The sequence below is a fragment of the Cnephaeus nilssonii genome, assembly GCF_951640355.1.
Source record: "Cnephaeus nilssonii genome assembly, chromosome: 19".
NCBI lineage: Eukaryota > Metazoa > Chordata > Mammalia > Chiroptera > Vespertilionidae > Cnephaeus > Cnephaeus nilssonii.
The window spans coordinates 37,596,674-37,705,474 of NC_137090.1; the positions used below are offsets into that span (position 1 = coordinate 37,596,674).

The 108,801-nt window shown below is 45.9% G+C and overlaps 5 protein-coding genes across 10 annotated transcripts; 3 read left to right on the plus strand and 2 right to left on the minus strand.

Moving 5' to 3' along the window:
• Positions 1–11,084: 11,084 nt before the first annotated feature.
• On the minus strand, positions 11,085–28,668 carry LOC307114903 (uncharacterized protein C17orf100). 2 transcript variants are annotated; one of them, XM_079797776.1, is made up of 4 exons: positions 27,658–28,668; positions 23,698–23,909; positions 23,154–23,278; positions 11,085–11,956 (listed from the first exon to the last, which is right to left on the minus strand). In XM_079797776.1, the coding sequence occupies exon 1, from the start codon at positions 28,333–28,335 to the stop codon at positions 27,958–27,960; it is 378 nt and encodes a 125-aa protein (XP_079653902.1). In that variant the 5' UTR covers positions 28,336–28,668; the 3' UTR covers positions 11,085–11,956; positions 23,154–23,278; positions 23,698–23,909; positions 27,658–27,957. The 2 variants fall into 2 exon arrangements, with proteins under 2 accessions (XP_079653902.1, XP_079653903.1); XM_079797777.1 differs by lacking the exon at positions 23,698–23,909.
• Positions 28,669–28,734: 66 nt separating this feature from the next.
• MED31 (mediator complex subunit 31) lies at positions 28,735–34,378 on the plus strand. The gene is made up of 4 exons (XM_079796903.1): positions 28,735–28,846; positions 29,682–29,759; positions 30,037–30,133; positions 34,182–34,378. Exons 1-4 carry the CDS (start codon positions 28,819–28,821, stop codon positions 34,372–34,374), a joined length of 396 nt encoding a protein of 131 aa, XP_079653029.1. The 5' UTR covers positions 28,735–28,818; the 3' UTR covers positions 34,375–34,378.
• Positions 34,379–35,726: 1,348 nt separating this feature from the next.
• Positions 35,727–38,035, minus strand: TXNDC17 (thioredoxin domain containing 17). The gene is made up of 4 exons (XM_079796902.1): positions 37,575–38,035; positions 36,960–37,041; positions 36,469–36,544; positions 35,727–35,867 (listed from the first exon to the last, which is right to left on the minus strand). The coding sequence occupies exons 1-4, from the start codon at positions 37,897–37,899 to the stop codon at positions 35,799–35,801; spliced, it is 552 nt and encodes a 183-aa protein (XP_079653028.1). The 5' UTR covers positions 37,900–38,035; the 3' UTR covers positions 35,727–35,798.
• Positions 38,036–38,120: 85 nt separating this feature from the next.
• Positions 38,121–104,065, plus strand: KIAA0753. 5 transcript variants are annotated; one of them, XR_013815011.1, is made up of 19 exons: positions 41,747–42,542; positions 43,223–43,385; positions 46,969–47,590; positions 53,033–53,139; positions 54,217–54,279; positions 54,692–54,907; positions 58,750–58,960; positions 72,534–72,757; positions 74,340–74,506; positions 76,174–76,293; positions 78,247–78,336; positions 80,396–80,474; positions 81,678–81,761; positions 84,223–84,399; positions 85,538–85,619; positions 90,851–90,971; positions 91,725–91,949; positions 92,660–92,828; positions 102,630–102,751. XR_013815011.1 is itself a non-coding variant. In XM_079796899.1 (18 exons), the coding sequence occupies exons 2-18, from the start codon at positions 43,290–43,292 to the stop codon at positions 102,745–102,747; spliced, it is 2,802 nt and encodes a 933-aa protein (XP_079653025.1). In that variant the 5' UTR covers positions 38,121–38,203; positions 43,223–43,289; the 3' UTR covers positions 102,748–104,065. The 5 variants fall into 5 exon arrangements, 4 of the variants coding, with proteins under 4 accessions (XP_079653025.1, XP_079653026.1, XP_079653027.1 ...); XM_079796899.1 differs by lacking the exons at positions 41,747–42,542; positions 92,660–92,828 and adding an exon at positions 38,121–38,203 and having other exon boundaries at positions 102,630–104,065; XM_079796900.1 differs by lacking the exons at positions 41,747–42,542; positions 92,660–92,828 and adding an exon at positions 38,566–38,693 and having other exon boundaries at positions 102,630–104,065.
• Positions 38,228–41,698, plus strand: LOC307114459 (uncharacterized protein). The gene has a single exon (XM_079796897.1). The coding sequence runs from the start codon at positions 38,559–38,561 to the stop codon at positions 41,670–41,672; it is 3,114 nt and encodes a 1,037-aa protein (XP_079653023.1). The 5' UTR covers positions 38,228–38,558; the 3' UTR covers positions 41,673–41,698.
• Positions 104,066–108,801: the final 4,736 nt, after the last annotated feature.

The following is a 108,801-nucleotide window of genomic DNA, read 5'->3' on the forward strand; positions in this document are numbered from 1 at the left end:
CAGGACACTGTTGGGGCAGTTGGGGCTGATCTTTGCCCGAAGAAGCAAAGCATTTGATCCATCCTATCATTTCTGCTCTCTACACGGCTGCTCTGGACGTGTCTGCCACACCAGTCTGAGGGCTCCTAAGGACTTACCCTGCGTGCTGTGTCCAGTGCCAGCACTGTGACTGACCCAGAGCAAGCCACCATGTGTCATTGGTAAATAAACAAGTGATCAGTGTGGTCTGTTTGATGTACATTTTGTGGTAATGGTCAAGGTTAGTGAAGGTCATCCAAGGTACACATTGAAGGAGGAGGACTGGCCAGGCTGATGAGGGCATGTGGTGCGATGGGTGGAGGACTCTACCCAACTCCATGTGCTCCAGGACTGACAAGCAAGCTGGGTGGGCGCTTCAGGAGAGCAGATCCCACGGCTGGGGAGGCTGACCAAAGGCTATTTCTATACAACTTCTCTGGAAGTTGGTTGGAGTTACACTAACAGTTATGGCCAGTGCCAATCAGGATTGCTTTTGGCTACCAGTAAGAGAGACACCTAGCTAACAGTAGCTTAAACCATAAGGGCATTTAATGTCTACTTAACAAGAAGTCTGGAGGTAGACAGCTGCTGATATTGATCCAGCCGCTCACTCAGGCCACCAAGGGCTTGGGCTTTACCATCCACTCTGCCATCCACCTTACCATCCACTTTGCCTTTCTCTACTGTCATGCTTGACCCTCATGCTACATACACATCTGTATTGAAGGCAGGAAGAAAGAGGCGTGGGGTGGGGGCATGACAGTGTCTGCTTCATCTTTCCCTTTTATTAGGAAAGCAAAATCTTTCTCAGAAGCCCCTACAGACTTCCCTTCATGTCCTATTGGCCAGGAGCCAATCACTGACAAAGGGTAATTGAAATGCTATTGGAATACCATGAGGCCAATTAGGACCCATCTCGTGGGCTTGGGAAACTGGCCTATGTTTCCTGAAATGAAGAGGTTTCCACTCACTACAAAACCTGGGTTCTGATAGGAAAAAAGAGGGGGAGCTATTGGGTAGCTGATTTCCACGGTCGGGTGCTATGACCCTTTCAGAGGAGCCCTTACTCCAGGCTGCCTGAGTGGCTCCCTTTCCGTGGAACTCAGTAGAAACATGTTCCTAGGAGGGAAGAGAGTACATGGTTGTCTGGTCAAGGGCTTCGCTTCAGCTCTGCTTCCAGTTCCCCAGGCCAGGACTCCCCAGGAGACCCACTGGATTGGGAGGCTAGAGCCTGAGGCATGAACTGAGCTTGTTCCCGACATCTGACACAAGTCAGTCCACTCTCTGGGCCTCAGTTTCTATCAGGAAGGGGCTGGACCAGAGGATGTGAAAGTCTTGTCTCTCTTACCCCATCTGATCCTCCATCTGCTTGGGCCAGATGCAATCTCATGCTGTCTCAGGGGGACTCTGTTGCACAGCCCACCCTGTGCCCATCCAGGTCTTAGTTTATTGGTAAATGAACAAGTGATCAGTGTGAAAACCCTTTCAGACCTTTTCCTAAAGACTTATCTTGCCTCTTATTAGTACACTTTGTAAAGAGGTTCAACCCAAGTTCTCTTTAAGATAAGCATGTCAAACTCAAAGGCTAACACGGGCCAAATAAACGAGGCATGTGGCCTGGGGGCCGCGAGTTTGACATGCTTGCTCTAAGCAGTGGCCGGCAAACTCATTAGTCAACAGAGACAAATATCAACAGTACAATGATTGAAATTTCTTTTGAGAGCCAAATTTTTTAATCTTAAACTTCTTCTAATGCCACTTCTTCAAAATAGACTCCCCCAGGCCGTGGTATTTTGTGGAAGAGCCACACTCAAGGGGCCATGTGGCTCGTGAGCCGCAGTTTGCCGACCATGGCTCTAAGGCATCCGGATCAGACATTTGGGCCCAAGCTTGGCTGAACACAGAATCCTAACCAGGACTGCTCTCAGCTGTGTTGTCAGGAGCCCACACAGATCCTATGCATCCCAAAGATCAGGACCCGGGGTTCCTTCCCCTCTGATCCCCCAATTGGGATCCTTCCCTGCCCCTCTGAGCTGAGAACTTCCTTAGGGAAAGGCCTGCACCTCCTCCTGTGGCAGGACCAGGGAGCAGGGCACCTCCTGGGACACGTGAAGTTCTCTCTCCTCCCTACCATCTCACACACCAACGAAAATAATGGATAGCGAGGTGTTTGCTCTGGACTCCAAGCAGGGAATCATGTCAGTAGCGCAGTCCAGTTCTCAAAATCAATACGGGCATTCCTGGGTAAGGCCCTTAATGGCACATTCCTGTTTGTAGAAATAAAGACCAAATGCTGATCAATTAAGAACCAGACCTTGCATCCTAATCTTACCTAAGAACCCCCTCCCCCTACTCCCACAGCCTCTTAAATGCTTTGTCCCCCAACCCACCAGGGAGGCGTCTTTTCATATTAAAAAAAAAAATCCATCAAGAGGAATCTTCCTCACCATGGGATGGGTTTTCACATTCCTTCACAGAAAACTTCTCATTTCAGGCTGAAATCCTTGCAATCAGATATTCCGTTTCTTTCCCCTGGTGTCGTGATTCAGGGCTCTCGTTCTCACTTCCCAGCCCAAGGAATGTTCTCCTGGATCTGCTTGTCCAAACACCCCCTCCACCCTCAGAGACACAGGCCGTGACCCCTGGCCGGTCCAGAGCAGCATGTAGGCCCTGCTTCAGCTCCGGAGGGCAGGGGAATACTCAAATTCAATCTCGGAACACCATGTTAATCTATCAAGAAACTTAAACTAATTTAAAAATATATTTATATATGTACACATACATATATATGTTTTTATTGATTTTTCAGAGACAGAGGAACAGAGAGAGATAGATAGTGACATCGATGTGAGAGAAACATCATTGATAGGCTGCCTCCTGCACACCCTCTGCTGGGGATGGAGCCTGCAACTCAGGCATGTGCCCTGACCGGGATCAAATGGGTGACCTCTTGGTTCTTGGGTCAATGCTTAACCACTAAGCCACACCCTCTGTGCTTAAACTAAGTTTTATATTTAAAAAACCATGAGCAGGGTAAAAGCAATGTTAACAGTACAAAAAGTACTGAGACAGGTCCCTCCCACTTCAGACCTGAGGCCTCCCTCCCCCAGGAAGACAGGCACCGTTAGCAGTGCCTTCCGCGTCCTCCCAGCGACGGTACACGTGTGTGAGCTTCTGCAGTAGGTACACATCCTCTGTTACAGATGGGAGCACACCGGACACACCTCCTGCCCTTGTTTCCACCGCCCACCCCATGCCCCCACCCCAACCCTGCTAAATTTATTTGGAGGTCCTTCCATTTCAGGACATAGGAAGTTTGACTAGGGTGGGTTCTGTTTTAAGTCAATAAACTTTGTTGTTAAACGGAGCCAGGATTAAATGCAGTTCCTGTGTGCAATTCCGTGATGGAGACAACTGTGTCCATTGTGTCAGCAGCACCCCATTTCCATCTCCTTCCCCCCTGAACTTCTCCTGCCCCTTCCAGGAACCTGCGCCTTCCCCAGGCAGCCGCTGTTCTGATTGCTGTTTCCATGGCTTAGTTCTGCCTGTTAAACTTCATGTGAAGGGAACCCTACCGTACCTACTCTTTTGTGTATGATTAACAAAATGCTTTTGAAATCCATTCCTGTTGTGGTGTGTATCCATTCATTCCTTTCAGTATTGTTGCTAAGGAGCGTTCCATTGTATGGATATGCCGCAATTTGTTTGTTCTCCTGTGATGGGCATTCGGGTTGTTCCAGTTGGGGGCTATTATGAAGAAAGATGTTATTAAATTCTCTGAACAAGTTTCTTTGAGGACATGTTTTCATTTCTCTTGTACATATGTCCATGAGTAAGCCTCACTCATTTTAAGAGCTGCATAGCATTCCATTGTGAGTCTATACCATGTAAGAAACAAGTGCCTACTGATGGGCATTTGGGCCGTTTCAAGCCTTTTGCTAATACTGTAATAAACACGTCTGTGTTTGCTTCTGTGTGTGCCTATGTGAGGACAATACTTTCCTAGAATGAAGTGCTGGCTCAGGGAGTGTGTGTATTTACATATGGGACAGATATTGCCAAACTGCTCTCCAAAGATGTAGTGCCAGGATATATTCTCAAGAACTGTGCCTGACACCTTACTCTCCCACACCCTTAGCAACTCTGTGTGTAATCAAACTTCTCAGTCTCTGCCGATAGTTGAAAAATGCCATCTCATGATTTTAATTTTCATTACTTTAAATTGCAAATAACATTGAACATTTTTCACATATTCATAATCCATTTGTGTATCTATTTTGGGTAAACTCCCTCTTTTTCTCATTTTTGAGTGTTTTTTAAAGGCCTTTTCTTATTAATTTGTAAGAACTCTTTATATATTAAGGAAATTAGTCATTTGTCACAGGAATTTATAGTCTATGTTAAGCTCTGGTGAAGCTAGTTACTGTTTATTCTTTTTAATTTATTCCCCCTAGCTATTCTCACATACTTTTCCATAAGAATTTCTGATTCAGCTTTCTCTAGTTCCAAAAACAACCTGCTTGGCCTTTACCCCTCTGGCTCTCTCTCCTACTACTGTCTCCTTCTCTCTCCAGGGTTTCTTGACCTCAGCACTATTGGCATTGGGACCTAATAATTCCTTTTTGACGGGAGCAGTTCTGTGCACTGTGGGGTATTCAGCAGCATCTTGGCTTCTATTTACCAGATGCCAATGGCAACCCTGAACCCTCTCACCCCTGGTGTGACAATGAAGAATGTGGGCAGGCAGTGCCAACTGTCTGAGGGACTTGCTCTGATTAGCTGCACTCTCTCCTCAGTGTTCCTAGAGCGGGCAGAGAACACTCCTGCCTCCTCTAAATCTCTGCTCAATGTTCCTTCTCAGCCTATTTTACACTACAGTTCCCCTGCCTGCCCCACACTCTCTATACCAGGCGTCCTCAAACTACGGCCCGCGGGCCACATGTGGGTGCTTTTGCTGTTTTGTTTTTTTACTTCAAAATAAGATATGTGCAGTGTGCATAGGAATTTGTTCATAGTTTTTTTAAACTATAGTCCGGCCCTCCAACGGTCTGAGGGACAGTGAACTGGCCTCCTGATTAAAAAGTTTGAGGACCCCTGCTCTATACTGTTCCTGATTTTCCTTTATTGCACCTTTCATCTTCTAAAATACTATATAATTTACTCCTTTGGTCCTTTATTTTGTCTGTCTCTCCTCCTCCTTTAAGAGTGTAAGTCCCACGAGGGCCAAGATTTTAATCTATTTTGTTCTCTCCTGTATCCCCTAAGCCTAGAACACACCTAGTACATAGTAGTTGCTCAATAAATATTGAATGAATGAATGAGTTGGAAGAATAGATTTGTAGGTTGGCTTAGGTGAGAGATGACATCTTGACTCATCCTACACAATAAAATGGTGTTTTCCATATATTAAAGCTTACTTTTACGTATGTCTTCCAGTACAATTTTAAAGTTTCTTATAAAGAAAAAATTGCAAATGGTTTTTCTAGTAAACATCTGCCCAGACTGATTTTTATTGTTCTTACTAGAGGCCCGGTGCACAAAATTCATGCACGGGTGGCGGGGGGAGAGTGGGAAAGGCGGGGAGAGGGTCCCCTCAGCCCAGCCTGTACCTGCTCCAATCTGGGACCCCTCGGGGGATGTCTGACTGCCGGTTTAGGCCCGATACTGGGGATCGGGCCTAAACCGGCAGTCAGACATCCCTCTCACAATCTGGGAATGCTGGCTCCTAACTGATCACCTGCCTGCCTGATCGCCCCTAACTGCCCCCCCCCCTGCCAGCCTGGTCACCCCTAACTGACTCCTCCCCCCGCTGGCCTGGTTTCCTCTAACTGCCTCCCCCTACCAGCCTGGTTGCCCCTTACTGCCCCCCTGCTGTTCAGTCATTTGGTCGTCCCTCACTAAACCCCCTGCCGGCCTTGTCACCCCATGCAACCTGCTGCTTGGTCGTCCCTCCGGTTGTTTCGGTGGTGACAGCCCCTGGCTTTTTATATATTAGGATTAGTGGAGTTGGGAAGTTGAACTGCCTGATTTACGTGGGTGCGGAATGGCTGTCAGCAGGAAGCCAGGCCGCAGTGGCTTCCCTGGAAGGGTGACCCTGGGTCCTGCAGTGATGTCTGGAGGCCCCTTGTTCCCCACCACCCAGTTCAGAGCTCTTCCTCAGTCTCCTGGGAGGGCCTCTGCCTTGGCTGATGGAGCCTCCCAGGCATCCATCCCCATCCTGCTCCCCAAGGGGGCTCACTCTGAGCTCTCCTGCAGGGCAGGGTGGTTACCTGTCCTGGCTGGTTCCCTAATCTGCTGGGAGGGGCCTGGGATAGGCACGGTCTGCTCAGTGCAGTAGGGTGTTGGAGGAGAGACCGTTCCTTGGCAGCCTCTGAGACGACCGAGAATGAGGGCCTTCCTTCCCTGCCTCTGTTTCCCCAGCTCCTGGCAGATGGGCCCCTGCTCCCCACCTCGCACTACACTCTCGCCCAGGCCTGCGCTGGGAGTGGTGGGGAGACGCAAGGCAGAGGCCAGCTCTGGACCCTCCTCCTGAGAAATGGGCACAACCCCCCTTCCGAGGCTCTGAGAACTCTGGGCTGGGCATACACTGGGCACTTCTTGAAGAGGGCTGTCCTTACTTCGTCAGCCGCGGATGCCAATCTCCGGGGTGTCCTTTCCGGCAGTCCCTCTGAGGATGCCTGTCAGGACCACGCTCGCTGCAGTCCACCCCCAGCCCCCAGACTGTGCCTGAGGTAGCCTCAGAAGGGCCTCAAACTGTGACCTAGAGCTGCCCACGGCAGGAGGAAGACCTGTGGGAGCACCCAGCTCCCTCCTCCTGTGTAAGTCAACATAAAACAAGATATGCTTGGGAAGCAAGACCAGAGGTGCTGACTGTTGGTGTACAAAGCGCTGTGTCATGTCCGCCTTCCACTCTGCCTGGGACCATTGGGGTCCCAGTGGCCCTGCTCAGAGCCCAGAGTCAGGACACGCAGCAGGCAGGTCTGGCTGCTGGGAGGCTTGGCCGGGGCCCTGCGGCTCCCGGGGCGGCTGGCGGCAGGCCCCATGGGGCCATGGCAGCGTCCTGCGGTTGCCACTTCACATTTATAGCTGCAGCTTCTCAGTTTACTGCCCCTGCAGCGGAGGCCTGGCTCTCTGCACCGCAGCTGTGGTGAGCTGGGTGCCTGCCTGAGCGCTGAGCTGAGGGAGGCTCCGAAGTTTCCCACGAACCCCCGCCCAGGGCTTGCCCTGCTCTCTGCCCACAACCTGGTTTCAGGCTGGAGGAGCTGCTGGATGTGGAGGGTCCCCCGGCACCCCTGCCCCACGGGCCTCCATGAGCAGCGGGAACCTTGCCAGAGAGCGGGTGCCGCAGGGGTCTCTGGGGCAGGGAGCTGATGGAGTGGGTGAGGGTGAGGGTGAGATTGGAGAGGGGCTTACGGCCAAGGCTGGGTGCCTGGGGGTTGCTAAGCACACGGGAAACATCCGGCTGCTGTTCTGCAATGTGAACCCCTTACCCTGTGGGGTTTCCCAGGCAGCCTCATGCCAGAGCGGCCTCCCCAGCCTCACAGTGCTACTCTCAACAGACAGCTCAGCGGGTGGATGCGTCTGTTCAGCCCGGAGGGTCCGGCCTGGGAGAGGTTAGGGCGGGAGGCGAGTTGTCTGAACGCTGGCAGCCTTGGTGGAGCCTGGAGCAGGACTGGGAGCCTGACTCCAAAGCCCGTGCCAAGTGGACCCCAACTTTTGTCGAACTGGGGAGTGGGGTCCTGCTGGTTTGCCAGAGCCCTGGGAGGACCAGGGCCTGGCTCCTGGTCACCCAGCGGCAATCTGCCTGCTCTGACTTAGTTTTGGGGCGTGGGGGGCCCAGAGCAGATGGACTCCTGTCCTGCCCTCCCCACCTGGGCCCAGGGCCCTGGCTCTGCCTGCTCTTTGGGAACTCAGGGACTAGGAGGGCAGGTCCGAGAGGGAGGGAGTCTGGGGTCAGGCATGAGACAGGCCTCTGGGGCGTCTGGAAGCTCACACCCTGCAATCGAGGGAAACCCCAGAGAGCAAACAGGGGAGGGGTGGGGGCAGGTAGGGCCATGATTACTGGGTGGGGTGTGGAGGGACTCATGGGAGGGAGGCTGGGCCCACCTTGGGGAGGTGAGGCAGGAGGGCAGACACCTAAAAACGGAGCTGATTTTCATATAAATAGAATACCTGTTGGGTGTGCTTCCTTTTAAAGCTGGATTATTTCAGGGTTCCCTTCCTCAGCAAACACCCAGCGTGCCAGTCCGTGGTGGTTTCAGCCTGGTGACACGGGCGGCTGACCAGTCAGGTCACGGTGCCCTCCTTCTGGTCTCAGACGCAAAGGGCAACCCAGTTCTGCCTTTACTGACCGCCGCTGGAGGCCTGGTCTGTGCTGAATGGGGTTGGTGGGAAGAAGCAGGTCCTGTGCCTGCCCCCGAGGGTGAGGCAGCCCTCCTCCAGACTGTACAGGAGGGACAGGTTACTAGGAACTCAGTCTGTGCCAATCAGGAAAGGCTCCAGGGCCTAGTTTGAGCAGAGCTTTGAAGGATGGATATGAGTTTTTGAGATTCTCCTTGTTTTCTTGTAACAAACAGTAAGCCCCTACTATGTGCTGGGTGTCAAACTCGTAACAGAGAGACAGGACACGGGCTCTGCCCTGAGGCGTCCAGCAGGACAGTCATGTGAGTGGTGACAACAATGTCTTAAATGTTAAAATAGAAGTGTGTGTAAGATGCATCAGAGGCCGGGGAGGGACCCATCTATTCTTTGTGGGGACATAAGAATAAGGGTCTGCACAGGACACTGGCTGGCTTGTCCTGTGCTAGGCTGAGGCCAGGGGAGCTGTGTGCAGCAGGAGAGTTGTGCTAAGAAATAGGTACTTGGGCCCGGCTGGCCTGGCTCAGTGGTTGAGCATCGACCCATGAACCAAGAGATCACAGTTCGATTATCAAGAAGTCATGGTTTGATTCCTGGTCAGGGCACATGCCTGGGTTGCAGGCTTGATCCCCAGTGTCAGGCATGCAGGAGGCAGCCAATCAATAATTCTCTCTCATCATTGATGTTTCTATCTCTCTCCTTCTCCCTTCCTCTCTGAAATCAATAAAAATATATTATATATATAAAAAAAGAAATAGGTACTTGGATTGGGCTTTCTTAGGTCCAACTGCTTAGCGAGTTGCCCAGAGGCAGGGAACCACCCAGCAGCCAAGAGTGGGACTGGGTTTTCAGGCCAGCAGTCTGTGGATGAGCTGTGTGCGTTGAACAATGGGATTCAAGTTCCTACTCCTTCACGTTCAAGCTGGGTGGCCTTGAGGCCCCTGCTTCACCTCTCTGAGCTCCATTTGCTCATAACAACAGTGGTCACACCGACTGGGCAGGAGTGATGTGAGTCAATGAGATGTGAGCCCAAGGTCTCCTGCAGTTTGCTGATAAAGAGACGCTGTTCTCTCTCCTCCACAGGAGGCAGGACTGGTCATGGGAGGGCCCGTGGAGGGAGGGATGGTGGTCTATGCACTGAAGCCCACCCTTGCTCTGTCAGGGGTGTCTTTATGGGGAGGAGAGGTGGCATTCTCTGGTGGGTCCCCGGACAGGGAGGGGTGCAGCCCAGTGGGAGGGTTGCCTGCACTGACCCAGGCCCGGTTGTCACAGGGGCCGTCTGCGTAAGCCTGGCTCCTTTGTCTTTTTCTCTTCTGAATTTGGCCAATGCCAGCCTGTCTGTGACAAGGGTACCCAACAGCCAGGGCTTGGCTCACCTGACCCCGGGACCCCAGTTAGTTAGGGAGGGGGCAGAGGCTCTGAGATGGGACTGACCCGGGAGGCTGGCCTGCTCCAGGGATGGCGCTTCCTCCATCTCCAGACTCGCACTCCGCAGGGCGAAGCTGCAGCATCCCACTTGTTCACGGCACCGGTGGTCTCCTCGAGAGCTGCTGCCGACTTGGCCTTGATGCGGGCTGCTCAGGAGGACCTCCAACAGGATGGGCCTGCGAAAGGCCCGTTACCTGCCAGTGCTCAGCATCCAAAATAGAATCTTGCGCGGCAAAGCCTTTAATTCCATGTGTCCCAACAGCAGGTCGGTGTAGGGATAACTATGATCTAACTGGTCTCGAGCTATAATTATGGAGTCAGGATAAAAAATTACAGGCATTGTGTGGGCTTGTTTTAAATATAACGTAATCCATACCGTCCTCTCTCTTATTTGCTAGAGTTGAGGTGGAGTCTTTGGTGGCTGGCACAGGTTTTGCCTGACGTGTAGCAGATAAACATGGCCCTTGCCAAGTGAAAAGGACACAGCGGGAGGCCTCCCCGGACCCCTGACGCTCCTGACTGCCCATGGCCCACAGCCCACAGCCCACACGCGTCTGGGCAGTCTCTTTGTTGTTCACATCATCTGCATGTCGTATCTCCCCGGCTGGCCGCCCTGGCTCCAGCCTCCCCCGGCCAGTCCACCAGAAACATCTTTGTAAAACACAGCCTTGATGCTTCATGGCGCCCCTCTGCCTACAGGGTACATCCAAACCCAAGTCCCTTCATCTCGGCCCCATAACACCTTTCAGCACCTAGTTGGGAACAGCAGCTATGAGTACATGGGACCTGGGGTGGCCCACATGGTCACGCTCAGGCTCCGTGGCTTATGAGCTGAGTGGGGGTCTGGGCAGGTGACCCTGTCGATGTGCTTCGGCTCCTCCACTGTGACTACAGGTTGTCGTGAGGGTGGAATGAGGTCACACACTCCTGTGGCGACCCTAGGCATGTCCCTTCCCCCCACCAAGTCGCAGTTCACCTAGCAAAGGGAATCAATAGTCTCACTGCCTTTCAAATCGGTAAATGTTTTGAAAGTGGTATTTTTTTGGTGTAGTTGGTTGTGTTGTAAGGTGGGCAAGCCTCTGGGAAACGAAGTAGAAATACACATGCGAAACATGTTTATATCCTGGGAGTAGGAATCTGACCTAACGGGAAAAATCAAACTGTGGACAAAGGCGTATATTTAAAAGATGTTTACTTCAGTGTGTTTTTATGCTCTCGAAGAACTGAAAATATAAAATGCCCAATATTTAGGTAACAGTAAGTATTCATGATGTGTCCACTCAAAACGCTCTTATGCACTCATTAGAAGTGTTTATAAAGAACATTTTTCATGTTGAAAATGCTTCTATTTAAAGTGAATAAAACAGATACAAATTATATATGTTTTTATGACAATAAAAACATACACGACCACAGGAAAAAAGTTGAGGCAGAAATATAGCAGCAAGTTACCTTTGGTGACCTTACAGGGTTATATATTTTTGTCTTGTTTTCTGTATTTCCAAATATTTTAGAATAGGCATGCACTACTTTATAATCATTTTTAAAAGAGATGAGTGTCTAAAATGGTCTAAATAAAATGAGAAGCTAGAACTCGATGTCTGAGTTTCTAGATTTTAACAGCCTCCCATTGCAAGGTCCACGGTGTCTGAGAGGTGACAGCGGAGACCGCCTGCCTCAGTGACGAGCAGCAGGTCCGGTGCCCGGAGTCAGCAACTCGCCAGCCGCAGGCTCCCACGTGCATCTGCACCGACTTCCCGCGAGGCCAGCTGCCTTTCTGAAGTCTTCCCAGGTGCTAGGAACCTTCAGCGCCACTGGCAGTGGGCAGTGCGCCAGCCCGCTCTGTCCCTGCCGCACCATGGAGTGCTGGTGGCCCCGCATCCACTGCATCCAGCGGGACAAGTGGGTTTCCGCCTGAGAAGGGAGCTCTTTCTGCCACCGTGGGCCAGGGGCTCGGAGCAGGAGGAGAGGCCGAGCTGCGGTCACCGCTGTGGGCCCCTCTGCTATCCACATCTGGACTCTGGGGACCCACATCCCCCACTGTCAGGACAAGCAGGTCCATGGAGCTGGGAACACTTCATTGGAGGGGGTCACTGAGGGACAGCCTGGTCACTCCCGCCATTTCTCGGGAGATCAGCCCAGATGAGGCCACCTGGAGAGATAAAAGGGGTTCTGGAAGAGCCCCGGAGGAAGAAAGGGGCCCATGTGAGCTCGGTGGGGGAGAGGGGCCCTCTAGGCCAGGGGCCTAGCCAGCAGCTTGTCAGGCTTGTCCAGGACCGCCATGCACCAGCCATGTGCCTGCCCAGTTAGAAACCACAGGAAGTCCCGAATCAGAAGCTGAAAGACCATGGCAGACAGACAGGCTTACAGCGAGAGCAAGATGACACACAGCAAGGGCAGAGGTGGGGAGAGGGACAGGCTGAGGCCCAGTGCGGGCAGGGAGGCCATCCCAGGAGTGAACTCCCAGGAGACCAGCGCCCAGAACACCTCATCCTGGCTGCAATCAGGGGATCGCAATTAGAGGAGCCGGTGGGCCACTTTACGCCTCCTAAATTAGCACCCATTAACCAAATGATACCACTCAGGGCCAGGCTGTGGTACAAGCAGCTTAAACACACCGCCCGTGGCCCTGTAAATTAGCGTGGCCGTTTAGGGAAGAAATTGGGCAATACGGCTCCAGGGCTATTAAAATGCTCATCTCTCATTCTGTGGTAATTCCACTTCTCGGAATGTGTTGCGAGGAAATAATTCAACAGAAAAATGACAAGTTTGTACATTCGAGATGATGAGTGCAGTGTTTTCCGTTATATCCAATAGGCACCGGGAACGTTGTTTAAAATAGGGAATATGAAGACTAAATAAACAGCATTTAAGGATCCTTATGATATGTGCAAAAAGCAGAAAATAAAACTATCTGTATGAAATTACTAATGACACAAAACAGCCGCCTGGATGCCCGGCAGCCCCACCCTGGCTGGTGACCAGTGGTCCTTGACGCCCGCTGGCCACACAGACACTCCTGTCTTCCCTAGGGGCCTCCCTGCTGCTCCCCGTCTGAAGCTCTCTAACCAAGAGGCCTAACCCGCAGACCTCAGGCTGGTGGGGAGACCGTCTCGGCCGAGCCTGCCCACCTAGGCAGCTGACGCTGGGGCCCAGGGGAGTCTGGGTGATGTCCGCTGGGTCACGCCAATGTCACACCTCAAGGAGCCAAACCAGAACAGACGTGGTGGAGTTGGGTCCTCATTTAAGAAAAGGGATAAAGTGATTTTCAGGCTTTGAAATGTCTTGCTATTTGGGAGCACAGCACTCTGTTTAAGCCAGCTGAAGTCTGGGCTCCCCGCTGGGGCATCCTGGGGTGAAGGCACTTTAGAACAGACTGAAGGCAAAGGAAGGAGTCGTGGGGCTCCCCTCCTGGCCTGCCCCACCCCCCGCCCCCAGGAGGCACAGCTGGGATTCTGAACTTGAACCACCCGTACTCTGTCTTCCCCTCGTTTCTAGTGGCCGTCCCAGCCGTGGCAGTGACCGAGAACTCACTAACTCGAGGGTGAATGACAAGAAAGGGAAGAGACCACATTAGGGCGGTGGTCGGCAAACTCATTAGTCAACAGAGCCAAATATCAACAGTACAACGATTGAAATTTCTTTTGAGAGCCACATTTTTAAAACTTAAACTTCTTCTAACGCCACTTCTTCAAAACAGACTCGCCCAGGCCGTGGTATTTTGTGGAAGAGCCACACTCAAGGGGCCCAAGACCCGCATGTGGCGCGCGAGCCGCAGTTTTCCGACCACGGACATAGGGCATGAATGAGCATGTGTCACCCAACAATTCTTATTCAAAGCCTGTCTGGCTCTCCAAACATGCCCTTAATGGTGCTCCAGAGAAACCACGTCCCTGCCTCACAGGGGCTGAGGGCACTCAGGGGCCAGGCCTGTGTCCAGACAAGCCTAACCTTGTTCATTCAGTCCATGCACAGGACTGAACACGGAGAGGCTTCCTCGTGGTCCCTGCCCTTGGCGCGCTTTCCATCTCAGGGAGAGGCAGGAGTAAACAAGGAAGAATAATTCAAGGAGCGATCACGTGGGTGCTGTGGAGAGGTTGCAGCGGTGGGGAGTGAGAACACCCAGGAAGTGGGCTCAGGATGGGGTGGAGGTTCCCAGCAAGGCTCCCCGGGGAGGTAGAAATGGAGCTGGGCCTTGAGAACAGCAGGATTTTACCTGGAAGAAGGAACATTAGGGGCCAGGGGCAAGTGCAGGAGTCCGCCTCAGCCTCCCCAGCTTCTCACCGGGCGGCCTGCCAACGCCCCATCCTGCCCAGACCTCTGAGGAGAGTGCAGCGGTGGTCTCAGCCTGATTCCAACTGCTGAGGGTCCTGAAACTGACCGTGACTGTTCATTCATTCCTTAGTTTGCTCGTATCACAAACACTTACTGCACACCTGCTCTGTGCTAGGTACTCTTACACGTTCTGGGGATATAGTGACAAACAAGTCAAGGTCGGTGCCCTTCCAATGGGGAAAATAGACAACAGACAAGGGACAAATAAAATAAATTCACACTGGAGAAATATATAATAAGGGTTAGTGGATAAGAGTGATGAAGGTGGGGGAAGAGGAGGAGGTATTTAATCAGTAAAATCAATATCTGATTTAACACCTACATGGTGTGAAGAGGCAGACACCATTAAGAAAATCTGGGGAAGAGCATTCTAGGCAGCACACATGGAAAGTGCAAACACAGGGATAAACGTGGCCTATTTAATCATTAGCATGAAGGCCAGCACGGTGCAGAAGGCATCAGGGGCTGGTGACACAGGAGACTGGGCCACAGTGCAGACTCATGGAAACCACCGGAGGAGAACATTTCAAGGAGAGGATGGCTCCCAGTTTCAAATGCTACCGAAGGGTCGGCGAGGACGGGACTGAGAGGAGCCACTGGAGTTAAGACTGGGCACAGTAGGAATAGACCTTGGGAAGGACAGCTTTGGTGCAGCGAGGCTGCAGGGGTAGAAAAAGACATCAGGTGGGGAAGCTTAAGCAGCAAGTGCAGACAGCTCCTGAAGGAAGTCTGGGAGAGAATGAAAGAAGATGAACCATGGCTCAGGGGTAGGGTGGGGTCAGATGGGGAAGAGGGAGTCCAGGCTGGGAATAGGGGAGATGTAACTTTAGCGTTGACTTAGGCAAGAGAGCAGGAGAGGGAGAGGTGCCCCATGGACTTCCCACTTCTTTCTTCTCCTTCCCCGCTCAGACCTCAGGCTTCCTACGCCCTCCTGCCCAACAGGCATCTCTCCCCAAGTGGTTGCCTGGCCTCCACCTGTCCGTGTTCAGGGAGACAGAGCTCACTACTGCACGGCAGGCAGGCAGCCTAGTCCATCATGGGACTGGCTCCACTGTTACAAAAGCTTTCCTAGGAGATCGGACACAGACGTGGCAGTGTTGGGACTTTAATGGGGCTGGGCTTTCTATGTTTGGCTATTGATCTCATAATACGTTTAAAAAAAATCTTCCTTCTATTGAGCCCAAATGCACCTCCTTGTAGCTTTTTACCCTTTGATTCTCATCCTGCTCTCGAGGCTTCCTTCAGACAGCAGAGGGCAGCGGGCCCACCTTGTTTTCCTGTCTCAGGCTTTAACATCCCTGCTCTTCCGGGGTCTCCAGGATTTCTCCTGAACACACTGCAGCCTCACTATCCTTTAGCACAGATACATTACGAGGGGAACAGCTATCCCTTCCTCTCCTACCAGCAGACTAGTGGTTAAGAGCCAGCCTGGGTTTGAATCCTGGCTCTGCTCCTCCCTAACTGGTAACCCCGGGTAAGCCACTTAACTTCTCTCTGCCCCAAGGTCCTGCGGATGCGTGGATTAGAATGAAGTGCTTCCAACAGTGTCCAGGGGAAAGTCAGTGCTCGATGCATGTTTACTGCTTGCAGGTGTCAAAGCTCCGTTTGGAAGGGAATATAAAGCACAAGAAATTGTCGGAGGAATCTGTTCATCTGTCATTCAGGGGCTGCTGGCCGGCCCCGGCACTCACCTTCATATCTGTTGGTTTCAGAGGGCTGATCAGAGCTTTGTCCTTTGTAGAGCAGGCCCCCTAAATCAACGTGGGCATGTCACGTGAAGATGCTCTGATTTCCCCAGATGAACATGGCTAGGGCCTGCTCCTGAATCAGAGGATGCTGGTCTGAGAAAAACAAGGCCTGTGAAGCATCCCCAGGGTGTTTGAAAGTCAGAGACCAGAACCTAGTCTGGGGGCGGAGAATGCAAAGTGGCCGCAGCAAAGCCATCTGGAGAGTGCCCCTCAGAAGCTGTCATTCCTGCGGGCAAGTGAGCTGGATCTTCTGTCAACAACTGTCCCCTCGGGCCTCTGTCCTACTTGGCACTTGGCCGAGGTTTCTGGTCATCCAAGAATCAGCCTTCACTGCTGTGCAAGGATGGTCTGACCTCTGCTGTCCACTGGGTGTCATGGCACCAACGTGAAGACGGCCATGACTCGGGGCACTGTAGGGGGAGGAGACCTCAGACATGCACTTTCTCTAACTGTTTTGACAGTGTCTCCCAATATGAATATATTTCACACGGTAACTATACACAAAGTTTTCACAATGCAGTTCTTATCTTTAATATGTGTGAGCACTCTGATAGATTCCACATTTTTCTATTTTATTTCAATAATAAGAAAAATGCTGATTGCAATCCACAGAATTGGTGTCATAGCCCCAGATTTTCTGCTGAAGTTCACGAGATATTACTAAGTTAGTACCCTAGTTCCCCAACTCCAGTCAGTGTGCACCATGTCCCTGTCAAACCTTCGGCCACATTAAAGGCTAACTGCTTATGTTTTCTTTAAACCAGTGCACCAAAACATTGTTAAACACCCACTAGAGCTTAAGTAAAATATTGGTGAAATTACAAGTTTGAGGGCTAGCTGCATTTCCCCCCAATACACACTGAATAAATATTCAGTGACTGACAAGGTGCTCTCACTCTGGGCCTCAGCTTTCTCATTAAGTAAAACAAAGATATTAGAATAGATTGATGATTTTCAAAGGTTTTATTTTAGCATCTGGGCCCTTTTGCAAATGAATTCTCATTATCAGGCAGAAAGCAGGCCTGCTCTACAAAGGACAAAGCTCTGATCAGCCCTCTGAAACCAACAGATATGAAGGTGAGTGCCGGGGCTGGCAGCCCCTGAAGGACGGATGACCAGATTCCTCCGACACAGTTTCACTGTGGGGGAGAGGGCTAAGGGACAGCCTGACTGAAGGAGCCAGGCAACCCCGACTGCCTGACTCGTTAGGCTTTTACTGGAATTTTTCTCTTTAGATACAATCAGTAGGGTGAGTAATCTTGGGAGGACACATGTGTTTGCATTGTCCTCTAGGCAAGGGCATCCAGGGATTAAGCATAAGGATTCCAGTAAACATCTGGAGGTCTGAACATGCGCAGACTTGTTTGGAAAGGTCAAGGAATAATTAGGGGCGCCCCCTTTGACACTCCCCTAAGTCTCCCCTAAGGCGGAATTCTGACAAACAGGGCAGGTGGCCTTCCACACACTTCCCTTTTATCAGAATGTCCTCCTTACAACTTTCCAACCAAGTCTCGTGTGTTCCCCAACAGGTGAGTAAAGACATCCAGGAGAAGGTCCCTTAGGGATCTGCAAAGACAGAGGTTTTCTGCAGATAAGGGCAGGTTCTCATATCCTCCAGACCTGGATTAGAGCTCAGCTCTAAGGAAGAGCATTGCCATTTTCAAACCTCTTTGACAATGGTGCATAGGAAAGACTAAAAAATAAAGCAAGTCAGAGTACATACATACTGAAACGTGTTCACGAAACACCCTTATACATAAAAGAAAATATTGTCCTACAGTTGGGCTGGGTCAGGGATGTTTTGAGAATGTAATCCACAAACCTCTTCTTAGGAATCCTATCTAATAAAAGAGTAATATGCAAATTGACCATCACTCCAACACACAAGATGGCTACCCCATGTGGTCAAAGATGGCTGCCTCCAAGTGGACACAAGATGGCCACCACAAGATGGCCGGCAGGGGAGGGCAGTTGTGGGTGACCAGGCCTGCAGGGGAGGGCAGTTAGGGGTGACCAGGCCTGCAGGGGAGTGCAGTTGGGAGGGACAAGGCCTGCAGGGGAGGGCAGTTGAGAGGGACCAGGCCTGCAGGGGAGGGCAGTTAGGGGTGACTAGGCCTGCAGGGGAGGGCAGTTAGGGGCAAACAGGCTGGCAGGGGAGGGCAGTTAGGCATCAATCAGGCTGGCAGGGGAGTGGTTAGGGAGTGATCAGGCTGGCAGGCAGAAGCGGTTAGGGGCAATCAGGCAGGCAGGCAGGCAGTTGGGAGCCAGCAGTCCTGGATTGTGAGAGGGATGTCCGACTGCCCATTTAGGCCCGATCCCGGTGGGACTGGGCCTAAACAGGCAGTTGGACATCCCTCGAGGGGTCCCAGATTGGAGAGGGTGCAGGCTGGGCTGAGGGAAACACATACCCCTCCCCCCCGTGCACGAATTTCGTGCACCGGGCCTCTAGTCTATATATATAAAAGGCTAAGTGGCCGACCGTCCATCCATCCCACCATCTGACCAGCCGGTATATATGATGCGCACTGGCAATTTAAAAATAAACGTTGACTTGCACATGCGCGACATTTGTCCCAATCTGACACTGGCCTCCCAGTGACAGATGGGGACAAATAAATTAATTATAAGACAGTTTCCTCTGATGCCAGCATTTGCGATGACTATTAATAAATCACAAGGACAAACTCTAGACAGAGTAGGAATATTCCTACCTGAACCTGTTTTCAGACACGGCTAGTTATATGTTGCTTTCTCTTGAGTTTGAAGAGCCTGTGATGTTAAAGTTAAAGTTGTAAATACTTCATCACAAGGGAAATTAATCAAGCACTCTGAAAGTGTTTTTACTCTTAATGTGGTGTACAGGGAGATAGTAGAATAAGTTTAATCAATTTATCAGTCATTGTTTTTATCAATGTTGTTTTTATATCATGATTTTGTTGTTTTTATATCATGTCTTTGTTGTTGTTATATCATGTTGTTATTATATATTTAGCAATCAATTTATATATTATTTTCATACACATTTTACTAATGTTCTTTCATCTCTGACACTTCTATTATAGAGAAAGGGCGAATAGCAATATTAAAATATTTCTAATTCATTTCCTTTCCATGTGCACGAATCCATGCACTGGGCCACTAGTCAAATATATTTCTGATAAAATGCTTAAGCAATTTTCTGGTGAATTTTAATGGTAATAAGACCTCTGAGAAATCAGTTACCTATGCGCTCAGATTTGGGAGGGGCCCAACGGCCTTTATCTGTCTTTCAGTAAACCTAGTCATTCTTAACCAGAACTTTTTTCTTATCTAACCATTCTCTTTTCCTATACAATGTCTTTGCCAATAGACACTTGTTGAATTGACCAGGTAGAAGCCTCTTCCTTTGCCATGAGATTGTAATACGAAGGTCAGGAGGGTGGAAAGCCCCAGATGCCTAGTAACAGACAACCAACTGTAGGGTGGGACCTCGCCCCCAGGGTGACTTTTCCTCCCCTAGCCTATAGCTGGCCATGAGGTTTGGACCCCGACCTTTCCTCCCTAGTGATAACATCTAGGCCTCAGTTGTACTTCAGCTCCAGGCCCAGAAAAGCAACAAAACCAGCCACTGCTGACCTCAGGACCAGCTGCGTGGAATAATGACCCCTTGCCCTGGTGCCGGCCAATCAATCAATAGAGACCACAATCCTGAGTGGACACACCTGGAAAGCTACTGGATATTCTATTGAGATCTTCCCCTGGGACCTCCGCTAAAATCAAATCTCCACCCGTAAAACCCTTAGGACAGAGGACCTAGTGGGCTCTGCCTCCCGGGAGCACGCCCACACCTTTTCCTTCGCCTTCCCCTCCACACCCAGGCACGTTACCATTAGCTCCCTCACTCCAAGCTCCAAGGGCCCTTCCTTTACCTCTATAACTTGTTTCCTAAGTCCATTTCTTGTAGGAATTACTTCTTCTGCCTCTGTGATTTACCCAATAAATGATCTCTTACCGAGAAAAAAAAAAGAAAAAAGAACTTTGACACTGAGTTATAAATTGTCTTAAGCTTTCCCCCTCCCTCCATTCATTCCTTAATGGTGTGATGCACTCTGATATTTTCTGCTCTATTCTATTTTATTTTTAAAAATGCTAATTGTGACCCACTAAATTGATTTCACCAATATTTAATGGTTTTGACTGGAAGCTTAAAAGCCATGGGGATAGCAGTCTATTAAGACAGAAACACATTGCTGCCATTAAGAAATGAAGCGAGAGCCGAAACCGGTTTGGCTCAGTGGATAGAGCATCGGTCTGCGGACTGGAGGGTCCCAGGTTCGATTCCTGTCAGGGGCATGTACATTGGTTGCGGGCACATCTCCTGGTGGGGGGTGTGCGGGAGGCAGCTGGTCGATGTCTCTCTCTCATCAATGTTTCTGGCTCTCTGTCCCTCTCCCTTCCTCTCTGTGAAAAATCAATAAAATATATTTTTTAAAAAAAAGAAATGAAGCGAGAGAAGGAAACCAGGTAAGATAAAGGCCAAAGAGTGCTTACTTTTCCTGAATACCTGGCACAGGGCAGGAATTAAGTCTTTTGAAACTTAAAAAAAATAATTAAAAATTTAATTATTCTCCAAGCCACAAACTTTGAGCATATGTTTGCAATGCAAATGAGAATTTGTATTCAGAATACTTGAATGATTCTAACCTCAAGAAGAAAAAGAGCCCTACCAGTGTGGCTCAGTGGTTGAGTGTACCATAGGAGAGAGCCAGTGTACCATATGAACCAGTGTACCATAAGAGAGAGCGCTGCACAGAGAGAACTGGAGATGAGCAGAGGTTCCCCTGGAGTATTCAGCTGAGTGCTGGTTATCACATCCATGTGAGGACAGGGAAAAAAAAATACGAAGGGAGAGGGAACAATCCTCAAGCTCACATAATGCTGAGGATTGTGCCTATTCCCCCCAGCCAAGGTGGAAAACCTCATAACATCAGAGTATTCAGGAGAGTTTTGCCTCAGTAATGTGAAACAATTAGCCTTTGATCTAACACTACTCTGGACCTACTGCACCAAATTTAAAATCCTTTTATTTATTTGTTTATTTTATTTATTTGTTTATTTAGGAGGGAGGGAGGGAGGAAGGGAGATAGATAGAGAGACAGAGACAGAGAGACGGAGAGAGAGAGAGAGAGAGAGAGAGAGAGAGAGAGAGAGAGGGAGAGAGAGAGAGGGAGAGAGAGAGAAACATTGATGTGAGAGATACACATGGATTGGTTACCTCCCACACCCTCCCTGACTGGGGCCAGGGATCGAACCTGCAACCCAGGTATGTGTGCTTGACTGAGAATCAATCCACAGCCTTTGGTGCACAGGCTGATGCTCTATCACTAAGCCACACCAGCCAGGGCCCCACTGAACAAAATTTAAATGAAAGACCTGAAGAGAATAAAATTGTTTCCAAGTAACTTAAGGGTGTCCTAGAACAAATTTTAAGAATGTTTGTAAGAATATGAAAATATCCAACACTCAACCAGGTAAAATTCACTTGTCTGGTATGCAAACAAAAATTACCAGGCATACAAAGAAACAGAAAAATACAACTTGTAACGAAGAAAATCATCAATCAATGAAAACAGACTCAGAAATAACACAGATAATAGAATTAGTAGACAAAGACATTAAATTAGCTATTATAACTATGTTGTATATGTTCAAGAAAATAGAGGAAAGGAATATATCTGGAAGATATAAAAAGGATATATGGAAAATATGAAAAAGACCCAAATTGAATTACGAGAGATTATTCAGGTTTTAAAAATACCACTGGATGGTACTTATGACAGATTAAACTTGCAGATAAAAGAGTAGTGAACTTGAAGACAAAGCAATAGAAACTATACAGTAAAATACAGAGGAAAAAACTAAGGAAAAAAAGAAAGAGAACAACATCAGTGAGCTGTGGGACAGCGTTAAAGGGCCTCATATACATTTAATTGGAATACATTAGGATAGTGTGGCAGAAAAAATATTTTAAGGAATAAAAGCCAAAAATTTTCTGAACTTAATGAAAACTATAAAACCACAGATCCTAAAAACACTATGAAGCCCAAGTACAAGAAACATGAAGAAAACTACACGAAGGCTTATCATAGTCTAATTGCTTAAAACTAGTGACATACAGACACAAAGAAGTCATACAGAAGCCTTTGTACAGAGGAACGAGATCAGGACGGAGCAAGATTTCTTGTTGGAAATAATGCAAGTCAGAAGGCAGTGAAATTAACACTTTTTAAGTACTAAAAGGAAAATAATATAAGAATTCCCGGTTAAGGGATTAAGGGCATGTACCTTGGTTGCTAGGAGACAACCAATCGATGTGTCTCTTTCATGTTGATGTTTTGTGGGGGCTTTTATTCTCTCTTTCCTCCTCCTTCACCCCTTCCACTCTCTGAAAATTAATGGAGCTCTAGCTGGTTTAGCTCAGTGGATATAGCGTCGGCCTGTGGATTGAAGGGTCCCGAGTTCGATTCCAGTCAAGGGCACATGCCTAGGGTTGCAGGCTCGATCCTCAGTAGGGGGCTTGCAGGAGGCAGCCGATCAATGATTCTCTTTCATCATTGACGTTTCTATTTCTCTCTCCCTTCCTCTCTGAAATCAATAAAAAATATCCTATATAATAAAGAGCTAATATGCTAATTAGACCGAACAGCAGAACAACCATCCGGACGACCTTCCATATAAAGCTGGGGCTGGGAGGGCCGAGGCAGCCAGGGCTGCAAGGGCTTACCCTTGCACGAATTTCGTGTATTGGGCCTCTAGTATTTAAAAAAATAAAATAATAAAAATCAATAGAAAAATATCCTCAGATCAACCAAAGGACTTACATGCATGCATATAAGCCTAACCAGTGGTCACGGACAACAGGGGGGTGGGGGCATACGTGGGGAGGGGTTTGGGGTGGGAATGGGGGGATGAGGACAATTATGTGATACCATAATCAATAAAAAAATTAATTAATTAATTTAAAAATATATATCCTCAGGTGAGGATACAAAAAAAGTCATTTCATAATGATAAAGGGGCCAATTTATCAAGCAGAAATGATGATGCTAAATGTTTACGCACCTGATAACAGAGCTTCCAAATACTAATGAGATGTTTTTGGAGCCTCATAGGAATGACACTGCTTTGCAGGATTCCGTATAAATGGAGTCTCTATTTCTTCTTTTTCTATTTTTAGTATTATCTATTATGCTCACTGTAAGTTAAATGTAAGGACACTACACCTACCTTTATTTGGTTATCAAAAGAAGCCATCTGGGGAGGCAGTAAATAGTGGTTGCAAGTAGATAGTGGTGGCAAGTTATTTTAGCTTCTCTGGACTTCAGTTTTTCCATCTGTACCATGAAGGTCAACTGTTTTGGAAAAAAAAAAAGTTTCAACAGTGAATTTTTTCCCAGCCTAATAGCATGTTGAACCCATGTAAGCACGTGGAACCATAGAGGCTAGGTCAACTATCCAGGGCATGGGCACTGGTACTAGCCATACTGGGATGGGAGCAATAGGAAGGATGGAGGACCCGGAATCCTACGAGATCTAAATGAGAACTTGAGCCAAATACCTTGCTGGTCAGGCTCTTAATTCTTCCCCTGACTTGTGTGATCTGGGGAAAGAGTATTCTATTAACAACAGTCTTTCACTGTAAGCATTTTCAACCACTGACAGCAAATATATAGGTGAATTTTATAAGCTGCCCTCCATTTATATGTAAATGGACGGATTAGGGGGAGAATGACAGGTGCTGACTTGTACTTACTTAATTTTTCAAACTGACCTGATTGGCAACAACCGAAGGCAAGTGACAGCTATTTCCTAGCTCAACAAATCCAAGGGATTAGTAGATGGAGCCATTAGCGGCTTTCTTGGCTGGCAATGGAGGGGACAGCATTGCGCTTTGCTCTTCGTTGCACCTAAGTGCTCAGCATTATATACCAAGTCACAGCTACAACAGCACCTGGGCTCCTTTGAGGCTTCCAAGAGAGGACACTGTGGGGACACACTTATTATATGCAGCAGGTACATTAAAACTGTGACAGACTTAAGCTTCTTTAATATACAGGATCATTTTGAAGCTGTGGAATCTGATGTGTAAACCAGTATGCATGGCAACTATCTTGTCAACATCCTTTTCTTCATGTCTCTTGTCTTTTTGACACTTTCTTGCTTTGAAACATGGATAAATGAAATTTGGAGGAAGAGACCTAGGTAACAAGGATGACAAGAAGAAAGAAGGTACCATAATTCTGTATCCTTCCAGGAGAATCAATCATCTAGAAACCTAGTGTCTGGCTTTTTCACAGTAACCTTCCAACCCGTCTTACAGGTACTACTAAGAAGGAGGATCAAAGCAATTAATGACAGTAAAGTCTAGAAGGATATACTCCAGGTTGCTGACATTATTTCCAAAGGATGAAAATGGAAAGGGATGATGACAAGTTATTAAATTTTCTTTACACATCTTTGAATTATTTCATCTGTTACATTAAGCACATAGCACTTTTATAACATACATTAATAAAGAACATTGATAAGAAAAGCAACTACCTTATTCATTTAAAACACACACAAAAAAAAACACTGATTAAGAGAGTGTTTGTATATAATGTACATGGTCTGTCATATTTACAAGAACCAGTAAGCTCACCAAAGACTAAAATTCCGAAGTCTAATGATTCGTTCACAGCACAAGTTTTATGGGTTTGTAACACTCCTCTTGCCTGAGCCCCTATTCTACTGGGCAGCCCAGTGCACTCCCCTGTAATTAAACGAAGTAATGTGGGTAATGACTTAGCACAGTGTCTGGAACCAGCTAGTCCTCTACCTCACAAAAAGGTCCCATAGAATCAAGGTCACTTACATCCTGTTAGATGGGATCAGCTTTCCTCCCGGGGTAAATATCACATAAATTATTGAAAGCAGAGATGTATGGTGTCCTCAAAGAGCAACATATCCCTCTCCTCTGAGAGTTTCTGCCTGAGATGTGACATAGGTCACTACCTCTAAACCTCTCCCATAGCATAATCCTATGATTAGAGGGGTGCTTCCTCAATGGATCATGCTTTAGAATCTTCAGGAGTTTTCAACCTTGGTACTATAGAGATTTTGGACCCAGTGATTCTTTGTTGTCAGGGGCTGGGTAGGGGATAACCTGTGCATTGTAGGGTGTTTGGTGGCATGCAACATATACCAAACCGCTCAAGCCAAAACTTAACCCACTAGATGCCAGCAGCATCCAACACCCACAGTTGTGACAAAAACATCTCCAGACATTGCTAAGTGTCCACGGTGGGGCAAAATTGTCCCCAGTTTAGAACCACCGTCATCAATCAATTTCATTGTTCTTCAGCTATCCCATAAGAACCTGGGGCTAGGACTACACATTAATGTCCATGTACCCCACCTCCACCACCAAACCCCCCCCCCCCAAAAAAAAAAACTTGAACTTTTAAACTTTAAGACCAGTGTAAGTCAAGTTTCCTGAAGCATTTATCTAACATTTTAGTGCAAATTTTCCCACTTATTGGTGGCTGCCAAAGGACAATAGGCAAGGAAAAATTAGGTAGGTCAAGCCAGGCACTGTGGGGATGAGAGGGGGGAAGAGGTGTTCAGTTTTCCCTGAAGAACAAGATCTCAAATTCACTCATGCAGCATAAAATGAGTGAGACAGGCTGGCAGATGATAGCTGCTTAGTCGTATGGCTTTAAATACCATCTATGTACCGATGACCCCACATTTTATATTTCTTTGTTGTTGTTAATCCTCACCTGCCCTTGACCAGAATTGAACCCCGTGATTCCCCAGTGCTCCGGCCAACACTCCAACCACTGAGCCACACCAGCCATGGCCCACATTTTATATTTCCAATCCTCACCTCCCTCATGGTAGCCAGCTTCTTGCATTCAACTGCCACTCAATGTCTCCATTTGGGTCTTATACAGGAATCTCAAACTCAGCATGGCCAAAACTGAACTGATTTTCCCTCCTAAACCTTATCCTTCTCCGGTATTTCTCATAAATGGCCATACCACCATACAACAAATTGCTCAAGCCCAAACTGAAGTCATCCTTGATTCTTCCATTCCTCTTTCCCTCACCTCCATATTCATCAGTCATGTCAGCTCTGCCTCCAAACCCATCCCTAATCTGCCTCTTTTCTCTAGCTCCACTCCTGCCACCCTAGTATGAGCCACTATCATTTCTTGCTAGACCACGGCATTAGCTTTCTAACTAGTTCTTGTTTTCTCTCTTGTCCCCTACATCATGTTTTCTCAATATCACACTATTTATATATTGGGCTAAATAATTCTTTGTTTGGTGTATATGGTGGGGAGGGGCTGTCTCATGAACTGTAGGATGTTTAGCAGCATCCCTAGCCTCCAACCACCAGATGCCAGTAGCAAAACTCTCCCCCCGCCCGCCCAAACTGTGACAAACAAAAATGTCTTTAGACATTGTGAGGGGACAGAACCACCCCCAGCTGAGAACCATGGCCCTGCATCCTACACACAGAAGGCCGGATATTTTAAAAATATAAATTGCATCAGGTCACTCCCGGGCTGAAAACCCTCCAATGTCTCTCCATTGACCTTACAGTAAAACCCCTCCTTGCCTGGCTTACAAGACCTCTATGGACTGGCTCCTGCCTACTTCTCTAACATCCTCTCTTCCATACCATGACTCTCCCGCATTAAACTCCAGCCACACGGGTCTTTCTGTTCCTTAAACATTCCAAGCTTGCACCCATCCACTCTTTGCGCTTGCTGTTCCCTGTGCCTAGAATACACTCTTCCCAGATCTTTGCATGGCTCACTGTTCGTGCACACAAATCCCAGCTCCAATGGTGCTTAGTCAGCAAGGCCATCCCTGACCATCCTATCTGAAGAACCCACTGACCTCCATTCTCTACCACATTGCCGGTTTATTTCCTCCATAGTGCTAATCACAATAGGAAACTGTCTTGTTCTCCTGGAGAGCCAGACCTTGTTCTCTGCTATCGTTCACGTGCTAGAACACCATCCAGGACAGAGTAGGTAATCAAAATTTCCTCCCCTCCATCTCCTCATATCTCAGATCAGGTTTCCCGTCTAAGATTATTCTCTGCACACATCCCAACGAAGGATCAAACTGGCAACCTGGGCATGTGCCCTGACTGGGAATCGAACCAGTGAACCTTTGATGCTCAACCCACTGAGCAACACCAGCCAAGGCTCTAAGATTCTTCTTTTCTTTTTAAAAAAGAAAATATCTTACTTTGCTAATTTCATTTTAATTGATTTCAGAAAGGAAGGGAGAGGGAGAGATAGAAACATCAATGAGAGAGAATCATTGATCGGCTACCTCCTGCACGCCACTATTGGCGATTGCGCCTGCAACCGGGCATGTGCCCTTGACTGGAATCAAACCAGGGACCCTTCAGTCCACAGGCCGATGCTTTATCCACTGAGCCAAACCAGCTATGGCTCTAAGGTTATTTTTGATTGGTGACCTTAATTTCTAACTATACTAAACCTATGTTAAAAAGTATAGCTGGGGTTACCATGTACAGGGTTTAGTACAAAAAAACACACAAAACAAACTGCTTATTTTGAAACATAAACAAATGCCAATTACTGAATGAGTGAAAGTCTGTTCCATGCCCCTCAGGTTTTTAGCAGGCATATAATCATCCTACTGTCATCATTTCTGGTTGCTCCCTGTCCCTAGGCAGTGAAGGGACTATGAATCTCAAACTCACCTGGTTCAGAGGTTCAAGCAGCCTCGTTGTCCATCAACTCAATTTGCACAGTAGAATGGACCTGGAGACTTGTGCTGGCTTCAAGTTAAAACAGTTGCCTGGGGCAAAGGCAGGATGGTCCAAGGTGCAGCATGGTCAATAAATGTTGGCTGAGTCCGGGAACTGTAGATTGCCTGTTTCTTATGTTGATTTATAGGCGGTTTCTATGATTGGTCCACCTGGCAGCTTGGTGGCTGCAAACTGGAGGCAATGTTGTCCTGGCTGAGGGCCATGGCCCTTTCGTGGCTTTTGGGAAGTATTTCATCGGGACATTTTTACATTCTGGCTGGTTGCCGTCTTGTCCCTCCGGGGAGGGCTCTCCACGCGGTGCAGAGACGTCTCCACGCGCAGGGATGAGGCCCTCACGTGGCGGGAGGACGTTTCTGTGCGCTGCGAGGAGGTTTCCACGTGCTGGGAGGACACCTGGAGGATGCGAGGGAGCCGCTTCCCAGAGGGGAATTGGGAGGGCCCCTCACTGCGGCACTGGGAGGTCTCCACCTGCCGGGAAGACGTGTGCACCCGCCGGGAGGAGGTCTCCACGCGGTGGGATGAGGTCTCCACGCGGACCGTCGAGGTCTCCTTGTAGTGGGTGGTTTCCACCAGGGGCGAAGCGGTCTTTCCCCGAAGGGGTGAGGCCATTCTACGGGTGTAAAGGGGGTGGGAGGCAAAGAGACCTCGGGAGGCCCCACAGACTAACACTCCCCGAGAGTCTCGCCTCTGGGTTACATCACAAGGGAAGGGATGATGTCACAATGGCGTGTTACATCACCGCAGACACAAGGGGGGACGGGAGTGCCCCAACACCATGACACGCAGGCACCGGGTTCTGTCGGGCTTTTCTCTCCCTTGCAAATACCGGGCCCTGCCCCGTGGCGCTCCGTGGGCCCTGCCCCGCGCCCTCGATTTTAGGGGGCCAGCGCAGGCGTGCAAGCGGCTGAGCCCAGGCGAGCCCGGGCGGGCCCGGGATGGGCGGAGCCTCCCGCTCCCACGCCTGGCTGCGCCCGCCCCCGCATCCCACACTGCCCCGCGACAGGAAGGCGGAGCCGCGGCTTCCGGAACCTCCTCCTCCACTCCTGGCAGTTGCTGTGTGGGGCTGGAGGCAGCTGAGCCTTTTTGCGGGTGATGGCCGCGGCTGTCGCTATGGAGACAGGTCAGTAGCGCTTGGAGCCGCGAGTCTTCGCGAACCGACGGGTCCCGGGCCCGGACACCTCCTCCAGCTCCCCGGGACTCCTTGCGGGCCTGATCTCAGCGGGGTTACAGTTCGGACCCGGGGGCGCCAGGGCTCTCGGAGCCGCAGGAAAAGCTAAGATAGTTTGGCCTTTTCAGAGGTGATTTGTTCGCAGACCTTTTCCCTCACTTGCTGGTCAAACACCGACCCCATGGGCTTCCTGGCGTGGGCGAGACTAACCGAGAGGAGTTCGATTTGTTTTCTGCGCCTCAAATGAACTTGTATAAGTTTGAAATATCATCGACACACTTGTGTATTTTTCTGCCTCTGACGCTTCTCACATATCCACGCACTCCCTGATCTTGCACACATTCCGTCTCTTTTTTCAGCTTGAATTCTAAACTTTCTCTTCTGATTGACTTAGCATTCGCTTAGCTTTGCTAAACTTAATCACATTAACATTTTAACGCAGTATTCATATAGGGGAAGGCACAGTTATTACCACGTACCCCCGTGATCACTGTTAAAATCTCTACATAGTGGCTTGTAAGTGATAAATGTCCTGCCTCCTGTGTGTTCCTGTTTTCTTTGATGACTTTTAACTTTAGAGAAATAATCATTTTAATCAGGGCTTTGGTTTTCTTACCCTTGTGAAGGTTTATCTCCTCTCACACCCAGTTTAGAAAAACCATCATCACCTGCCCTTCATGTAGAAATGTCTATCAGCATTGGTCGGGTTTCTTCACCGCTGTCTTTCTACAAGTTAATATAGAAAGTGACCTTTCCTTTGGGTGATTTTCGTTATCTTCTCTCCTAGATGATGCTGGAAATCGACTTCGGTTTCAGTTGGAGTTGGAATTTGTGCAGTGTTTAGCTAACCCAAATTATCTTAATTGTAAGTTGTTGAGCACCTCATTGAATTAATGATTTCTGACAGATGAGTTGCAATTCATATTAGTGTCTGCTTTTATACATTCTCAATTGAACGGAATTATTGCTACACTTATACTGGTGTATATACATATATAATTGAGCAAACTGGGACTTGTTTATGAATTCAATGTGTGTTGGTGGTGGGGATGTTATGTATGTAAATTCTTTGTTAGAAGTCACAAATCGGTTCAAGGATTGGTTTGCTCTACAGATGCATTTTTTTTTTTTATGCCTTTCAGTTCTTGCCCAAAGAGGTTACTTCAAAGACAAAGCTTTTGTTAATTATCTTAAGTACTTGCTTTACTGGAAAGAACCAGAATATGCCAAGTATCTAAAGTAAGTTTAATTTTAATAGTCCTAAATATGTATATACTTTATTATACTCCAAAACACTGATGTTTAACAGACTTCTTAGTTTTGCCCATCTCTCCACTTTTAGTTTCGACCACCTTTCAATACACACTTATCTTTAACTTGGATTATTACAGTAATCTGCTCACTGGTTATCTTTACTTCCACTCTTACCTTTTTCCTCCACCCCACGCTCTCACCCCTAGCCAAACAAAGCAAAACAATTCTTTATGCAGAAGCCAAATTGACCTCTTAAAAATGTAAATCACAACATGTTACTTTCTTGCTTAGAATCTTTCAATGGCTTCCCAATGCATCCAGAATAAAATTCAGTCACTTGAGCTGAAGTTTTATATGATCTGGCTCTGTCTTATCTGACCTTATCTTGTACTACTCACCCCATCTCACTGGTTTTCTGACCCCAAGGAACCCACATTCTATTAATGCAGGGACATAGCTATAAGCTAAAAATTTAAGAATGTCAAAAGGGGTACTTGTAAGGAAGGTTTTCTGGAGGAGGTAACCTTCCAGAGTCTTAATAGCTACTGTTTTTTTAGGGCCTCCTATGTGCTGTACTGTGCCCATTTTAAAAAATAAATAAACACACACACACAATTTAGGTTGTGCAACAGATGTCATTTTAATGGTTACTAAATTGCAAGAAGCATATTATAATCACAAGCATTCCTTTATGCTGGTAAAAAGTAAACTTTGAATTCACACCTCTTCTTTGTCTTAACTAGGCAGTCAAAAAGCAATAATGAAACTTTTTGGTTTTTTTCTAAACAAAGTTTGAGAGGAAAATGTTTCAAACTTGCACTTTTTATCCAAGTCACTTTTCTGATCTATGTCTAATACAGTGGTTCCTAACCTTTTTTTGGCCATGCCCCACCTAAGCATCTCTAAAATCCTAATGCCTCCTCTCCCCCCTGTGACATATAATTCTTACTATTCAAAAAGTGAACTTCTATGGAGGAAGCCTAAAGGCCATTAAGTTGGTCTAAATAAGCTTCCAAAGAACATGGCATCCATGAAAGAGAAAAATAAAAGAACAAAAGGACAGTTGAAATACTGAGGAAATCACTAAGAAATTGTTAAAAAATAATAATAATGTAAGTGATATGAAAAAATAGCAAATAGTTTCAAAACATATAATAGAGAATTAAAATGCATAAATATATCACAATATATATTTATATACTGTATACTAGAGGCCCAGTGCACGAAAATCATGCACTGGCGGGTGGGTGGGAGGGGGGGTGGTCCCTCAGCCTGGCCTGTGCTTTCTCACAGTCCGGGACCCCTTAGGGAATGTCCACCTGCCGGCTTAGGCCCACTCCCCAGGGGATCGAACCTAAGCCGAAGTCGGACATCTTCGTGCTGCCACAGAGGCAGGAGAGGCTCCCACCACTGCCTCTGTGCTCACAGTTCTCAGCCCGGCTTGTGGCTGAGCGGAGATCCCCCTGTGGAAGAGCACTGACCACCAGCGGGCAGCTCCTGTGTTGAGCATCTGCCCCTGGTGGTCAGTGTGTGTCATAGCGACTGGCTGTTCCACCCTTAGGGTCAATTTGCATATTACCCTTTTATTATATAGGATTATTATATAGGATGAGACCCCTAGAACCATTAAGAAATGTAAAAAATTCAGTTAATAACTCATTCTTGAATTGTTCCCCTTAATCAAAGGGGCATGTGCCCCATGTTGGGAATCACTAGTCTAACTGCTGATTCATGAAGCTGCCTGCAGGATCCTTTGTACCCTTCCTGGCTCTTTATAAACAACCACTTATTCATTTAATAATTCACAGAAAATACTTTATTACATCCCAACATGTACTAGTATGTATGTAGATTAGAGACTCAGTGATGGACACTGAATTAGACACCACAAGTTTAATTTCACCCACCACATTGCTGAGATGATCATCTAAACTATGGCTAGAGGTTTCCAGTGAGCACCGCAGGAGTATACTGTTTCCCAAGCATGTCATTTCTACCACTTGTCCAGTTTTGGCTCTGTGTACCCCTGTATGAATTACTTTAAAAAAAAAAAAATATATATATATATATATATATACACACACACACACACATATGTGTGTGTGTATATACACACACACACACATTTTATATTTATATATATATATATATATATATATATATATATATATATTATTATTATTATTTCAGAGAGGAAGGGAGAGGGAGAGATAGAAACATCAATGATGAGAGAGAACCCTGCACACCCCCTACAGGGGATCGAGCCCGCAACCCGGGTATGTGCCCTTGACCAGAATTGAACCCGAGACCCTTTCTTTAGACCACAGACTAATGCTCTATCCACTGAGCCAAGACTGGCTAGGGTTGATTTAATGTTTTTTAATTTACTCATTTAGACTTTATGTCTTTTCTATTTGAAATAATTTTACTTACAAAACAGCTTGGAAAAAATAGTAAAGAGCATCCCTATATCTTCTTCACCCATATATTCTAAATGTTAAAAATCTTATGTAACCACAGTACAATGATCAAAATTAGAACATTAACAATATATACTACCTAACCTTATCTAATCTATAGACTTCAAATTTCACAGGCTGTCTTACTAATGTCCTGTCTGGTACAGTATCCAGTGTAGGTTTATATGTTGCATTTTGTTATGTGTTAGTCTCCTTCGATCTGAGTTCGTCGGTCTTTTTTTCCCTCCATCACTGTGACACAGAAGTCAATTTACCCACCACTGATGTTGTTAATTTTTTGATCACTCGGTTGAGGTGGTAGCTGTCAGTTTTCTCTAGATCAAGTTACTATTTTTTCTATTTAATAAATATGTGGTGAGGAAATACTTTGAAACTATGTTTCATACTTTTACCCACTAATTTTAGTATCTATTGGAGATACTTGCCTTAAAGAATTTTTACTGTGGTGATTTCCTAATTCTAATTCCATCATTATTTCTACATTAATTAGTTGGAATTCAGTTGTTAAGGAACATTCCCTTGTTGCCAATTTATTCATTCATTTTTAAAAGTTACATCAGTATGGACTCTTGGAATCTTAACTTTTATTTTGTGGATTATTATTATGTATGTCCTTGCTCTAGTGATTGATTCCAGCTATGCCCATTGGAGCCCCTTCCAATCGTCTCTGGAGTGCTTCTGACATAATTTTTGAGCCCTTTTCTTAGGCACTACATACTATCCCGGGCTCATCTTGTATTTTCCTTGTCTGAGCCCCAGAATCAGCCATTTCTCCAAGGAACTCTGGAAAATGCTATTTAAAACCCACGAGTTGGGCACGAAAGTGTGCTTGTTAGTACCACAGTATCATTGTTCCTAGGTCTTCTTAGCACACAAACTAAGAACACATATCTGTGTCTGGCTCTATGTTTCTGTGTAAAAAGTCATGAGTTCATATTGCTGTTTTCAATTCCTGCTCAAAAATGTGGTTCATTCTTGCCTTCTCCGTTTCCTCACCTGGTTTTTATGATAGCCAGAAATTACTTTATCCACAGTATATTTACTTATGTCTTCGCTCAGTCTTAGAGTATATATAATTTCAGAATTCCATATCCACATGGAAAACTAGAGTATAATATTTGTGCATAGTTCTTTCTGAAATTGACTCTGACTCTATCATTGTTGATGGAAAACCAGTAGTTATCAATTAAACACATAATTACTAAAAATTAAAAGCATTCCTACTCCTCACTTTGGAAACCACCAGAGTAGATTAACTTGATTTGCCCCCAAATGTTGACTCTGCTTACCAGTTATTGTGTGGTCTTGGGCAAGTTACTTAATCTTTCTGATCTTAAGTTTTCTCACTTCTGAAATTTTTGCTTAATTCTGACTTTTGATCACTAGTTTCTTTGCCTGAGCAGGAAAAAAAATAGAACTAAGCTACCAAAGTGTTCTAAGTTAACGTTACAGAAATTGTAGCTGCAAGATCATTTGTACATGAGTAACTGAATTAGAGCTTGGAGTTATTGACTTAAATGATGCCAATCATTAATTGATAAACTTAAACCCAGGTACCCTCAGTGTTTACACATGTTAGAACTACTCCAGTACGAACACTTCCGCAAGGAGCTGGTGAATGCTCAGTGTGCGAAATTTATTGATGAGCAGCAAATTCTGCACTGGCAGCACTATTCCCGGAAGCGGATGCGCCTTCAGCAAGCCCTGGCAGAGCAGCAACAGCAAAATAACACCTCAGGAAAATGAAAAGCTGGATCCAGACCAGGCTCCTAAGACTGTATATGTTGCTTCTGTACAGTGAAGACCAAAAAAAAAAAAAAAAAGACTCATTTTACCTACTTTCTTGTGCTAGCACTTAGTACCTTTAGTGTGCTATTTAATCCAAGTTAACTTTTTATTGTCAGTAGATTATTTCTGTTAAGCCAAAACTGTTCTTTTTCCTCTGGATTTGTAAATTTTTATTAGTATTTAACACACTCAACTGAGTAAGGACAGAAACATTTGGTGCTTTAGACCAATTTAAGGAGGCAGTGAGGATGGGGCAGAGGGCGGGCCACCAAACATCCTGAACTCAGTCAGGCTCTGTTCCTGATGTACAGTGGGGACTGGGGCAAGTCCATCTCCTGGAACCTTACTGTCCCTCAGATCAGCTACCCTACCCTTCTTATCTAGATAGTAGGGCCATTGACTATTCCTTATCCACATACATAAGGAATAGAGTCAATGACCTCTTTAAATCCCAGAGCAGGAACGGCACAAGGTTTTTTACATTCTGCAGAAGAGGACATACCTGTATCACTACTTGCTTTGCAAAGAGCTTTAATGGAAGAATCATTGCTATGTCGCTGACCTAGTGATGGCAGGGAGATTGATAGTTAACTAATTGGACTCTTGACCTCAGACTCACTAGGACAAAGATGAGGAATTTCAAATACTTGTGCTCATTTGGTAGAGCTAACATTTATTTGGCAGACACCACAAACCAGGCATTGTTAGTGCTTAGTTGCATTTTCATGTCATTCTTAGAACAATCTTTGTTCAAAAGGAGGAGACTGAAACTTAGACAGATTAAGTAACTTGCCTATGGTTACACTGCTAGTAAGTGGTAATCAGAGTGTGACTGACACACAGGTGAAATCCTTCCTACCGCCAGGCTATATAGGCTCTAACCTCTGCTACCTGCCTCATCCCAAGTAGTGAAGTACATTCAGACAGTTTGAAACAAAGCTGCCTGTATGAATTGGGGGCTGGATTAGATGTGCTGTGCTCTGGTTAGCTTAAGTTCTGCATTCTAAAGCCAAAAAAGGTGTTTTAGGAATAACAGTTCTTTATAAATTCATGGAATTTAAGTTAAAAGATCTAAAATTCAGAGATTTGGAAGCAAATTCACTATTAGGGGCTTTCAGATATTCCTATTACCTCCAATAACACATTCCTTTGTGCTATTACTACCACTCCTGAAGACTTATGTTACCTATATCTTAAAGATATCCATATATTACAAACAAACAGGGTTTCATGAGCATTTTTTATGGCACTCTATTGTTTAGACATACCATTTTTAAAAATCATCGCTTATTTATTTAGGCCTAACATGAATTCAAAGCAAGCATGCAATTTTATATACTAGAATAAATCAGGAAATGAAGACACAATTGTCATATCAAATCTTAATCTTCAGAGAACAACATCTCCACGAGGTTGGCCTGAAGACATTCAGATTCTACCAGTTTTTGAGGCTGTAAGAGAAGAACAGTCAAATCATAATCCACAGCTATAACAATGTTATTAGGAGGGGATCGAGTTGGTCAGCCTTGAATGACACAAATATTTAAACAAATTATGCCATTCAGAAACTATTAACTAGTTGTAACAAGTTTTATGAAACACTTAAGATATTTGCTCTTAAGTTCAGTCATTAAAATACTTGGCTCAAAACTTAGACTAAAACAGGAGACAGCAAGTCCAGTGCCATCCCCTTGCCCTCAATTCTTTAATTTAGAATCCCAGGGCTATGACTTAAGTTTCCCGTCCTTTTCAACCAGAATTATGGGCTAACGGGCAAGCAGCCATTGATGCCAGTGCTTAAGAAACCATGTGTAAATCAACTTTCTTGAGCAGTGTTTATAGAATTTTAAATTAATAACTTTTAAAAAGTATTAAAAAGATGTAATAATAGTTTATTGGGATTGTCCATAGGGGATGGACAAATGCACTCTGAACAACACTGTGATGTTTGGATGAAATGTGAAGACCTTTCCATATCTGAATCCAGAATGAGTTAAAAGAGTTTTGACAGGGTGAATTGTAGCCCCAACATAGTTGTAGAAAGATACTCACTGTTCCATATTTAAGGAGTGTAGGCACTGCAGTTATTTTCAAGTTTGTTCTGAAATCATTATTTGGATCTTTCCAACTATTTTGAAAAGAAAGTGACATGAAAAACATTTTACTATGTTTCTTATATTTGTTTAATATTTGATATAGTCCTACATTTAGTTTTTTTAGTAATCATTGTTTTTGTTGTAAACATTTTAAAAACCTAAGGACTGTGACTTACCTATTCCCCTGTGTAAGTTTCATTTAAAGTGTGATTAAGATATGTATGTAAAGACAATTAAGTTCTGAACTAACACCAGACCAAATTTATTGAGTTATCCTTCTAATACAAGTGGCTGAACATTCAAAATTTTGATTTGTATTTAATATCTTCTAATTGCTTGACCCATCTGACTGTACCTTAGACATAGAACCCGAGTCCCGGGGCCCTTCCCACCTGCTTGTAATAGTGCAGTGCATATCTGGGAAATAGAGTATATATTGCCACTTACTAAGGTTTTTCTCCTACTTGGCAGTAGATGAACACACATTCTTCACAAATATGCTTTAGCCCCTCTCGTACGACTGGTTCAGCTTTAAAAAAAGTTGATATAAAATAACAACACATTATCTCTACAATCAGGCCCTGATAAACAGTATCCCTCTTCCCTCCCCTCATGTTGCTAAGAACTCAGACCTAAACTGCAGTTAACTGAGGAGGTTAACAGAAGGCAGGTGTTCTCTGATTTGAAAGCCACTTTAAGGGTAACTACGTCCCAGTCCCGACGCCCAAAAGAATGAAAGGCATATTTGCTGACCTATGCAAAGGACATCAACTCACGTCCTCACTAAGACGCTAAGTATACGGAGGAAGTGAAAAATTGTAAAGGACTAGATTTCAAGATTATATGGGTCGAATGGTAGAAGGCACTCTTGGGGCGGGGGTGCACTTAACAGGAGAGAAGGGAACAAGGTGGGACAAGGAGGCAAAATGCCAGCTTAGAAAGCCCTGCGGATCTCCAGGAGTAAGACTCCTTCCTCTGCCATGAACTCCGCTCTCCGGCCAGAACCTCGGCCTTGCCTTCCTGCCACTTCCTTTGGGCAGCAGCCCCGAACCCCGGCCTCACCCTGCACGCAGTCGGGGCACCAGCTTTTCCCTTCGGCGTCCTTAGAACCGGTAAAGTAGGCGAAAATGGTCTTGCCTTTGTGCTGCTCCACAGCCCGGCTGAAGTCCTCGAAGCCGGACACACTCACCTCCTCGTAAGGAGCCATGGGGAACGCGCTCCCGGAACCGAGGATAGCCCGGGAAGGCTTCGGGTGGGACTGCCCAGAGGCGGGGCCCACGTGGGGCGGGGCGAACCTGCTTCCGGGTGGGCTGAGCACCTGGTGCCGCTGGAGCTCAGAAGGCTGGGGGGGGGGGGGGGGGGGGCTACGGGGGCCTCTGAGGGCCATAACTCATCCGTACCGCCTTTCTGCTCTCCCTTCTCCGATCTTCCCGTTCTGGCCCCATTCCGAAACCCAGGCTTCTTCCCTAATCTGGTCTCGGCCCCAGCCCCATATACAATGGCTGCAAAACCTGCTGCCATGCAGCCCTGGGTCCCTTAGGTGGCTCTCGAGTCCCAACGGCTCCCAAACCGCCATGCGCCTGTTGCCATGGCGACCCGGCGAGCGGCCGGAAACCAGGCCTCATTGAAGTCCCCTCCTTCCCCGCCCCCCGCCTGCTTCCCAGTAGCCGCGCCTCGCCGCCTCAGGCCGGGTGGGCACCCGCGGTGTTGGGGGGTCCTGGGGAGCTGCGTTAGGCGTCATGGACCTGGGGGAGAGGAGAGCTTGACCCAGGGCAGATACTGCTGCTTGTCGCCCCTTTTAGCTATTTTCCTGCCTAGGCTTTAGGGTGGGGCCAGGACTGAAGGGAGGGCGAGCGGGGGCGCGGGGGGTGGGGGGCTGGGAGGAAGTCAGGCTGCGAGGTTGGAGCTGGTGTGAGTGCGAGTGTGCAGCCCGGGGGCGAGGTGCCCCGGGCCTGCGTCGGGGGAGATGGGAATTGCCCTGGAGCCCTGAGCCGGGCGGCCGGCCGGGGCCTTGGCCAGGCTGCGCAGGGGCGGGCGAGCACGGAGATGCCGGGCCGCTGTGTGGGGCCCAGCAAGTCCGGGCGCGTAGCCCGGCGGCCTAGGGGCAAGAAATGGACTGGGACGTCCCGAGGCCGAGGAGGAAGGCGCCGGGCGAGGGCCTCGGTGTGGGGGACACGCTGTGTGAGTGCAGAGAAGCCGCAGGGCTGTCGGCAGCCGTGCGGGGGGAGACGCGCGGCGGAGACAGCCGAGGGCCCTGGGGCGAACGAGGCTTCGAGGACACCGGGCACTGCAGGCTCCACGGAGGCTGCAAAGGACCCTGGGGCTGTGCTGGTGAACGGGGCTGCGGGGGAACCCCAGGTGGTGGGGCCTGCGGGATCTGTGTGGGTGACTGGCACTGGTGACGAGGAGCAGCCAGCTTACCGGAGTCCGCGGGGCTGTGAGAGGAAAGGCCGCCCGGGATCGATGGGGCATGAGAGCATTCTGGAGCTGTGGCTGAAGGTGCAGGCTATGAGGGCCGCTTCCGGGTGTGGGGAAGGAAGCAGAGTGGAGCTCCACCCTGTACCTGCAGGAGAAGGGCCAGTGGAAAGGGGTGTGCCTGGCCGAGCTTCGTGGGTAGAGACCAGCCGTCGGGGTCTCACAGGACCGTGGGTGGAAGGACAGGTTAGGGCAGTACCCCAGGCCTCAGGAGGACCTACCGCTACTGGCCTACGAGCAGGATGTGAGAGGCTCTCGGGCTTGCGTGGGCTGGGACCGGCTGTGAGGTTGCCTCCTGGGGGTGTGCCTGGGGCTGTGGAGACAAGTGCTGGGATTGCCCCACACCTGCTGGGGAGAGGACAAGCTGTGGGGGTGCCTGGAACTGTGGAGGAGATAGGCTATGAGGTTGCCCCAGGCCCTTGGGGAAAAGGACCGATTATGGGGGTGCCTGGGGCCGTGGGGTGGCCTGAGGCTGTAGAGGGAGAGGTAGGCTGTGGGGGTACTCCAGGTCTGTGGGGGAGAGGGCAGTCAGGACAGGTGCCCAGGGCTCTGGTACAGGAGGCAGTCTCTGGGGATACCTTATGGGGGAGGGCACAGGCTGTGGAGGTACCCAGAGCTGTAGAGGAAACTCCCTCTGTGGGTGCTCCAGGCATATGGCCCAGGAGACAAGCTCTGGAGGAGATGGGCCCTGGGGGTATTCCTGACCTGTGGGTCTCCAGACAGCCTGTAGGGGTACCTTGTGCTGTTGAAGAGGAAACTAGATGTGGCGGTGACCCAGGATTCAGGGAACGGGGACAGGCTGTGTGGGTAGAGACAGGCTCCGCAGGTGACCCAGGGTCATGGGAAGTAGCCCAGACTGCGGAGGTATCTGGTCCAGAGGAGCAGGAGGCAGGTCCCGGGGGAGCACCAGGCCTTTGGCGGGTGGGACAGGCCCTAGGAGTACCTCGGGCCTTGGGGAAGGAGGCAGGCTGGGGGAGTGTGCCAGGTCTGTGGGGAACAGACCAGCCTGGCGGTGTGTCCCAGGCTGGGGTGGTGCCAGGAGCCATAGGGGAACAGCCACGTTTCGGTGGCATCCCAGGCCTGTGGGACAGGCAGCAGGCTCTGGGGGTGCCTCTGGCTGATGCCGTGCCAGGGGTGGTCGGGGAGGAGACATGCTGTGAGAATGTCCTGAGCCTGTGGGAAAGGAGGCAGGCTGTGGGGGAACAGGAGGCTCTGGTGCCTACAGCTTTAGGGGTACCGGGGTCTGTGGGCCAGGAGGCCGGCTATAGGGATGTTTCGTGTCTGTGCAGGAGGAGACAGGCTGCGGGCTTGTCTGAGACAGTGGGGATGTCCGAGGCCTCAGGCGTGCCCAAGCACAGGTGTGCCCCCACAGGGGTACCCGCAGCTCTGGGTGTGCCTGGATCTGGGGGGGTGCCTGCCGCCGTGTGGGTGTCGGGCCCTGTATGTCCGGAAGTCAGCTCTAGAGATGTCTTGAACCTGTGGGAAAGCGTTCACACTGCCGCAACACCCCTGGCTTCTGGGGTCCCTGTGGCTTCTGAGGAACTGTTGGCTGTGAGAGAGAATGCTGGGTCTGCGGCTTTCCCAAGGTTATGGGGAAGGAGACCGGTGCCCGGGCTTCCGGTGACTGACAAGGTTGCTGTAGCTCCTGAGGTACCTGGGCTTGCCGGGGAAGAGACTGGCTCTGGGGGTGTCCCAAGATCTTGGGGAAGGAGACAGAGTGCCAGGGTTCCTGTGGCTGTTGAGGTGCCCACTGCTCCCAGGGTGCCTTGTCCTCTGGGGGTGGAGACTGGCTCTGGGGGCTTCTCACCCTTGCCAGGAAGGAGACAGACTGCGGGGGTACCTGTGACTGTGGGGTTACCTGGGCCTATAGAGGAGGAGACCCTCTCTGGGGGTCTCTTGGGCTTATCGGGAAGAAGACAGACAGCTGAGATGCCTGTGGCTGCTAGAGCCTCCATGGCTGTGGGAGTGCCCACAGCGGCTGGCGCTTCTGGGCTGGTGGTGGGTGACACTAGCGCTGGGGATGTCACTGGTGCCTGGGGAAGGAGACTGGCGATGGAGAGGCCCACTGCGGCCCGGGCTTCGGGACCTGTGGGCAGGGAGGCTGCCTCCGAAGGTGTGCCAGGCCTGTGGAGGAGGCCCACTACAGTAGTCCCCGAGGCTGTGAGGGTACCTCTGTCTTTGGGGGTGCTTGCAGGTGTAGGAGTTCCCATGGCGGGGCACGTGCCTGCTGCGGTGTGGGTGTCTGGGTCTACAGGAGAAGAAACCACTGCTGCTGGCTCGGGCCTCACCGTGGTGACGAGACAGTCTGCAAGGGGACCTGGGGCTTCAGGGGAGCAGACAGGAGGTGGAAGTATCCTGGGGCTGGCAGGGAGGAGCCAGGCAGCGGGGGTGTCTTACACCCATGGGCGTGGGACCCGGTCATGGAGCTGCCCAGGGTCTGTGGGGGAAGAAACAGACTGTGAGAATGTGCCAGGAGTGTCGGGGACAAGAACGACTAGGGAGGTGAATGAAGCTGTGGAAGTGACCTCGGTTTCAAGGGAGGAAATGGGCATTGGCCGTTTCCAAGATCACCCACAGCAGAGAGGGAGGAGACAGACTGGAGGAGTGTCTGGAATGAGAGTGAGGGGGGACAATTTGGGAGAAAATTGTGTGGGGGAGGACAGATTGAGGGGGGCATTCCTGTAGTAAGAGTAGTGAACAAGTTGAGGGGTCCTGGGACTCTTTGGGAGGGAACGGTGTGGGGGAGATTTGTCCTGGGTTGTGGATGAAGATACAGGATGTAGAGGCGTCTCAGGATGGGGGAGGGAGGAGATAGTGTGTAGAGAAGTCCCATGGTATGTGGGGTAACAAATTGGGAGGTTTCCTGGAGCAATTGGAAAGGGACAGATTGCAAGGAGAAAGGTGTCCCAGGATTTTGTACAGGGGAACAGTTTGTGTGTGTGTGTGTGTGTGTGTGTGTGGCATCACTCGAGGTATGGGGGAACTGTGGGCATCACCTAGTTTTTCCTGGTTGAGAAAGGATTATTAGGCCTTATGCATCCCGGGGGAAGGTGTCGACCACATAAAAGTTGCAGTCACCCTGGCCCCAATTCTGCAGACTCCATTGTGTGGCTCCAGCCCCTGAACTGTGGTGATACCAAGCCAGTTGGGATTGCCTCGCCCATGTACCTCCTCCCATCTTCGTTTTGTATCTTGTCTCTACAGCCTTAGAAATAAGGAATCTTGGACAGCTCCCTTTATGTTCCTTCAGATGTATCTGTCTTTAAGCAAATCCAGTCTACAGATGTTGGGTTTATTCAGAAGCTTAAATTAGGGATTTTTTTAAAACCTGCATTTCCCAGTTGATTTACTATGGGATTATTTGAGAGAACAAATTCTCCATTTAACACTAGTCAGTTTATGGAAAATCAGCTTAATTCAACAAATGTTGAGTTAAATTGTCTACTATGCTCAAAGCACTGTATTGTGGGAAATATCAGAGAAGAGCAAGACAAGGCCCTTACCCTCAAGGAACCTTGTCTAGCTGGGAAGATGAGACATAAACCTGTGAAATAGGTAAATAACAACGTGAGACAAGTGTGTAATAAGCACGTGATGAGTGCAGGGATAATGACAGGTCTATAAGGAGGCCTTCAATGATAATGAGTAGAGCCCATAACAGCTTAACACTTTCATATCTTTTATCTCCACTGTGTGTGTATAGAGTGGGGGGAGATGGGAAAATTGAAGATGTGGAGAGGTCATTCAGGTGATTAATGGCAGATCCTGGCATAAATCTAGATATTCTGACCCTGAGGTTTACTTAGAGTTGTTCAGTTATGTCCTTTTGAGCCACCTAGTAGAGTAAGCGGGACTACTTTTTGACTAGTGGTTGGGATTTATTAATGTAGAACGTGTCCATAAAATGCCCTGCTGGGAAGTGCTTGTTGACCATAGCGGAGGTCTGTTTTTGTATAATATCTTACTAGAGACCCTTGAGATTGGAAATTTGGAATGAAAAGGGCTCAAGAGATTGTCACTAAAATAGTGTGTCTCCCTATTCTCTTGGAAAGTCTAATTTCAATGCTTTTGTAACTGGAAGAAGCTATCATATACCTATCTTCATATATCATTTGCTCTCTAGTATGAGGTTGCTATGGACTGCTAGAACATTGTTAAAAGAGCATGATATTGTGTTTCACTTATTCTTCCCCTTTGAAGACTCTTGGTCTGAAAGTAGCTTTCTTTTATTTTAGGCAACGGTTTTGGGGAAGAACTGTTGGCTGATAACTAGGCTTTCGCTATTGTTCTGCACTCTCTGACATGATGGGACCAGGCAGACCAGCTTCAACTTGTGATAATCATGCGTCTAGTGTCCTACTAGATGGGAGGAGTGACCCCTGGAGACTTCAGACCCAGGTAGTTGTGATTTTCTTTCCTCTTCATATTTTTATTATGAAACATTTCAAGCATAAAAGTTGAAAGAAAAGGGCAAGAACACCTTTTTAATCCTTCTGGTTTCAACAGTTGTAACAATTTGTCCTACCTGGTTTTCTGTCTAACCATCTCTAAAATTGTTGCAGAGCCACTTCAGAATAAGTTGCAGATATGACATTTTGCTTCTAAATATTTTAGAACTAGAGGCCCAGTGCATGATTAAATCATGCACGTGTAGGGTCCCCTAACCTGCCATCCCCATATCCACTGCCCCGCAAAGCCTAGCACGCTCCGCGGACACTGCTAGCAGCCTGTTCCCCACTTTTGATGGCAGGGGGTCTGCTGGTGCTGGAGCAGGGACACAGCTCCCGCTTTCGATCGTGGGGGAGCTGGCTGTCTGTCCGCTGGTCAGGACCCGGTGTGGCTGGCAGCTCCGAAGTCCCTGGGCCCCTAGGGCGCAGCGGGGCAGGGGCGTGGTCCTCTGGCGGCCGGAGCCCACGCCAGGATCTTGCCTTCGCCTCCCGCCCAGGAAGGCTGGGGCCGCCGCCTCCTCCTCTGCCTTCCGGCTCCCTCATGAACCCTCCCTCGGCCAGCCCAGGCTGCGTGGAAACCCGCGTCCTCTATGGACGCCTCTGTGCACTCCTGCGGCCCAACTGCCGCCAGACTCCTCCCCCGGGAGCCGCGCCGCCCGCCTGCCCGCCCGCCCGCGCTGCCCCAGAGGCCCCTTCTGTGCCGCAGCACAGCCATGGCGCAGACACTGGCCCAATCGGCCACCCTGAGTCCTGCCCCCTGCGCCTCCCACTGGCCCAATTGTGGGCGTAGTGGAGTGATGGTAATTTACATATTACCCTTTTATTATGTAGGATACTGATCCTAAAAATAAACTCTTCTACTTAACCATGATACCATTATCAAACCTAAGAAATTGACAAAAAATTTTTCCTAAAATTACCAAATAACCAGTCTTTATTGAACTTCACCCAGTTGTACCCAGAATGTTTTTACTTCCAACGTAGTATTACAAAAGCCTTCAAATATACAGCAAAGTTGAATTTCACAGTGAACATCAAGATTCCGTTACTATTTCACTGTACTTTTTAATTGCATATCTTTCCTTCAGTCCATCCCTCTAGGATCCATTCATCAACCCAACTTATTTTTTGACATGTCAAAGTAAATTTCATACACCAGTACCCTAACTAATTCAGCATGCATATCATATACTAGAATTAATTCTTTACCATTTTTTCTTTTCATGTAAATTTTACATCTGAAATGAATATATTCATTCACATTTGCTGAGTTTTGACAGATGTGTACACCAGTGTGACCCGTGACTCTTTCAAGGTACAGATCATGTCCACTACCCAAAAGGTTCTCTTATGCCCCTTCCTAGTCAATCCCGCCCTTCCCTCCAGAGGCAACCACTATGCAGACTTTTTTCCACCACAGTTAGTTTTGTCAGTTTTAGAACTTCATATAAAGGGAATCCTACGCTATGCACTCTTTTGTGGAAGAATTTTTTTCCACTGGGTACAATGTATTGAAGATTCATCTATGTGTTGCATGTGTCAGTTTGTTCCTTTTTAATACTGAGTATTCCAGAGCAGGAGTGTGCCAGTTTGTTTATCCATTCTGGGCTGCTTCTCGTTTGGGTTATTATAAATGAAGGTGCTATGAACATTCTTGTACAAATTTCTTTGTAAACATGTTTTTATTCCTCTTGGGTAAATACCTGGGTGTGAAATAGCTTGGTCGTAGGGTAGGTGTATATTTATTTTTATAACCAACAGACCTTTTTCAAAGTGGTTTTACATTCCTGCCATTTTACCATTTTACCATTTTACATTCCTACTAACAATAAGAGCCCTTCAGTTGCTCCACATATTTGCCAACAGTTGGTATTATTTTTTAAATTATAGCCAATCTGGTGGGTATGTAGAAATACCTCATTGTGGTTTACAAAGAAAAAAAATACATATTTATATGTTTTATGTTAATCCTCACCTGAGGATATTTTTCCATTGATTTTTAGAGAGAGTGGAAGGGAGGAGGAGAGACAGAGAGAAACATCCATGTGAGAGAGACACATCGATTGGTCGCCTTCCGTATGTGCCCCTTCTAGGGCCAGGGATCGAGCCTGCAACCAATGCACGTTCCCTTGATCGGAATGAACCCAAGACCCTTCAGTCTGTGGGCCAATGCTCTATCAACTGAGCCAAACTGGCTAGGGCAAGAAAAATAATTTTTAATTTTGACATAATTTCAGACTTAACATAAGAGTTGTAAGAACAGTACACAGAATTCCTGGATACTCTTCTCCCAGATTCCTGAAATATTAACATTTTGTTACATTTTCCCTCTCTCTCTTCTTCCTTGTCTTTTTCTCCTTTCCCCACATTATTTCTAAACTGAGTAAGAGTAAGTTGCAGACATGATGCCATTTTACTAAGTAATTGTATGTGTATTTTCTAAAAACAAGACCTTTTCTTATATAATCATAGTACAGTGATCAAATTCAGGAAATTAACATTAAAATGATACTGAAAACTATGACAATATGGAAACATGACTATGTTAGGTGAAAAACAACTTGTATCTATTATGATTAAAACTGATAAAGCTTAAGCCTGGATGAGTAGGTATAAGTGGACTGTTTAGAGCAAGATGAACTTAGGTGCAGGATAAAAGATGTGGTCCAACCACCAGATGAAAAATCTCAGGAAGACCTGAAGAGATACTGTCAAATGGCTTAGGTCCTGTGTGGTGGGTGGTGTGGCTGGGAGCAGTTTTGGGGAATGCTCATAATGGATTTTATTGGTCACTTGCCAGAACCTGATATTTTGATACAGGATAAAAGTCCAGAATTGGAGAGTTGAGGAATTTACTGATGGTTTCTTGAAAATTTCTGGGTTGGCGTTTAGAGGAGCATACATACCAGTATGCTATTAGTAACAGGATGTGGGGGAAGCACGGGACTTGATTGGAAAGTCTGTAAGGAGGATTCTCTGAAAGGTCAGAGGCCTTTAGGGGGACCTTGCCGAAGGCGGCAGCCCCTGCCTTGACTTTTCCAAACAAGTCCGAGCCCCTGGGTGTTGTATTGGAATCTCTATGTTTAGTCTTTAGACATGACATTGTAGAAGCATGTGCTTTCTTTAAGATACCTTGCTGATTGTATCTAGAGGTTAATTTTAGTTCAAGCTGTTGTTACAATAAAAGCCTAAGGAGGCAGGCGAATGGGGCTGTCTGGTGCCTCTTTCCAGGCAGCCCCTTAACCCTCTTTTTCACAGAAACGTTTGTCAGAGTAATCATTCATCCGTCGATCAGGGTCTGCTGGTCAGTCCCGGCAACAGAAGGATAATACTGTGAGTCTGAGTGAATGGAGGGTAGAACCAGGGGTACGTGATGAATTCAGGGTGTAAGAGAGTGGATGATTCTATCATTACAAAATAAAAATACCTCTTAGCACTAATGTGTAAAATTTTAAAAACTTGGTTGTGGACATATACTAACTATGCAACATATTATTTTTCTAATGACTGCTTACTCTTATTTTGTTTTAAAGAACCAGCTGCAGTTTAATAAGAATGTTCCTACACATTCAAGCAACTTGGCAATCCGGTATTCTTACCCACATGCAATTAAAATAGAAAAACTGAAGCACTCGCACACTGAGTCAGACCACTATAAAGATTTGGATTTTGGAGATGGTCCTGATCTTAGCAGTTCTGTTTCATTTTCTGTCGTATCAGAAGAGAGACTTAGCTACGCTGTCCACCTCGCCAAAAGAGATATGAAACGAAGACACTTTGAAGAACATGTAAGAAAACATCATCTCATAAGTCATTCCCAAATCTCTCAGAAATGTGGATGCACCAAGCATAAAAAATCTGACCTTGGGGTGGAAAGGAAGGAAATGAAGAATCAAGAAGCTTTTCATTGCAACCACCACCCATCCAAAGTAGAAATTTCCAGCTCAGGTGCCAAGGTATACGTATACACATCTCATGCAGGACAGTCTGATTTGACCATGCCAAATTCGCCACCCACCCATGACCCAGGACTGCAGCCTCATGGCAGGACAGGTGACCACAAAAGCCTATGTGAACACAGAAGCCTGCTAGAAGTTCAGCGGCTCCAGAAAATATTGAGCAATTGTATCCATAAAATTGAAGAAGTAACAAAAGGTGAGAAAAATTGGTGAGAGTGGAATAGTTCATATACATTAATTCTTTTGGGATCCCCACCTGCATCATATTCCACTCCCTCCTCTTGTCACTGGAGCAAGCACTCATGACCAGACAGGTGGACTTTGATTTTAACCAGTGTCTTTTTTCTGAAGAGTTTTTCCTGCCCTAGCCCCTCCCTCCAGCAGAGGCAGGTGACACAGCTCCTTTCCTGAAGCTGCACTTGGTCATCAACTGACCAAAGGCCCAGCCTAGGGGTTAGGGTACCTGCGGTCAGAACCTTAGGTGTTCTGGCACCAGAGTGCACATCATCCTGTAGTGGTTTGCTTCTTTACCCAGAAGTCCTTCTGACAAAATTATTTTTAATTTGTTCAAAAAGGAACATAGTATATATACATTTTCAATGAAAATGTTTCAGTTTAGAGAACAGTTATATGAGTACATAGCAGTGACAAGGGGAATGGTGGATATATAAGTAAATATCTGACCACAGGGTAGAAAGGAAGGTGTCTGTTTGCTGTAGTTCTTTAGTGTTTTCTATGTCCTTGTGTTTCCATAGGGAGTAGAGCATTGATTTCATTTGGAGAATTGAGAGTTACAAAGCTAACAAGTAGGGAATCATGCTCAGGCTGCAAAGAGGAGGGAGTTGAGCATCACATGGACTACTGTGCGGGGATAGTACCTAGCCTGTGATAATCTTCAGCATTTAAATTAATGTATATACGGTATATACGCTGATGTACGTATACGTGTAATTTATATATGCTGATGTATGAATACGTGTAATGTATATACGCTGATGTATGTATATGTGTAATTTATATACGCTTATGTACATATATGTGTGTGACATGAGGAATTTAAGGTGCCTTACAGAAATGCCTGTGGTTGAACAAGCTAGAACGAACATGTAAATGATAATTGTGATACAGGAAAAAATAGGGTTTGTTAGGGATGGGTTACAGATTTGTTTCTGAGTTCCTAGCAGCCAGCTAGAGGAAAGTGTGATCAGTTGCAGAATTTACAAAGTCTAAAACAGAAAAAACAATTGTGTAAGGAAAATAACTATTGCACATATTGAGGGCAGAAAAGAATTTGTCCTGTGGGCCTTCAAAAAGGGTATGTTGTGGTATACTGAACAATTAAAAACATTCCTACGTCAAGGTAATGGGAGTGTTAAGATTCGTTTCTTATAACATTTCCTTAGTGTCAGTCTGTGGCACAACCCTATGGCGTACTTTGGTAGAAGCCATGTGCCCAGGCGAGAAAAGTTGTAGGGCCCAATGCTCTGATGATGCGGCTTAATACAGGGGGACCTTTAGAGCAGAGGTTCTCAAACTCATAGTGGGGAAGGACTGGAGTGGAGTTTTTTTTGTGTGTGTTTTTTTAAAGTTAAAAATGTCAATCTGTCTCAAGTAGTACTTTATAAACTTGAATAGGAATCACGACAATAGCATCCTAATATATAAAAACCCAGGGTCCGTAACGACCGACTGAAGGCTTGACTAAGCACTGGAAGTCAGTCCTGCAGTCAGTGCTGGGTTGCCATGGCGACCCAGCACTGGCAGGCATTGGTGCAGGCGCAGCGACCCAGCACTGACTGCTGAGGAGGCTGCAGATCAGGCCTGGAGAGAGAGGCAGGGTCTGATCCACAGCCTCCGTGGCAGCTGTTGATCAGCGTTGCCTCTCTCTTTCTTTCCGGGCTTCACCAGCAGCCGTGCCTTTCTTTCTCTCCGGGCCTCCGTGTGGGCCTGCCGATCAGCCCTGCCTCTCTGATCAGGCCCAGAGATAGGCCCGGAGACGCTGACTGGCATAGACACCAACCAATCAGAACCAAATCTAGGTGAACTGTGAGGAGCCAATGGGTGCCTAGGAGGTGGAGCTTTTGATGCTGACTGGCATAGAAACTGACCAATCAGAACCAAATCTGGGTGAACTGTGAGGAGCCAGTAGCTGCCTAGGAGGTGGAGCTTTTGACGCTGACTGGCATAGAAATCGACCAATCAGAACCAAATCTGGGTGAACTGTGAGGAGCCAATGGCTGCCCAGGAGGTGGAGCTTTTGATGCTGACTGGCATAGAAACTGACCAATCAGAACCAAATCTGGGTGAACTGTGAGAAACCAATGGCTGCCTAGGAGGCGGAGCTTTTGACGCTGACTGGCATAGAAAGCGACCAATCAGAACCAAATTGGTCTGTAGGGGAGGGCAATTGGGGGCAAGATCAGGTCGGCAGGGTTGGGCAGTTGGGGGTGAGATCAGGCCAGCAGGGGAGAGCAGTTGGGGGCAACCAGGCCAGCAGGGGAGGGTAGTTGTGGGCGAGATCAGGCCAGCAGGGGAGGGCCGTTGGGGGCGAGATCAGGCCGGCAGGGGAGGGCCATTGGGGCAACCAGGTTGGCAGGGGAGGGCTGTTGGGGGCAACCAGGCCAGCAGAGAAGGGCAGTTGGGAGCGAGATCAGGCCGGCAGGGGAGGGCAGTTAGGGGCGATCAGGCAGGCAGACAGAGAGGTTAGGGGCAATGAGGCAGGCAGGCAGAGGCAGTTAGGGGCGATCAGGCAGGTGGGCAGGTGAGCGGTTAGGAGCCAGTGGTCCCAGATTGCGAGAGAGATGTCCAGTTGGAGAGGGTGCAGGCTGGGCTGAGGGAATCCCCCCACTCCATGCATGAATTTCGTGCACTGGGCCACTAATATTGCTATAAAAACCAGTAAATGCATACTTTTGATTTCTTTAGTTAGCTTATCATGGACTGGTAATAGTTTGTAACGGCCCCTGTCTGTAGCCCACCCTTCCAGTAGCCCTGAAATGCCCAGTTGGTGTTTCCCAAGTGCTACTCTGCAGACTAGTTGCATCAACATGGTCTTCAAGGGTGGAGGTAGAAGAGGGTTAGAGGGGGATCCATGGTGATGGAAGGAGCCCTGGCCGGTGTGGCTTAATTGGTTGAGTGTCCTCCCATGCACTGAAAGGTCATTGGTTTGACTCCCAGGCAGGTTGTGGGTTCGGTCCTGGTGGTGTGCTTGCGGGAGGCAACTGATTGATGTTTCTCTCTCACATTGATGTTTCTCTTTCCCTCCCTCTTCCCTCCTCTCTCTCTCTCTAAAATAAATTAAAACATTTTTTAAAAAAATGGTGATGGAAGGAGACTTGACTTGAGATGGTGAGCGCACACTACAATATACAGATGATGTATTATAGAATTGTACAATTTTACTAACCAACTAGGGGCCCAGTACACAAATTTGTGCGCCTTGAAAGGAACTGTGGGCCACGAAGCTGTGGTGGGCACGGGGCGGGTCTTGGCCCATCCTCTGTGCCCCCGCCTGGCCCCTCCCACCTTGTTCCCTGGTCCCCTGTCTGCTGGCAGTCCCACTCCCACCGCCGCTGCTCCCACACACTGATGGCGTCGGCTCTGCTCACACCTGCTGACGGTGCGGAGTGATTGGGGCCAGTGCCAGCAGTGAGCGGGGCTGGTGCTGGCAGTGGGTCCAAGCAGTGGCTCTGGTAGCGGGTTTGAGTGGGGCTGTCACCGGCAGCAGGTGCAAGTGCCCGGTGGGACCACAGTGCGTGGGAGCAAAGAATTTTTAGTAACCACCAGAGGCTTGCCCCGATGACAGTGACTGGCACCCTTGCCTTTGTCTGGCGCCCCCGCTCACCAGCTCCACCCTCCCACTGCGGCCGATGCCTGCCATGTTCCGTGCGCGCTCCCTGGTGGTCAGCACACATCATAGCGACTGATTGATTGGTTGTTCGGTTGTTCTGCTGTTCGGTCTATTTGCATATTAGGATTTTTATATATATATATATATAGACTAGAGGCCCGGTGCACGAAATTCATGCACTCGGAGGGAGGGTCCCTCAGCCCGGACTGCACCTTTTCACAGTCCGGGAGCCCTCAGGGGATGTCTGACTAATGGCTTAGGCATGCTCCCCACAGGCAGCGGGCCTAAGCCATTAGTCAGATATCCTTAGTGCTGCCGTGGAGATGGGAGAGGCTCCCACCACCACTGCTGCACTAGCCCCATGAGCCTGGCTTCTGGCTGAGCAGCGCTCCTCCTGTGGGAGCACACTGACCACCAGGGGACAGCTCCTGCATTGAGCATCTGCCCCCTGGTGGTCATTCCGTGTCATAGCGACCAGTCGTTCTGCTGTTCAGTCGATTTGCATATTAGCCTGTTATATAGGATGTCACCCAAATAAATTCAATAAAAAAAGAAAAAAAGAGAATCATCTGTAAGAGGAACAGTTAAAAACTGCCCGAGCCAGTTACCATTGACATCTATATATACAAAAGCCTAAGTGATGGGCCGACCGGCCAATTATGATGTGCACTGACCACCAGGGGGCAGACGCTCAATGCAGGAGCTGCTGAGTGACAGCAACTTTGCAGAGTGCCCTATAGCACTCCAGGATCCCTTGGGGGATGTCGGACTGCTGGTTTCAGCCGAGGGACCCCACCTGCCAAAGGGACTCTGCTCACTCCACTTATGCCGCCCCAGGTGCTGCTGGCCGGGGAGGGACTGCGGGAGGTTGGCTCCAGGGCGTGTCCGGCCCGTCTCACCCAGTCCTGCCCCGCTGGCAACCTTCTAATTAATTTCCTTTCAGTGTGCACGAATCCATGCACCGGGCCTCTAGTATAAGTATATGAACCCAGAGTTCCTCCACACTGTGCAGCCCAACAAGAGAGAAACAGTTTGGCTTGTAAGCGCAGAGACTGTATTTGTATCTACAACTCCTTGATTTCAAATGCTTGATTTCTTCTAAAGTACTTTCTCTAGTTTTTAATGAGTAAATATGAAAAATTTGAATTGATAAAATATACTTACAGAGCACTGCTTCTGTCTGATGGTTTAATGGAATTTTGCATAAGAATTTGTGTTGTAGACATATTTGAAAACCACCTACTGGAAAGGAGTGGATGAGTTGCACATCCCTTAGTTAGTCTTCCAGAAACACTTCCTTTGAACTAACCTTTTGAAAGTGTGGAACACAGTGTATGCGAGGCGGGGTTCCTAACAACTTCGGACAGTCATGTAATCTTCATATGTTGGGAAAAGGAAGAAATTTTGCAAAACATAAAAATGGGTCAGTCAAGGGTTTTTGAAAAAGTAGAAAGCATTATAGATTTTGGCTCAATATAAAGAATTTTAAAATAGTAAAAGGTACCTCACAGTGGAGTAAGCTGTCTAGTGGAGTTTGGTTCAGGGAATCCCTGCTTGGAGGGGAGCTTGACCTTGGTAATGTCATCATGGCCCTTCCATCTCTGTCGGTACATAGGCCCCCTTATTCCTGATTTCTTGGCTGATGAAAAATGACATTTGTTGTTACTACAGCTTCATTTTTCTTCTTAAAATAGAGATCTTTAACTTCATTATCTCTGAGTAATTGAAAATTTTAAAAAGTTTTTATGTTTGGTTTATAATCCATTTTGGGGGGTGGGATAATTTCAGATAAAATGGAAGAAGCCTTGGATCCAGATGAAGAACGGCGAATCCGGGTCCGGAGGCAGGAGCAAGCGGTTCGCTCTGCCCGGACGCTCTACGTCCTCCAGCAGCAGGTAAAGGCAGGGAGGTGGTGGACCTTCAGCCTGTGTTACCTTCTCAGAGAGTTTGTTTTCCTTTTTTCTCAGGAATATTAGCACCTCAGTATCCTCCATGAATTCTAATGTATTTGTGAGGCTAAATTTCCTGAATACATGGACAAATAACTCACTTTCTTTTTGCCATCTGCCTTTATGTGCATTTGTGTATTATGTGTTATATAGCCAAACTCCTTAAATAATGGTTTTTGACTTTTTGGTGTCATAGACTCTTGAGAATCTACTAAAAGCCATGGGTCTTTTCCCCAGAAAAAATGCTTGTACAGCACATACATGATGAAGTCAAGGGGATTAGTTACCCTAAAACCCTTTGTTTTTAGTTATGAATCCTAATCCCATCTGTCTCATGTTTATTATATACTAGAAGCTTAGTAAATAGTAAATAATTTGATCATCTTTATTGAGTAGTAAAGAATGAAGACCATGTTAAATATCTTTCAGGACACATTTGATGGCTGATAAATGGGCATTTATATTGTTTATGGGTAGGTTTTTTTAAATGTGTGTTTTAACTTTAAGGCCTTACTCATTAATAAGTCTTTAACTCATTTCTGGTTACTTAAGTCACATGTTGGCCTTATTGCTTGAACCAAAACCTGGACCTTTTTATTTAAAAGAAAATGTGTGAGTTAGATTTTGTTCTGTATTCTTTTTGGGTTCTATTTGGGTCCTTACTGTATATTGCTACCATAGAGATTGTTTTAAAACATGAATGCTACCCTGTCATACCTCTGCTGTAAAGACTCCCAGGGCTCTGCAGCAGAGGACCCACTGAAGACTGTGACCTGGCCTCCTACCTTTTTCAGAGTCACCTGCACCTTCCCTCCTCATGTTTAGTTCCTTTTACAGTGGGGACCAAGGGATGGAAAACCAATTATCTATTTTGGGGGTACATGAATGAAGAGCCTTGTCTCATTTTCAGGTGACTTGAAATAATAATGGTTATATTTGGACAAGACAAGCTGTTTCCTTTTCTATAAAAAAAGATCAGTGGAAAGGTACAAAGTTTTCATTTTCCCCCCCTTTACAACACAGGTTAGAGAAATCCAGGAAGAATTGGATAAATTGAGTCCACATAATATTAAACACACTAAGAAGGTATGATGCAATTTAATTATGATTGATACGTATTATTTCTAAGTTGGATTTCTAATGTTTTGTTAGTATCATCTGTGTTCTCTGTGCTAATACCATTTTCAGTGCTTGTAGAAACCTGTTAGTGAGGGCATTAGCACCTTAAATATTCTGAATTTGTGGTTGTCTTCCGAGGAACAGTTTTTGAAAATAGATTGTTGTTGTTGCTGGTGGTGTAAGAAACGAAAAATAGGAAGAAAATTATTTTGTCGTTAGAAATCTTTAAACTTTACAATTCCCTTTACTATGAAAAAGTCTTCACCTTAGAAATAGTTCAATATAGAAAGAAGATAGACTGTAAATATTCTTAAGGGTGGGGTTAATGTCAGGAAGTTCTGAATATGGAAATAACTTCTCATATTTCACTTATTGCCAGTCATGGGCAATGTCCAGGCTGGCATCTGCCTATCGAGGAGCCATTCGGGCCTTACAGATGTTTGTCACTCAGTTTACTGACCGAGGGGAGCACCCAGTTCCTGCTCAGTATAGGGAACTGGGCAGTCTTATCCGCCAGCTTTCACTCTGTTCTGCCAAGATGGATGCTGATTCTTCCGTTTCTGATGTGGTGATAGATATCCTGCAACAAATTGAGGTATGAAATTGACTTACTGTTGTTAAAAATGCATTGTTTCTTGGTTTGTTTGTTTTTTAATCTTCACCCCGGGATATGTTTTTATAGAGAGTAAGGGGGAAAGGAGAAGAGAGAGCGAGAGAGAGAAAGAGAGAGAGAAACATCTATGTGAGAAAGAAACAGCCATAGGTTACCTCCCATATGTGCTCTGACTGGGAATCGAACCTAACCCACAACCTTTTGGTGTATGAGATGACGCAAAAGTACGTTTTTTTCTAAGCAGGGAAATAATGTTTACCATCTCCAAGTTTCATTGAGGTTTATGGAGAATACCAGACAAAGCTGCTACAACTAGTAAATTAAAGTTTTACTGAGGGCAGTAAAAGGACTTCATTTTTTTTTTAAACTAGAAATAGTTAGGAACTTTTTCTTTTCTTTTTTAAATATATTTTATTGATTTCAGGGAGGAAGGAAGAGGGAGAGAGAGAGATAGAAACATCAATGATAAGAACGAGTCATTGATTGGCTGCCTCCTGCACATCCCTACTGGGGATTGAGCCTGCAACCTAGGCATGTGCCCTTGACCAGAATCGAACCCAGGACCCGTCAGTCCACAGGCTGACACTCTACCCACTGAGCCAAACCAGCCAGGCTGGACTTCATTTTTATTTTATTGTTTTTATAGTCTAGTCCAGCAGCCACCGACCTTTCAGACCTCACGGACCACCGGTTGGTGACCGCTGGTCTAGTCCTATCTAATAATAGACAAATATGCAAATTGACCATACCTCCGACACGCCCACAAGACACGCCCACCATCCAATCAGAGCGAGTATGCAAATTAACCCAAACCAAGATGGCTACAGCCACAGAGAGCAAGGTTTCCTAGGTAACAGAGGAAGCCAAGCTTTCCGCCTGCCCTTGCCAGGCCTAAGCCTCCACTCAAGCTACAAAGTTTCAATTATAGAAGGTAAACAAATTCAAACAAATGGCGGCAGAATGGAGCTTGAGAGAGCAGGCCAGGGTTGCCGCTGGCAACAGGGGAAGCAAAGCTTTCCGCACACCCTGGCCGGGCTCACCTGCTTAAGGCAACAAAGTTTCAATTATAACCCTAACACAAATGGCTGCCGGCCTCGGAGGGAGCCCCAGGCTTGGCTCCGCTCCAGGCTACAAAGTTTCAATTGTAGAAGGAAAATAAATTCCAGATACCAGGGCCTCCCCTTGGGTTGCCAGGGGGCGTGGCCGGCCTGCAAACCACCACAGGCCCCTCGCTCAGGCTGCCCCACGCCCCAAGGGAACCCCCACCTAATCCGGGACGCCCTTCAGGGAAAACCAGCTGGCCCCCACCCCTATCCTATCTAATAAAAGAGTAATATGCAGATTGATCATCACTGCAACACACAATATAGCTGGCCCCATGTGGTCAAAGATCCTGCCCCCATGTGGACACAAGATGGCCACCACAAGATATGGCCAGCAGGAGAGGGCAGTTGGGAGGCACCCGGCCTGCAAGTGAGGGCAGTTGAGAGGGACCCGGCCTGCAAGGGAGGGCAGTTGAGAGGGACCCGGCCTGCAAGGGAGGGCAGTTGGAAGTGATCAACCCTGAAGGAGAGGACAGTTAGGAGTGACCAGGCCAGCAGAGGAGGGAAGTTGGGGGCAAATAGGCTGGCAGCAGAGTGGTTAGGGGGTGATCAGGCTGGCAGGCAGAAGCGGTTAGGGGCAATCAGGAAGGCAGGCAGGCAAGCAGTTGGGAGCCAGCAGTCCTGGATTGTGAGAGGGCAGTCGGACATCCCTCGAGGAGTCCCACATTGGAGAGGGTACAGGCTGGGCTGAGGGACAACCCCCCTCCGTGCACGAATTTCGTGCACCGGGCCTCTAGTCTATAATAATTGTATTTCACGTCTTTGAGAATTGGTGAATTGAATCTAGAACATACAACAACTCTTAACCAGGTCCATTAATTAAAAAGAATTTTCCATTTCCTGGCTGTGCCATTTAATAAAGAATTTTTAGCAGAGAAAAAGAAAACAGTAAGACAATCTTAAATTGGTGCTTTAGTTAAAATATTAGCATGTAATCTAGAGAGATTTGTGAAAAAAGACATTTTAAGATATATGGAAGCAGAGCCTCAAGTCTTGTGATATGGCTAGAAACTTCGGGAAATCACAGTTGGCAAGTACTAGTAAGGAATGAATAGTGTTATTTCTTCTTACTGGTGACAGACGACAAGGACAACATGGCCTTAAATCTTGATAGTTCTCCGAAGTTCACAGAGTGCTACCACATAATTTTGCCATTTTATCTTGACTGCAGTGCTGCGATTTGCAGAATGTCTTATTTTACAGATAAAATTTAAAAAAAAGCTAAGGTTAGATAGATGACACAATTACTTCCCTTGAGTGCTGGGAATCAAATTCCTATCTTCTGATTTCATGCCACTGTTATTTCCACTACACCACATGTTTTCACCTACAAATAAAAAGATGACCTGTCTCTCAGTGTGACACAGCAAGCTGTGGGCTGCAGAGGAAAGGTGATGTAGTGGGGAGAATCGTGGACTAAGTGGCACACCAATTTTACCATTAACTAGCCCGTGGCAGTCTTTAAAGCTCCTTCTACCTTTACAGGTCCATTATCCAGCATATGGTTGTGAATGCATTGGTTATGTTTGGGTAGTTAGAACTCTATCAAGAAGGTTATTGTCCAGTGCAGACCTCCAGACAGTATATCAAATCATGTGATGTTTTTTAAACTTACCCATAAGAAACATTTATTGGTCAAAATTATTTCATTTAGAGGATATATATTTATAACCCTAGAAAAGATGTCACGAGATTATCTAGTCGCTTTCCCAAATTTTGAGCAAGAGTGCCTTAACATAATGTTTCTTAAACACAATGTTTATCTCTCCTATGTTTGAAAGTATTCCATAGTGCAAGCAGTTTATTCTTGTTGATGTATTGTACCATCCACAGCTTAACTTTCCATTGCCTTACTGTCATCTGAATTAAACCTCCCTGGCTACTTCAGTTGTCTTTAATTTGTATTGGCCAGGTGGACACGAGGCCCTTACTGCCTGGTCATGCATGAGTGGGTACTTTGTTAGAGGAGGTGCCTCCTTTAGAAAGGGGGCACAGCTCTACCATTGTGGTAATGAGTGACCAGAGCCACTGGACACACAGAGTTTCCTTTAGTTTATGAAAATGTATATTAAGTGTTTGCCCACTTAAAATTATTTGAGTTTATGAGTTTTTTATTGAGAATTAAAATGCTTTAAAAGCATGTAGGTTTATATTCTGAAAACTATGGTTAGTATTTAAAATGGTGATCCTTAATTTTAGGACTTGGATGCCTTTAAAAGTATTCGTATTTTGCCCTGGCCAGTTGCTCAGTGGTTAGAATGTCGACCTGCACACTAAAGTGTCACAGGTTCGATTCCTGGTTAAGGGCAGATACCTGGGTTGCAGGTTCGAACCCCTCCTTGGTTGGGTTGCGTGTGGGAGGCAACCAATCGATGTCTCTCTCACTCTCTCTCTCCTCTTCCTTCCCTTCTTCCCTCCCTTTCACTCTCTCTAAAAATCAATGGAAAAAATATCATCAGGTGAGGATTAACAACAAAAAATGTATTCATATTTTCTATTTTTTTGCTATGGTTTTAGTGAGCTTCATATGTAAAAGCAGAATTCCTTTTATTAACTTGATGTCCTAAATATTAAAGTTTTAAAATTAAGTTGAACAGTATTTTCTTAATCATTAGAAATAGCCATTTCTCTGGAGTCTTCATTTTCAGTCTTGTGGTTAAAAGTCAGACTTTTTAATGACTAAGAGATAAACTAAGAGAATAATTGACTGTTTCATGGCAGGATTTGGAATCCCTCCTGGAAAAGAAACTGTCACCAAAAAAGGTGAAGAAAAATTTTACTGAAATTAGCAGCAGATTTCCTGTTGATAGTCCACGGTCCTTAGAGAGATGGCAAAGTACATTGCAAAAGAGCGAGAGGAGACCCTTTGTAACAAAGAAGATATTTCCAAAGGAAACAAGACAACCTTCAGTGGCAAAGAAGGTTCTTGCTGGTATGTGTCTTAAAGTGTTCATTGCAAGGCATTTTATTCTTTGGAATTGTCTGGACTGTAACATTTGCTACACTGAGGGAAAAGTTAAGATTTAAAACCTAGTCCTAAATAGGTATACTTGAACTAGGCTGGAGACTGGAATATTCTTCCATAGGGGACCATGGAAAAGTAGAAGTCCCTTTTCGTACATATAGCATTTGGGCTACCCAAAGTAAATTTCCACAGAGCTGGAAGTTAGAGCCCTACTTTAAATTTTAATTTTAACGATAGATAGATAGATAGATAGATAGATAGATAGATAGATAGATAAAAAGATACATATATATCCAATGTGCGTGTGTATATCTTACATTGGATATGCATGTATCTTTTTATATACATATAAGTATATCTCTTTATCTATATATATAAAAGCCTAAGTGAAGCGACCAAATGACTGAACAACCAAATGACCGGTCAACCAGTCACTATGATGCACACTGACCACCAGGGGGCAGATGTTCAATGCAGGAGCTGCCTCCTGGTTGTTAGTGTGCTCCCACAGCGGGAGCACTGCTCAGTTGACTGACGGGCACCAGATGCAGGGCTCACAGCTGGCTGCTGCAGCCCAGAGACCGCAGCAGAGTGGCAGCGAGCCTACCAAGTGGCGGTGGCAGCAGGTGCAGTGGGGCTGGGATGAGCAGGAGCGGCAGGCAGCAAGCCTACTGAGTGGTGGTGGCAGCAGGGCTGAGATGAATAGGAGCGGCAGGCAGGAGCGATCTGGTTTCGGCCTGATCCTCGAGGGACCCCACCGGTGCACGAACCCGTGCACCAGGCCTCTAGTATAGTAGTAAACTCCTAGGAAGTGGAATTGCTAGCTTATGTGGTGTGCACTATTAGACATATACTGGCAACTTGTCCTTGAAAGTGGGCATACAGTTATGTTTTGACTAGCAGTGTTCATCAGTATATATTTCCCTATGTCCTTGCTAAGTACTTTATATAATGAAATTAAATTTTTTCCCAGTCTCTCAGTGGAAAATGGTATCTTATTGTATCTCCCTGATTCCTAGTGAGGAAGATTATTGTTTCTTTCATGTGTTCCTTAGCCATGTCTATTTCCTCTTCTCTGATTTGTCTGTTCATATCCTTTGCCATCTTCCTGCTGGGGTCTATGTCTTTTGCTTATGGAGGTATAGAAATTCTTTATATAATCAGGATCTTAGTCCTTTTATGGTATACATATATTACAGATATTTTCTCTTAGTTACTTGCTTTTGCAATTTGCTTATGATATCTTTTCTGGTACAGAAAATTTTAATATTTCATGAGGCAACTTTTTCTTCTTTGTTCTTCTTTTTCAAAATTTTGCTGATGGTGATTGCTTATCTTCAGAGGAATTTAAAATGAGCTTGTCAAGTTCCATGAAAAATGCTGTCAGGATCTGCATTGGTATTACATTGAGTTCATGGATTATTTAGGGGAGAAATGGCATCTTTAGTATATGAAGTTGGCCCATCATTTTATCTGTGTTCTTTTTCCATCTCTTTAGTTGAATTTTATAATTTTCTGCATACAAGAATTCCTGACATAGGAATACATACGCATGTCTAAATTCCTTGTTAGGTTTATTTCTAGTTATTATTACTCTTGTGAATGGGACCTCCTTTTTTATTAATTTTGAAATTAATTATTGTTCCTTATAGGAGAGCTGTTGGATGTGTACATTGCTCTTATGTCTGGCACTTGGCTGAAATCTTTAATTTGCTATGAAAAGGTATACATTTGAACATTTCTGAAATTGGGATACATTCTTAAATTGGTGATATCATACTTAATTGGCAGTATTTTAGAATTTGCTATTGTGCATAAAATAATGATGTTTATACTCAGTGTTTTAGGTTTGATGAAATAAGAGATTTTTAGTTAATTCTTTTGTATTTTTCCAGATAAATGAGAGCACCTGCAAATAAGTAAAGTTTTGCCTTTTTCTTTACAATTTTTATACCTTTCCTTCTTTCTCTTTCTGCTTTGAGTGGGTTTTAATTTAGTAATAGTTCTAATGGCAGACATTATTTTGCCTCCCAGATTTAACGGGAATGCTTCTCCTTTTTTTTTTTTTTTTTTTTTTTACTTTTTTTCCTTAAGATTCTATTTTGGTGCTTTTTAAATTTTTATTTTTAAATTACAGTTTACATTCTATATTATTTTGTATTTGCTTCGGGTATACAGCATAGTGGTTAGATAATCATATACTTTACAGAATGTCCCTCTGATATTTCCAGTACCCACCTGGCATCATACATAGTTATTAAAATATTATTGACTATATTCTCTATGCTGTACTTTACATCCCCTTGACTCTTTTGTCTCTACTCCTTTTCGCTCAGTCCCCCAAACTCCCTCTCTTCTGGCAACCATCAGTCTATTGTCTGTATCTATGAGTCTGTTTCAATTTAGTTTGTCCATTTATTTTGTTCTTTAGATTTCACTTATGAGTGAAATCATATGGTATTTGTCTTTCTCTGACTGACCTGAAGATTTTATTCTTTTTTATGGCCAAGTAATATTCCATTGTAGATATGTACCTCCCCTTTTTACCCACCCATTTACCATGAGCACTTGGGTTGCTTTCATATTAAGGCTATTGTTAATGACACTACAGTGAACACAGGGTGCATATATTCTTTTGAATTAGTGTTTTGGATTTCTTTGGAAATAAACCTAGAAGAGGAATTGCTGGGTCATAAGGCAGTTTCATTTTTAATTTTTTGATGAACCTCCACACTGGGAGTCTTCCTTTCTCTTGAATTTTTTGGAATAGTTTGAGAAAGGGTAGGTGTTAGTTCTTTGAATAATTGGTAAAATCCCCCATGTGAAGCTATGGTCTAAGACTTGTTTATTGGCAGATTTTTGATTCCTGCTTTGATTTTGTTGGTTGTAATTGGTCTGTTCAAATTTTCTGATCTTGATTCAGTTTTGAAAGATTGTATGTGTCTACGAATTTATCCATTTCTTCCATATTGTACAGTTCATTGGCATGTAAGTTATTAATTGTATTTTCTTACAATACTTTGTATTTTTGTGGTGTCAGTTGTTACTTCTCTTTTATTTCTAATTTTACTTATTCGGGTCCTCTCTATTTTTCTTGAGTCTGGTTAAAGGTTTATCAATCTTATTTATCTTTTCAGAGAAATAGCTCTTGGTTTTATTGATCTTTCAGATTGATATTTTTGGGCTCTATTTTATTTTTTGCTATGATCTTTAGTGTTTCCTTCCTTCTACTCACTTTGAGCTATTTTTCTAGTTCCTTTAGGGATAAGGTTAGATTATTTATTTTAGGTTTTCCTTGTTTCTTGAGGTACACCTGTATTGCTGTGAATTTTCCTCTCAGGACTGCTTTCTCTGTGTCTGATAGATTTGGGGTTGTTGTGTTTTCATTTTCATTTGTCTTAGGTATCTTTTGAATCTTCCTTGATCTCATTATTAACCTATTCATTATTTAGTAACATGTTATTTAGCCTCAGTATGTTTGTGTTTTTAAAGTTGTTTTTTCTTGTAATTGGTTTCTACTCTGATACCCTTGTGTTTGAAGAAGATGCTTGATATGATTTCAGTCTTCTTAAATTTATTGAGACTTGTTTTATGTCCTAACATATCTATCCTGGAAAATGTTCGATATGCTCTTGAAAATAATGTATATTCTCCTGCTTTGGGGTGAAAATATCCATTAAATTCATATGGTCTACTGAGTCATTTAAGTTCGCTCTTTCCTTGTTGACTTTGTCTGGAAAGATCTATTTACTTATGTCAATGTGGTGTTAAAATCCTCTACTATGACTATATTACTGTCAGTCTCTCCCTTTATGTTCATCAGTATTTGCTTTATATATGTAGGTGTTCCTATGTTAGGTGCATAAGTGTTTACAAGGGTTATATCCTCTTGTTAGATGGATCCCTTTATCATTATATAATATCCTTCTTTGTCTCATTTATACCCTTTGTTTTAAAGTCTGTTTTGTCTGATATAAGTTTTGCTGTTCAGATTTTTTTGTTTCCATTTGCATGAAATGTCTTTTTCCATCCCTTTACTTTCAGTCTGTGTGTGTCTTGTATTCTGACATGGGTTTCTCATAGAGAGCAGCTACCCTGTGTCTTTTGAATGGGATATTTAATCCATTTACATCTAAAGTAATTATTGATAGGTACATATTTATTGCCATTTTATTATTTATAATTATGTTCCTCTTTTTTCTTTCTTCTTCTTAAAGAAATTCCTTTAACATTTATTGTAATACTGGTTTGGTGGTAATGAACGCCTTCAGTTTTTTCCTGTCTGAGAAGCTCTTAATTTCTTCAATTATAAATGACTAGGGACCCATTGCAGGAATATTCCTGCAAGACTTCTGGCGGGCTTCCCTCCTGCCATGGCCACCTCTCCTGGCCCCCACCTCTCCCGCTGCGGCGGGCAGGGCGGGGCAGGGTGGGGCGGGCAGAATGGGCGGGGCGCCCCCCGCCCGTCCTGCCCACCCAACCCAGCCCGCGGCCACCTCCGCCTCCGCGCGGGGGACACAGCCGCTGCCGCTGCATGCCTCGCCCCGCACTCCTGACCCTCCGTGCCCGCTGACGCAGCTGCCTCTGTGGCTGCGCGCTGCTGCCTCCTCTGAGCACCCCGACCCGTCGCGAGTGCTGCTGTTGCGCGCCCCACCCCGCCCACCCGCCCCTCGCACGCTGCGGCTTCGCACGCCGCTGCCGCCACCACTGCTGCCGCCACCACTGCTGCGGCCGCGCGCAGTCGCTGCCGCGCACACTGCCCGCCACCGCCTCCAAGGCCGCCGCGGCCACGCACACCACCCGCCACACCCCGCCCACTGCCACCACCGCCTCAGAGGCCACCATGGCCGCGTGCTCCACAGCCGCGCCGCTGCCCGCCTGTGCAGCCGCCTTGCTTTCTGCTTTCTTCACTCCTCCCTCCCTCAGTGTATGCAAATTAACCGCCATCTTGTTTGCTCTGATTGGCTGTGGGCGTGGCGAAGGTATGGTCAATTTGCATATTACTCTTTTATTAGTGAAGATACCCTAGCTGGATAGAGTAGTCTTTGTTTTAGGTCTTTGCTTTTTATCACTCTGAATATTTTGTGCCAGTCCTTTCTGACATGAAATGTTTCTTTTGAGAAATCAGCTGACAGTCTTCTGGGAGCTCCCTTGTAAGTAACTGTCTTTCTCTTGGTGCTTTTAAGATTTGTTCTTTGTCTATAACCTTTGGCATTTTAATTATGATGTGTCTTGGTGTGGGCCTCTTTGGATTCATCTTTTTGGAGATTCTCTGTACTTTGTGGACTTGTGTGTCTTTTTCTTTCACCAGGTTAAGGAAATGTTCCCTCATTATTTCTTCACATAGGTTCTTAATCCCTTGATCGATCTCTCTCTCTCTCTCTCTCTCTCTCTCTCTCTCTCTCTCTCTCTCCCCTCCTTCTGGTAACCCTAGGATGTGGATGTTTTACGTTTGGTGTTGTACCAGAGGCCCCTTAGACTGTCCTCATTCTAAAAATTTATTTATTTTTTTGTTTGTTTTTGCTCCTCTGATTGGGTGTTTTCTGCTACCTTGTCTTCCAATTTGCTGATATGATCCTCTGCTTCATCTAGCCTACTATTTATTCCTTCCAGTATATTCTTCCATTTCTGACTGGTTCTTTTTTATGGTTTCTATGTCCCTTTTTATGCTTACTATTTCTTTGTTGAGATTCTCACTGAGTTGATCCATTCTTTCCCCAAGTTCCTTGAGCATCCTTATAGCCATTGTTTTGTACTCTGTATCTGGTAGATTGCTTGCCTTTGTTTCATTTAGTATTTCTTTTCTGGGGATTTTTTCCTATTCTTTCATTTGGGGCATGTTTCTTTGTGTCCCCATTTTGGCTGCCTCTCTGTATTTGTTTCTGTATATAAGGTAGATCTGCTATGTATCCCAGTCTTGGTATGGTGGCCCTATGTACTAGATATCCTGTGGGTCTCAGTGTAAACCTAATCACCTGAGCTAGGTGGTACAGGAATGTCCCTTGTTTGAGTTATGTGAGCCTTCCTGTTGTAATTCAGTCTTGACTGCTGTTGAGTTATCTGTGAATGGGTCTGACCTTCAGGCTTGCTGTAAGGGTTGACCCCAACGACAGTGTACAAGCTGTTGTATGGGAAGGCTGACCCCATGAAATGGAATTTGTCTCATCAGGGTCTGGAGCCTGCTGAAATCTCCTTTTGGGTGTCCCCTTGTGGCAGTAATTGGATCATGATCTCACGTGGTCTGATGTGGGCCTCTTGGGAGGGACTCTGCTGCAAGTCAATGTTGAACACTGCCTGTGACCAGCCCTGGGCTACCTATTTAGAGCTACAAAGTGATCCACAGTGTGGCTGCTTCTGCTGGGTCTGGGTGCATGAGGGAGAGGCCACACTGCACACCAAGGCTGTTGTTTTAATTATTGAGTTTTTTCCAGATTTGGACGATTATAAAGAAAACTACTGTGACCGTTCTTGTCTCTTAGTACATGTGTACATGTATTTCTCTTGGGTATATTCCTGTAAATATGATTGTTACATTATAAGTTATATGTTTATTCAACTGTAGCAGATAAAGATTTTTTTCAAAGTAGCTTCATCATTTTATATTCTAGTCTGCTGTCTTGTCAGCACTTATTATTAGTTTTTAAAAATTTAGGAACCTGATTGGTATGTAAAGCTGTCACTGTGGTTTTAATTTACATTTTCTGGATGAGTAATTGTGTGAGTACTTTCTTGTATATTTATAGGCCATTTATATGTCTTATTTTGTGAAATTCCAGTTCAAGTCTCTTGCCTAATCCTCCCTCCCTTTCCTTCTCTTTCACTTCCTCTTTTTCTCTTCATTCCCTCCTTTCTCTCCTTTCTTTTTTAATTTTTAATTCTTTGTAGGGGTGTTCTACATATGGAATCTTTCTCAGTTATCTGTATTGTACATATCTTCTTAGAAATAAGATGTGGCTTGCTTTTAAATTTTGCAGTGGTGTGTTTTGATGAACAGAATTATTAATTTTACTGTAGTCCAATGTTGCAATCTTTTCTTGAATTTTTGTTTTTTATATCCTGTTTAAGAAGGTTTTCTCTATGCCAAATCAGGAAGACATTTTCTATATTACTTCCTAGAAAGAAGTTTCACTTTCTTCCCAATGGATATCCAATTGTGCTAGCACTATTTGTTTAAAGGATTACTTTTACCCCCGAAGGGGCATATACTGCCACTTTTGTCAGAAAATAACTGTGCATATGTGTGGGTCAGTTTCTTGGCCCCTTGTTCTCTTTCATTGATCTGATATTGGTTCTTATGCTCCTGTACAGTCTTAATTATTCTAAGTCTTGATATCCAGTAGAATAGCTTTGCCGTCTGTTTTTCCAGAATGTCTTGGCTAATCTTGACCTTTAGTATTTCCATAGAAATTTTAGAATCAGAACTTGTCAATTTCCACCAATCCTCCTGTTCCTCTGAAAACAATAATAAAAATCAACCTAATGGAATTTTGATGAGGAATTGGTATCTTTATAATATTGAATTTCCTAATCCACAAACAATGTATATCCCTCCATCTATATATATAAAAGCCTAAGCGACCAGTCTACCGTTCAATCAGTCGACCAATAGCTATGACGTGCACTAACCACCAGGGGGCAGATGCTCAATGCAGCAGTTGCCCCCCCATGGTCAGTGCGCTCCCACAGTGGGAGCACTGCTCAGTTGACCAACGGGTGCCAGATGCCAGGCTCGTGGCTGGCGAGTGCAGCTGTGGCGGTGCAAGCCTCTCCCGCGGACACTCCCCCTGCGCACCCCTTCCCCATCCGGACCGGGATCGGGACCAGCATTGGGATTGACTGGGCGCGAGCCTACAGGCGCAGTGGGGCTGGGATGAGTGGGAATGGTGCAGCACCCAGCCTGGGCTCAGGCTCCTCCCCAGCTGCCTGCAGCTTTGGCACTACTACATCCCTCAGGGGATGTAGGACTGCCGGTTTCGGCTGATCCCTGCAGGCCAGGCCGTGCAAATCCATGCACCGGGCCTCTAGTTTATTTATATTGTCTTTAAATGCTCTCAGTAATTTATAGTGTGTGTCTGTGTGTGTGTGTGTATGTGTGTATGGTTTTGTTTAGCTTTCATTAGATTTCCTGGTATTGCTATTTTCAATTCGCTTGTAGATGATGTCTTTTTTAAATTTTAATTTCTAATGTATATTGCTGATATATAGACATAGAATTGATTTTATGTATTGCTTTTGTATCTAGCAATATTGCTAGGCTAGCTAATTTATTTTTAATAACTTATCTGTAGATTATTTGTGTTTTCCAATGTAAGAATTCATATAATCTATGAACAAAACTATTGGGTTATTTCCTCTTTTCCATCTATATTTCTTTTTCTTGTATAATTTTCTGGTTTTATTTACTGATTTGTAAATAACTGATATAAAAGTTATGTTTAAGTCTCTTTTTTAAAATTTAATAAATCTTTATTGTTCAGATTATTACAATTGTTCCTCTTTTTTCCCCCATAGCTCCCCTTCACCTGGTTCCCACCCCCCCCCCTCTGCCCTTACCCCCCCCCACACACACACACACACTGTCCTCATCCATAGGTGTACGATTTTTGTCCAGTCTCTTCCCGCACCCCCCACACCCCTTTCCCCCCGAGAATTGTCATTCCACTCCCTTTCTATGCCCCTGATTCTATTATATTCACCAGTTTATTCTGTTCATCAAATTTTTTTATTCACTTGATTTTTAGATTCACTTGTTAATAGATACGTATTTGTTGTTCATAATTTTTATCTTTACCTTTCTCTTCTTCTTCCTCTTCTAAAAGAATACCTTTCAGCATTTCATATAATACTGGTTTGGTGGTGATGAACTCCTTTAGCTTTTTCTTATCTGTGAAGTTCTTTATCTGCCCTTCAATTCTGAATGATAACTTTGCTGGGTAGAGTAATCTTGGTTGTAGGTTCTTGCTATTCATCACTTTGAATATTTCTTGCCACTCCCGTCTGGCCTGCATAGTTTCTGTTGAGAAATCAGCTGACAGTCATATGGGTGCTCCCTTGTAGGTAACTTAACTGTTTTTCTCTTGCTGCTTTTAATATTCTCTCTTTGTCTTTTGCTCTTGGCATTTTAATTATGATGTGTCTTGGTGTGGTCCTCTTTTGATTCCTTTTGTTTGGGGTTCTGTGCACTTCCAGGACTTGTAAGTCTATTTCTTTCACCAGTTGGGGGAAGTTTTCGGTCATTATTTCTTCAAATAGATTTTCAGTATCTTGCTCTCTCTCTTCTTCTGGCACCCCCATAATTCTGATGTTGGTACGCTTGAAGTTGTCCCAGAGGCTCCTTACACTATCTTCATAATTTTGGATTCTTTTTGCTTTTTGCTTTTCCAGTTAAGTGTTTTTTGCTTCTTTGTATTTCAAATCTTTGACTTGATTCTTGCGATCCTCTAGTTTGCTGTTAGATCTCTGTATAATATTTTTTATTTCAGTCAGTGTATGCTTAATTTCTAGTTGGTCCTTTTTCATATCCTCGAGGGTCTCACTAAATTTATCGGCCTTTTCTAGAAAATTCTTGGAAAACGTTATAACTGTGGTTTTGAACTCTATATCCAGTCGTTTGCTTTCCTCCATTTCTTTCATTTGTGATCTGTTTCTTTGTCTCCGCATTTTGACTGCTTCCCTGAGTTGATAGAGTGGCTTTGTGTGCTAGGTGTCCTATAGGGCCCAGTGGCTCAGCCTCCCCAGTTACCTGAGGTGGACACTCTTGGTGCAACCCTTTGTGGGCTGTGTGCACGGGCTGTGTGCACAGTCTTGTTGTAGTTAAGCCTTGGTTGTTGGTGGTACCACTGGGAGGAATTGACCTCCAGGCCAATTGGCTGTGAGGATCAGCTGTGTCTATGCTGGGAGAACTTCTGTGCTGGAGACAACCTTATGAGACAAGACTTGCAAAAACCTCTGTGCTCAGCTTGAATGGGGCGGAGTCTCAGGGCGGAGCAGACAGCTTTGGTTTCCCGTCAGCCCTGCCCTAATAGGCCCCTGTGTCTCAGTGTCCCATGGTAATCACTGCAAGCACTTCTGAGAGAAAGCCGCCCTCGAGTTCCACTCGCCGCCAGACAGTCCAGCCTCTCCCCGCATGAGTCTGGGTCCCCAGAGTCTTGCCCGGAACTGGAGTTCAGTGCAGTCGGGAGCTTTTTGTCTCCCTCCCGCTTGAGAAAGCCAGCCGTGCACTCAGCCACCAGTCCTCTCCACGCATGCGTCTCAGTACCTCTGCCTCCTGCAGCTCCTCTGAGTCTCAGTGTGCTTTTCTCTTTCCTTCTAGTTGTAGAGTTTCCACTCAGCCAGCCTTCCTGTGGTTCTGGATGATGTCGTTTTGTCTTTTAGTTGTCGTTTTGAAATTGTGGTACGAGGCAGCAGTTTAGGTGTTTACCTATGCCGCCATCTTGGTTTCTCTCCTAAAGTCTCTTTTGATACATGAAACTTTCCTGATTTCTTATATTTTTGTTTTGTATATTTTGAAATTGTGCTGTTAGATGCGTAAGAGTTCCTGGCTGTTAAATCTTTTTGGTGGATTTTATATATTATTATTAGTAAATATTTCTCTTTGTCTTCTTTAATGTTATTCACTTTGGATTCTGTTCTGTTTTGTTTCATCTACCTGACTTGTTTGGCATTTACCTAAAATAACATTTTTCATTCCTTTATGTTCCATCTTCCTTTGATGTTTTATTTCAAGAAAGTTACTTGTAAATAGTTTGGTGTTTTAAACCCTGTAATACAGTTCTATATTTAACCTACTTACATTTACTGACTAATGATGCATTTGAACTTCTTTTTTATTTTATTTTATGTTTTTTATTTGTCAAGGCTTTCCCCCCCCTTTGTTGTAATTGATTACATTAATAAAGATTTTCTTGTTTCATTGTGTTTCCTCTACTGATTTGAAAGTTAGATGTCAATTCAATTTTCATTTGATTATTTAGTAGTTTATTGTACCACCTCTAACATGAATGTAACAAAAACGAATTTGCTACATTATTATTAGACATTTATTCCCTATAATGTGATATTCTCTTCATTGTCAGGCAGTTGGAACTAATGTAGCTTGTGCCTGTGCCAGCCTTTTCCCTTCAGGACAAGTATCATGTCTGCTTGCCATTGTGTGCTTTATGACCAGCCCAGTGTCTGACACATAGTTAGGCACTTGGAGAATGAAATGGTACCTCATTGTTTTAATTTGGATTTCTCTGATTCTCAGTCATCATATTTTCATGTTTTTATTGACAGTTCAGCTATTCTCTCTATATTGCTAGTTTCCATCCTTAGTCTAGTTCTCTATAGGATTGCTTATTTTTCTTACAGATTTGTGGATGTTCTTTATATATTCTGCATATTTATCCTGTGTTAATTATTTGCATTACAGATCTCTACTTCCAGACTCTAACTTTTCTGTTACTTAGATGATGTGTTTTTGTCAAAAGGAAATTGTAGCTTAGTATAATTAAATTAAATATCTTAATATTATATTTGAGTTTAAGAAAGCCTTTTCTGTACTGATATCATAGTCATATTCTTCCTATATTTTCTTCTCAAAGCTGTAAAGTTTTCCTTTTACATTACGTCTTTGTTCCATTTAGGACTTAAGTGTTGTTCACTGTGAGGCAAGGATCCTGTTTAATTGTGTTACCTGTGGACATGGATAGTCTTAGCACTATTGAACACAGTTCATACTCACTGATGTTCATGTTGCCTTTGTCATAGCTGTTTTGCTCATTGGTTTCTGCCTGTTCCTGCTTCACTCCCACACTGCCTTGGTTATTACAGCTTTATCATGAACACTGCATTGCTGGTGGAATAAGCCGCCACTCCTTCCCCACTCCATACTTTGGTATTGTGCTTCACAATTATTTGGGCTATCTTGGGTTTTCTTCTTCATAAGAATATTGGGGTCAGCCTGGTTAGATCCCCACCAAAAAAAAAAAAAAAAGTAGGGATTTTAATTGGATTTGCATTGAAAATTATAGATTACTTTGGGGAGAATTGACATCTTTACAGTATTCTTTCCATTTATGAAAATAATTTATTCATACCTTCTTTTTTTCACATCCTTTAAAAATACCTTTAATTTTTTAAAAAAGTATTTTTATTGATTTCAGAGAGGAAGGGAGAGGGAGAAAGAAATATCAATGATGAGAGAGAATCACTGATCAGCTGCCTCCTGCACGCCCTCTACTGGGGATCGAGCCCGCAACCCAGGCATGTGCCCTTGACCAGAATTGAACTCAGGACCCTTGAGTCTGCAGGCCGATGCTCTATCCACTGAGCCAAACCAACTAGGGCAAAAAATACCTTTAATTTTTTTTTTCTGTTAAAGTCTTGTATATGTTTTCTTAATTTTCTTCCTAAGTGCTTTATAGTTTTTGTTGCTAATGTTAATAGGATTTATTTCTATTATGTTTTCTCATATTATTTTGAAATGTGGGGATGATGCTGGGTTTTGTATGTTTTTCTTCTTTTATATAGAAAACTTGCTGAACTCTCTTTTTAGTTGTAATTGTTTGCCTGTAAATACTCTTGAATTTTCTATATAGTAAGCATTATCTTATCCTCAAAAATGGCAGTTTTATTTCCTTTCCCATTGCAGGGTATATGTCATGAATGGAGTTCAGACTCTATTCTGTATCAAATTAGGAGCCATCAAATGTTTCGACAAGTGACATTTAAATATTTACTTTTTCTATTTTTTTAAATATATTTTATTGATTTTTTACAGAGAGGAAGAGAGAGGGATAGAGAGTTAGAAACATCGATGAGAGAGAAACATCGATCAGCTGCCTCTTGCACACTCCCTACTGGGGATGTGCCCGCAACCAAGGTACATGCCCTTGACCGGAATCGAACCTGGGACCCTTGAGTCCGCAGGCCGACGCTCTATCCACTGAGCCAAACCGGTTTCGGCTACTTTTTCTATTTTTAATCCTCACCCCAGGATATGCTTATGATTTTAGAGAGAGGGGAAGATTGAGAAAGAGAGAGAGAAACATCCATGTGAGGGAGAACATTGATTGGTTGCCTCTCTATGTGCCTCAACTAGGGATCAAACCCACAGCCTTTCCGTGTATGGGATGATGCTCCAACCAACTGAGCCACACTGGCCAGGGCAATATATTTACATGTTAGAAAAGACAATTTTGGTAGCCAGGTGTATGTGTGATTGAAGGTAAAGGTAAGGTTAGTTAGGAGATGCTGTCACTACAGTCACAAGGTATCAAAAGCCTGACCTTGGGAAGTCGCAGAAGGGGAGGAAGGGCAGAGATAAGTACGAGATATTTTAGAATTAGTGTCAAAGGGACCAGGTGAGTGAGTCAATGTGGGAGGTGAAATTCAGGGCGTCAACCGTGACGGGGTCCTGCTTGTAGAAGTACAGTAGGAGTCAGAGGAGGAGGAGTAACTTTGGCAACAAGGAGCATACCTGTCTGTAGATAATCTTTCTCTCCTACTTGGTTTGAATACAATTTCCCTCAGTTTGTCCTTTTGCAATCCCATATAGATAAGTATCCACCTGATGTAGAGCTCCCGAGGACCCCGGGGTCGGAGAAGGAGCTTGATGCATTAGATGCGGATATCCTTCCAGAGGAAGCTCTGACTGTTCTAGACCAAAACGCAAGCTTCAAAGAAGAGGCATTAGCCCCGGCCAGAACAAAAGGAGTGGGGAAGAGGCCCGTGACTGACAATGTGAAGAAAGATGCTCTGGCACTGGCCGGATTCCAGCAAGTATGAAATCACTTCTTTCTTTTGGCCCATTGTATTCACCTAACACTGTCCAACGTCACATGGGCTGGTAAGGTGGAGCCAGGATTTGAGTTCTTAGACATTAAATGCCAGAGCCCTTGAGTCCAACTACCTAAATTAAGCTGACTTCGCTGAGCTCTGGGTTGTTTTTATTTTTTACCAAAAACAGCAATTTTTAATATTGTTGCTAGGACAGGATATTCTCTCTTATTCTGGTTTGCTAATATCCTAACTTACTTGATACCAAGGTCCAAATCAGACAGGCTATTTCAAAATTTAGGTTTTTTTGCTTCTGATTTAGAAGTGTGAACTTTGAGGAGATTAAGATTTGGTTCCTGCTAAAGATAAATATTGGTAAATAATAACTACTCCATATTAAAAGCATCCTAGGGTGAGTACTTTCTAATATGGCTTTGGAAGCCAGCTGGCTTGAAACTAGATTATATTTTAAGCTTCTAGTTGAAATTTAACTTAAGGCCCTACCAGTGGGGAATGGTCAGGAGACCACCTCGTAGTCTAAATATCCTTGATGTGGTTCCTGCCATTTAATGGTGTTGTCCGGAGGCTTCTGTAGCAAACCTATATTATTTGGTGACCGCAGGAAAAGGAATTAGCAGTTACTACCAGTTACTGACGGATCTTGGATTTGGATCGTCTTTATTCCTTTCCAGTCAGACTCTCTGGGAGTCGTTGGGAAGTTAGAACTGAGCCTGTGAGAATGAGCTTGGTGCTCTTCTTCAGAGACACCTCCTTTTCTGTAACATTGTAATACAGCCCGAATCATTTTGTGTAGATGGCACAAGCCTTTCTACCTTTGTCGTCATATTCTTCATTTAATCTTCTAGAAACTTGTGAAGAAATTATCTCCCGCTTCTGTGCCCTTCCTTGTTTCACTGCCCTAAGTATATTTTTGCTATAGTCAATAAATTCCTTAAGCCAGTTGGAGAAAGACAACTATCATATGATCTCACTCATATGTGAATCGAAAGAACAAAATAAACTGATGAACAAAATAGATCCAGAGACATAGAAACATGGAACAGTCTGATGAATTGCAGCGGGAAGGTAGGGGTGGGTGGGAAGAGATCAACCAAATAATTTATATGCATATATGTATACCCCATGGATACAGACAATTGTGTGAGGTAGGGGATGGGCTAGAAGGGGTCAGAGGGGGGAAAAGGGGGACATCTGTAATACTTTCAACAATAAAGATAGAACAAACAAACAAAGAAATTATCTCCCATTTTACAGATGAGAAGCCTGAGGCTCAGAGAAGTTAACCAAGAACGTTTTACAGTTTAACTCCCTTCTTTTGGTTTAATTATGAAAACATATATCAAAAGATGGCAAAGCTATGGATTCCAGTTTTGCACCTCACCTCCCCCCTTACCAACATTGTTTTTGTGTCATTTACATCCTCCCCCAAATTTCCACCTCAGTGCTTCCCAGTTAGATTTTTGCTGAATAGATGCATGAATAGCACAGGGGCACTTGAAGCTTCAGTAAGTCAGAGTTTCTTTGATATCCATTTGGTTTGATAATTCATATATCTCTCTTACAGGGACTTCACAAAGCTGAAAAAAGTAGACCAACCCAATCTCAGGGCAAAAGCAGGTTGCATCAGACAACAGTTTCATCCAGATTAAAAATAAACCAACAGCCTGTGAAAGACACTAGGGCTCCTTGGATACCTCCAAACCCCACGTCCCCACAAGCGTCTCCTAAATGGTATGTAAAAATTCAAGGGACCATTTGGGTATGTGACTTTATTTTTCCTTCACAGGTCAAAGATGACCTATTGTTTAGCGCAAATAAAGCAGCAGCCTTCGTTTCCATTAAGAATTTTTTCCTACCTGACGATGGGTAGTGTAGCCTCCATGGGCCACCCAACACCTGTGGACATGTGTCATTGTATGGAGGCTCATAGGCTTTCCTCACTTGTCTCTTCACCTAATACATTCTAGTTACTTGAGGCCAGGAACTGTGCCTCCCCTGTATCTGACTGTTCAATGCCTAGCACAGTGCCTGATACTTAGTAAATTTTAGCAGGAATTTGGTACATCTTTGCTGGATGGATGAGTGAATATTTTAAAGTGATTCTAATTCCAGATAATTATGACTTACAAAACCATAATGATCTCACAGACACTGTCTGACTGCAGGGGACAGTGGGATAATGCTGACATTATTGCTGTGTCACCTCATTCCACGCAGCTAGGGAGAAGGTATTGTCCTCCAGGGGCATCGGGGTCCAGTTAGGTGGAAGTAGTCTTTGTGGAGTTGGTTCGAGGGCAACTTGTTTACCATGGACAGGAGTTCTTGAAGGCACAGTAGGAAGTACAGGAGGTAGGACAGTAAAAGGAAGGCAGCAAAAAGCAGTAATGTGGAGAGCAGTAATGTGGAGAGGTTAAGTGACTGAAGGGGTCTGCCTTTTGGGGGCTGGCAAAAGACAGGGTAAGAAGCTTGGTAGAATGGATTTCCCTTAAGATTAAATGATTCTAAATGAATGGTTCTGCTTACCCATCAGCTCTCACTTTAAAGGCGAAGAAGCAATGTCTAGAGAATTTACCGTCTTCCTTACATAGCAGAGCTGGGACTCATAACAGGTCTTCTGAGTGCATAATGTGCTTTCTTCATTTTTATTTCTCTCCTCTAAATTCTGTCTTTTATATATATGTTAGTATAGAGATGTGAATTCAGTTGGTAAGCATCAATTAGCTGAAGTTTATATTGCAGCTGAGTGTATGGGTGGTGGGTCGGGAGGGGAGTGGATAATAAGGCCTCCAGGCTCAAAGTGCTGTATTAGGCCTATAAAGGTAAAGGGTTGCTTCATAATATGGAATGTAATTAGTGACCCAAGTCTATATATTATTACAGGTTTTTGTTGAAGTTTACCCATTATTCTATAATTGACTTTTTTTTAAAATAGTGATTGGCCATGGGTGGTGGGGCTCAGTGGTTAGAGCGTTGGCCCCCCCCCACAGTGAAGGGTCACGGGTTCGATTCGCAGTCAAGGGCACGTAACTGGGTTGCAGGTCTATCCCCGGCCCAGGGCATGTGCAGAAGACAATCAATCAAATTGATGGTTTTTTCTCTCTCCCCTCTTGCCCCCTTCCCACTCTCTCTGGAAATCAGTGGAGAAAATATCCTCAGGTGAGGATTAACAAAATAAAATAGTGATTGCTTCCATGAAGCAAAAGGCGAACTTCTCTCTTTTAATACTGAGCGTGCGTCCTAGGGGATCTCACCCTTGTTCACTTTCAGCTCCCACCTTAGGGCCCTGTGCTGGAGATCACCGTTACTGAATGCTTTTATCTTCTCTGAGCTGTCACCTTTCCGTGAGCCATTGGCTGAGGAGTGAATGATTACAGAGATACACTTCTCATTTCTTGCAGTGCTGCATGGCTGAAGGTGAAACCTAGCCCCAAAGATGCCACGAAAGAGCAATCTGTTGAACAAGAAGGTGCTCAAGAGGAAAGTCAGTTGGGAGGTGCTGTTGAGCATGAAGCAGTTAGGTTTGTGCTAATATTTTCAAATCTTTGAAAATGTAAGGGCCCCTTTCACATAGACTCTAAATGAACTTTCTTCTCTTCCCTGTGTATAAAGTGGTTATTTAAAATGTAAATTATTAACATTTTCTGTCAAACTCTTCAGCTTAGACAGTGAATCCCTTTTTTATTCCTTATTTAATTCATTCAAAAATTATATGAGTGTCAAGTGCTTTACATGTATTAGCTCTCTTAATTATTATCCTATATAATAAAAGGCTAATATGCAAATCGACTGAACAGCAGAACGACCAGTTGCTATGACACGCACTGACCACCAGGGGGCAGATGCTCAATGCCAGAGCTGTCCCCTGGTGGTCAATGTGCTCCCACAGGGGGAACGCTGCTCAGCCAGAAGCCGGGCTCATGGCTGGCTAGCGCAGCAGCAGTGGTGGGAGCCTCTCCTGCCTCAGCGGCAGCGCTAAGCCATCAGTCAGACATCTCCTGAGGGCTCCCGGACTGTGAGAGGGTACAGTCTGGGCTGAGGGACTCCCTCCTCCAAGTGCACAAATTTCATGCACCGGGCCTCTAGTAACCCTATAAAGTAGATACTGTGGTTATCACTCCCATTTTTCAAATGAAGCAAGACATGTTCAGTCATTTACCCATGGTCACACTTTTAGTCAGTGACCAAAGCTGGGATTTGAACCCAGGCAGTCTGCCCTGGATGGTGTGTTATTCTGGTTCTTAAGCACAGCAGGTTATTTAAAATCTAGGATAGAAGTTGGAGGAAGAAAGGTTAGGAGAGGTAGAGTTGGGTGTCATCTTGAGGCAGTGTTTGAATTAGTCATGCAGGTAGGTGATATTTACAGGGAAGAAGTAGGAAATAGAATTTAGTTGTGGGTCAGGGATTGAGCTTTGGGTTAGCTCCCCGGGAGCAGGAATAGGAAGGGGAACCAGTGGAAGAACATCAAACAGGAAGGAAGAACAGAGCAAGGTAAGATGAGTAAGCCAGGACGAGAGGGCTCCAGCGAGGGGCATGTTTCTCCAATGAGTCTTGAAGCTTGCTTGTGCCTGGACTTCTTTGGCAGTTTGGTGGCACCTTTGGACTTTGTCCAACAATAATGTTGGTAAATGCATAAATAAAATACACAATTAATGAAATACTTTTTAAAGTTATATTTGTGTTAGTTGGCTGCCAGTTGCTTGTTTTGTATATGGTACAGTTGTGAGCGCTATGGAGACTTAAAAAAGGGCAAAAAAGACCAAACCCCAGCCCCTGCTTGTTTACCGTCAGTAGGAAGGACTTGTCATTAGCTGTAATTTAAGATGGAACATGGTGTGTACCCTAAGAAGTAAAGGGTTAAGAACAGAGGTTTTAGAAGGGAAAATAAATTGGGATTAAAAACTAGACCCTAAATAGGGGATGATACGGCAAGAACATTCCCTGTGAGGACAGCGGTGAAACAGGTCTCTGCATTCGTTTGGCTGAAATTGTTCTTGAAATTATGGGAAAGCAAAAATGAATACGGGCCATTAAATAATTTAATAATATTTACATATCCTAAACTGAAAGAATCAGAGCCCATCCGCATAGAGTTAGCTTTTCCCTTCGCTTTTATTTGACTTCACTGTGCCTTTAGGGTTCTCCGGGAGTCCATTTCTTTGTCTAGACTTATAGCTACAGCAACAGCTTATTTTATGGTTGAACAGGAAATCCTAAGTCCAGTGATGGATAGTTTTCTGGAGAATATTCGGGCACAGTTTTTGTTGCTCTGCACACGAGGAGTGCTTGTGCACGGAAGTGTCTTTTTACCCGGAACGTTACCTGGAGAGCTTATGGGGTCCAGAGAGGTTGTGTTACCTTCTGCGTCCCTCCTGGAGGCAGGATGGCACTCTGGTATCCCAATCTGTGTCTGTGGTATTGGCACCTGCAGACCGAAGCAGAAGTGGTCTGACTATGTTTGCTCTGTCTGCTAGACTCGCTTGGCTTGATGCAGAAACTTCCAAAAGATTGAAGGAACTCGGAGAATTAAAAGCTGAGGAAATGGACAAAATGCAAAATCAGAGGTAAATATCTGTTTCTGGGGTAAAGAAAAAAATAGGCTTGATCTATATCATCTCACTATTTTAACAGCTAGCTAATTAAAATTGTTTAAAGGTGTAGTCACACTTAAGATTATTGGCTGCCTGCCTGCTTAAAAGATTTTGAAATCACCTCAGAAGGCTGCAGTGGAGCCAGGATTGGAGTGCAGGGGAGTCCTGGCGCTTAGGAGAGCTGGGTGACTGTTCTATACTGTCCTCTAGGCTCCATTGGCTTGATGCTGAAAGGATTCTTGAACTTGAGCTTTCCTCTAGGGCAGTGGTTCTCAACCTTCCTAATGCCGCGACCCTTTAATATAGTTCCTCATGTTGTGGTGACCCCCAACCATAAAATTATTTTCGTTGCTCCTTCATAACTGTAATTTTGCTACTGTTATGAATCGTAATGTAAATATCTGTGTTTTTCGCGACCCACAGGTTGAGAGCCGCTGCTGTAGAGCCTAAGACCTTCGGAAAACACAGATATTTACATTACGATTCATAACAGTAGCAAAATTACAGTTATGAAGGAGCAACGAAAATTTTATGGTTGGGGGTCACCACAACATGAGGAACTGTATTAAAGGGTCGCGGCATTAGGAAGGTTGAGAACCACTGCTCTAGGGTCATCTGGGTGGACTGTTTGCTATAATTAGCTGTAATTCATGCTGGTCTTTAGGTCTCTCCTTGGCAGGGAAATGGGGTGTCAGGCTGTCCAGAGTAGAGTCTTCTGATTTTTCGCCTGGAGGGTAAGGATCTGGAGGCCAGTGTCCTAGGGGCTGAGTTGAGGAGGAGGGTTATAATTCTTACCATTGGGCATTCAGCGTGCATACATGGTCCACTCCTTTTGGCAGTGTACCTACAGCCGCAGCTGGGATTGGCATCCCTTAGTCAAGAGGCCCTTCCAGAGACTGAGCACAGACTGCTCACAGTGTTGGAGAGAGGTCTTAACTTCACAAACATCACTTGATCCTAGTCTTCCATATTTAAGCTACACCTCCCAGCTCACCCCCAGGCTAGATATGCCTGGTCCTGCCAGTCCTGTGCCTGTGTCAGTCAGTGGTGCACGTTGTGTGGGTGTTCAGTGTTCCCACACTGGCTAAGTATTCTGCTTTCTCAGGTCAGCTACGTTATTACCTTTGGCCTTCTGCTTCCAGCACCTTTCCCCTCTCTTTGTGGGTCTGTGTCTAACTATTGTGGCACTTTGAGAGGGAGCAAAATTAGTTTCATTTGTCCAGTCTTCTACCATCTTCAGTTGTTTAAAGGCAGCCATTATTCTTTTAAAATGTACTGAGAGCCTCATGTACATCATCAGATGTTTGATACAGGACCAGCAATGTTGCATCCACCTGGAAGTTGTTAGAAATGCAGAATCTCAAGCCTCAGTCAGACCAACCGAATCAGAGTATGCATTCTATTTTTTATTTTTTGTTAATTCTCACCCGAAGACATTTTTCCCATTGATTTTTTAGAGAGACTGTAAAGAAGGGAGGGATGGAGAGAGAGAGAGAGAGAGATAGGAGAGAGAGAGACAGACAGACATGATGTGAGAGGAAGCATTGATCGGTTGCCTCCTGCGTGTGCCTGGACCAGGACTGGGGAGCAAACCCACAACCCAGGTACAGTCTTGACTGGGAATCAAACCCATGACCCTTTGGTCTGCAGGTCAATGCTCTAACCACTGAGAAATACTGGCCAGGGCTCAGAGTCTTATTTTAATAAGACTCTAGGGGACTCGTATGGCCCTTACTATTATGGAAGCATTGCCCTGGCCAGTGTGGCTCAGTTGGGGCATCATCCCATATACCAAAAGGTGGCTGGTTTGATTCCCGGTCAGGGCACGTACTTGGGTTATGGGTTTGATCCCTTCACATCGATGTTTTTCTCTCTCCCCTTGCCTCTGTCTAAAATCAATGTGAAAAAAAATTAGGGAAGCATTGTGGGTTTATAAACATTTGATTTTCCTTCACCTGGAATGGTAAATAAATATGTAAAATAGAATATTTTCTTGCTTTTGATTTTAATTCTCTATTTTATTTCTAAATAGTGTTTCTGCTACCCAGTTAGCAGACAAGGTAGAGAAGGCAGTCCTGGAGCGTTTGAAGCCTCTGCTGGCGCAGGCTCAGGTAATCTGCTTCACCTCATTTGCTTGCCGTTTGGAAGTTCCAGAATAGAAGGAGTTGCTACAGAGGTCACGCTGACCCTTCATAGGGCTGAGTGTCTGGCAGATGGAGGCCGCAGTGCTGAGCCGTGCTGCACAGTGTGGTGCAGTGCTGGCTGCGAGGGCCTTCCATTGTGGGCCAGTGACGAAGACAAGGGGGAGAGAGAAAGTCCCACTTTGTAGGAAGGTGAGATTTTAGTTTGGGAATGAGTTTAGTTTGCATTTTTCATTCTTTTTTTAAAAATATATATTTTTATTAATTTCAGAGAGAGGAAGGGAGAGGGATAGAAAGATCAATAATGGGAGAGAATCATTGATTGGCTGCCCCCTGCACGGCTCCCACTCCGCCCCCACCACGGATCAGGCCTGCAACCTGTGCCCCGTCCAGAATTTGAACCTCGACCTCCTGGTTCATGGATCAACACTTAATCACTGACCATACCAATCAGACACAATTTCCATTCTTAGTCAAATGACTCTACCGGTGGTCATGTGTTTAGCTAACTGCTTCTGCTCTTTCACTTCAGTGGTTTGAGATGACTGACTCTATTTTTCCAAAGGAGAGATATTTCTGGGTACATACCAGGGCTTTTTTGAAGATGACATTGTATACAGCATCATCAGCAGGTTGTGCCATCCTCTTAAGCTGAATGTTGTGGCCAGACCCTTTGGATCCACTTGTAAATAGGAGCAGTCTGTGTGTGTGAATGGATGAGGCCACAAAAATATTATCATCTTAAATGGAGTGAATGGGCCCCTGCAAAGGTCACTGAATTTCTATAGCTCTAGTTTAAGAAATGTTGAATTATTATTAGAGTCCATAGGAATCTCAGGACTGTAGAACTGGGAGGGGTCCTAGAGACCATGTCATCCAACCTCTTCATTTTATCAATGAGTTAACTGAATAGAGAAGTGGAGTAATTGCATAAAAACACACAGCTACTCTGACAATGTTTACAAAGTGGGGGAGGAAAAGGGGCAGGAAGCCAAGATCAACACATGACATTTATTTTCGTAAAAACAGAATGCTTCAAATTGCTGCAAAAAGCCTCCTGTAGCTAAAGCTGATGAACAGTCCACACAGAAGTTATTCTGTTACAGAATGCATTTGTACTAATATGGGTTGTAAATTTTTATAATTCATGAGCTTGCTTGTCTGTTTTAATAGAGAGTCAATTCTTCTGTGGGAGCACATACTCATTTGAAGGATCGACCATCGGTAAACTCAGGGACAGCCCAGCCTGCAGAGGAGGTGCGTGTGGTATTACTACATGACGATGTCTCCGGTTGTAAGGAAAAATGAGGCACACATTACTTTGCAAACACTAGATTATCTTATTCAAGAAGTGGAAGTTACTTTTCATATGTGGCATGTTAATGTTTACAGTGTGTATTTAGCATTATGAGTTAGATCCGCTTTGCAAACAGCTCACAGCAATCTCAGGAGCCACAGGTTCTTGTTAGCGGCTCTTGCTCTCCTTGTGATGAGAACGTGAGTGCACTGCATGACCCTGAATGCTGATGGCCTCTGGCAGGAGAATGGCTGTCCTCATTTCCTTTCATTCAGCCTGGTTTTGCTCATTACTGGCCTAATTTCCTTTATACTCGTGGCCTGATATTTATTGTTAGGCCGGCATGTTTTGAGTGTCCAGTAATGACCCATATCTGGCCACACAGAGAGAAAAGATAGCCCAAGGAAAAATGATAACATTTGAGGGAAGAACATGTTTTGTAGTTGTCCAGCCTCTGGAGGACTGGCGGGCATGTTCCCACCTGCCCAGGCTGTGAGTGGAAGGTGCCGACTGCACCACTGACCCCGTGTGCAGGTTGGAAACAAGGTAATGGTGTCTGTGCGCAGAGCAGGGGTGAAGGCTGCAGGGTTAGAAGGGAGCTGGAAGGAAGCACCACCAGTCCAGCCGCCTTAGGAACAGGAAGGGAGGCAGCAGATCTCCAGAATGTATCCCTATTGTAATTATTAATAGTACTTTAGCTGCAGCATATTTTCCTAATCTTTGTGATTTTAAGTTTATTGTACAGTATTTTATGACAGAATCTCATGTGAGGTGAGGCTTCTGAGACTGGAAACTGAAAGCCTGCATTTAGCTCTTACAAATCGGGGATGCTATGTTCTGGTGCTCTGTTCAGATAGCCACCAAATGACACTTTTATCCTAGAAAAATAACAAGGCTAACATCTCATCTAGGGAGGCAACTCCACAAATGAAGTGATTATAAATGCTGTCTGTGAAGTGGACATGTTTGAATATTATTAAGAACTAGTGGCTCGGTGCATGAAATTCGTGCACGGGGGGAGGAGGGTTACCCTCAGCCCAGCCTGCACCCTCTCCAATCTGGGACCCCTCGGGGGATGTCCGACTGCCGGTTTAGGCCCGCAGTTGGACGTCTTTCTCGCAATCCTGGACCGCTGGCTCCTAACCACTCGCCTGCCTGCATGATCGCCCCTAACCACTCTGCCTGCCAGCCTGCTCACCCTCAACTGCCCCCCCTGCCAGCCTGCTCGCCCCCAACTGCCCCACCTGCCAGCCTGCTCACCCCCAAATGCTCTCCCTGCCGGCCTGCTCGCCAACCGCCCCCCCACCCCACCAGCATGATCACCCCCAACTGCCCTTTCCTCCTGGCCTGATAGCCCCTAACCACCTCTGCCTCAGCCCTGCCATCATGGCTTTGTCCAGAAGGACGTCAGGAAGGTCTCCCGGAAGGTCTCCTGGTCTAATTAGCACATTACCCTTTCATTAGTATAGATATTCTTCGCCCTGGCCAGTGGTTAGAGTGTCAGCCCGCACACCAAAGGGTTATGGGTTGCAGGTACAATCCCTGGCCCAGTCGGGGCATGTGCAAGAGGCAACCAATCAATGTGTCTCTCTTGCGTTGATGTTTCTCTCTCTTTCTCTTTCTCTCTCTTCCCCCGCCCCTCTCTCTTTTTCTCTCTTTCTCCCACTTTCCTCCCTCCCTCCCTTCCACACTCTCTAAGAATCAGTGGGAAAAATATCCTCGGGTGAGGATTAGCAGCAACAAAAAAGAATAATTAGCTTTCTACATAAGAATTACACAGATAAGTTTGCATTAAATGGTCTTTACTATATAACTTATGGAAGAAGATAAGTGTTTAGTGTTGTGGGCTGCTGTTAAACATCAGGATTGTTGCAAAGAGTTTCACACACAGCACCATCAAGAGTCAATGTTTTTAGCCCTGGCAGTTGGTTGGGTGTCATCCTTACACTGAAACATTGATGTGAGCATGAAACATCAATTGGCTGCCTCCTGCACGCCTCCCACCAGGGATTGAGCTGGCAACCTGGGTATGTGCCCTGATCGGGAATCGAGCCAGCAACCTTCCCGTGCATGGGACAATGCTCACCAGCCAGGGCATAATTTTTATTTCTTTAACTTTAAGATTGGATACTTGTTCATATCTTTATTGGCCATTAATAATATATTTTCTTCTGTGAACTATTATTATGATGCTTTACACAGACAATACTAGTATTACTTGGTTATTGCTACTGTTTAAACGACTGGTAAAAATTGTACTGATGTTACTGATTTTGATATTTACTAACTCAGAGGAGGTTTGTATAGCATAGAAACTGACGGTTGGATCACCATGTAGTTGGTTTGTTATGATCAGCATTAATCTTTAGGTTCCTCTGCTGGCTTTGGGTTGCCTTCCCATCCTCCTCTCTTGTTTCGTAGGCTACTGCTCTTGATTGTAAATCCAACAACAGTCCTCAGCTGGACGATGTTTTGGAAGATACCACTCGTGAGCTCCGAGCCATGACTCATTCTAAGATATTGGAGCCTGATGCCTTAGCCACCTCGGGGGACAGCCTGTATCTGGAGACCATGCTGCTCCGAATGGAGGAAATGGAAGTAAGGTCTGGGCTGCAGGCTCTGGTCGGCCACGGGGCCGGGGGAAGCTGGCCCTTGCTGAGCGCAGGTCCTCCGCATGCGTTTCTGTAGGTTAGCAGGACTTCAGAATCACATCACTGGTTTTAAATCCTAGTTCAACTGCCAACCAGGTGTCTGACCTTGATAAAGCCACTTACCCCCTCTAATAAGTAGGGTGCTTTTAAAGATAAAATACAGCATGAAGTCTCATCATGCCGATAGTCGCTTACTACCTGACACATACCTCAGGAAGCGACCGTTATCGTTATCCCCTGGTATCACTGATGTGGTTCAGAAAGCACCAGGAACATATGCCTCAGCTCGTAAAGGCTGCTCATCTGCCTTTGCTACCCGGCTGGCCTGGGATCCTGAAATAGCACAGATAAGTTTGCCGCCTGTAATTTCTACCATATGACTTTAGAATGCTTTTCTCAGAATCTTCAGTCTCAGACATCACCCAACCCAATCCCAGGATTGTTCAGAGCAGGAAATTGAGACCAATAAGGGAGTAAGTGATGTGGCTAAGGTCACACAAAAATTCCCGCCAGAGCTGGGATGAGACTCCGTCCAAGTCTCCTAACAACCAATTCAGTGTTTTCTTTATAATGATAATTAAATATCATTTTGGCTTTGCTGCTAAATAGAGACATTATGGGAAGACAATTTTTTTTTGTTGCTTTTTGAAAATTTAAAGATGTGTAGTTTATCCTAGTCTTTTAACTGATTTCCCTGTCTTGGGATTAACTGTTTAGATCCCGTGTCCAATGGTAGTCTCTAGCCAAATGTGGCTATTTAAATATAAATTAATTAAGATTAAATACACTACTCATATTTCAAGTGGTCAGTAGTTTGTGGTTACTGTATTGGGCACGACAACTATAGAACATTTCCATGCTCACAGCAAGCTCCAGTGGGCAGCACTGGTCTAGATTAGATTAATTAGATTAATTGCTTCATTTTTAGACGTCACCTCATAAGCTAATCACTTCCTGGTCTGGCAGATGCTCATTTCTGGCAATGTGTCTGTATCAAATGTATCTGCTGAGCTGTGACATTCTTGCTAGCTCTGGTTTCTAATGAAACTAATTTATTCTCATCAATTAAACTTTTTTTTTTAAAGAAGTACCAGGAGACAGTTCGCCAAAGATATAATAAAATTGTATATACTGATCCTCAACTTTGGATGCAGGAAGAAAAAAATGGTGAGTGCTCCCCTCACTTTTCCCCCAACATTTATCCTGAAAATTTTGAACATACAGAAAAAATTCTACAGTGAACACCCATAAAACCACCTTATAGATTCTACAATTAACATGTTGCTATATTTGCTTTATTTATACTCTGTCCATCAATTCATCTTATTTTTCATACATTTCAACTTGTGTATCAGCAACTAGAGTTTAATATCTATGGCTCTTTTTCCATTTGAGGTAAAATTTACATATAATAAAATGGATATATAAACTATATCACCTCCAGAAGTTCTCTTATGCTCCTTCCCAGTCAGTTCCAATGACCCAGGCAATAATTGTGCTTTTTTGCTCACTATAAATTACTTACCTGTTCTAGACTCTCATATAAATGGAATCATGCCTGCATATGTTCTTTGTCTAAGACTTCTTTCATTCAGCATGATGTTTTAGATTTATCTGTTACTTGTTTCCTTTTGCCACTGTAACAAATTTAATTTTGTAACAGGTTAAAGCACAGTTTCAGTGATTTAAAACACACATTTATTCTCTTACACTTCCGGAGGTCAGAAGTCTGATTAAGCCCTAAAAGCCTAAAGTCAAGGTGTAGGCAGCTTCTAAGGCTGCCTGCGCTCCTTGACTTATGACCACACTTACTCCAGACTTTGTTTCTGTGGTTAAATCTTCCTATGACTGCCTATTGCAAGGCACTTGCGTTACATTTGGGGGGGCCCTGATAATCTAGGATACTCTCCTATCTCAAGAACCTTAAAGTCCCTCTTGCCATAGAGGGGAACATTGACAGGTTCCAGGGATTAGAATGTGGACACCTTGAGAAGCCATTAGTCAGCCCACCATACTGAGATCAGTTCATTCCTTTTCATCGCTGAGTAGTATTCCATTTTATGCATGTGCCACATCTAGTTTATCCATTTGTTTGTGGATCTACATTTGCTTGTTTCTAGTTTTGAGCTATTAGAAATAAATCTGCTATTAATGTAGCATGTCCCAAAAAAATGTAAACACACTTTAATAGCTCATAACTCACTTAATTTTCACTCCTTTTCAGGTTTAACTGATTTGAAATAATGAATGAAGCCAGACTAAGCTTTGAATAAAGAAAATTTATCCTAAAGTGCCACTAGACTTTTTTTTATGGGGACACATAAAAGATAAAGTTTGTCCTGACTGCCGTGGTTCAGTGGTTAGAACGTCAGCCCTTGAACCCAAGGGTCGCGGGTTCAATTCCAGTCAAGGGCAGGTACCTGGGTTGCAGGTTCCCTGCTCTGATGGGGGCGCACATAGGAGGCAACCAATTGTTGTGGCTCTTTCACATCAATGTTTCTTTCTCTCTCCTCCTCCTTCTCCCCTCCCCGCTTCCTTCTCCTTTCTCTAAAATCAATGAGAAAAATATCCTCCAGTGAGGATTAACCAAAAAAAAAAAAAAAAGATAAAGTTTACTGTACAAAACCAGCAACAGTCTACAAATTGAGGGTGCACAAATACTGAACTGAAATGATTTTTTTTTCTATTTTTATTGATTTCAGAGGGGAAGGGAGAGGAAGAGAGAGAAACATCAATGATGAGAGAGAATCATTGATCGGCTGCCTCCTGCACGTCCCACACTGGGGATTGAGCCCACAGCCTGGGCATGTGTCCTGACCTGGAATTGAACTGTGACCTCCTGGTTCATAGTTGGACGTTTAACCACTGAGCCACGCCGGGTGGGCCGAAATCATTCTTGATGTTTGTGATTCCATTGCTTTGCGTTATCAGCAGTGCCTGGACCAGAACAGTAATAAATTTGAAAACAGGCATAAAAAAAATTAATCATTTTTGTAGATTCTTTTAAATTTTGCAAATGAACTATATGTTAATAAACAATGACTTTCTAATCATTCAAAGTGCATATACATTTTTTTGGAACACCCTGTATATTCATGTATAGTCTGTGTGGACATACGTTTTTATTTTTCCTGGATAAACACCCAAGAGTAGGTTTGCCAGGTCATGGGATAGGTGTATGCTTAACTATAAAAAACTATCAAACCTTTCCCCAAAGTGTCTGTACCAATTTGCACTCCCATCTAATTGAGTCCCTCTTGCTCCATATCCTTGCGAACATTTGATGTTGTCAGTCTTTAATTGTAACCATGCTGGCAGGCATGTGGTGATACCTCATTGTGGTTTAAATTTCATTTCCATGTTGAATAATTAGGTTTAGAACATTTTCAAGTGACTATTAGCCATTTTTATATTTTCCCTAGTGAAGTATTCAAATCTTTTGTACATTTTCTAATAGGTTGTCTTATTTTTGAGTTGTAGGAGAATTCTTTATGCATCCTGGGTATACACTTTTTGTCATATATAGTTATTTTTAATAACAGCTTTATTAAGATACTAGAGGCCCACACTTGGGGGGTCCCTCAGCCTGGCTTGCACCCTCTCACAGTCTGGGATCCCTTGCTCCTTACTGCCCACCTGCAGCAGAGGCAGGAGAGGCTCCTGCCACTGCCGCTGCTCTCGCCAGCTGTGAACCTGGCTTCTGACTGAGCAGCGCTCCCCCTGTGGGAGCACACTGACCACCAGGGGGCAGCTCCTGCGTTGAGTGTCTGCCCCCTAGTGGTCAGTGCGCAACATAGCAAATGGTCGTTCCGCCCGTTTGGTCGATTTGCATATTAGGGTTTTATTACATAGGATAATTTACATATCATAAAATGCATGCTTTTAGTAGTTTTTAGTATATTTACTAAGTTGTGCAAACATCACTGCTCTCTAATTCTAGAACCTTTTTACACAAAAGAATCACCCTAAAAAGAAACATGGCACTCATTGCAGGCCCTCCCCACTGTCCCTCTCTTCGCCCAGCAGCCGCTGATCTCCTTACTCTTTGCAAATATTTTGCTCCATCTGTGGCTCACATATTTTCTCAAATGTGTTTTATTACAGGAAGATACTTTTACTTTTGACAAAGTCGAACTTTCCATTTTTCTTTTGTCATTTTTGCTTTATTTGATTTAAGAAACCTTTGCCTACTCCCAATTTGAGGAGAGAGTCTTGTTTTCTTCTAGAAACTCTATGGTTTGGCTTTTGTGGGTAGTCTGTGATTCATCTTGAATAAAATTTGGCCTGTGGTTTGAAGTAGAGGTTGGCTCATTTTTCCTCCTTAATGGATATCCATTTGTTCTCATACTATTTGTTGAAAAGACCTTCCCTGTTCTCCTCCACTTGTAAAAATTCATTCAGACGAATTTTGGCTGCAGTTGCTAGGCTACTATCACAGTTTTAGCCGGAAAGTGTTACTTTAATTCTGTTTGATGCAGGCTTATCAGTTACTACCTTCTTCAATGAAAGGAGGTGAATAAAAGGTGGTTAAACATTACCTCTGAAGGAATTTAAGTAGGATGATTACTAAGGGCTGTAAAGGAAATTGTGGGTGTCGATGGTTTACAACAGTAGCCTATGTCACATATAATTTTTTAAAATCCTCACCTGAGGATATGTTTTTATTGATTTGAGAGTGAGAGGAAGGGAGAGAGAGAGAGAAACATTGATGTGAGAAACATCAATCTGTTGCCTCTGTAGGTGGGTGCCCTGACTGGGGACCGAACCTGCAACCTAGGTATGTGCCTTGATTGGGAATCAAACCTGCAGACTTTTGGTGTACGGGACAATGCTCCAACCAACTGAGCCACCAGACCAGGGCTTCACATATAATATTTTTAAAATATGGGTTTGGGGTGGGTGTCATTTTAGAAAAAGTGTTGTTCTCCATGTCAGATTTTGACAGGATGAGTCATTCAAAGCACAACACCTATTTGTTCCTTTTATGCTTTCTGCCATCTTCAAGTGCTCTATTCTTTGCTCCTGTTGGTTCTCTCTTCACCCCAACCCTAATCCCGCTCCCATCTTCATTCTCGCCACCCTTGAGGCCCGACTCACATGACCCGCTGTGGACCAAGCTGGCAGTGCTCCTGGGATGCCTGGACCGGAACCTGGCTCCCTCCCTCAGGCCTGTGAGCTCCCATGGGCTCCGACCTGCCTGCCATTGTAGAGCTGTTTGTTGAGAGGTCTCCTCTCTCCCAGCTCGGCCACAGGTCCTCTGAGGCCGGCCAGCTGGTCAAATTCAGTTGTGCTTCCACTGCACCCGGCACAGGCCTGGCCCAGGAGGACCCCGCTCAGTGAATGGGCGGGCACTTCAGCACCTTTTTGTGTGGAAGCAGAGGGAAGCATGGTTTGTTCACAGGTGGGTTGGCCATTGGCCCCAAAGTTGGGTTGCATAGTGCAAAAGGCAATCTTACCTAGGACTCGATGTTCTCCTTTTCCCAGGGCAATTTGAATTATTAGTCACTGTCTATGACTCTGCATAAAGTCTAGGAATACAGTGAAGAGGAGCTCCTTAGGACACTAAGCGCTAAAATGAGTTTCAGACACTTTAATTCCAGAATCACGGACTCATAGAAAGAACCCTGTTTCCAGTTGTTCAGATGGTATGTTCAGCCGCATCACACATTGAAAGTGACTCTTGAATTGTGCAGTGTCTAAGTGTATGTCCTCTCCTCTGTGAACAATTGAAAATTGATTGTACTCAGCATTATTTTTACAAAAACTGACTTTTGCAGCATTTCTGACAGTGAGAAATCACAAGCATATAAATGAGTTAGAGAAAGTTCTTTTGACTTAGAGATTCTCCTTACCTAAGAGAAGGACATATCTTCTTACACTTGAAATACATTTAAAATTATAAATAATCCAGAACTCAAAAGAGCTGTCAAGCCTGCAGGGTCTAGTTAATAAGTTAATGTTTCTATATCATTATGCTGATTTTCCAGCAATGCCACAAATTAAGTCAGCTAATTAAGTGCTCAGGTGTAAGTGGGTTTTTTCCTTCACCCTAATCAAACCATTTAAAGGTTAAAAAATAAACCCAACTGCCGAAGACCCTGGAATGAGCAGCTCGATCCCGGAACCCGCGAGCCTGGGGCTTGGCACAGACTTCCTTCCGCCGTCTCAGAGCTAGCAGAGGCTTCAAACGGCTCACTGTTCTACAGTGACTCCTCCTTGGCTTGTGTCTCAGTAGCTTCTGAATTCACCTTTTCTCCTTTTGCATTGCACTGCCTGCAAAACCATTGTGCTTAAGCGGGTGCATGTGACTTCCTCACAGGTGGTTGGCCACGGAGACAGCCTGTCATGTACACTGACTCTCCTTTATATGAGGTCATTTGATGCCTCTCCTTTTCTAGACCAAAAAATCGCAGCAGTAAGTGAAGGACCCCTTTCTCCTCATCCAATCAGGATCACAAAGACAGTAGCCAGCAAGGACCCAGACGTGCACATCGTGTTGGAAAGGCCCTGGAATGGCAAGTAAGTGCTAACGAGACTGACCTCATTGTAGTCGGTTGCCTTCGATGTTGATGAGTTTCATATTCCTTCAATTCCCACAAGACACAGAAATTCTTTTGAGCAAGATCTTGCCAAACTCCAAGATGGCTCAGTAAAGTAGCATGTTTATAAAATGGGCATAGAAACTGTTGCATCTTGCTCTAGCCGGTGGGCTCAGTAGATAGAGTGTTGGCCTGGGGACTGAAGGGTCCCGGATTCTATTCTGGTCAAGGGCATGTACCTCAGTTGCAGGCTCCTCCCTGGCCTGGGCCCTGGTCAGGGTGCATGCAGGAGGCAACCAATCAATGTATTTCTCTTACATCGATGTTTCTATCTTTCTCTCTCTCTTCCACTCTCTCTAAAAATCAATTGAAAAATATCCTTGAGTGAGGATTAAAAAATAAATAAAAATATATATTTAAAGTAGGAAAATGTTGCATGTTAAGGAGCCTGGATTTTTCTGTTGAAAGCATCACATTGGCGCGGTGGTTATACTGAAAATTACGGCAAGATTTGATGTAGGAGTTCTGATGTCTACAGGACAGGAACTCCTACCCGGTGGAGGGTAAGTCCAGTGGCGAGGGTAGACAGTGAGTGGTGATAACGCTGAGTTTTGTTCATTGTGAGAAAGAGAAATGAAAGGAAGCCTTTCTGGCAAACCATCAGGGTGGGTGAGCAGTTTGCCCTTGCTTACAGGTGATTTTGAATGTTGTCATCATTTTTATTTGTTCTTAGTTCCCTGGATGAAAGTGTGGGAACAGAGGAGAAATCAGAGAAAAGAGAGGCTCCCCTTCTCTTTCCTTCAGAAGATTCTGAGCAGAGAAAGGATCAGACTGCCCTCCTGGTCCCCCCCGGAATGCGACGCAGCATCGGAGACTACTGCAGCCGCTACGACCAGTACCTCCGGATGGTCTCTCATGAGGCCGTGGGCTCCTTCAATCCGTGGCTGATTGCTGAAAGGTCAGTAAATGTTCCGTGCCACGTGCCAAATGTTATCTGACAGAGCGGCGGGGAAAGGACTGGCCACGGTCTCATGCTGTGCTTTCGGCCTTGGAGTTCCAGTGGTTGCTTTTGGGCTAGTGGCCAGGTTTCTCTGCGAACGTCCTTTTCCCAGATAGGAGAGACTGTGGAGCAGCCTGGGTGATGTCGACAAGGGAGCGCGCTGCAACCTCCCTTCCTTAGGCAGAGCGGGGGCTCTCCTGTGGCTGGAGGGAGGGCTGCGTCCACCAGAGAACAGAGTCTGGGTCAGAAGCAGTGTGGTCGTGAAGCCTTCAGGGTCGGACAGACGTGCCCGTAGCAGCAGGCCTTTGGTCTTTACAACATGCTTTTACCCTTCTCCTTCCGAGGTCATTTCGTGGAGTCCTGAAACATAGTCCTACTGCTGCTAAATTTTTGAAGAATGGATAAGATTTTTTTTAATGTAAATAGTTCATTGAAATCCATTCTTTTTAAATTGGGCCAAGTTTGAATTCCTCTTGAATATCACTTTATTATAAACATGCAAATATTTTTTCATCATCGAGTCAAACAGTATACTATGATTTCTTTCTTGAACAAGTTTGAAACATATTTTAGGAGTTAACAGTTGCCTCTTTTTTATTTGCCTATTCTTTTAGATGTTTATGAACTTTCCCACCCACTAGCCAACATCTCAGTATCCTTTTTCTCAGTGGTCAGATGTAGCAGTTGATCTCCGTTTCTCGCCTCTACGCCACTCTCTCTCCTGAGACCCTCCCCCTCCTACCCAGCCTGGTTGACTGCCCTCTAAGTTGGCCCTGTGGCTCCTGCTCCGGGACTTCCTCCTTCATGGCCCAGCGTGTTCGTTCACCTCCCTCCCAGGTCAGAGGCTTTATTTCCAGTGCCCTCATCGCCCTCTTTCTAGGTTTACTCTCTTACTTTGATGGAGCATATCCTGCTTTGTCTACTGGAGGAATATTCTTGAGATTTGCCAGCTTGAAAGTGTCTTTATTCTATGGAGACATACTTGATTGATGATTTGGCTGAGTTTAAAATTACGGGTTTATTTTTCCCACAGAATCTACACCTTCATTTGTGGGGGTGAAGGAGGGATTGTCACTTAGCTGCCAGGAGCAGGGGTGGACACCTGTCAGTCTTGCTGCTCATTCTGCAGAATGTCAACCCAGGCCCTCATTTGCCACCCAGACCTCCCTCCACCTGCAGGGTCTCAGCACTCTTACTCCTGATTCCTGAGTCTTTGTTTTGTGAGACAACCAGCTTGCTTCCCTTGGCATGTCCCTGGACAGACTCCTGGTTTTCAGCTTCCTCTACTCCCTCTGTCCTGCCGAGTCAGTTAGGATTCCTCCATGTGCATTTTTCTTTCTGAAAATCTTGGACATTTCTCATCTACTGTTGTTTCTTTTTCTCCTTGTAGATTGATGTATTTGTTTATGTCCTTTTATTTTAGTGGAGTTCTGGGCGGGATCAGAGATAATCACTTATGTTCAGTCCCTCAGGTTTAACTGAAGTCCTAAAGCTTCTCTTTAATAGACAATGCCCTTCAAGGTACCTGAGCCTTTGGGTCTGGTAGAGATGTCGTATTCTGTGGGGGAGGAGAGTGGGCAGACCTCACTTGCTTCTGTGTGAACACAGTCCTGCAGTTGCTCTTTTATTTTCCCAGAGCCTGTTTGAATGGTGAGGCTAATGGGATATTGGGAAATCCAAAAACAAGCCACAGAAGATAGACTTCCATGTATGTTCTTACCACCTGATAAATGATACGCTTCGTTCATAGTTGTTGCTATAGGGAAAGCTTTCAGCCTATCTATACTAAAAAGAGTAATATGCTAATTAGGGCGGACATCCATCGGGACAAAGCCACAGTGGCTGTGAGGCCCAAGGCTCAGGCAGCCGTGAGCCCCGGTGGCTGTGAGGCCCGGGGCTCAGGCCTCGCAGCCGCAGTAGCCAGCAGTGGCAGCAGCAGCGGGGTGATGGGGGCGGTGCCTTTCCCTGATCGGCCTGGTCGCCTCCCACAGAGGGAGGCCAGAGGCAGCAGCAGCAATGGAGTGATGGGGGCAGTGCCTTCCCCTGATCAGCCCGGTCGCCTCCCACAGAGGGACATCCCCTGAGGGCTTCCGGACTAGAGGCCGGGCTGAGGGACCCCCTCCAGTGCACGAATTTTCATGCACTGGGCCTCTAGTAAGGAATAACAGGTTAACATGTAGAGGCCAGAGCTATTAAAATATGCCTGGATCTTTACAAATGTTCTCCGCTGCAATCTTTGGCCCTTACATGACAGTGCATCTGAATTTTCTAGCTCCGTTTCAATCTCTTTTTTGTTTCTGATTTGAGTGTTCCCAAGTGAGAGATCTTGAAAAATTATCCTAAGACAGTTGACTTCACTTAATAGCTGCTTATGTGAGGGAGATCTTAGATTTTTTTTCTGTAATATCTCCATTTCTCCTTACACTGAAGAAAAAGCACTGCTTGAGTGATCAAAGGGAGATGATGTAAACTGGATGTAAATAAGAGTGGCTGTGAAAGGAAAGGCTTAGGTGATGTGATGCTTTTGAAGAAAGCAAACTCTTAAGGATTCCTGGTTTAAAAAACAAATCAGGAGACTTCTGGGTGAAAAAGACAGACTGAACATATGTATTCATCTTTATCCCCTGTATCTCCACCCAACTGTATGTCACTAAAAGAATAAACAAAAGGCATGAACCTTTAAATGAGAACAAACAAGAAATAGCAATAAAAATTTGGAAGCCATAAAGCAGTTAGACAAATAGCAAATGACTTAGCAGATCAGGGAGAGCCAAGTGCCTGATGACGGGGAAGCCAAGAACCAAGCTGACTCATGCAGACACACCTGGTAAAACGCAGGAGTGGGAAGCACGGGATGCTTGTAAGGCATAGGTGCAATTAAGTCAGGAAACAGGAGGCTTGGTTCAAACGCTCATTCTTGAAGTTACAGGCATTTGATGAAAGCCAGGAAAGATGCACAGCCTCTTACACATAAAAAGCTCTGAGGAAGCCAGACAGTGCAGGAAGGAGAATAAAGCATTGAAAACAAATGAAAATTAATATTCCCAGAGAAGTGAGTAGAGCTATTACATCATGAAATAAGAACAGTATTTTTTTAATATGTTTCTATTGATTTTAGAGAGGGAGGGAGGGAGGGAGGGAGAGAGAGAGAGAGAGAGAGAGAGAGAGAGAGAGAGAGAGAGAGAGAGAGAGAGAGAAACATCGATTGGCTGCCTCCTGCACACACTTTGACCTGGGACCAGACCTGCAACCTGGGCATGTGCCCTGACCGGTAATAGAATCAGTGACTTTTTGATGCATGGGACGATGCTCAGCCAACTGAGCCACACCTGCCAGATCAGAACAGAATATTATTAAAAAACTAGTGACCCGGTGCATGAAATTCATGCACATTAAAAGGGAATTAATTAGAGGAAATACTTTAATATTGCTATTTTCCCTTTCTCTATAATAGAAGTGTCAGAGATGAAAGAAAAGTAGTAAAGTGTATATGAAAATCTTCCTCCTCTCAGAGTCTGGGGTGCGCCACGGGAACCAAAGTCAAGTCCTCGCCCACCCACATGCGCCTCAAAATTGCACGAGACCCAGACCCGGCCAGCCCCACCCTCATTGGGCTAGATTCAGACCCAGCCAGCCCCATTCCCATCAAGCCCCGCCGGGTGGGGGGCGCGGCCTCAGGTCACCTGGCCCGGGCCAGGGGAGGCCTCTTGAGGTCCCCTGGCCCGGGCCAGGGGGCACAGCCTGAGGTCACGTCAAGCCCAGCCAGCCAGGCAGCGCAGCCTCAGGTCCCCTGGCTCGGTGCCAGGGCTGGGTGTTCGGCCTGAGGTCCCCTGGGCCAGGGTAGGGGGCACGCCTTGAGGTCCCCTGTCAAGCCCCACAGGTAGGCGGCATGGCCTCAGGTCCCCCGGCCTGGCGCTGGGGCGGGGGGTGCGGCCTGAGGTCCCCCGGTCAAGCCCTGCTGGGGGGGGGGGGGGTGTGCAGCCTGAGGTCCCCCAGCCTGGTGCTGGGGTAGGGGGAGGCGTGACTTAAGGTCCCCCGTCAAGCCCTGCCAGGCGGGGAGGGCAGCTTGAGGTCCCCCGTCAAGCCCTGCCAGGCGGGGAGGGTAGCTTGAGGTCCCCCATCAAGCCCTGCCGGGCGGGGGGCGCAGCCTGAGGTCCCCCAGCCTGGCGCCAGGGCATGGGGCACAGCCTGAGGTCCCCTGTCAAGCCCCACCAGGCAGGGCGTGCAGCCTCAGGTCCTCTGCCCCAGCCCACCGCCACACAGCCTCAGGTCCCTGCTGATTGCTCGTTATGGCTCATTACGGGAACTCGGCCTCCGCTGTGGGCACAGCCATCTTGTGTTACAGGATCCCTGCCTCTGCTGTGGGTGTAGCCATCTTGTTAAGGCGTGGTGGTCAATTTGCATATTCCCTCTTTATTAGATAGGATAAACTTTCAAAGAATAAAACAAAAGTTTAGAAATAAAAAAATATGTCTGAAATAAATTCACTAGAAGGATTCAAAGAAAAAGTCAGATCTCTCAGGAAGTAGAGTTGAAAAAACACACCAAAGATGGATAATAGGGAAGAAAAGATTTTAAAAGTTAGAGGATTATTCTGTCAATGTCTTAGCTCTGGTTGCCATAACAAATGCCATAGGCTGAGTGGCTTAAACAAAAATTAATACCTTAGAGTTCTGGAGGCTGGGAAGTCCAAGATCAAGGGCCTGCTTCCTGCTTTGCAGACAGCCCTTCTCTTGCTGTATTCTTACTTGGCCAAGAGAGAGGTCCTCTTTCTCGTGTCTCTTTTATAAGGGCACTAATCCCATTCACCAGGGCTCCACCCTCATGACCTACTTACCTTCCAAAGGTTCCACCTCCAGATTCCATCACCTTGAGGATTGGGCTGTTAGATATGAATGGGGTGGAGGGCACACAGATTTTCAATTATTGTATAGTGTCCAACATCTGTGTAATTAGATTTTCAGAATGTGAGAATGGGAAACGGAGGACTGGGGAATGGGAAAATTCAGATAAATACTATAAGAAAATTTCCCAGAAGACTGTTAATCTCTAGATTGGAAGAGTTAATCATTAGTCCACTGCAAGTTAGTGAGTGAGTGAATACATAAATGAATAAATGAATAGGACAGAACACACCATGGCACATCATTTTGCAAAGGAAATTTGAACATCCCAGTGTGCGGAAATTATGATAAAAGGTTCCTGAGAGTTAAAACGGCCCGTTCAAACAACCAGAACTGAGACTGGCACCTTGTTTTCAGGATCAACCCTGCTGGCAGGTGTTAGAGCATGCTCCCAAAATTCAGCCTCAATTCTGTGCTCAGCTAAATTGTCAACTAAATATAAGGGTAAAATAAAGACACGTTAGGTGTGCACAGTATCAAAAAATCTAGTTCCCGTGCACTTTTTCATAAAGCTACTGGAGGGTGCATGCCACCAGTACAGGGTGCACATTGAAAAAGAGAAAGGCAGGATTTAGGAAACTTAGACTACAGCAGGGAACTTCCAGAAAAATGGCCAAAGCTATTTCCAAGAGAACTTCTCAGTGAGCATAGAAAGCAACCAATCCAGATTGGAGTAGGAGGACAGAGCGCCAGGAGGAGTGGTTCCCAGAGTGGGCAGCAGGGTGAGAGAGGTTAAAAGGAAGAAGAAAACAACCCGGCTGGTGTGGCTCAGTGGTTGAGCATCGACCTATGAACCAGGTTAGGTTCAATTCCAGGTCAGGGCACATGCCCAGGTTGCAGGCTCAATCCCCAAAGTGGAGCATGCAGAAGGCAGACGATCTTTCTCATCGTTGATGTTTCTATCTCTCCTTCTCCCTTCCTCTCTGAAATCACTAAAGATATTTAAAAAAGAAAAGAAGAAGAAGAACAAAACAGATACTTTACTTAATGGATTTAAGTGCTTGAATGGATTCGGATTAGCTTGATATTTCTTAATATGATGATTTCATAATATAGAAGAATTCACGATAGGAATATGGAAAGCAAAACAAATACAAAAACAAGGTGACCACTTGATGACGCACATGGTAATTGGGACCACTTCTCCCCCTGAGGATAACTCTTAATAGAAACGCTAGAGTAAAAATAAAGCGGACGTGCAGGAAGGCACCAGAAGGTAACCAGGTGACGCAGCATAACTGGGGCAGCCTCGTGGAGAAGCAGACCCGGAGGTTAGCCCTGTCTGGCGCTGCAGAGTCAGTCCTAGGGGATAGGGCACGTGGGTGGCGTTTCTAGGTCAGAGGACAGAGGTGGGACTTGGGCCTTGCCATGGTGGGGGAGTACTTGCCTCACTTGAGGGGACCCTGAAATGAGGGTGACCTGGGTGCCTGGAGGCCCTCTCAGGACCCTGTGGCTCCAGATGATCTTCGTTCCTCAGATTGTACCAAAGTGGTTCCAGGTTGTTGCCCCCCAGGCACCAGGCAGAAGCTAACATAAATTTTCTCTGAATGGATAGGACAGCATCTTAGGACTTAAATTACTGTTAGAATTTTCAAACACAGTGCCTGGTATATGGTGGTGAATAACCAGGCAGCAGAGAGAGATGACACTAATAAGAACAGTCCTACAGCAGCTCCGAACGGTAGTCCCATCAGACACACACAGAATCACAAAGACATCAGGCCATACATACAGGAAGCTCTAAAAGAACCAAGCTAGAGAAAGAGGTAAATCTATACATAAGCATATCGTAATAAGGTTGAAAAGTCAAAGATAAAGAGACAGAATGCCAGATCTCGGAGGGAAGGTTGGAGGAAGAAAGAAAAACAGACCATGGAAGCTGGGAGATCTAGTATATCTTAAATTTCTGAAACAGGAGAACTCCCGACCCGGAGTTCTAAGCCCAGTGAAGTATATTTTAAGAAGTAAGGTAAGAGAGGCTCCAACACAGCTGAGAAAGTGTATTGCCGGTAGACCTTCACAGTAGGAAACATTACAAGGCTATTTTTTAGTCAGAGCAAAATAGTCACAGATGAAAGGTCAAAAATACAGGAAGGTGTGAATTGCTAAAAAGGTCAGTGTGTAGGTAAATGAATATTGATTGTATAAAACAATAAGCTGCTGTCTCATAGGTGTGTGCATACATTTAGAACACACAGTCACAATAGCACCTAAGCCAGAGAGATGGTGTTGTGAGGTATCTTCCACTTTCTGGGAAAATGGCAAGCATAGCAATTAATGTTAGACTTTTAAGTCAGGGATTCTCATTGTAATCTAGGGTGACCAGTAAGAGAATAATATAAGTTCATAACGAGAAAAGACTGTAATGAGAAATTACAATATCTGAAAGAGGGCAAGGAAGAATAGAGAACAAATAGACAACTAGAAAATATTTAGTGTTTTAGTAGTAGAACCGCAAATACAGGGTGCCCCCCAAAATGTATACACACTGTAACAGCTGGTAACTCACTTAATTTTCACTCCTCTTCAGATTTAACTGATTTGAAATAATGGGTGAAGCCAGACTTAAGCTTTGAACAAAGAAAATTTATCCTAAAGTGCCGCTAGACTTTTTTTAATGGGGATTAATAAAAGATAATTTTATGGTGCAAAACCCGCAACAGTGGATGAATTGAGGGCACACATATACCAAACGAAATGATTCTTGATGTTTGTGATTCCACTGCTTTGAGTTATCAGCAGTGCCTGGTTCAGAATGCTCATTAGTTTGAAAACAGGCGTTGACAAAAAAATGATTCATTTCTGTAGATTCTTTTAAATTTTGAAATTGAACTACATGTTAAAAAACACTGATTTTATAATTCAAAGTGAATATACATTTTTGGGACACCCTGTATATCAGAATTACATTAAATTTTAGAGAATTAAACATGCCAATTAAAAGGCAAAAGATTATCAAAATAAGCAAACGGCTGGGATGGGACTGGTTAACAGGAGAGGGTGAGTTACACTTGTCTGCATTTACCTTTTTGTGTCATTCCGACTCTGGGAACTATGTTGATGTTTCCTATATATTCATCCAAATCAACAGTGATGGGGGCCCTGACTTGGATACAAATGGAAACATGACCCCAATTGCATGTCCAGTGAGTAACGAGACCGTGCTGAAGGGGGCAGGATGGAGAAGAACTGGTCTGAGGAACTCTGAACATGGTCTTTTGACTCTGTGCCCTCTGGTTAAAGATGAAAAGTCTGTAAGCACACACTAGATTCCAGGGAGTAGGTTTCTTTTACACAGTGGCATGGGTTAACGATTCTAAAACGACTTCTCTATATTTCAGGATTGACCAAATAAGTAAGTAATGAGAATAATGTGAATAATGAGAGCCAGGTTTCTGGGGGAAGGCTAGAATGAACCAGCTGGTGAACTGGGATTGGAGGAATTACGAGTTTGCAGTTTTTGATAGATACACACTATCACATGGAGTATGTGTGTCTGTCTGTCTGAGTCGGTCTGGCAGTGGCACCAGTAGCAGTGAGCACACTTATACTAGATATTTGTTTCTAAATGCTATTTCCCATGAGAAGGTACCAGGGCTCCTCAGAGAAATGGCTGATTCTGGGCCTGGGGCTGGGAAATGTAGGAGGAGCATGGAACATCGTGTGCCAGAGGAAGTGTTCAGAGCAGAGAATGCTGCTCCTGTCAGGAGCACCCAGGAGCCAGCTTGAAGGGGCTCCAACTGGCCAGTCTGGGACATTCTGAGTGTCAAAATCCTATCTAATAAAAGAGTAATATGCAAATTGACCATCATTCCAACACACAAGATGGCTGCCCCCATGTGGTCAAAGATGGCTGCCTCCATGTGGACACAAGATGGCTGCCACAAGATGGCCAGCAGGGGAGGGCAGTTAGGGGTGACCAGGCCGGCAGAGGAGGGAAGTTGGGGGCGACTAGGCCTGCAGGGAAGGGCAGTTGGGGGGACCCAGTCCTGCAGGGGAGGGCAGTTGGGGGGACCAGGCCTGCAGGGGAGGGCAGTTGGGGGGGACTAGGCCTGCAGGGGAGGGCAGTTGGCGGGGGGGACCAGACCAGCAGGGGAGGGCAGTTAGGGGTGACCAGGCCGGCAGGGGAGGGCAATTAGGGGCAATCGAGCTGGCAGGGGAGCAGTTATGCATCAATCAGGTTGGCAGGGGAGTGGTTAGGGGGTGATCAGGCTGGCAGGCAGAAGTGGTTAGGGGCAGTCAGGAAGGCAGGCAGGCAAGCAGTTGGGAGCCAGCAGTCCTGGATTGTGAAAGGGATCCCTGATTGGAGAGGGTGCAGGCTGGGCTTAGGGACACATACACCCCCGTGCATGAACTTCATGCACCAGGCCTCTAGTAAATATTAACCCTTTGCACTCGCTTTTTTCTCGATTCCTTTATTCTACTCGGGATTTAATGCTAACCGTGTCGAGTCACACTCGACATCCGAGTGCAAAAGGTTAATGGTAATGAGTTACAAACTACTGAATAAGAATCTACCAGGCCAAGCCTATACGAATGAGTGAATGAATGAGTGAGTGAGTGAGAGTGAATACTTGCATACATACATACATACATACATACATAAACAAAGGAGAAGGAAAGCTTTTTATTATAGTAGAATGCCAACTACTAAATGGAGAAGGGATGATGAAATTAGAAATTCAGTGTTGGCAGCCCTGTAATAATTGATTCAGATAAGTTGGATGAGAAGCAAGATATTTACATAATCACACAGCATCTCCCCCAATATACTTACTAATTACAAAGGGGAAACAGTACTGTACAGGGAGAAACCTGGCAGACATCACTGTCACCAAGGGGTAACAGTTCACTCGGCAGTGAGAAGGTGATAGGAGCACTCAGGGAACATGATCCCTGCTGTGGCTTCCGTTCCAAAAACATGGCACCCGAGACTCCCCATGAGGAAGCATCAGACAAACTCAGATTGAGGGACGTTCCACAAAAAAAGGCCTTCACTCTGTAGAAAGTAAGGTCCTGAAGGACAAAGGCCGAAGAGCGGTTCTAGGTTAAAGGAGAATGAAGAGACGTGATCGCTAAATCCAGCATGGGATTCTGGGCTGAGGGCTGGCAGGGGGGGGAGGGGGGGAGGGTCTTTTAAAGGACATTATTTGGACAGTTGGCAGGCTTTGAAAAAGGTCTGTAGATAAGATTAGATAATGGTGTTAATGTGATTTTTATAATTATGGTTAAGAGAATTATGGTTATTTAGGAAATATAAATGAAGCACTTAAGGGATGTCAAGTCTGCAACTTACTCTGAAACAGATTGGGAAAAAGTGTGTGCGTGTATGAGTGTGAGTGTGTAAGGAGAAAGAGAACACAAATAGAGTGTCCTGCCCCATCCCATCCCTTAGAGAAGGCAGGCCCCCATCTCTCTCCATGGATCTGGGTTGGCTGGGTTGCAGCTGGTTTTAATTTCTGGTCACCACCGGCTTCACCCATCTCAGGGTGAGGTCCATCCGGTTGTGGTTCAGGCCCCTCCCTCCAGCCTGAATTGGGCTCTGAGTGCCATCATCTTAATATCTAGGAAAGCAAGGCCTCCCCTTGTTTTTCTCCTTCAGAAGTATCTTGGCTGTGCTTGGCCTTCTGCATTTCCGTTTAAATCTTAGAGTTGACTTGGTGAGTTCCCCAGCCGAGTGAAGAAAGGCTCCCATCTTTGGCTGCACGCCTTCAGCTGCGTTGTTTGTCTTCAGCTTTTCAGAGGAGCTGGTGGACGAGGCTCTGGGGTCCGTGACTGCTGAACTTCAGGACGCGTGTGAAGGTTACGCGGAAGCTGTGTTCACCTCGGAATTCCTAGAGGCTGCCACCTGAAGGCTCTGCAAGAGTGGCGGCACCACCTTTTGTGTTAGGCCACGGCCAGTCTTTATCCAGGCTGTCCATCCAGGCCCAGGCGCTGCCCAGTGAGAGGAAGGACACGCCAGTGAGGTCATCGTCATGGCAAAGGTTCTGGTAGTTTATGGTGGAATGTGTTACATTGTTTAGTACCCAGGAAACGTGAATTGATTATGACAATATATTTTCTGAATGTATAATTTTCCTGTTGCTATATTCCCCCACTGGCTCAGTTTGGTGATCAGAATGTTTTGAAAAGTAACAGATCGGTATATCTCATACAGGGATTCAGGTTGCTTTAGAATCCACAGGTGGATCAATACCCACAAAAGTGCAATTACCATCCGGTCCCCTCACCTGGCTCACGTTTCCATGCCGGGCGATTTCCCAACCAACAGGACACCTGTCCCCACCAGGTTATGGACTCGAGGCGAGCCAGGTCAGGTTTACTGCCAGTCCTCTGCCCTGTGCAGCTCAGTGAGAATAGGAGCCACCAGTTGTCAGTCACAGCAGTCAACACATTTCTCCATGTGCAGTTCCTAGCGGCTTCTCACATGTTGAGTCTTGTCATCAGTTGACATATTCTGATACACAGAGCTTTCTCTGGATTCAGAGGAAATCGGAGCACATCCGAGTGCCCGGTCAGAGGTGCGGAACTCACTTCCATCGCTGGTGAGGCAGACATGCCTCATTTCCAAACCAGAGAGACCTGGTGGGAGGAGAGAACCGATTTGAATGACATGAAGACCTCTGGGTCTGGGTCTCCAGAGAAGGGAAGAAACGTAAGAAGCATAATAGCTTGGTCCTCGAATGTCTCGTAAGTCATATTTTACCAAGAGTAAAGCTTCTGTGTTTTCAGAAGCTCTGAATTCAGAAAAGGAACGTGTGTGAAAAGAAGGCCACTGCCTGGGAAAAGGTTCCCTCAGTTTTTTGCCTGAGGCTTGTGGAAAAAAAATGTGAAGAGTGAGTGATGTAGATGTTCCCCATGGAATAATGTGAATCTTTTTTGTAACATATATAGTGTTGTCACCTGGGGTTTTTCTCTGAAGTGCAAGTATTCCAGGTGATAATTTAAGCTGCTTGATCCCACTTATTTGTACAAAATTGATTTTTGTTTAATGTTAATGTTTTCTTGATTAATCTTATATAACCTCAGAATTAAAAAGGCTTCAAGGGAAATTAAAGGATTTAATTTGAAGAGTTAATGTGTACACTTGAATTGATAGACTCGTCTGTCATCATCATTGATCTCTTAAAGTTATTTGTGTGGCAGTCTTACTGTGCTGATATTTTAAATAAACTCAGTATTTTAAAGTATATGCATGTCTGTTTGAAATCATTTACATCTTTGTTCCACGGGCAAAGTGAAATGTGGTACATAAGAACCACCGAGTCTGCTTTCTACCTGAGCTGAGCAGACTGGGTTGTTTGCCACTCCTTCCCCACCCGAAAGAAATAAATGAAAATGACACATACCAGGCACCAGGCATTGCTCCCAGTGCTCCCCGTATTAATTTAATCCTCAGATCTGTGTGAGGCAGATACCGTTATTTTTATTTTATAGACAAATAAGATGAGGCACAGGAAGGGAGAACAATGTGGTCAAACACGCCTGTGTTCAGTGATGCCGTGATCCTGGATCACTTGTTCCCCAAAGACCTTTGGCAGTTTTGAGAGTCCACACGAGTGCATTCTCCTGTACTTGTCCCCACTCAGCACATCCTAGACGCTGTCGCAGGAGCGGTCCCTTTCCTCAGCACGTCCTGTCCGCAGAAGGCTCAAGTCCAGACTCCTTTGCTTTGTTTCAGGATCTTTCCAGCCTCTCCTGCCCCTCCCACCAGATGAGTCTCTGTCTCTGACTCAAGGTGGATGAGGCTTACGCCTGCCTCCGTGTCAGGGTCTACTTCATAGCCCTAAGGATGCAGGCAGTTGAATCCTTCAGGTGTAAATACCGTATTTTCTGGCGTATAAGACGACAGGGCGTATAGAAGATTTTCCTGGGTTAAAAAGTCATCTTATACGCCGGAAAATACGGTATTCCTGAGGTAGCCTTGCACTATCCCAGGCCTCTAGAATTTTTGTTTATGAACAAAGGCTATGTGTGTAGGTCATTCTCTAACCCCCTTCCGTTTCCTCATGAACGGTTCACGAATTAGTTTCAGAAATGGACTTGCATGAACACAGCGTTTCTGGGTTACTTGGGCTGTCCCAAGTCACAGAGATGACGAAATTCAGAAGTTCATTCTTCATGCTCCTCACTCCGATCTGTCCAGCTTTACAGCCTGGGTCATATGGGGGTTTTAGCATGTTTACATGCTTGCCTCGAGTCTGTCTAGCTCAAGCATGTCAAACTCGCCGCCGGTGGGCCGCATGCCTTGTTTGGCCGCGAGTTTGACATGCTTGGCTAGTTCCTCAAGGGCAAGGTCTCTGCTAAGCGAGTAGTTGGCGCCCAGTAAATTCCTTTTTAAAAAAAATATATTTGTATTGATTTCAGAGAGGAAGGGAGAGGGGGAGAGAGAGAGAAACATCAATGATGAGAGAGAATCATTGATTGGCTGTCTCCTGCGTGACCTACATCGGGGATTGAGCCTGCAACCTGGGCATGTGCCCTGACCGGTAATCGAACCGTGACCTCCTGGTTCATAGGTCAATGCTCAACCCCTGAGCCACGTCCGGCCAGGCGGTCAATTCTTTTGAATTAGAGAACAAGGAAGGCACTTTCTCTTGGGGTGGGTTTGTACAGGGGTCTGTCCCAGCTCTGAGCAATCTGTAAGTGTTATCTTCTATGAGCTGATGTAGGGCGCCAGCCGTGAAGAACTGCAGCTCCCGTCTCCCAGCTGCTGATGCTTTTGGAATTCACGCTCAGAACCTCAGGAGCTTGCCTCCCTGCTAAACCAGGGGTGCGCCTCCGGGGCCGTGCTGCTCCTGGCCCTGGTCAGCAAACGCCGCGTGCCGCGTGGGCCATCGGGGCGGGGGGTGGCCCGGGACTTGAGAGGAGGACAGAGAGAGGTGCTGTGGTCCCTTCTCCCTCTGCCCGTTGGTGCTGGAGGCAGGGAAGCGATGGGACTCAGGGGAGAGATGGTGATGGGAGAGTCTTTCTCCCTCACCTCCTCCTGGAGGGAGTGCCTGGAGGAGGCGTGGACTGGTATCGCCGGGTCTGCAAGGCAGGAGTGGGTCTGAGTGATGGGACCACAGGAGAGAAGCCACGCCGAGTCAGGGTCTCCAGGGTTCTCTTCCTTAACTAAGTGGGACTCTTTATTTAGCAGCTTGCGAGAGCGAAGAGAGTTCGCTGAGCATCAGGAGTGTGGGCCCCACATCACCACCGTCACCATCGCCCTTGGAAGGGCCGGCTGCTGAGAGCGCGTGGTTCTTGGGGCTCTTGAAACACAGCAGAAAGGCGGTGGCCTGCCTGCCTTCTTACTAGACAGTGGCCTTCTCGTTCACCTCTGTCGGTTCGAGAGCAGAGATCCGGGAGGCTTCGACTCTGAGCATGTTTATTAGGTGGTTGAGCCCAACAGTGTGGGCTGGGTTGGAAGGGCTTCCACTAGAAATCCCAAGTGCCTCCTGTCGGTCTTCAGTGAACCCCAGGTGGGGACCCCAGGACCCGCTGTCAGGCCCAAGTGAGCTCAGTCAACACCAATCAGTGTGGGTCCCTCCCTGACTTGGAGCCCCTCCTCTGTGGCTCCTCCAGCCAGCCTCCCCGGGCCTGCTCCTGCCCGGGCCCTGCTCGCTCTCACCAGTCTTCCAGGGCCTGAGGTGTGGCTTCCCACCCTCAGCCAGGGACCCCTAAACCACCCACCCTCCTGGATGATCCCCCTTTATCTGCTGCTCTTCCTGGTGCCAACCCTCATCCATTTTCCTTGAACCAAGCCTGCTGCCTCTCCCATTGACTGCCGTGGCTGCTGCTGAGTCCATCATCCAGTCCTGCCACCATGTCTGCCCTCAGCCCAGCACCCCAGTGGGGTGTCTGCCCCCAAGCCCAGCCCAGCACCCCAGCGGGGTGTCTGCCCCCAAGCCCAGCCCAGCACCCCAGCGGGTGTCTGGAGGGTAGGCTCCCGCAGCCTCACCTCGTCCTGCTGCCTTGCAATAAATAACACCTTTGCTTCCCTGAGGCCTGGCTCTTAGTGGGTTGGGCCATGGGCCTGCGCCCCTCCCATTCCTCTGCACCCGGAGAAGCCATCCATCTCTCCCGCCTCCGTTGTCTCCTCCTGACACTGCTGTCTCCCCATCACAGGGAGGTCTCTCCCCTTGGGGGGTCCAAGCTGTTGTATATGTCATCTCTGGTGATGCCCTTCACTCCCATGAGACCCCTGGGTCTCTCCCTCCGCCCATTCCAATACCTTAAAAGCCTTGCTAGAAACCCTTAAAAACCCTCGCAGTTTCTGGAGCATTCATATAGCAAAGCTCCTCTCTCAACTCCCCCATCTGGGCGCCCAGCCATAGTGTGCCCCTGGGAGCCAGGCATCGCCCCGCTGCTGGGCCTCCCTCCTGGCACTGCCTTGGCTTCCCCAGGCGCCGCCACCCTTTGCTTTCCTTGCAACCCTCCACGCGCCTCTTTGCTTCCTCTTCTTTACCTGGCTCTCCTCCCGCCCTCCCCCAGCCCAGCTTCCTCGCTGCCTGCCTCCTGGGACCTGGTCGCCTTTCTCTGCCGCTCGCGTGGCTCCCCAGAACCTCCCACCCACGCAGCCTTCCTCTGTCTTGGTGAGGTCAGCCTCAGCCCTCCCACCTGTGGGCTGCAGATCCGGCGGGCGGTTGCTGTGCTGAGCTGAGAAGCCAGGGCACATGGCTGCCACCCACTGGGTGGGGCCCTCAGGACCCGAGTCCGACTCCATCCATGCCGGGCGACCCTCCTGGGAATGGGACTAGCCCAGGGAGCCTCTGGCCCTGAAATGCTGTGATCGGGTGGCAGGAACATTGAGATCCCGGATGTGTGGGCTGGGACATCTACCCCACAGCCCCAGGGTTCCCTAAACCTGGGCTGAACTTGACCCAGGAAGCCCCCAGCCATTCCTGCCACCTGATCCTTGGGAGCAAGCAGGAGAGCTGGGAGAGCTGGGAGGGAAGCTGGCCCGAGAGCCTGTGCAGCCGCTAGAGACCTTCTGGGAGAGAGTCCAGCCTCCAGGCCCAGGCCCAGGAGGAGAGCTGGTTCTCCTTGACCCCAATTGTTCACCACACTGTGCTGGGAGCGTTACCTAGAGACCGGGAGAGACTGAGTAAACAACACCACCGTCCCACATCTACTCAGCACGTCACAATTCAAAAATGCCTTTAAGTATACTCTCTTCTCTCTCTAGGTCACTGTCACCTCCTGCTTTGTGTACTAGCGGTAACTCGGCCCAGTTAACACCTTGCTAACCTGTCACGAGCTAACGCGTGTCTGCACTCACATGAATTTAAGTCATGTTAAACCTCTACATTGCTTTCAGACCTTACAATTAAAATCCCTTGTGACCCCCCATGCCTCAGTTTCCTCCTCTGTGGAAGGGGTAATGACAGTAGTGCTCTCCCAGGGTTATTGCGAGGAGTAAGGGAAGTCACCCCTGCAAACACCTAGCGTGGCACCGGGCCGATAGCAAGTGCTCACCAAAGGTCACTCCAGGTGGATCCCTGCGCACCGTGCAAGGGGACCCTGGGGCTTGTTTTCACAGCCTTAGTTCTCAAGCCTTCCTTTGTCTTCTTCTTCCTGTCGTGTCCTCTCCTGTTTATAATGCCGTCTCCCCTGGCCTTGCCCTTCCAGCCAAGCACTTGGCAACACTTTCCTGAGCCGGGCCCCTGGCTGTCCTGCCAGCAAATCGCAGCTGGTTCCCCATCCGGCTGGGCCGCCCGCGGAAACGGCACCGTGGACAGTGCCGCAGGCTTGCTCTGGGGCGTGCCGTCCGCCAGGCCTTTCTGAACTGGACCTCATCCTCTGGGGCGGGCGGACAAAGTATGAATAGCCCTCTTTTACAGGTGAATTTTGTACATTGGGCCTTACAGAAATTAAGAGACTTGCTCGGGTCATACAGAACGCACAGTGACGGGACCGAAGCTCCA

Coding starts and splice junctions, on each gene's coding strand:
- MED31 (XM_079796903.1), top strand. CDS start 28,819: ATGGCCGCGGCTGTCGCTATGGAGACAG. Junction 29,760..30,036: donor TAACCCAAATTATCTTAATT/GTAAGTTGTTGA, acceptor TATGCCTTTCAG/TTCTTGCCCAAAGAGGTTAC. Junction 30,134..34,181: donor GAATATGCCAAGTATCTAAA/GTAAGTTTAATT, acceptor ACTTAAACCCAG/GTACCCTCAGTGTTTACACA.
- LOC307114903 (XM_079797777.1), bottom strand. CDS start 28,335: ATGGCCTCACCCCTTCGGGGAAAGACCGCTTCGCCCCTGGTGGAAACC.
- KIAA0753 (XM_079796899.1), top strand. CDS start 43,290: ATGATGGGACCAGGCAGACCAGCTTCAACTTGTGATAATCATGCGTCT. Junction 72,758..74,339: donor CACTGGCCGGATTCCAGCAA/GTATGAAATCAC, acceptor TCTCTCTTACAG/GGACTTCACAAAGCTGAAAA. Junction 91,950..102,629: donor CCGTGGCTGATTGCTGAAAG/GTCAGTAAATGT, acceptor GTTTGTCTTCAG/CTTTTCAGAGGAGCTGGTGG.
- LOC307114459 (XM_079796897.1), top strand. CDS start 38,559: ATGCCGGGCCGCTGTGTGGGGCCCAGCAAGTCCGGGCGCGTAGCCCGG.
- TXNDC17 (XM_079796902.1), bottom strand. CDS start 37,899: ATGGCCCTCAGAGGCCCCCGTAGCCCCCCCCCCCCCCCCCCCCAGCCT. Junction 37,042..37,574: donor GTGCCCCGACTGCGTGCAGG/GTGAGGCCGGGG, acceptor CTTTTTTTAAAG/CTGAACCAGTCGTACGAGAG. Junction 35,868..36,468: donor CACTCCTTAAATATGGAACA/GTGAGTATCTTT, acceptor CTTCTCTTACAG/CCTCAAAAACTGGTAGAATC.